Source organism: Oryx dammah, unplaced genomic scaffold, assembly GCF_014754425.2.
Source record: "Oryx dammah isolate SB20612 unplaced genomic scaffold, SCBI_Odam_1.1 HiC_scaffold_1, whole genome shotgun sequence".
Taxonomy (NCBI): domain Eukaryota; kingdom Metazoa; phylum Chordata; class Mammalia; order Artiodactyla; family Bovidae; genus Oryx; species Oryx dammah.
This window is the reverse complement of record NW_024070185.1, coordinates 6,420,674-6,564,852: the sequence shown is the minus strand read 5'-3', so window position 1 is coordinate 6,564,852 and position 144,179 is coordinate 6,420,674. Positions and strand designations below refer to the sequence as shown.

Below are 144,179 nucleotides of genomic sequence, written 5' to 3'. Positions count from 1 at the left end.
GGGAATATTTCATGCAAAGATGGGCTCGATAAAGGACAGAAATGGTTTGGACCTAACAGAAGCAGAAGATATTAAGAAGAGGTGGCAAGAATACATAGAAGAACTATACAAAAAAGATCTTCACGAAGCAGATAATCACGATGGTGTGATCAACCACCTAGAGCCAGACATCCTAGACTGTGAAGTTAAATAGGCCTTAGGAATCATCACTACAATTCCAGTTGAGCTACTTCAAATCCTAAAAGATGATGCTGTGAAGGTGCTGCCCTCAATATGTCAGCTCAAACTACTGCACAATTGCACTCATCTCACACGCTAGTAAAGTAATGCTCCTGTCTAAAATTCTCCAAGCCAGGCTTCAGCAATATGTGAACTGTGAAATTCCAGATGTTCAAGCTGGTTTTAGAAAAGGCAGAGGAACCAGAGATCAAATTGCCAACATCCACTGGATCATCGAAAAAGTAAGAGAGTCCCAGAAAAATATCTATTTGTTTTATTGACTATGCCAAAAACTTGGACTGTGTGGATCACAATAAACTATGGAAAATTTTGAAAAAGATGGGAATATCAGACCACCTGACTTGCCTCTTGAGAAACCTGTATGCAGGTCAGGAAGCAACAGTTAGAACTGGACATGGAACAACAGACTGGTTCCAAATAGGAAAAGGAGTATGTCAAGGCTGTATGTTGTCACCCTGCTCATTTAACTTATATGCAGAGTACATCATGAGAAACTCTGGGCTGGAAGAAGCACAAGCTGGAATCAAGATTGCTGGGAGAAATCTCAATAACCTCAGATATGCAGATGATACCACCCTTATGGCAGAAAGTGAAGAAGAACTAAAGAGCCTCTTGAAGAAAGTGAAAGAGGAGAGTGAAAAAGTTGTCTTAAGGCTCAACATTCAGAAAACGAAATCATGGCATCTGGTCCCATCACTTCATGGCAAATAGATGGGGAAACAGTGGAAACAGTGTCAGATTTTATTTTTGGGGGCTCCAAAATCACTGCAGATGGATGATTGCAGCCATGAAATTAAAAGATGCTTACTCCTTGGAAGGAAAGTTATGACCAACCTGGACAGTATTTTAAAAATCAGAAACATTACATCAACAAATGTCCATCTAGTCAAGGCTATGGTTTTTCCAGTGGTCATGTATGGATGTGAGACTTGGACTATAAAGAAAGCTGACCACCAAAGAATGGATGCTTTTGAACTGTGTTGTTGGAGAAGACTCTTGAGAGTCCCTTGGACTGCAAGGAGTTCCAACGAGTCCATCCTAAAGGAGATCAGTCCTGGGTGTTCATTGGAAGGACTGATGTTGAAGTTGAAACTCCAATACTTTGGCCACCTGATGCAAAGAGCTGGCTCATTTGAAAAGACCCTGATGCTGGGAAAGATTGAGGGCAGGAGCAGAAGGGGATGACAGAGGATGAGATGGTTGGATGGTATCACCAACTCAATGGACATGTGTTTGGGTAAACTCCAGGAGTTGGCGATGGACAGGGAGACCTGGCATGCTGTGGTTCATGGGGTCACAAAGAGTAGGACATGACTGAACTGAACTATACAGATGGAAAGACAAGAAGTAACCATGTGCTCTGACCCATGGTGACCCCTGGCCCCGGATTCTCTCTGACAATGGCATCCAATGGGGCACATTGTTGTTTTTTTCTGTAAAGAGCCAGATAGTAAGTATTCTAGAGTTTGTGGGCTACATAGTCTCTATATAAACTGCTTACCTCTGCCATGTATTACAAGAGCAGCCCTAGACAGTAAGTGAATGAAGGAGTGAAGCTGTGTGCTAACAAAACTTGACTTATAGACTTGAATTCAAATACTTTTCAAGTGTCATATAATATCCTTCTTTTGATTTGACAATTTAAAAATATAAAAACATAAATACACCTGGTTTACTTTAACCGTTTTTTTTATAGTCTGTTATGCACTCTGGTTTCAGATGTGTAGTAATTTGTACAATGGTTTATTTCCAAGTATGCCTTAAGCAGAACAAATGATTTTTTCTATATAATTCCTTGCCTTAATAACTTTTATTTTGTATATTTGTAAACTACAAAGTAAAAAAATGAACATTTTGTGAAGTTTTTATTTTACATACTCAAGGTGAGAAGTAAGTTTTAAATAAGCCTATAATATTTTATCTGAAAAAATATATATATATATATAAACAATTCTTAGCTCCAAGGCCATTCAAAAACAGGCAGCAGTTAGATTTGCCCCACAGGCCATGGCTTGCCAACCTCAGCATAAAAGGACATTCTGTAATTTGTATTGGGTAATTATTTTCTGTGCTGTAATCCAAATATCTCTATCTGGAACTTCAACAATTCCTGACCATCTGGAACCTGTCTGTGCTTTGAGCATTAATATCTTTATTTTCTAGGGTGATATATAATCAAAATCAAGAAACAACTCCCAAGGCCTGGACATCTGAGATTTGAGAGAAATCCCGCTCTCACTTTGGAGGTTAGTGATGTACTGTGACAATTACACTTTTGTATAATAGCTGGTTTGTTCAGAGAAGGTGTCCTGAAGAATCATCCTGGGGCAGGGTCGTGGTGTGTATCATCTGGCTCCCAGAGACCCTTCTCCATCTAAACACCCATTTAGAACCAATGCTTTAGTGAATTCTAATCATATACACTGTATGGAAGAATATTAATGTGGATATACCAATGCTAACGTTTAATATATCATGTACAGGGACTTCCTTGGTAGTCCAGTGGTTTGGACTCTGTGCTCTCACTGCCAAGGACACAGGTTCAACTCCTGATTGGGGAGCTAATATCCCACAAGAATATAAGTGGTTGGAGCATAGAAGATTTTTAGGGAAGTGATATTGGTGATTTCATTTGTCTAAACTCATAGACTGTACAACACCAAGAATGGACTTTAATGTAAACTATGGGCTTTGGGTGATTATTTTTTGTCAGTGTGGTTCATCAGCCGTAACCAATGGAGGAGGCTATACCTGTGTGTAGGTAGAGGGTATATGGGACATCTCTGCACTACTTGCTCAGTTATGCTGTGAATCTAACACTGTTCCTAAAAAAAAAGTCTTAAAAAAAAAAAGTATGTTAACTTAGAAATCAAAAGTACAAATTAAAACTATTGTATCATTTCACATTCATTACAATGAGTGAGTGAAAGTTGTCTAGTCGTGTCCTACTCTTTGTGATGGCATAGATGGTAGCCTGCCAGTCTCATTTGTCCATGAAATTCTCCAGACAAGAATACTAGAGCGGGTCACCATTCCCTTCTCCAGGGGATCTTCTTGATCCAGGGATCGAACCTGGGTTTCCTGCATTGCAGGCAGATTCTTTACTGTTAGAGAATGGCAAATGTTAAAAAGAATCCAATGATGCCACATACTACCAAAGAAAGCATCTATTGGCAGTAGGTGTGATGGCAAGGAATTGGAAACAAGGAGTTGGAACTATGTCCATTGATGGATGAATGGATGCGTATATTTTATTTTGGTGAATGTGATCCCATTCAACAGTAAAGCAAATGAGCTAGTCCTACAGGTATTAGTATGGTTGATTCTCACAAACATAATACCAAAACAAAAATACAGTACAATTGTATTGCTATAAATGTGCAAATTTGTTATGTATTTTCAATGGCATCCCACTCCAGTACCCTTGCCTGGAAAATCCCATGGATGGAGGAGCCTGGTGGGCTGCAGTCCGTGGGGTCGCTAAGAGTCAGATACGACTGAGCGACTTCACTTTCAATTTTCACTTTCATGCATTGTAAAAGGAAATGGCAACCTACTCCAGTGTTCTTGCCTGGAGAATCCCAAGGCCGGGGGAGCCTGGTGGGCTGCCATCTATGGGGTTGCACAGAGTCGGACACGATTGAAGTGACTTAGCAGCAGCAATACTTATATATTTCCCAATGCAGATGGAGAAGAAAGACAGCCACAACAGTGATAAGTATTGTTTCCTTAAGTTGGATGATCTGGGTGTGAATATTTACTATATTATTTTGTATATATGCTTGGAATATTTCAGTTCATATTATTAATTTTCTCTACATTAAATATAGAAACTGAAACATATATATTTGTATAGTTTTCATAATGTATCTTTTAAATAAATTAATGAAAATTGTAAATGTCAACATTTTGACTTGCCTTAAAAATCATTACTGTAGTTTTAAACCAGAGAAGATTTTTGGCAACAGAAGCTGGCTAAAACCTCTTTTGCATTTAAATTAGACTGCTCATTTTCTCTATTTTTCTGACTTGTAATCAGAGTCAAATCTGGACACGTGCATCTTAGTTCTCCACTGTCCACTTATAATTACTGGTGAACCACTTCTACCCTCTGACGGGTTTTAGGTGCTCATTACGTAGCGGGCTGACATTCTAAATTGTTTCCTCCAACTGATAAGAGTCAAGGACACATAGCCAGAAAATGAAATAACCAGAAATTCTCCACTTGAGCACTTGCAGAACTAAAGCAATCTTCCTATCTTTCTCTCACCCCTCACCTGCCCCCGCCCCATCTCCCTACTCTTTCTCTCCCTCTCAGTCCCTTTTCTTTACCTAGGGAAGGGGATGCAGGAATAGGAGCTCTTCAATCCTAGTCTCCATCACATCTTTCTCCAGGATTTCAGTCAATAGTGCATCTGCCTTGGATTTTACTGTTAGCCTCCAGGAACAAGCTGATAACTGATTGCTTCATGGTTATTCAACTGAGGATCACACCAAAAAATTAACCACAGTTCACTGCGACATACAGAATTTAGTTATTTTTTTACATAAATGGTCACCTTTTTTCCCAATAAATGTCCACAAGTTGAGCCTTCTTATTATTTTTCCAGCTGATTTAGACATATTATGACTCAATGAGACATATTATGATTCAATGATTCATTAGCTCTTAGAAGGCTCTCCTCCTAAATGGAACTGCATCATAAAGCTGGTTGTGCACACCTAATTAGTCCTGCTGAGGGTTTGAAGATGCATACTGGCTTACCAGGTGGCTCAGTGGTAAAGAATCCACCTGCCAATTCAAGAGACACAGGAGACAATATATTCAATCCCTGGGTTGGAAAGATGCCCTGGAGAAGGAAATGGCAACCCACTACAGTATTCTTGCCTGGGAAATCCCATGGACAGAAGAGCCTGGCAGATTACAATCCATGGGGTCTCAATGAAGTGACTTAGCATGCACACAGTCTTTTCCATGATCAGGAAAATGGCAACAGGAGCAAATCTGTGAAAATAATTGGATTTATTAAAGTATCCCAACTAATCTGTAAGAAATATTAATGACATTTACAAAAGTATAGCTATGTTTGCAACATTTGAATTATAAAAAGGAAAGAATTGGAAATTTTGATTATCTCTCTCATATATGACATGCATAATTTAAAAAAAAAAGAAAGAGAAGAAATCCATTGGATTTCAATCCACTTAAAATATGGAATGATGCATTCAAGCCAAAATCTAGTTTTGTTTCTTAAAGGTAGATAAGCACTTTAAAACAGTTGCAACCTCAATTTTCTTTCTGCAATAAACACATGACAGAATGCTTACTGGTAAATAAGAGCAAAAATTATAAGAAAAATCTTTATGTCAGCCTTTTTCCAAGGTAAGATTTACAAGATAGAGTCAGGTAAGGAAGTACTCGGAGGGATTAGTCATATCAAGCAGCTACTAATTAATTCAAGGACCAATCTCCTTATCACTGCAAATTACCCACCATCCAGAAAACGTGAATCCAAAGAACTTCATAAGCTGCCTCAGTCGTTAGCAGTGGGATTGGACATTTGAGCAAGCCTGAGACAAAGTGGGGCTTCTAGCCTAAGGAAAAATGTTTGTTTATACATGTCTTGGTATTTTGATGGATTTTCACTTCCTTAACTCCATGGTCTTAGACAATGATACGCTCTGATGCATGTGGTAAGCTATTTACTGTTATTGACACAATTTTTTTAATTTCTTGGAATAGGTAATTCTCTGAGAAGAGAAAATAAAATAGTGGCTTGACATCCAAAGTTCAAGTTTTTGTAGTAAAAAATATGTATTATTTTTATAATCAGGAAAAATAATAAAACTATTTTCATCTTGGAAATAAATAGTGGTTTGATGTCAAAATAACTGGGCATTTATGGGAAAAAAGGTTTACCTTTCTTCTAACATTATTTTATTGGTAGCCCAATCACCTTGGCACCTCATGTTAGTGGTAAAATCTCTAGATATAAACCCAGTTGTTTAGTCACTCAGTTGTGTCTGATTACTTTGTGACGCCATGGACTGTAACTGACAGGTTCCTCTGTCCATGGGATTTTCCAGGCAAGAATACTGGAGTGGATTGCCATTTCCTTCTCTGATAAATATTGTAGGGACTACAATAAAAATATTTTATTTTTTACAGTATATTTTTAACTTATTCAACTTTGTAGGTGTCAAACGTGAATAAAACAAAGAAATAACAAAACAAACATTACACACAACACAATGTAATGGCTTGATCCTATTTAATTATATTAATTTTAAGGAAAAAATTATACAAATATATTAGTCTTTCACAGAAATGAATACTATGTTATACAAAAACTGGGTTCACAGTTGAAAACTAGGTTTGTTACTTGGTGGGTGTTGAGCCAAGAGATACAACCAAGTCAAAGATCTGGAGAAGAAAGGATTTATTACTTGCAGTAACTAAGGTGAGCATTGGGGATATTTCCCAAAGTAGTGTCTCAAAAAATCTTTGATTTATTGGCATCTGATTTCCTTTTCAATCAAAAAATAAAGCAAGAAAGAAAAAGAAAATAAAATAAAACACTTTTGAAACGAATTTTTGAAACCCAAAACATCAATCAGGCCCCTTCCCTCAACCGTACTTTAAAAAAATTTCAGTTGGCTTCCTTTTGTTAAAATAGATTCTTAACCTTGATGTGAAGTTGCAAATTTATTCATGCTCCATTCAGATGTGCAAAAAAAAAAGAAGAAAAAAAAACCCTCTTTTTTGTTTTCTATTAACTGCTCTGATTTTAAAAACTCTCATCCTGAGAGATAACAAAGGAAAAAAAATAATCTGAAAAGTCAAATGATGGGGAAATTTTGGTGCATGCCCACACAAGCAGTTTCTAGGCAATTCAGATTGCTTAGATGAGACAGCTAAATGTCAAACCGAAGTTTTATCTCTGCTCTTAACCTGCCTCCTGGGTGATAATCAAGTTCAGGAGGGAAGCTGAGTGCTGAAGAATTGACGCTTTTGAATTGTGGTGCTGGGGAAGACTCTTGAGAGTCCCTTGAAGAGCAAGGAGATCAAGCTAGTCAATCCTAAAGGAAATCAAACCTGGATAATCATTGGAAGGACTGATGCTAAAGCTGAAGCTCCAGTACTTTGGCTACTGGAAGAACACTGGAAAAGACCCTGATGCTAGGAAAGATTGAGGGAAAGAGGAAAAGGGGGCAACAGAGGATGAGATGGCTGGATGGCATCACAAACTCAATAGACATGAGTTTGAGCAAAGTCCGGGAGATGGTGAAGGACAGGGAAGCCTGGCGTGTTGCAGTTCCTGGGGTTGCAAAGAGTCGGATATGACTTAGTGACTGAACAACAACAACAAGGAAGTGGAAAGTGGTGGGAATTGTAGGAAGGGAGAGAGAAATGAAGGGTATTAGAGATGTTAAATTTAGACTTCCCTGGTAGTCAGGTGGTTAAGAATCTGTCTTCCAATGCAGGTGACACAGGATAGATCACTGGTGGGGGGACTAAAATCCCACATCCCGAGGGGCAACTAAGCCCAGATGCCACAAAGAACAGCCAGTGCCGCCAAAAAAAAAAAAAAGATGTTAAAATCAACAATAATGATGATGATCACTAAAACTGATGTATTCACATACTCTATGAGAACTCAAGACATCAATATGTAAACAACAATGATAATATTTAAAGGCATTTCTACAACTTCTAGAAAATAGTTTAAATACAGACAAGAGATTATTTATTTTCCTGATTGTTTGATAAACATTTTGCTAAACAATTTTTTTAATGTATTGAGCTTCCCTAAAGCTATCTTTTCTAAAAACTATTTTCTTCATCAGACAGCATGGTTTAAAATTTCAAGCATGATCAAAAAAATTTTTTTATTTTTGCATGAGATACTCTGACTATATGCTTCCCCACAGTGATGCAAACCAAAGGACACTAAATCTGACCTTCTTTTCAAAACCTCTTGTAAAGTATTTAACAGGAGGATACTGAACTTGACAGTAGGGTTTCTGGAAGTTATCAGCCTCAGCTTCTGTACAAATTCTGCCTCTTCCAGGCACCCCTGGTTGTGTCAGAACTTTCCCACCACAGCAACATTGTGGTCGATGTGACACAGTCATAGGGACCCAGACTAACAAGGCATGTCTGGAAGAGGGAGCATTTGACTAAGCTGGGAATTCCAGGAAAATTACCAAAAAAAAAAAAAAAAAAACCACATTAAATGTTCATTAATTCAACCAATATCTCATGGACACCAACGTTCTGGAAGACGTTTTGTTGTGCTTAACAGTAAAAATGAGTAAGATATCCCTCCCACCATTGAATAACTGGTACTTTGTCTACAGACCAGAGAGAATGAACTAGGAGCCTTAGTTGTTGTTGTTTAGTTGCTAAGTTGTGTCCAGCTCGTTGCGATCCCATGGACTATAGCTCACCAGGCTCCTCTGTCCCTGGAATTTTTGAGGCAACGCACTGGAGTGGATTGCAATTTCCTTCTCTGTGAGGGGCAGATCTTCCCAACCCAGGGATTGAACTCGAGTCTCCTGCATTGACAGGCAGATTCTTTACCACTGAATCACCAGGGAAGCCAAGTATAGAGCACACATCAACCCTTGAAAGTACTTCAGAAAAAGGAAATGCTGATTTTTCTACTCAGGGGCCACTATTTTATATTTTGATTTCTCCTAATATAAGAATGTCCACTAGACATTATCTAGGAAAAAAAATAGGTTTATTTCTCTGAACATATATTATTCCACTTTAATTTTTAGTAAACCCCTAGCCTTCACTAGGTTACAAGTCTCATTGTAGTTACTTTTTGAAAATTAATCCATTACTTATTAAAGCAATCCTGAGAAGTATACATTATTATTTTCCCCAGTTTTATAGATGAGGAAATTAAGGCTCAAAGCCTGTAAGTACCCCACCCAGGTTTACACAGATAGCAAGTAAGTTAACTTTAAGTAAGATAATCAAAGATAAAAAAATTTTTTTAAGTGTATCAAAATAAAAAGGAAAAAATCACATTCCATATTCAGGGTTTAAATTAAATCAGAATGGGGTTCTTTAAGATTTTTCAGTGCCATACTAATTAGGACAAATGTTCTGTCCTTGATTTCTAAAGATACCTAATATTTCATGCAAGATATTCTCTTGCATAAGAAAATAAAATATGGAAAAATAAGATATTCCTCCCCATATCAGGTTATCTTACTATCCTCTTCAGACTGGGTAAAAAACAATTAATTAAATTATATTAACCTTCCTTGGATCTATTTAAATGTTTGGCTTATGCACCTTCTATCAGGGAAAACATATAATCACAGGTTCACATGGTAGTTACCACTAGACTATGGTTTGCTCATCTGAAAAGTGGGGATAAAGATAGTATGTACAATGTAGGATAGTGAAAGGATATCTTCTTTTATGGTGTGATGGCATAGCATCCAGTTAGATTACATAGGAACTGAAAAAGAATGTTATTCAGCATGGACCTTATGCTTTGCTATAAACAAAATATAGCTATAAAGAAAAAGGAAACTTAACATCCACACAATCAAAAGTAAATGCTGGGACTTCCCTAGTGGTCCAGTGGTTAAGAATTCACCTTCCAATGCAGGGGACATAGATTTGATCCCAAGTTAGGGAATTAAGATCCTTTATACAGTGGAAACAGTGTCAGACTTTATACTGGGGGGCTCCAAAATCACTGCATATGGTGACTGCAGCCATGAAATTAAAAGACGTTTACTCCTTGGAAGAAAAGTTATGACCAACCTAGATAGTATATTCAAAAGCAGAAACATTGCTTTGCCAACAAAGGTCCGTCTAGTTAAGGCTACGGTTTTTCCAGTGGTCATGTATGGATGAGAGAGTTGGACTGTGAAGAAAGCTGAGCACGGAAGAATTGATGCTTTTGAACTGTGGTGTTGGAGAAGACTCTTGAGAGTCCCTTGGACTGCAAGGAGATCCAACCAGTCCATTCTGAAGGAGATCAGCCCTGGGATTTCTTTGGAAGGAATGATGCTAAAGCTGAAACTCCAGTACTTTGGCCACCTCATGCGAAGAGTTGACTCATTGGAAAGGACTCTGATGCTGGGAGGGATTGGGGGCAGGAGAAGAAGGGAACGACAGAGGATGAGATGGCTGGATGGCATCACGGACTCAATGAACGTGAGTCTGAGTGAACTCTGGGAGTTGGTGATGGACAGGGAGCCTGGACGTGCTGCGATTCACGGGGTCGCAAAGAGTCGGACATGACGGAGCGACTGAACTGAACTGAACTGATGATATATGTAGTGGCCAAAATAATAATAATAAAATTAAAAGAATAAAAATTAAAAATACAAAAACTGCAAATTGGCTTCTCAGAAAAAAAGTAAATGCCAACACATAAATCAACCAATAAATTAACATGGTCTCAAAATCTTCCTTCCTCAGACTTCCTCAGCCCACCAAAAACTTTCCTTTATTCAAGTTAGCAAACGGGCTTCCTTATCTTTCTGGTATTAAAGGTTTAAAAAAAAAACAAATAAAAAACTTTATGCTTCAAAGCAATACGAAACAAAGTCCTACTTATGTTGGAAGACCTTCAGTTCAGTTCAGACTTTATACTGGGGGCTCCAAAAAAATAAAGTCTGACACTGTTTCTACTGTTTCTCCATCTATTTCCCATGAAGTGATGGGACCAGATGCCATGATCTTCGTTTTCTGAATGTTGAGCTTTAAGCCAAAATTTTCACTCTCCTCTTTCACTTTCATCAAGAGGCTTTTTAGTTCCTCTCCACTTTCTGCCATAAGGGTGGTGTCATCTGCATATCTGAGGTTATTGAGATTTCTCCCAGCAATCTTGATTCCAGCTTGTGTTTCTTCCAGTCCAGCGTTTCTCATGATGCACTCTGCATAGAAGTTAAATAAGCAGGGTGACAATATACAGCCTTGACGTACTCCTTTTCCTATTTGGAACCAGTCTGTTGTTCCGTGTCCATTTCTAACTGTTGCTTCCTGACCTGCATACAGATTTCTCAAGAGGCAGGCCAGGTGGTCTGGTATTCCCATCTCTTTCAGAGTTTTCCACAGTTTCTTGTGATTCACACAGTCAAAGGCTTTGGCATAGTCAATAAAGTAGAAATAGATATTTTTCTGAAACTCTCTTGCTTTTTCCATGATCCAGCGGATGTTGGCAATTTGATCTCTGGTTCCTCTGCCTTTTCTAAAACCAGCTTGAACATCAGGGAGTTCACGGTTCACGTATTGCTGAAGCCTGGCTTGGAGAATTTTGAGCATTACTTTACTACCATGTGAGATGAGTGCAATTGTGCGGTAGTTTGAGCATTCTTTGGCATTGCCTTTCTTTGGAATTCAAATGAAAACTGACCTTTTCCAGTCCTGTGGCCACTGCTGAGTTTTCCAAATTTGTTGGCATATTGAGTGCAGCACTTTCACAGCATCATCTTTCAGGATTTGAAACAGCTCAACTGGAATTCCCTCACCTCCACTAGCTTAGTTCGTAGTGATGCTTTCTAAGGCCCACTTGACCTCACTTTCCAAGATGTCTGGCTCTAGATTAGTGATCACATCATCATGATTATCTTGGTCATGAAGATCTTTTTTGTACAGTCCTTCCATGTATTCTTGCCACCTCTTCTTAATATCTTCTGCTTCTGTTAGGTCCAGACCATGTCTGTCCTTTATCAAGCCCATCTTTGCATGAAATGTTCCCTTGGTATCTCTAATTTTCTTGAAGAGATCTCTAGTCTTTCCCATTCTGTTGTTTTCCTCTATTTCTTTGATTCATCACTGAGGAAGGCTTTCTTATCTCTCCTTGCTATTCTTTGGAACTCTGCCTTCAGATGCTTATATTTTTCCTTTTCTCCTTTGCTTTTCACTTCTCTTCTTTTCACAGCTATTTGTAAGGCCTCCCCAGACAGCCATTTTGCTTTTTTGCATTTCTTTTCCATGGGGATGGTCTTGATCCCTGTCTCCTGTACAATGACAAGAACCTCATTCCATAGGTCATCAGGCACTCTATCTATCAGATCTAGGCCCTTAAATCTATTTCTCACTTCCGCTGTATAATCATAAGGGATTTGATTTACATCATACCTGAATGGTCGAGTGGTTTCCCCTGCTTTCTTCAATTTAAGTTGAATTTGGTAAGAAGGAGTTCATGATCTGAGCCACAGTCAGCTCCTGGTCTTGTTTTTGTTGACTGTATACAGCTTCTCCATCTTTGGCTGCATAGAATATAATCAATCTGATTTTGATGTTGACCATCTGGTGATGTCCATGTGTAGAGTCTTCTCTTGTGTTGTTGGAAGAGGGTGTTTGCTATGACCAGTGCATTTTCTTGGCAAAACTCTATTAGTCTTTGCCCTGCTTCATTCCGCATTCCAAGGCCAAATTTGCCTGTTACTCTACGTGTTTCTTGACTTCCTACTTTTACATTCCAGTCCCCTATAATGAAAAGGACATCTTTTTTGGGTGTTAGTTCTAAAAGGTCTTGTAGGTCTTCATAAAACCGTTCAACTTCAGTTTCTTCACCGTTACTGGTTGGGGCATAGACTTGGATAACTGTGATATTGAATGGTTTGCCTTGGAGACGAACAGAGATCATTCTGTCATTTTTGAGATTGCATCCAAGTACTGCATTTTGGACTCTTTTGTTGACCATGATGGCTACTCCATTTCTTCTGAGGGATTCCTGCCCACAGTAGTAGATATAATGGTCCTCTGAGTTAAATTCACCCATTCCAGTCCATTTTAGTTCACTGATTCCTAAAATGTTGACGTTCACCCTTGCCATCTCTTGTTTGACCACTTCCAATTTGCCTTGATTCATGGACCGGACATTCCAGGTTCCTATGCAATATTGCTCTTTACAGCATCAGATCTTGCTTCTATCGCCAGTCACATCCACAACTGGGTATTGTTTTTGCTTTGGCTCCATCCCTTCATTCTTTCTGGAGTTATTTCTCCACTGATCTCCAGTAGCATTTGGGCACCTAATGACCTGGGGTGTTCCTCTTTCAGTATCATATCATTTTGCCTTTTCATATTGTTCATGGGGTTCTCAAGGCAAGAATACTGAAGTGGCTTGCCATTCCCTTCTCCAGTGGACCACGCCCTGTCATAAACTATTACAACATTGTAAGGCAACTATACACCAATTTAAAAAAATATTGCACCACTTGTTAAAGAGGTTGTCTTTAATCCATTGTATATTCTTGCCTCCTTTGTTGAATATAAGGTGTCCATAGGTGTGTGGATTTATCTCTGGCTTTCTATTTTGTTCCATTGATCTGTATTTCTGTCTTTGTGCCAGAACCATACTGTCTTGATCACTGTGGCTTTATAGTAGAGCCTGAAGTTGGACAGGTTGATTTCTCCAGCTCCATTCCTCTTTCTCAAGATTGCTTTGGCTATTCGAAGTTTTTTGTATTTCCATACAAATTGTGCAATTATTGGTTCTAGCTCTGTGAAAAATACCGCTGGTAGCTTGATAGGGATTGCACTGAATCTGTAGATTGCTTTGCATCATATACTCATTTTCACTATATTGATTCTTCTGATCCATGAACATGGTATATTTCTCCATCTATTTGTGTCCTCTTTGATTTCTTTCATCAGTGTTTTATAGTTTTCTATATATAGGTCTTTAGTTTCTTTAGGTAGATATATTCCTAAGTATTTTATTCTTTTTGTTGCAATGGTGAATGGAATTGTTTCCTTAATTTCTTTTTCTACTTTCTCATTATTAGTGTATAGGAATGCAAGGGATTTCTGTGTGTTGATTTTATATCCTGCAACCTTACTATATTATTGATTAGCTCTAGTAATTTTCTGGTGGAGTCTTTAGGGTTTTCTATGTAGAGGATCATGTCATCTGCAAACAGTGAGAGTTTTACTTCTCCCTTTCCAATTTGGATTCCTTTTATTTCTTTTTCTGCTCTGATTGCTGTGGCCAAAACTTCCAGAACTATGTTGAATAGTAGCGGTGAAAGTAGGCACTGTTGTCTTGTTCCTGACTTTAGGGGAAATGCTTTCAATTTTTCACCATTGAGGACATAAATCACAGCAGGATCCTCTATGATCCACCTCCCAGAATACTGGAACTAAAAGCAAAAATAAACAAATGGGATCTAATTAAAATTAAAAGCTTCCACACAACAAAGGAAACTATAAGCAAGGTGAAAAGACAGCCTTCAGAATGGGAGAAAATAATAACAAATGAAGCAACTGACAAAAAACTAATCTCAAAAATACACAAGAAACTTATGCAGCTCAATTCCAGAAAAATAAACGACCCAGTCAAAAAATGGGCCAAAGAACTAAACAGACATTTCTCCAAAGAAGACATACAGATGGCTAATAAACACATGAAAAGATGCTCAACATCACTCATTATCAGAGAAATGCAAATCAAAACCACAATGAGGTACCATTTCATGCCAGTCAGAATGGCTGCAATCCAAAAGTCTACAAGCAATAGATTCTGGAGAGGGTGTGGAGAAAAGGGAACCCTCTTACACTGTTGGTGGGAATGCAAACTAGTACAGCCACTATGGAGAACAGTGTGGAGACTCCTTAAAAAATTTGCAAATAGAACTGTCTTATGACCAGCAATCCCACTGCTAGGCATACACACTGAGGAAACCAGAATTGAAAGAGACACGTGTACCCCAATGTTCATCACAGCACTGTTTATAATAGCCAGGACATGGAAACAACCTAGATGTCCATCAGCAGATGAGTGGATAAGAAAGCTGTGGTACGTATACACAATGGAGTATTACTCAGCCATTAAAAAGAATACATTTGAATCAGTTCTAATGAGGTGATGAAACTGGAGCCTATTATACAGAGTGAATTATGCCAGAAAGAAAAACACCAATACAGTATACTAACGCATATATATGGAATTTAAAAAGATGGTAGCAATAACCCTGTATGTGAGACAGCAAAAGAGACACAGATGTATAGAATGGACTTTTGGACTCTGTGGGAAAGGGAGAGGGTGGGATGATTTGGGAGAATGGCATTGAAACATGTATACTATCATGTAAGAAATGAATCGCCAGTCTATGTTCAATATAGGATACAGGATGCTTGGGGCTGGTGCACGGGGATGAACCAGAGAGATGATATGGGGTTGGAGGTGGGAGGGGGGTTCAGGATCGGGAACTCATGTACACCTGTGGTGGATTCATGTCAATGTATGGCAAAACCAATACAGTATTGTAAAGCAAAACAAAGTAAAAATAAAATTTAAAAATATATATTGCAAAAGGTTAGTGAAAAATTAAAGACTGCAGTGCCTAAATCAAGACTGAGTGACATAATTTTACTGCTCCCCTTTGTCCTCCTTCAGGTGTCTGTCTGCCTGCAGCACCCAGTCTAGAGAGAAAATTAAATTTTCCATTGTTCCCTCCTTTCCAAATCCAGACCCATTGTGAAACTGAGTCCCTCTAAACTGAACTCCTCTCCTGAGTTTATGATTAAATTCCCTACCCATTATCCCCCTTCTCATCCAACATTTATTCTTCTCATGACTGATGAGTATCGAAGAAAAGGGGAGACTGAAACCAAGCAGGATCCTGTGGGTATGAATCCTTTCCTTGTTCCTCATTTTTTTGTTTGGTCTGTTTTCCTGTCTCTGGCTAACACCCCAAAATTAGTGAACTTTGCTTCCAGGCTCTGTAAAAAAGAAAAGGAACACAAGACAAGGGTAACTAGTATAAAACTTCTTGTGTTGTCTACAGACACTTAAAATTAGACTGGCATCCATGGCTGTCACTTTTTTCATCCTGATTCAAATACGAATTCCCAGGAGCCATTTGTGATTCAGCACTCACTTCCTCTGGTAAGGTCCTACTTCACTGGCCAAGGCTACCTGCTTCACCCAGATTAACACCTCTAGGGAAGTTGAAAGTTTGTCACATAAGATCACTGAGTAAGCACTGGGCTTAACAAAGTGGCTCCATCAATGGATTCTTTCTTGATTTATTTGATTTTGACTGGTTTGGGTCTTGGAGACTACAGTTCTGACATGAACCCCAGACACTAGGAGTTACCCTGTGTATAGTAGTTACAGAGTCTCCCTGGCATGCTCTGTACTCTCAAAGGTTTTCAATGCCTGTCCACAGCCACTTACCACCAAGCACATCATCTTCCTGAGACTGAAACATCAAAAAAGGGACAAAGAGAAACACTGACTTAAATATTGTGAACCTAAAGTCGTGGCATGTGAATATCAGAGAAATTAAGGTCACAAAAACATTATGGCCAATGACTATCACACAAGGATCAACAAAAACTGCAAGAACTTCAGAATGGGAGCTGGAAATGGCCCTCATGCCTTGCAATTTGATTACATTTTTCAATGAAGCTGAGTGTCTAATCAAAAGGGGAGAATTGTTTAAAAAAAAAAAAAGGAAAGAGAAGCCCCAGAATGGGGTCACTTGCTTAACATAACAGCAAATCAAGATTTAATATCTAACCTAATTACAGTTTCCACCTCTCCCAGAAATGTGACCTTTAACCAGTTAATCTGGAATTACCTGATCGGTACTAATGAGGTCACCTGCGGGATAGAACCCCACCCATCTCCCAAAATATGACCTTGCTGGAAACAACCCACTCTTTGTTAGAATCTTCCCTTTTCCACCCCTTTCTGCCTAGAAAACCCTTCCATTTTGACAGTTCCTCAGAACCCCTTTCTGCCTGCTAAATGGGATGATCCCTGGTTCACGAATCATTAAATAAAGCTAATTAGATCTTCAAATTTGCTCAGTTGGGTTTTGCAGAAACATTACTTTGCCGACAAAGGTCTATAGATTCAAAGCCATGGTTTTTCCAGTAGTCATGTATGGATGTGAGAGCTAGACCATAAAAAAGGAAGAGCACTAAATAACTGATGCTTTCAAAGTGTGGTTCTTGTGAAGACTCTTTAGAGTCCCTTGGACAGCAAGGAGATCAAACCAGTCAATCCTACAACCCTGAATATTCATTGGAAAGACTGATGCTGAAGCTGAATCTCCAATACTTTGGCCACCCGATGCGAAGAGCCGACTCATTGGAAAAGAGCCTGATGCTAGTAAATACTGAAGGCAAAAGGAGGAGTGGCAGAGGATGAAATAGTTAGATGGCATCACCAACTCAATGGACATGAATCTGAACAAACTCTGGGAGATAGTGAAGGACAGGGAAGCCTGTGTGCTGCAGCCCATGGGGTCACAAAGACTCAAATATGACTTAGTGACTGAATAGCAACAGCAACAAATCCCTCAAAACAAGTGCACTACGGAAAAGGCAGTAATTTGCTTCATGATGAGTTCTACGCTAACTACTTCAGATATCTTTTCTCACATTACACTATATTTATTCATTCATCTGTTAACAGATATCGAAGTTGTTTTCATATACTGGCTGTTGTGAATAATGCTACAGTGAACTTGGAAGTGCAGATACTGCTTTGAGACACTTCTTTAATTTCCTCTGGGTATGTACTCCAAAGAAGGATTGCTGGATTACATGGTTAGTTCTATTTTTGGCTTTCTGAAGTATCTCCACACTGCTTCCCATAATGGCTATACCCATTTACACTGCCACGAACAGTGTACAAGTGTGCTAAAAAGGACTAGGTCTTGAGGTAGACAAATCAGGGCTTTAAACCATGATCTGTGAACTTATAGACATTTTTCGCCAAGGGGGAAGGTTGGGGGGAAGGGACAGTTAGGGAGTTTGGGATCGATGTGTACACACTGCTATATTTAAAATGGATAACCAATGAGACCCTACTGTATAACACAGGGAACTCTGCTTAATGTTATGTGGCAGCCTGGATGGGAGGGGAGTTTGGGGGAGAATGGATATATGTGTATGTATGACTGATTCCCTTTGCTGTCTTAAACAATCATACTTAAAATTATCATAACATTTTTAATCAGCTATACCCCAACACAAAATGTTTTTGGTGTTAAAAAAATTGAAATTAAAAAAGAAATCTTAAAAAAAAAAAAGTAAGAAGCATGTTCTACCTTTTTCAAGCTATGTGATCAAAAGTCATCTCACCTCTCTGAATTCTAGTTTCCTTGTATGTAAAAAGAAATTTTCATCCTAGGACTGTAAAGATTTGATGATAAAAAGCAGTTTTATAGTGCTTAGCACAACACTCATCACATACAAGGTGTTAAAACAATTTTGGATCTTTCTTTTTTTTCCTACCTGCCCTGATTTCCACTCACTTGTGAATTTGATAGCACAGATTAATTGCCTACTCACAGAAGTAAACTGCATTTTCATAGATACAGCCAAATGCTTCTCAAGTGTTGGAAACTATCTTCCCCAGCGTCTTCTCACTCTCTGCTTTAACTTTGGCACTAATGAAAATGGAGTAGCTGCCTCTTGCTACCTTGCTAAGAAGGCAGAGATGAGGTTGCATGTGATGCTGCTTAAGACGTGATCTGAGCATTTAAAAAGAGTTTCCATGTAAAGGACAAAGGATGCCAATCAGGTCAGCTGTGGGCAAGCTTGAAGGAAACTCTCTGACTTATTTATTACTATTTTAAAGCATGAAGTATCAAAAATTTCAGTGAGATTTATTCCAAAAGATCTCTTTTTTATGACTTAGTGGACAATTTATTTCCTACAAAGATTCAGACAGTTTTTCAGGAATGTGAATTATTGGGTGCAAATACTGAGCACAGGAATCAAATTAACTCTCACAGTAAAATATTCATCTGTTCCCCTGGTGCTTTTCCTGAAAGTACTAGAAATAAGCCTATTAAAAACTGTTTCTAGGAGGTTCTAGAGACCAACTTCAAGAAACAAAATAGGTAAGGTCAAAGCTTTATCAGAATATGACAGTATTTAACTTGACAGGACAATTTTGATATATATTCATCTTAAAACATAACACCTGGATTTTGAGGTCCAGAGCCATATTCTCTGAATGCCTGTCTGTAGCTATCTATATTACATATATTCTCCAAAAGATTCATTTGGATCGAGGATAGATTTTTCAAGGAGAAACATCATCAGTAAAGAAAAAACAGAAAAATGGAGGTGTTGAAAAGATTGAAGACAGTAGAGTGAAGAGACAAAAATACATGTTATGCAAGATTATCAGGTGCCTGTGCCTGTGCCAGGTTTTAGAGAAAAATGAAACTGAGGGGAGACAAGTTCAAAAGTATAAAGCCGAGAGGATTTGAGGGACTCACTTTTAATTATTGATCTCTCTGCATTAGCCTCAGAAGCCCCAGAGAATTTATGATAAAAACTCTCCAGAAAGCAGGAATAGAAGGAACATACCTCAACATAATAAAAGCTATATATGACAAACCCACAGCAAACATTATCCTCAATGGTGAAAAATTGAAAGCATTTCCCCTAAAGTCAGGAAGAAGACAAGGGTGCCCACTCTCAACACTACTATTCAACATAGTCTTGGAAGTTTTGGCCACAGCAATCAGACCAGGAAAAGAAATAAAAGGAATCCAAATTGGAAAAGAAGAAGTAAAACTCTCACTGTTTGCAGATGACATGATCTTCTACACAGAAAACCCTAAAGACTCCACCAGAAAATTACTAGAGCTAATCAATGAATATAGTAAAGTTGCAGGATATAAAATCAACACACAGAAATTAAGGAAACAATTCCATTCACCATTGCAACGAAAAGAATAAAATACTTAGGAATATATCTACCTAAAGAAACTGAAGACCTATATATAGAAAACCATAAAACACTGGTGAAAGAAATCAAAGAGGACACTAATAGATGGAGAAATATACCATGTTCATGGATCAGAAGAATCAATATAGTGAAAATGAGTATACTACCCAAAGCAATTTATAGATTCAATGCAATCCCTATCAAGCTACCAACGGTATTTTTCACAAAGCTAGAACAAATAATTTCACAATATGTATGAAAATACAAAAAACCTCCAACAGCCAAAGCAATTTCAAGAAAGAATAGAACTGGAGGAATCAACCTGCCTGACTTCAGGCTCTACTACAAAGCCACAGTCATCAAGACAGTATGGTTCTGGCACGAAGACAGAAATATAGATCAATGGAACAAAATAGAAAGCCCAGAGATAAATCCATGCACCTATGGACACCTTATCTTTGACAAAGGATGCAAGAATACACAATGGATTAAAGACAATCTCTTTAACAAGTGGTGCTGGGAAAACTGGTCAACCACTTGTAAAAGAATGAAACTAGAACACTTTCTAACACCATACACAAAAATAAACTCAAAATGGCTTAAAGATCTAAATGTAAGACCAGAAACTGTAAAACTCTTAGAGGAAAACATAGGCAAAACACTCTCTGACATAAATTACAGCAGGATCCTCTATGACCCACCTCCCAGAATACTGGAAATAAAAGCAAAAATAAACCAATGGGACCTAATTAAAATTAAAAGCTTCTGCACAACAAAGGAAACTATAAGCAAGGTGAAAAGACAGCCTTCAGAATGGGAGAAAACAATAGCAAATGAAGCAACTGACAAACAACTAATCTCAAAAATATACAAGCAACTCCTACAGCTCAATTCCAGAAAAATAAACGACCCAATCAAAAAATGGACCAAAGAACTAAATAGACATTTCTCCAAAGAAGACATACAGATGGCTAACAAACACATGAAAAGATGCTCAACATCACTCATTATCAGAGAAATGCAAATCAAAACCACAACGAGGTACCATTTCACGACAGTCAGAATGGCTGCAATCCAAAAGTCTACAAGCAGTAGATGCTGGAGAGGGTGTGGAGAAAAAGTAACCCTCTTAGACTGTTGGTGGGAATACAAACTAGTACAGCCACTATGGAGAACAGTGTGGAGATTCCTTTAAAAACTGGAAATAGAACTGCCTTATGACCAGCAATCCCACTGCTGGGCATACACACTGAGGAAACCAGAATTGAAAGAGACACATGTACCCCAATGTTCATCACAGCACTGTTTATAATAGCCAGGACATGGAAGCAACCTAGATGTCCATCAGCAGATGAATGGATAAGAAAGCTGTGGTACATATACACAATGGAGTATTACTCAGCCTTTAAAAAGAATGCATTTGAATCAGTTCTAATGAGGTGGATGAAACTGGAGCCTATTATACAGAGTGAAGTAAGCCAGAAAGAAAAACACCAATACAGTATACTAATGCATATATATGGAATTTAGAAAGATGGTAATGATAACCCTGTATGCGAGACAGCAAAAGAGACACAGATGTATAGAACAGTCTTTTGGACTCTGTGGGAGAGGGAGAGGGAGGGATGATTTGGGAGAATGGCATTGAAACCTGTATAATATCATATATGAAATGAATCACCAGTCCAGGTTCAATGCATGATACTGGATGCTTGGGGCTGGTGCACTGAGACAACCCAAAGGAATGGTACAGGGAGGGAGGAGGGAGGGGGGTTCAGGATGGGGAACACGTGTATACCTGTGGCAGATACATGTTGATGTATGGCAAAACCAATGCAATATTGTAAAGTAATTAACCTCCACTGAAAATAAATAAATTTATATTAAGAAAAAAGAAACTGTCTAATTTGAAAGTCTAAGATCCTGTTTGTTATCAAAGCTAAAGCTAAAGTAAAAACCTGATAAATATTTGTTGAGGTCCTTTACTGGACCGGAACCTGGTGGTCTGGAGTCGACCAATAAGAAAGTAAAGGAGAGAGAAAGAGGATGATATTCCTTGGTTTACACAGAAAGCCAATAAAGCACCTGGCACAGGGCTTGCTCTGTTCATGGAGGCCACAGGCACCCTCTCGATGGCGTGAAGGCGCAGAGCACCTTCTCGAGAGGGTCTTAGAAGCCAAGGCAGGAAAGTGAACTCAGAGAGCCTCTGTGCTCCAGGCGATCAGCCTGAAAGAGAGACAGAGAGAGAAAAAGCAAGTCACAGGGACCAAAGCTCTAATGGAGCAAAGGTGTTTTATCCAACATTGTGTAGGTATTTATACTGTCTTACAAGATAGCTATTTTCAGCAAAGATAAAATTGAAACTTACAAGGAAACATGAGGTCATCCATATGAAAGAGCAAGGGTTGTAAATAATCACTTTTACCATATGGTTCATAAAAAGGAAGAGGGTACTTATCACCGTATAGAAAAACTAAGGAAGGAAATGCCTGGATTCCTAAGCCCCTGGGAGAGGGGGAGAGGCTTGCCTCTCCTTTTAATTCCTGAATATTCAGGAATTAATAAGGAATAGAGAATTCCTGACAGATCCAAAACAGCACACAGGAAACCTCCTGTTAAATGCTTCCTGACAAATATTGAAGTTGTGAAAAATATTTTAATTGCTTCATCTCATTATCAGTTATAGCAAAATTATACTATAGAAGAATTAACTATCTTTATTACTCACTTACAGAAATACAGAGAAAATAAACAATCTTATTCTTCTACTAAAAAATAGACCTTACATGCTGGGGGAAAGAGTTAGGGAGTTTGGGATGGACATGTACACAGTGCTATACTTAAAGTAGATAACCAATAAGGATCTATTGTACAGCACATAGAACTCTGCTCAGTGTTATGTGGCAGCCTGGATGCGAGGGGAGTTTGGAGGGGAATGGATATATGCATATGTACGGTTGAGTCCCTTTGCTGTCCACCTGAAACTATCACATTATTAATTGTTCAATATGAAATAAAAATTTAAATTTGAGTAACAGTAAAAAAAAATAGACAAAGACACCCACATTCCTTGAAAAGCTTGTTTTCCTATTTATACCAAAGATGGATATACAGAAGTACTACTATGTCATGAAAATCAGATTTCTTAAGGTTTGCTGATGTGGATAAAGTAAATGAGAGAATATCAGATATTTCTCTCTGCTGCTGCTGCTACTAAGTCGCTTCAGTCATGTCCGACTCTGTGCGACCCCATAGACGGCAGCCCACCAGGCTCCCCCGTCCCTGGGATTCTCCAGGCAAGAACACTGGAGTGGGTTGCCAGTTCCTTCTCCAATGCATGAAAGTGCAAAGTGAAAGTGAAGTCGCTCAGTCATGTCCGACTCTTAGCGACCCCATGGTCTGCAGCCTACCAAGCTCCTCCATCCATGGGATTTTGTGGGCAAGAGTACTGGAGTGGGATGCCATTGCCTTCTCTGATATTTCTCTCTACTAAAGCATTAAGAATACTTGTTTATTTTTAAAGTCTGTTGTGCCAAGATAATACCATGAATTAGCATCTTCTGCTCTGGGGTGGGAAAAATGCCAGCCCCACCTTTTTTTTTTTTTTTTTAAATTAATATGGCTATGCTGAGTCTTCCTTGTGGTGCACAGGCTTCTCTAGTTGTCAGTATGTGGGCTTAGTTGCTCCAAGGCATGTGGGATCTTAGTTCCTGACAAGGGATCAAACCCTGGTCCCCTGCATTAATAGGCTGATTCTTAACTACTGGACCACCACAGAAGTCCCAGTGCCAGCTATTTCTTTCCTGGCACTTTAATCCTCAAACTCCAGGATGGTGCTGTTCTGTGTTACCATCCCAGCCTCACCACTGAAGTCTCACTATGGTAATTTCACTCCTTTTTCGACATCTAGCGTCCATAAGGTTTAGATGGCATTGTAGAAGGCAGACTGAAAGTTGGACCATTTTTTTGTAAAAATTGTTCTGATGCCTGACTCATGTGGAAATTTGCTTCAACAATTCTGTGAATTTTCCACTGAGATTTTCAATGTGTCTCTCCTACACAGAGAGGCCCAGACAGAATACTCATTGTTTCATTTCGTCTGACATTAGGATGACACAGAGGAATAGTAACATATGCAAATAAATGCCTCAGAAATATTCCTGATGACAGTATAGAGTGAGAAGCATGAATGGGTTAACCTTATTAATTAACCTCTAGGAAGAAAAGCATAGGATCTCTTTCTCTCTCTTTTTAACCTAGAAAGCCTTTCATTAAAGACTAGGATGGAACCCTCATGGGCCTGTCAACCTCCACTTCCTCACTTTCCCATTGCAACCCCCATCTCTTGAACCTTAATAGTAAGACAATGCTTCAATTTGTCCCTAGCAAATAAATTTCACAGAAAATCCAGCAAGTGATATAGAGATTTTTCAAGATGAAATGATACTGAGTATTTTGAAATGTGATAACACAAAAACAGCAGAATTTTTTTCCTCTGCTTCATATGGCTTTAATCTGTAATCTAAAAGAGGAAGACTTTTTCCCAGTTACGAAATGATGGAGTGGAGATGGAAGATAAATTAAGAGTCTGGGATTAATATATATACATTACTATATATAAAATAGATAATAAGCAAGGACCTACAGGGAACTTTACTCAGTATTCTATAATAAACTAAATGGGGGAAAAAATCTGAATAAGAATAGATATAGTGCCTCAGATGGTAAAGAATCTGCCTGCAATGCAAGAGACCTGGGTTCAGTCTTTGGGTCAGGAAGATTTCCTGGAGAACGGAATGACTACCCACTCTAGTATTCTAGCCTGGAAAATTTCCTGGACAGAGAGGAGCCTGGTGGGCTCCAGTCTATAGGATCACAGAGTTGGACACTATTGAGGGACTAACACTTTCACTTCATTTTTTTCTTTTTCATGATTGGATAAGTTTGCTGTATACCTGAAATTAATACAACATTGTAAATCAACTATACTCCAATACAAAAAAAATAAATTAAGTTAAATTAAAAAGAAATAACAAGCAGCAGCTGAACTTTGTATAATCATTAGTGAGAGGAGGCAGAGATAAAAAAATAGCTTAAAATTTCTGAAAGACATTAAGATTTTGAACCATAAAATCTCACTTGCCATCACAGAGCTCAATGCCAAATTTTTTTTCTCTGAAGTTGTTCATTTTCATCCAGACTGTTATCTCAAGATTTATTTTACAAAGTTTACTCTGCCTGTTGACCTTTCAGTTTGTTATTTTTTGCAAGTTTATTTAACTTACACCATACTGATTATTTTTTAATGATAGTATTTGCAGCTTAAACCTTGCTAATTACAAATAATGTTTATCATTACAAATATTTTTTTTTTTTTAATTTGGTTCTGAAAGCAGAACCAAATGTGTCCCTTATTTTCTCAGCCTTCCCCTGCCCCGCTCTTCTCCGCATGTCAGGTAAACAAAAGAGCAAAACTCTACTGCCATCCAGTGGTGCCTCTGAATTTTTTCAAATAGAATCTCTGATGCGGCAAACCATGACTAGAATTTTAAAAGGATTCTCTCTCTTAAATGGCTAGAATGTTTTAGATATTTTAATCTGAAACAACTAGATATAAAAAAATTTTCAAATAAACTGTGCATGTCTATTATATGTACATTATTATTGATAATACCATTTTTATCATTACAATAAGATCATGAATGAAGTGATGGCCCATTCCCATCTTACCATGTTGGATATGTGATTTCTTTAACTTCTTATTATAAAACAGAGATTCACATGAAACTTAAAAAATAGCATATAGACTCCCATGGAAAAAGTGTCAAACTCTTTTCAGAGTAGTTACCATTTTAGATTCACATTATAATTGTGTGAGAAATTTAGGTTCTCAGCATCTTTGATAGCATTTGGTCTTATTACTGTTTCTTATTGTACATACTGACACATATATAGTGATGTCTTGTTGCAGCTTTCAGGTTTATTTCCCTAATGGCTAAAGATGCTAAATTTCTTTTCATGTGCTTACATACTGTCTACCTCTTCTCTTTGGGAAATACTTGTTTGTACCTTTTGCCCATTTTCTATTTTTCTTTTTTTGCTTCTGACTTTTGACAGTTCTCTATATTCAAAATATAACTCTTTTGTCAGATAAGCAGTTTGAAAACACTGTCTACCAGGAGATAGCTTGTCTTTTTATTCTGTTATTAACAGGAACTTTCATGGAGCAAAAGATTTTATTTTTTATTGAAATACAGTTGATTTACAATGTTGTGTTATTTGAAGTGTATATTAAAGTGATTTTTATACATATATATACACATACATATATATATAACATCAAAAGGGTGATACATAAATATATATATAAAGTTTTTATTTTGATGAAGTCTAGTTTAGCAAAAAAATTTTATGTCACTTTTATCACACTTTGGATGTCATGTCCAAGAGTTCTGCCCATCCTAAAAATATTCCCCTCTGTTTTTGTTTCAAATGTTTTATAGTCTTACATTGTATATTTAAATCTCTGATCCATTTTGAGTTCACTTATGAATAAGACATGAGGTTTTGGGTGAGCTTCAAGTTTTAGTATGTTCAATTGCTCCAGCACCACTTGCTGAAAAGACTGCACTTCCTCCATAGAATTACTTCTGCACTTTTGTCAAAAATCAGTACATAACATAGGATTTTTATTTTGCTTTATAGTTAAATACATTGTACGAGGACTCCCAACCACAATCCTTTGGTGAAACTAATACAGAAAAATTTTAAAGAGATAATTTGATAAAAATGAAAATGAAAGCTCAATAACATGAAATATTATTGGCTAGAAATGCACAGAAAATTATTCAAGATGAGAAACAGATTCATATATATAATCTTAACCTCACTTGCTGAATTTAAACCTAACTTTAAATGAAAAACTATATAACCCATCAGATGAAAGTGGGTCCTTACAATGGCTTCCATGGCTTAAATCCTGGAGGAGCCCTCAGCAACAGGGCCTTGGAGCCCCAGCAACTAAAACTTTGATTTCTGCATTTGTCATCTTTGAAATATAAGTAATAATTCATGTCTCTCTTTGAATTGCTATGAGGCTGAGTTAATAAACATGAACCGCTTAACATATGAGAAATGCAGTCAAAGCCAGCTATCACTAGTCAAATTCAACATAAAAAGCCTGATAATTCCAATGACAGCTTTATGTCAAATCTGTTTGTTAGGGTGAGCTATATTCATCTTAAACCTTAAGCAGGTTCTGTACTCTAAGTTCATTTCCTGCTTGTAAAGTAGGAACAAGTGAGCAGGAGATTGTATCATCATGGTGGGTTCAGTTCACTTCAGTTCAGTCACTCAGTAGTGTCCGACTATTTGCGACTCCATGAATCATAGCACCCCAGGCCTCGCTGTCCATCACCAACTCCCAAAGTTCACCCAAATTCATGTCCATCAAGTTGGTGATGCCATACAGTCATCTCATCCTCTGTCGTCCCCTTCTCCTCCTTCCCCCAATCTCTCCCAGTATCAGGGTCTTTTCCAATGAGTCAACTTTTTGCATGAGGTGGCCAAAGTATTGGAGTTTCAGCTTCAGCATCAGTGCTTCCAATGAATGCCCAGGACTGATCTCCTTTAGGATGGACTGGTTGGATTTCCTTGCAGTCCAAGGGACTCTCAAGAGTCTTCTCCAACACCACAGTTCAAAAGCATCAATTCTTCGGCACTCAGCTTTCTTCACAGTCCAACTCTCACATCCATACATGACCACTGGAAAAACCATAGCCTTGACTAGACAGACCTTTGTTGGCAGAGTAATATCTCTGCTTTTCAATATGCTATCTAGGTTGGTCATAATTTTCCTTCCAAGGAGTGTCTTTTAATTTCATGGCTGCAGTCGCCATCTGCAGTGATTTTGGAGCCCAGAAAAATAAAGTCTGACACTGTTCCCACTGTTTCCCCATCTATTTACCATGAAGTGATGGGACTGGATGCCATGATCTTAGTTTTCTGAATGTTGAACCTTAAGACAACTTTTTCACTCTCCTCTTTCACTTTCATCCGGAGGCTTTTTAGTTCCTCTTCACTTTCTGCCATAAGGGTGGTGTCATCTGCATATCTGAGGTTATTGAGATTTCTCCCCCGGCAATCCTGATTCCAGTTTGTGCTTCTTCCAGCCCAGCGTTTCTCATGATATTCTCCATGGTCGGTTACTCTTTTAATAAAGACTACTCCTAAAATTTAAAATACTCTTTATCATCATTGACTATTATCAATAACATCAAATGTTTCTGGAGCCCTGATATGTACAGAAAGTCCTGTGGTGGATAATAGAGTTAAAAAGCTATAAAAGCAGTTGTTATGCAAGATTGCATGTTACAGTCCACAAGCAAAAGTAGGCCATTCAAAATATAAAGAGGAGGAAAGTGGCTCCCAGAGGCTTATGAGACTAACCAGATTCAGTATCCATCAAGCCCAAATGTAGTTAAAGGGCCAGACAATTTCAACTCCAACAACTCTATTGACCTAGCTTTTAAAGACAGAGCCAATTCCACAAAAACTCATATAAATCAAGTTTCTCAGCTATCCTAAGAGAAAGAAATAGAGATTAAATTTGGTCAACAATTAGCATACGTGAGAATAAACCATCAACAAACAAAATCCCATATGGTACATTCAAGCATCACAGTTATTTATTTCTCATGAAGATAATGATCTACTTCCTAATATTATTCTTTATATTTAAATATTTATATATTATTATATATAGTAATATTATATTTAAAGAATAATATTATGAAATATTTAATATTGGGGCTTCCATGGTGGCTCAGTGGTAAAGAATCCATCTGCAATGCAAGATACACCATTCAATCCCTGAGTTCAGAAGACCCTCTGGAGGAGGGCATGCAACCCACTCCAGTATTCTTGCCTGGAGAATCCCATGGACAGAGAAGCCTGGTGGGCTTCAGTCCATACAGGGTCACAAAGAGTCAGACATGACTGAAGCAACTGAATATGTATGTATTTAATGTTTAATAGCATTATTTAATAGCATTATTTTGAAAGAAAATTAGCACAGGCTGCTTGTTTGCAAGATCCTGGAACCTCTGTTAATATTCTAGAGTGCACCAGATCACTGCCCACATCACAACTGCCTCCTGACAAGGCACCAATTTTCAGCAAATACAGAGTGACATCTTGTTTATTCAGCTCACTTTAGTGACAGCAAATACCTCCCTTGCCCGGAGAAGCACGATGACTCAGAAAAGTCAACTGAGCCCACTATAAGCAAAGCCACAGCCTGTACAGGGGAGCAGTTGCTGGAACAAAACCACAAGTGGCTTAGCAAGTTTAGACTGAAAAAGAAAAGCTATTCATATTCATGTGATAAATAAGTAGATGCAACTTGGAAATCAAAGTCTTCTCTTGATTTTAGAATATCACTCTCTCCATCCTAGTCTATTTTTTTTTTTGAAAAAAAAAGTAACAGCATTATACTTTTCCTTATGGATTACTTTGTTGAATATTTAACATTTTGAAGACAGAAAATTTTAGCACTGTTATTTATTTATTCATTCATATATTTATTTTCAGGATCATGTCCATGTCTTTTCAAGAAAAATAAGAGTCCCAGTAATGTAGCCAAGATCTGAATGGCTCACTAAAGCTGAACCATTTTTGCCAATGGGAGCAGGAAAGAGAATTCACTTACTGATGCAGAGCAAACCCTGGACCATCCTGAAATGCTTTGGTCACCTGAAATGCCCAAGTGTCTGCTTCTTTTGATTTGCAACAGCCTGTCTCTCTGTTTTCTTGCCACCTAAATGTAGTTCATGAACCCAAGGAAGTGTGATCCTAACCAACTCAGAGCAAGAAAGGATGTAGGAATTGAGACCAAGATAGCTTGTTACCCTGTGAGGTGAAGGGGTACTGTTTGTTTTGGTCATTTTGAAGAGGGCTCAGAAAGCAAGAGAAAGAACCAGTTTCAACTGAGGGACTGTGGGTGTTTATTTCAATAGCATCCCAAGGTCCCCCTGGTGGTTCAGATGGTAAAGAATCTGCCTGCAATGATGGAGACCTGGGCTCAATCCCTGGGTTGGGAAGATCCCCTGGAAGAGGGCATGGCAACCCACTCCAGTATTCTTGCCTGCAGAATCCCATGGACAGAGGAGCCTGGCAGGCTATAGTCCATGGTGTCACAAACAGTCAGACACAACTGGGCAACTAAGCATACACAGAACCCAGGGCTGACCACAGGTAAATTTCCATGGTCAGTAAGACTTAATGTTCTTGCTCATGGCTCCATCTGGAATTACTCTGAATGTGAGTTTCTCCCAAACCTCCAATTCTAATTACAAAGACTATCAGAGAAGCAACAGGAAACTGGAGCAAAATTCAGTGTGGAGATCTCAGAGAAGAAGGAAGGAAATGGCCCAAATGAAAGACATAACATCACTGGATGGCAGAGGAAAAGTTTTCTCTGAAGAAAAAATTAAAAATTGACAACACCTGACTTTGTTGTTGAAGTTCCAAAGAAGAGACCTATGAAGTATAACTTTAAACATACCTGTGTGAGAAGAATGGTACATAAATAGTTTCATAATCTATCTCTATTTAAAGAATATGGATAAAGAAGATGGTGCTACATATACACAATGGAATATTATTCAGCTACTAAAAGAAATGAAATAGGGTCATTTGTAGAGATGTAAATGGACCTATCGGAGAAGGCGATGGCACCCCACTCCAGTCCTCTTGCCTGGAAAATCCCATGGATGGAGGAGCCTGGAAGGCTGGAGTCCATGGGGTCGCTAAGAGTCGGACACGACTGAGTGACTTCACTTTCACTTTGCACTTTCATGCATTGGAGAAGGAAATGGCAACCCACTCCAGTGTTCTTGCCTGGAGAATCCCAGGGATGGGGGAGCCTGGAGGGCTGCCGTCTATGGGGTTGCACAGAGTCAAACACGACTGAAGTGCCTTAGTAAATGGACCTACAGTCTGTCATACAGAGTGAAGTAAGTCAGAAAGAGAAAAACAAGTATTGTATAGTAACACATCTATGTGAAACCTAGAAAAATGGTTCAAACAAACCTATTTGCAGGGCAGGAATGGAGACATAGATGTAAAGAATGGATATGGGTACATGGGAGGAGGGAGCATGGGGGTGGGACAAACTGGAAGATTAGGATTGACATAGATACACTGGCTCCTCAGGTGGTGCTGTGGTAAAAAATCCTCCTGCCAGTGCAGGAGATGCAAGAGATGTGGGTTTGATCCCTGGGTCAGGAAGATCCTCTGGAGGAGGAAATGGCAACTTGCTCCAGTATTCTTGCCTGGAAAATTCCATGGACAGAGGAGCTTGGAAGGCTACAGTCCATGGGGTTGCAGAGTCAGACACAGCTGAACGACTGAACACACACACACACATACACACACACATACACACACACAGAGAGAGACACACACACATATATATACACTACCATGTGTAAAATAGATAGCTAGTGGGAAGGTGCTGTATAGCACAGAGAGTTCAATTCAGTGTTCTGTGATGAACTAGAAACATGGGATGGTGGGGGTAGGAAGAAGGTGCAAAAGGGAGGGGTTATATGTATGCTTATAGCTGATACACTTCATTGTACAGCAGAAACTAACACAACATTATTAAAAAAAACGCTTCAATAAAAATAAATAAAATGAAACAAAACTAAAAGCACATTTTGTCATTATGATCTTCGGTAGAGCAATTTTACTTTCCTCTTCTGATGACCATGTAAGCAAGAGTCGTAGATGCACAGGGATGTATTTGGCTTAGGAAAAGTCAAGGCTGAGGCAGCACAGGTGAACAAAGAGGGTATGGAATATGATTGATGTAAACAGAAGGATTTAACCTAAAGAATCTCATTCTATGTTAAAAATAAATGCCTAGTCAGGGAGCCAACTTTGAAATAACGTGAACTCTCTTCTGGTGTCTTTATAAATTGGTGTAAGTCATGTGTCATACGAGAGCTCATCTGATCCTTGGTGAGCACGGTAAACCTGGACTGAGCCCTGTACTTCACTTGCTGCTGAAATTCAAAGCCATTCTGGGACCCTTGGTGAATACCTAGACAGTTTACTATCACACAGCTTCCTCTACTTCCTGGGCTCCACACAGACTGACTGGGTGCCACCTCCCATCGATCTGGTTATAAACACAGTTCCTGTATCATCATCCTCAGATGATGAATTAGAACCAAAGCATTTGTAAATATGTGTGATTTTACTGATAATTGGAAAGGTGGGAACAGAAACAAAAAGCTTTTTTTTTAAGATTTTTTTTCACGTGGGCCATTTTTTTAAGTCTAAATGTGTTAGATTGGTGTTTGTAATTTATGTTTTGGTTTTTTGACCATGAGGAATGTGGGGTCTTAGCTCTCTGGCCAGGAATCAAACCTATAACCCCTGCAGTGGAAGGGGAAGTCTCAACCACTGGACCACCAGGGAAGTCCCCACATCACTTATTATATTGCCCTGTTCTCTGGTCCATTTTACCACTCAAGACCAGAAGTTTCTCTCCTGGCTTTTTCTCTGAAGTACCTGTTCTTCCGTTTTGCTGGCTTATGTCTGCTCTTCTCCTAAAACTTGTCTCTCTCTCCTCCCCTGGCTTCTTGGTAAAAAACAATACATTCCTCCTCTTACCTCACCCATAGCATCCCCTGTCCTCTGAAGTCACCAGCTGAAAGTTTCCAAGCATTTATGAACTTGTTTTCTAAGCAGAAACAGCTCATAGAGAAGAATTCTGGCCCAAATGTTAGGCTGATATTTTCTAACCATATTATGTTATGTCTGCAATTGAATGAAAGAAATCTGGTGTGATGATGCTGAATCATTAGACTGGAACAAATGACTTCTCAACAGTTAATCTCATTTAATCCTTACAAGTATAGGGATGGAGAAACTTTTCCTCTATCCTTTTGGGCTCAGTACGAAGAACTTGAGAATTAAACAAGCAAGAGACACATTAAGTAGAAAAAGAAAGCTAAAATTTATATTGATGTTAATATTTTTACATGCACAGAGGCATCACAGAAATGTGAAAAACCTCAAGAAGTGGTCAGATTAAGGGGTCTATGGAACATTTTAACAAGGGCCAATAAATTGTGGGGGTGCCACAGTTGGTAAGAATCCATTTGCCAGTGCAAGACGTGAGTTTGATCCTTGGCTCAAGACAATCGCCTGGAGAAGGGAATGGCAACCCACTCCAGTATTTTTGTCTGGATAATTCCATGGACAGAAGAGCCTGGTGGGTTATAGTTCCTGGGGTTGCAAAGGAGTCAGACACAACTGAGTGTGCACATGCACAATAAATTCTGAAGTAAGTAGACAAAAGAAGAGGGATTTGGTTCTTCTAAGGCTGATAAATTATGTGAGAAAAAATATATAGTGGAGAAACTGATGCTAAAAACTTGGCCTCTGTGCACCAGTGCCAAACCAAATCTCAGAGACAGAGTTTTGCGTGAGGTAGAAAAGAATAGTTTCATTGCTTTGCCAGGCAAAGGGGGACACAGTGGTTTGTGTCCTCAAAAATTGTCTGTCCCAACCTGGAGGGATTTGGTGAAGTGTTTCATAGGAATGTTTCAAGGGCAGGGTTTTGATAAAGATCAGCGTGTATATAGGGACTGGATTCCTTTAATCTGGCTTTAGGTGGTCTCCTGATGAGCTGTGGTTCCTGAGGTTTCGGATGCTTCCTCAAGTAGGTAACATTTTCCATTTGTTGATGGTTTTATTTCTGCAGTTGAGCTCAAAGATATTGTTATGTGTATCCCTTCAAGAAAAGCTATGACAAACCTAGACAGTGTATTAAAAAGCAGGAACATTACTTTGCCAACAAAGGTCTGTACAGTCAAAGCTATGGTTTTCTAGCATTCATGTATGGATGTGAGAGTTGGACCATAAAGAAAGCTGAGCACAGGAGAACTGATGGTTTTGAACTGTGGTGTTGGAGAAGACTTTTGAGAGTTCCTTGGACTGCAAAAAGATCAAACCAGCCAACCCTAAAGGAAATCAATCCTGAATATTCATTGAAGGACTGATGCTGAAGCTCAAGGTCCAATATTTTGACCACCTGATGTGAAGAGCTGATTCATTAGAAAAGACCCTGATGCTGCGAAAGATTGAAGGCAGGAGGAGAAGGGGACAACAGAGGACGAGATAGTTGGATGGCATCACAGACTCAGTGGACATGAGTTTGAGCAAGCTCCAGGAGATGGTGAAGGACAGGGAAGCCTGGCATGCTGTAATCCATGAGATTACAAAGAGTCGGACACGACTGAGTGACTGAACAAAAAAAATCCCTTGAAGGGGAACCAGGACCTTGCCCCAAGGTTGCACAATTGTTTCTCCACTGCTCCTCCCTTGTCTCTGCATACCCTCTCTGATTAGCAACTGTTTGAACCTGCCCTTTGGAACTCAAGAACTCAAGGAAGTTCAAGAAACAGGGGACACAGAAAGAATTTCAAGCCCAGGAGCCCCATAAGTTTCTACTCCATTTCAGAACTAATGGAAGTAAAGTGTTATTTTAGTAAGGTTTTTCTTTATGTGGACTCACCTTGGTGCCAGCTCTCCAACTCTGATAAGAATTGCTATCCTCATCTTGGTACAGGGTTTTTGGGAGGGAGTAGTTTGTGTGTGTGTGCTCAGTTATATCCAACTCTTTGCAGCCCCTACAGCCTGTAGCCCTCCAGGCTTCTCTATCCACGGGATTTCCCAGGCAGAAATCCTGGGAAATCACTCTGGTGAGTGGGTAGCCACTTCCTCCTACAAGGGATCTTCCTGACCCAGGGATCAAACCCACATCTCTTGGGTCTTCTACACTGTCAGGCAAGTTCTTTACCACTAGCACACCTGGGGGGAAGTTTATACTCTACTTTTAGGTAGAAGGGTGAGGACAAAGGACTTTTCTTGGATGTGCTGTTTCTCAGTTGCTTTCAGTTCAAAAAAATCAATATGTCAAAGTAGCAAATTTGGGGTGGCGTGTCCTGAGCCCCTTCACAAACCAGTGAAGTGTCTTTATGCTCACTTTATAGATGAAAGCTCTAAAGCAATAAAAAGCTAGGAAATTTCCTCAAGATGGCTCTGGAACTATCTGGAACCAGGATTTAAACAAGATCAACAAATATTTGAGTGGAAGTATTTGGAAGCATCATCACTCGGGATTAAACTTTAGCAAAATGCTGTGAAATGCAGTTTGACACATATAAATCAGCCAGTCTCATTTTCCCCTTATTGTTGTTTTGACCTTTCCTTGGAGTTCTTTTTTCCCAAGGTTATTTACTTTAACCCTTCTATCTGGAGCCACGCATCTCATTAAGCCCTTCTTTCTATCTACCGATATCAGTCAAGGGAATTCCTTGATGGTCCAGTGTTTAGGACTCTACACTTCCATTTCAGGGGCATAGGTTTTATCCCTGGTCAGGGAACTATGATTCTGCATGCTGTTAGATGAAGCAAAAAAAAAATGATATGAGTCAAATAAAACTATGCAGTTAAACAGGATTTAAAAAGAAAGGAAAGAAAATCAGGTTTAAGATATGAGTTAATATATTAGTTAATATAAATATCTAACCATTCATGGTGGTTTCTGATGTTATTTCATTTCTCTTTTTTCCTCTTTATCTTTCTTTTTTTATGAGAAAGGAGAAAGAAAGAAGAAGGAGTGCTGAGGGAATGTTAGAAATATTATATCACTAGTTAACTAGAACAATTTTTGATTTTCATTATGTCTATTAAGCCCTCATCCTATACGTAGCCTTCAAATTTTCTATTCCAGAATTTATACATTGTAGTGCACTGGTTGGTTCAGACGTCTTCCTCTACTAAACTGTAATCTTCTAGCACAATTGTTTTTCAAAAAATATTTTTGGAATAAGGCAGTAAGTATCAATGCAATTTTAGTGAAATTACTAAAGGAAGTTCCTCAATTTTCCTCTAGAGGCTTGATATTCAACCAAAGTAGTGGATTGAATGAATCAAAATGAGTCAATCTTGAATTGGGGTTATTTATTAACATCTAGCTCCAAATGGAGGAGGAATTCTATCTCACAATGTTTCATTCATGTTTCATTGTGTTATCCACTTACCCACAAGGGATATGAACTCTCATTATTTGGTAAGTTTTTCTCTAATATTGTTATATGCTCTCAGAGCCGCAAAAACTGTGTTGGTTGGGTTCAGTTCAGTTCAGTCGTTCAGTCGTGTCCGACTCTTTGTGACCCCATGAATTGCAGCACGCCAGGCTTCCCTGTCCATCACCAACTCCCAGAGTTCACCGAAACCCACGTCCATTGAGTCAATGATGCCATCCAGCCATCTCATCCTCTGTCGTCCCCTTCTCCTCCTGCCCCCAATCCCTCCCAGCATCAGAGTCTTTTCCAATGAGTCAACTCTTTGCATGAGGTGCCCAAAGTACTGGAGTTTCAGCTTTAGCATCATTCCTTCCAAAGAACACCCAGGACTGATCTCCTTTAGGATGGACTGGTTGGATCTTCTTCCAGTCCATGGGACTCTCAAGAGTCTTCTCCAACACCACAGTTCAAAAGCATCAATTCCTTGAAGCTCAGCTTTCTTCACAGTCCAACTCTCACATCCATACATGACCACTGGAAAAACCATAGCCTTGACAAGACCGACCTTAGTCGGCAAAGTAATGTCTCTGCTTTTGAATATGCTATCTAGGTTGGTCATAACTTTCCTTCCAAGGAGTAAGCGTCTTTTAATTTCATGGCTGCAGTCACCATCTGCAGTGATTTTAGAGCCCCCCAAAATAAAGTCCACCACTGTTTCCACTGTTTCCCCGTCTATTCCCATGAAGTGATGGGACCAGATGCCATGATCTTTTGTTTTCTGAATGTTGAGCTTTAGGCCAACTTTTTCACTCTTCACTTTCACTTTCATCAAGGGGCTTTTTAGTTCCTCTTCATTTTCTGCCATAAGGGTGGTGTCATCTGCATATCTGAGGTTATTGATATCTCTCCTGGCAATCTTGATTACAGCTTGTGCCTCTTCCAGCCCAGCATTTCTCATAATGTACTCTGCATAGAAGTTAAATAAGCAGGGTGACAATATACAGCTTTGACGTACTCCTTTTCCTATTTGGAAAGAGTCTGTTGTTCCATGTCCAGTTCTAACTGTTGCTTCCTGACCTGCATATAGGTTTCTCAAGAGGCAGGTCAGGTGGTCTGGTATTCCCATCTCTTTCAGAATTTTCCAGTTTATTGTGATCCATACAGTCAAAGGCTTCGGCATACTCAATAAAGCAGAAATAGATGTTTTTCTGGAACTCTCTTCTTTTTCCATGATCTAGCGGATGTTGGCAATTTGATCTCTGGTTCCTCTGCCTTTTCTAAAACCAGCTTGAACATCTGGAAGTTCACGGTGCATGTATTGCTGAAGCCTGGCTTGGAAATTTTTGAGCATTACTTTACTAGCGTGTGAGATGAGTGCAATTGTGTGGTAGTTTGAGCATTCTTTGGCATTGCCTTTCTTTGGGATTGGAATGAAAACTGACCTTTTCCAGTCCTGTAGCCACTGCTGAGTTTTCCAAATTCACTGGCATATTGGTTGGGTTAGAGTAATTTATTTTCACAATTTTCTTGATGGATGTGTAGCTCAGAGAAGTTAAGTGAGCTGCCCAGTTCATCACAGTTCATCACCATGATTATCAAAATCATGCTCAGGTTTTTTAGAAAGAGCATCCGTGCTGCAAGCCAGAGTACCTGAAGCATAGCTGATGAGTAACTGAAATGTATTGAATTAATAAATCAACGAGTTAAAGCACAAGGGGTTTAAGTCCTAAAAATACACATACTTTCCCCTTTATTTAAGCCATTGGCTTTATCCTCCTTGAAACAGTGGTAAGAATGTGTCAATCAGAATCAACCCCCATCTTTGACCAGATGTGCAGGAGAGGAATGGGTACTTCTCTGAGAGACTTTTTCTAAAACAAAGGTTAAAACATTAGCTACCTGAGGTCCCCCCAACCCTGCTTGTAAAAAAATTTATTTTTTTTTACCTGCATGATTGGGCCTGAAGGATCTTAGTTCCCCAACCAGGAATGGAACTTCAGCCCCTTCAGTGGAAGTGCTAGAGTCTTAACCACTGGACCACCAGGGAAGTCCCTTAGCTTATCATGTTTAGTTGTTGTCCGTTTCTTTGATTTTGACTCCAGGTTTCTCATCAGTAAACACTTGCCAGTAAGTCTCCCTCCTGGAGAGGTTGTTCATCAGAAGAGGACATGTAGTTTCTCTACCTTCTGCAGAGCACCGAACAACACCTGGGCCACCCCAATGATTACAGGATCACAAGGAGCTCTCTTACCCTCTGTTGACGTCCTTTAATGACTGGAACCTGGTGATCCGGAGTCGACCGATAAGAAAGTAAAGGAGAGAGAAAGAGGCTGATATTTCTTGGTTTATGCAGAAAGCCAATAAAGCCCCGTGCACAGGGCTTGCTCTGTTCACGAAGGCCTCAGGTGCCCTCTCAATGGGGTGAGGGCGCAGAGTGCCTTCTCGAAAGGGTCTTAGAAGCCCAAGTAGCAAAGTGAACACAGAGGACCTCTGTGCTCCAAAGAAATAGCCAGGGAGACAGAGAGAGAGAGAAAGCAAGACACAGGGACCAATGCTCTGATGGAGCAAAGGTGTTTTAATCAACATGGTGTGAGCATATATACTGTAGTTATTCTCAGCAAAGATAAAGATTAAAATTCCAGACTTACAAAACATAGGCGATCCATATTAAAGAGACAGAGAGTTGTAAATAATCACTTTTACCATATGGTTCATAAAAAGGAAGAGGGTACTTATCACCGTATAGAAAAACCAACGAAGGAAATGCCTGGATTCCTAAGCCCCCAGGAAGAGGCTTGCCTCTCCTCTTAATTCCTGAATATTCAGGAATTAATAAGGAACAGAGAATTCCTGACAGATCCAAAACAGCACACAGGAAGCCTCCTGTTAAATGCTTCCTGACAACCCTCAACTGATTTTCTGGGCTAAACTACAAGGGAGGCAGAGTGATTGAAGAGAATGACAAAGCTATTGATTAGAACATTCTCTCCCACTTCACAGCATGGGTGGCCAACTTCAGCTTCCTCTGAGCACGACTGCCTTCTCCCTAGGGTGTGCCCTTGTCTGCATAACACGCCCTCCCAAAGCATGACAGGGAGAAAACAAATCAGAGCAGGATTCTGAGCTGATGTTGTTCATCACTGAGTGTGATGAACCCTTTCCAAGGCTGGGAAAGACAACCAGGAGCCAAGGTTTCTCCAGAAGAGGAGAAGCTGTGCTCTCCTTCCTTCCCATGAAATCTTAGCCCAGCCATTACCTCTATTTTTTAAGGTTTAGAATGATGCTGATTCTTGTCCTGCATCAGAATAATCATATTAGATGTATCAGCATAATAGGCAAAATTTGAGGCAAACGTTTGGCTCTGCTCAGAGAAGCCACATTTATGAAACCTCAGTTAACAACAACTGGCCATTGGGGAAGGCAAAAACACAAGTGAAGAGGCCCCTGCGGGATGAGGGTCTGTCTGCCTTTGAGAGAAGGATGAGGATGCTTCAGAGTCTGCAGGGAAATAAGTGCTGTGCTATCCAGCCTCAGAGGCCACCCCGTCAGGTCTAGACACATGGGCAACATGTCAGCACTTCCACCCATCTCCAAAGGGACCCTCTTCACAGATGCTGAGACTCCAATAACTTCAGTTTGCACGTGTTTCTTTAAGAATAGATGCATTGTTATTATCTTGTAATGGAACACCAGAAACACATCACTTTTACATCTCTCCCTTATCTAGAGTTCAAAGTATTGCAACAGAGTTCTATTTTTTTTTTTTTGTAAGAAACCACGGCAGGTGAACCAGAGGTTTCCCCAATGTGAAGAGTCAGGGGTTTGAAGATTTAGCTCGTGAACTAAACGTCCACATTAACCATCATGTCAATTTGAAATGACCTGCTGTTGGAAAATAAACTGCTCAAATAGTTCAGAGCGAACACTGAGTTTGGTAAAAAATCTGTCACTTTCAATGAGAATGAGGATGACATTTAAGGAATCATTCTGCTTCTTGCTTTGCAGATGTAGTTTCCAACACTGCCTATAAAATGAATCTGTGGAAATAATCAAGACTGTCTAATACCCAATGATGAAATAAAAGAATCACTCAAGAATTATTAGTTTATTTTGTTTTGCTACATACTCATCAAAAAACAGGTTCCAACCTACTTTATTGATAATGGATGTCATCTATTTGGACTTAACTCTTTAATTTCATTTCTCAGAAACAAGGCACATGATTCTCTCTGTGAAAGTTCAATTACCAGCTGAAACCGCATTAGGTTTTTAAGCTACTGAATTAAATTAGATGCTTTGAAACAGTCATTGACTGAAGAGTTTAACATCAAGCTTTGAGAACACAGAGACATTTGCAGTGAATCAATAGTATTGGCAAAGCCATCTCCTGGCTTGCCTGCAAATAGTGAATCGCAGCTCCTATTTTTTGAAAATTAATGTGTTCTCAAACTGGGAGTAAAATTGCCTCTTTTTTCCCCTCAAATGTTCATCTTAAGAAATTAAATCTGAGAACAGGGAGAGGGCTATATTTTAGGGAAAGATGCCACCAAAGAGCCTCCAAACCCTGAAGTGGAGGCAGTGAGGCCATCTTTGTTCAGTTCCTTTTCTTCAGGCTCCACCCCGAAGCATGCAGAACTTTCTGCTCTCAGGACCCACAGCCCCATTCTCCTCTCCCTCAGCTTGGGGACCCTCTGTGTCCTCTGGAGGAGCATGTGTTCCTTGATGGTCTTCCTAGGCATTCTGTTTCTGTTTTCAAATTATACCCCACCCCCACCTCACTTCCTGCTTCCTCCTAAACTTAACTTCCCTGAAGGTTTGAGCCTTTGAAGATTCCAAAGAATGATTTGCAAGCCAGTTGCACTTTCTGCCCTGCCTCTAAATTGTTTAAAAGCAGAAAATACAAAGGGATAATATGCATTTACACACACACATCATATGCCAGCATATACACCACATATTTTACATATATTGGCTCATTTAAACCTCCTACAACCACATGAGAGAGTATTATCTCCATTTTATAAGTGAGAAAACTGAAGCTAAAGGATATTAAATTATTTGTCCAGGTTTAAAAAATAGTTCAAAGTAGAAGTAAGAATTCAAGTAAAAAAACCTCATCCCCAAGTCCATCTAATTAATCACTTGACTAACCTTTGCCTAATGATAAGTTTTCTGAAGATAAAATAATGTGGTTCTTTATTTTACATAGATCTACTGAAACAGCAAGGGACTTCAGAAAGACCTGCCGTTTATTTAGTTACGTAGAGTTTAAAGACATGATTAGTCCTGTTTCCCAGAGAAATTTAGGAAAAAGAACTTTAACGTGGATATAATAACATCCAATATTTTTTTTGAAAATTAGTCTTGACGAGAATTTTTGAGGACAGGGTTAACACTCCCCTCAAAAATGCTTAACACATCCCCTGTAAATAGTAAATAATAAATAGTAATCTATATTCCCACCTGTAAATAGATCTGGGCAATTGCTCAGTGAGGCTCATACAGGGCTCAGGGAGGAGGTACAATAACCATCTTGGGAAAGCAAATCTTTAAATATTCGCTGCCGGGAAACCTTGTGCTTATGTTGAGACACTACTGCTTTTTTATTTTAGGAGGCTTCTCAACTATTCTGTTGATTCATAGGTGGCGCTAGTGGTAAAGATCCAACAGGAGACATGAGACAGGTTCGATCCCGCATCAGGAAGATCCCCTGGAGGAAGGCATGGCAACCCACTCCAGTATTCTTGTCTGGAGAATTCTGTGGACAGACAAGCCTGGCAGGCTATAGCTCATAGGGTCACAAAGAGTCAGACAGGACTGAAGCAACTTAGCATGCATGCATGCATGCATGCATTGTGGTGTACGTACCCCATTACCTTCCTGGGGTAGGTAGTCTGGTATCTATCCCAGGAAAATTCAGGGGTAGAGTGGCAAAGCATAGAAAATTGTGACAACCCTTTAGAAAAGGGACTTAAATATATGTATCAGATTTGGGGGTGCTTCCCAGTTGGTGCAATGGTAAAGAATCTACCTGCCAATGCATGAGATATAAGAGACGTAAATTCAATCCCTGGGTCAGGATGATGCCCTGGAGAAGGAAATGGAAACCCACTGCAGTATTCTTGCCTGGGAAATCCCATGGGCAGAGGAGCCTGGTAGGCTACAGTCCATGGGGTCGTAAAGAGTAGGACACATATCAGAATTTATTTTTAAAATCCATTTCCTTTAACTCAGTAATTCTACTTCTAAAAACTTTAGCCCTGATGGTCTTTGTTGTTGTTGTTGTTGTTCTTGATGGTCTTTTAATGAGTCAACTTTGCTAAGCTGCTGCTGCTGCTGCTAAGTAGCCTCAGTCGTGTCCAACTCTGTGCGACCCCATAGACGGCAGCCCACCAGGCTCCCCCGGCCCTGGAATTCTCCAGGCAAGAACACTGGAGTGGGTTGCCAGTTCCTTCCCCAATGCATGAAAGTGCAAAGTGAAAGTGAAGTCGCTCAGTCGTGTCCGACCCTTAGCGACCCCACGGACTGCAGCCTACCAGGCTCCTCCATCCATGGGATTTTCCAGGCAAGAGTGGGTTGCCATTGCCTTCTCCTGCTAAGCTGCAGTCCTCAGTTATTCATAAACACTTATCCAAATGTTGCCATGAAGGTTTTTTTTTTTTTTTTTTTAAGATGTGATTAAAGTAAAAAAATCAATTGACTGTAAGTAAAAGAGATCATCTTAGTCCACGGAGTCACAAGGAGTAGAGCATGACTGAATAACAAACACTTCACATGTTTTATCTGGTGGGATTTTTAGGACTTCCCTGGTGGCTCAGATGGTAAAGCGTCTCCCTACAATGCGGGAGACCTGGGTTCAATCCCTGGGTCAGGAAGATCCTCTGGAGAAGGAAATTGCAACCCACTCCAGTACCCTTGTGGTAGACTATAGTCCATGGGGTTGCAGAGTCGGACACAACTGAGCAACTTTCACTTCACTTCACTCAGGACTTTGAGCCCAGAAGACAGCATCTCATCTGAGAGAATTTCTCCAAGGAGGTGAGGAGCCAGGTTATATATTCATAGAACTTTTGCAACAAAGGGCAGGTTATTGTTAACTAAAGAAAACCCAGGTTAAGGAATTTAATACTTTATCATGTATGGGAACATGCAAGAGTTTGGGCTTACTGAAATCATTCCTGTGGTATGAACCTCAACTCTCTGGTGCCAGTTTCTTTGTGTTTCCACACCCTGAGTTTTCTCAAGGCTCACCAGCTCACCATCCTTGGTGGCTAATAATTGCTGATGAATGTGACATCCTTTGTTTACTGGTATGGCAGGAAATTTTCCATTTCTCACCTGCAATTCCATATTGGGCTGGCTGGCCTCCACGGGTGAGCCAGATCCTTACAATAAATCCCTTGGCAAACATGTCCTCCTGCTTCTGCTTCATATGGTAAGCCCTGACTGATACTATAAAAGAAATAATCTGAAATTTGTGAAACTTTGACATACTAAAGTTACCATGAGAGCTTTTTTATAATAGCAAACTTAAATGTGCCCTAGTGGCTCAGATGGTAAAGAATTTGTCTGCAATGCAGGAGACCCTAGGTTTGATCCCTGGATCAGTAAGATCCCCTGGAGAAGGGAATGGCTATCCTCTCCAGTATTCTTGCCTGGAGAATTTCATGGACAGAGGAGTCTGGCGGGCAGCTACAGTCCTTGGGGTCCCAAAGAGTTGGACATGACCTAGAAACTAAAACTTTCACTTCATTATGAATTCAACTAAAGTAATCATGGCACAGTTACTTGTTGTATTTATATGTCTGAAACTGTGATAATATCATAAGAAAACATGTTTAATTTTAAGTTTAAAATGCAGGATAGAAACTATAGGGAGTATGGTCCCAGTTATGTAAAAGTGTATCCAAAAAAAAAAGAGCCTAGAAACAAACTTGTATTAAGAGAGGTTGTCTTTGGGAGGTAGAACTATTTATTTTATTTTAAACTGAGACAAAAACAGAGGAACTTTTAATCCTTTAAAAAAAAAATCTAGCAGTTTATGCTGTGCATTCTTTCAGAATTAAGGATATATTCAAATATACATAATTTTAAAACTAGTGCTTTAAATTCATGGGAATTTTTCCAAGAAATCTAGTGCTTTAAGATTTTATGCAATGTTAATATATTCTTACATAATACACAAACTTGGATAACTTTATTGTAAATCTGGTGGGGTACTTGATTCTAGAACCAACAACATAAATAAGATGAAACCAGGAATCATTGTAAACAAAGGGATGAGGGCTCTAAAGTTTCAAATATTAATAACTTGCTTTTATTTAAGTCATACATTGTGACACATTCTGTAGAGTGCTAGGAAAGGCCTACTATAACTAGCACAACCTGTCAGAAAATATATACACATAAAAAGCACAGAAAAGATTGTTACTACACTTCTGCTTGCTGAATAGTTGCCTGAAATTAGATTTTGAGCTAGACATCTTTCTGTCCAAATGAACCATAATTTTAGCAGATGTTATAATAAGAATATATTTTAACACTTGTGTATCTGTTTCTAGGCAAAAATGTATATATGACGAATGTTTCTCACAAGCCCATGCCCCCTCACCCCACCATCTGTGTGTGCACACGTCTAAATATGTCTTCCCTCTCTTAATCTGTCTCTGAAAATCAACAGTTTTTGTTAGAAAAAGAGTCAGGAAAGAAATAAAAAGAGATAGATGGAATCATGATTATACACCCATGAGATCTTTTCAGCAGTTAAATCTAATTGTGTACAGAAATGAGGTATAAAGAGAATTTTGTCTTCTAGGATTTTTCCAACAGGGATAAAAACTCAGCAACGTGCCTTAGTTCAAGCTTCCACATTCAGTTATTGATCATCTAACCTCTTAGCATGTCTTAAACATGCTTTATGCATACATTTAAATAGACATTGAGTCTAACCACTACAGCGGAAACTATTGTTTTATGTTATGTTGCATTTTATGTGTAAGAACCCATCTTTTCTTTTATATCGTGAATGTATGTACTGTGAAAATACACGTGTATATTCAGAAGGATAATGACATTTTGATAGGTTAACTTTGAAAATATATACTTGAAAGTCACAAGAATGTGGATGCCAAATACAGGGTCAATGGTTTTCCTTTTCTGCTTGCCTTGTGTCTCTAGATCTGGAGTGCCTCCAGATTGTCAAATTTGAAAGGAAGTCAAACTTCGGAGATTCTGAGGTCAGATGGCAGGGTTTACGTGAGGGACATCCTCCAATATGTGTGTGCACCTCCCTTCCCCACCCTCCACGGGGTTAGAGCTTCTTTGGAAAAGGAGAACATCCTGGGGAGGCATGCTCTTTAGCCAACAGTCCTGAGTGCTATGAGGTCACAATCATAACTTCATAAAGAAATGCTGGAAGAAGTCAGTAAGGTTTGGCAATTGTGCTGTGGGCATATGAGTTTGTTAGGGAAAACATGTAGTGACTGTGAAGAGTTGATGACAATTCTGGATCTTTTTCTTCGAAGCATCTGTTTTCATTTATATTCAGTTGTTCATCTGCTATTCATTCAGGAAGGATTTTTAGTAGCTTAGATATATATATAAAAACAGTTGAACAGTTGAATCTATCAGTTCAGTTCAGTTCAGTCACTCAGTCGTGTCCGACTATTTATAACCCCATGAATCGCAGCACACCAGGCCTCCCTGTCCATCATCAACTCCCAGAGTTTACCCAGACTCAGGTCCATCGAGTCAGTAATGCCATAAAGCCATCTCATCTTCTGTCACCCCTTCTCCTCCAGCCCCCAATCCCTCCCAGCATCAGAGTCTTTTCCAGTGAGTCAACTCTTCTCATGAGGTGGTCAAAGTATTGGAGTTTCAACTTCAGCATCAGTGCTTCCAATGAACACCCAGGACTGACCTCATTTAGGATGGACTGACCTCATTTAGGATGGACTGGTTGGATCTCCTTGCAGTCCAAGGGATTCTCAAGAGTCTTCTCCAACACCACAGTTCAAAAGCATCAATTCTTCAGCATTCAGCTTTCTTCACAGTCCAACTCTCATATCCAAGCAGAAATAGCCTTGACTAGACAGACCTTTGTTGGCAGAGTAATGTCTCTGCTTTTTAATATGCTATCTAGGTTGGTCATAACTTTCCTTCCAAGGAGCAAGCGTCTTTTAATTTCATGGCTGCAATCACTGTCTGCAGTGATTTTGGAGACAGAAAAATAAAGTCTGACACTGTTTCCACTGTTTCCCCATCTATTTGCCATGAAGTGATGGGACTAGATGCCATGATCTTTTGTTTACTGAATGTTGAGCTTTAAGCCAACTTTTTCACTCTCCTCTTTCACTTTCATCAAGAGGCTTTTTAGTTCCTCTTCACTTTCTGCCATAAGGGTGGTGTCATCTGCATATCTGAAGTTATTGATATTTCTCCCAGAAATCTTGATTCCAGCCTGTGCTTCTTCCAGCCCAGTGTTTCTCATCATGTACTCTGCATATAATTTAAATAAGCAGGGTGACAATAAACAGCCTTGACATACTCCTTTTCCTATTTGGAACCAGACTGTTGTTTCATGTCCAGTTCTAACTGTTGTTTCCTGACCTGCATATAGGTTTCTCAAGAGGCAGGTCAGGTGGTCTGGTATTCCCATCTCTTTCAGAATTTTCCACAGTTTCTTGTGATCCACACAATCAAAGGCTTTGGAATAGTCAATAAAGCAGAAATAGATGTTTTTCTGGAACTCTCTTGCTTTTTCCATGATCCAGCGGATGTTGGCAATTTGATCTCTGGTTCCTCTGCCTCTTCTAAAACCAGCTTGAACATCTGGAAGCTCACAGTTCACATATTGCTGAAGACTGGCTTGGAGAATTTTGAGCATTACTTTACTAGCATGTGAGATGAGTGCAATTGTGTGGTAGTTTGAACATTCTTTGGCATTGCCTTTCTTTGGGATTGGAATGAAAACTGACCTTTTCCAGTCCTGTGGCCACTGCTGAGTTTTCCAAATTTGTTGGCATATTGAGTGCAGCACTTTTACATCATCTTTCAGGATTTTAAATAGCCCAACTGGAATTCCATCACCTCCGCTAGCTTTGTTCATAGTGATGATTCCTAAGGCCCACTTACTTCACATTCCAGGATGTCTGGCTCTAGGAGAGTGATCACACCATCGTGATTATCTGCTTCAGGAAGATCTTTTTTGTATAGTTCTTCTGTGTATTTTTTTGCTACCTCTTCTTAATATCTTCTGCTTCTGTTAGGTCCATACCATTTCTGTCCTTTATTGAGCCCATCTTTCATGAAATGTTCCCTTGGTATCTAATTTTCTTGAAGAGATCTCTAGTCTTTCCCATTCTGTTGTTTTCCTCTATTTCTTTGCACTGATCCCTGAGCAAGCCTTTCTTATCTCTCCTTGCTATTCTTCGGAACTCTGCATTTGGATGCTTGTATCTTTCCTTTTCTCCTTTGCTTTTCACAGCTATTTGTAAGGCCTCCTCAGACAGCCATTTTACTTTTTTGCATTTCTTTTAAATGGGGATGGTCTTAATCCCTGTCTCCTGTACAATGTCATGAACCTCTGTCCATAGTTCATCATGCACTCTATCAGATGTAGTCCCTTAGGGATTTGATTTAGGTCATACCTGAATGGTCTAGTGGTTTTCCCTACTTTCTTCAATTTAAGTCTGAATTTGGCAATAAGGAGTTCATGATCTGAGCCACAGTTAGCTCCCGTTCTTGTTTTTGTGAACTGCATTGAGCTTCTCCATCTTTGGCTGCAAAAAATATAATCAATCTGATTTTGGTGTTGACCATCTGGTGATGTCCATGTGTAGAGTCTTCTCTTGTATTGTTGGAAGAGGGTGTTTGCTATGATCAGTGCGTTCTCTTGGCAAAACTCTATTAGCCTTTGCCCTGCTTCATCCCATACTCCAAGGCCAAATCTGCCTGTTACTCCAGGTGTTTCCTGACTTCCTACTTTTGCAAGTTAATAATATAGTCAATGAGAAAAGGGTAAGGCAGAGTTCACTGTATATGTATGTGTATCTGTGTGCATATATAAAAATATATTTGGCAATTTTCCCTTTTAATTGTAACATTACTTTTATTTATACTAAAACTAATTATGAATAATAATGTTGTTAGTTTCTGAGGCAAGTCGCCATTCAGGTCTTTGATTCTCAAGCTAAAGTTTTTATGTTCTGAAGGTGCGCAGTTCTGTGCCCAGAGAAAATGTGGCTTTTTTATCCTGAAGCATTAGATAAACTCTCTTTTATCTAAGGCACTGTTTTTAATGTGAAGACAAGTAAGATTACTGTATTAAGTAGAATTCAAAATTCATTTTTAAATAAAACTCTTGGACCACTTCAAATTACACCCTTAGACTCTAGGGTTACACTTGTCATTCACTCATTCATTCTTAAACAGAATACCAAAGGCACAAAACATGGAAAGAAAATCATTGGTAAATCGAACTTCATTAAAATGAAAAGCATTTGTTTGTTTAAAAAAAAAAAACACCACCAAGAAAATAAAGGAAAGCCAAAAACAGGAAAAATATATATATATATTCATGACACACGTGCCAGAGAAAAAACTTGTAACCAGGATATAGAAAGAACACTTACAATTTAATAATAATAAGATACACAACTCAAAAAGTGCCAAATTGTTTCCCAACTTGGTTGTACAAACCCCCACCCCCACCCCGCAGTGTATGAAAGTCAAGTTACTTATTAACTGTGTGATCTTTGGTCAGTCACCACACCTCACTGACTCAGTGATAAAAGTACAATGCAAAAGTAGTGACCATGAAGCTACCTCCAAGAAGTGAGGTCTTTCCCCCAAACTTTGGAACCTGGCAGGCATTGTGACTTGTATTGACCAACAGAAAGCTCTAGAAATAAGCCTAAGCTAGTTCCCAGCCTGGGCTCCAGGAGGTCTTGAAGCTTCCACTCTGCAGTTTTTGGAACTCGAGGGGTTCCATGAACAAACCTGAGTTACCAGGTTAAAGAAGAGCCCTGATATCTCAGCTAAGGCCTTTCTAGACCAGGAAGCTTCAGACTCACTTGTGATCACAAGTTCATGTCTCTGTCAGATCACCTAGACCAACTTAAGATCAAGAACTCGGCAGTGAAGCCCTGTCCAGTTCACCATCTACAGAATCACATTTGGAGTTGATAGTATAAGCCGATAATTTTGGAAGTGGTTTGTTACTCACATAATTGATTGAGATACCTCACAGTGAGATTGGATAACGTAAACATCTACCTAATAGGACTGTGAAGGTGAAGGTAAAGGTGAAGTCGCTCAGTCGTGTCCTACTCTTTGCAATCCCGTGGACTGTAACCTACCAGGCTCCTCCGTCCATGGGATTCTCTAGGCAAGAATACTGGAGTGGGTTGCCATTTCCTTCTCCAGGGGATCTTTCCGACCCAGGGATCGAACCCAGGTCTCCCGCATTGGAGGCAGACGCTTTAACCTCTGAGCAACCAGGGAAGCCCAATAGGAGATTTTTTAAATTAACTTTTTTATTGGAGTATAGTTGATTTTATAGTATTGTGTTAGTTTCTGCTGTACAGCAAAGTGAGTCAGTTATACATATACATATATCCCCTCTTTTTTAGACTCTATTCCCATATAAGGAATAGAGTTGCAGAGTATTGGCTAGAGTTCCCTGTGCTGCACAGTTCAGTTCAGTTCAGTCACTCAGTCATGTCTGACTCTTTGCGACCCCATGAACCGCAGCAGGCCAGACCTCCCTATCCATCACCAACTCCCAGAGTCCACCCAAACCCATGTTGATTGTGTCGGTGATGCTATCCAACCTTCTCATCCTCTGTCGTCCCCTTCTCCTCCTGCCATCAATCTTTCTCAGCATCAGGGTCTTTACAAATGAGTCAGCTCTCCACATCAGGTGGCCAAAGTATTGGGGTTTCAGCTTCAACATCAGTCCCTCCAATGAACACTCAGGAGTGATCTCCTTTAGGATGGACTGGTTGGATCTCCTTGCTGTCCAAGGGACTCTCAAGAGTCTTCTCCGACACCACAGTTCAAAAGCATCAATTCTTTGGTACTCAGCTTTCTTCACAATCCAACTCTCACATCCATACATGACTACTGGAAAAACCATAGCCTTGACTAGATGGACCTTTATTGGCAAAGTACTGTCTCTGCTTTTTAAATATGCTGTCTAGGTTGGTCATAACTTTCCTTCCAAGGAGTAAGCACCTTTTAATTTCATGGCTGCAATCACCATTTGCAGTGATTTTGGAGCCCAGAAAAATAAAGTCCACCACTGTTTCCACTGTTTCGCCATCTATTTCCCATGAAGTGATGGGACTGGATGCCATGATCTTAGTTTTCTGAATGTTGAGCTTTAAGCCAACTTTTTCACTCTCCTCTTTCACTTTCATCAAGAGGCTCTTTAGTTCTTCTTCACTTTCTGCCATAAGGGTGGTGTCATCTGCATATCTGAGGCTATTAATATTTCTCCCAGCAATCTTGATTCCAACTACTGCTTCCTCCAGCCCAGCGTCTGTTGTTCCAATTTCCAGTTCTAACTGTTGCTTCCTGACCTGTATACACTTTTTCAAGAGGCAGGTAAGGTGGTCTTGTATTCCCATCTCTTTCAGAATTTTCCACAGTTTACTGTGATCCACACAGTCATAAGCTTTGGCATAGTCAATAAAGCAGAAATACTGTGCTGTACAGTAGGTCCTTATGAGTCATTATTCTTGGGAGTTATTTTTTCTATTTTTAATTGGAGTATTCTTGGGAAATTAAAATGAGATCATACATGTAATCCTCTCTGCCCAGTCAGAGTCACTCAACTATGTTAGCCACGATAATTGTATTATCATAATCTTTATCTTGTGTGGGAGGGAGCTTTTTCAAAAGTCTTGGCACTTCATGTGACTAATGTTATAACCTAAGAAACTTGCCACTTTGAGAAAAAATGTCATTATGAGCTATGGTGTAGCCCTTGTATAACACTAGCTGAAAATTACTCCTTCCTGACAAGGAAAGTGGAGGCACTTCTCCATAAGATGGCTGTTTAATGCAAATATGTTGCTGGTTAAGAGAGGAAGAAACATTGTGGTTCTTCTCCCTGTTAACCTATCAGCTTATGTATGCATGCTAAGGAGCTTCAGTCGTGTCTGACTCTTTGTGACTCTGTGGACTGCAGCCCACCAGCCTCCTTCATCCATACAATTTCCCAGGGAAGGACATTGGAGTGGGTTGCCATTTCCTTCTCCAGGAGATTTTCCTAACTCAGGGATCAAGCCCTGGTCTCCTGCATTGCTGGCGGTCTCCTGCATTGCTGGAGTATTCTTTACTTACTGAGCCACCAGGGAAGCCACAATAGAGGCTGATCAAACACTAATTCTTTTAAAATCTTCCCTTTATTTTTTTTGCATAATTTCCAAAATTTTACAAAGTCTTTCTTAGAACTACATTAACTGTTATACTAATAAGTGTTAATGTAGTTCCTGTCTTTCCCCGAAAGGACTATAAAAACTGGCAAGGCTTTTAGGATTTAAGGCATGGATAGAAATACTCAACCCAGGTGTTTCTAAATCAACTTCCACCATCTCAAACGATGCTGTACTTGAACAGGTCTGGCAAAATGTCTCAGAACGTCATCTGTGTTTGTATCAAGTTATGTTACATCCAGAATAAATGCATAAAATAAAGCAAAGCCTGCTGACATATTTATTTTCAGGACACTTCTGTCATATGAACTTTATAATCATATTTGAAAATCCAGCTGTAGAAAGGTATGTGTACTAGATGAATGGCTGTTGGTCATTTGCCAGACCACAAAATTGAACTGCATATAGTAAAGAAAATTACAAACCAATGTTGGAACAGTTCATCCTTTCAAGTCAAATTCTTCAATTAATCACCTAATTGCTGTAAATATCAATATAATAACCCGTCTAACACCTATTAAAAATAAAAAAAGACTACAACATTTTTCTATATCTTGCTAAAAGTGATTTCTGGCTTTTAAAAGCCTTATCTAAAGTGTTTGTATAAATATAAATGTCCTCTGTGGCCAATGTAATCAATTTTCCATTTTCAGTAAATTCCAGAGAACTCTGCCCTCTGCAAGAAGTGTTGGCTGGATATCCTGGTGGACTGGTTTTACTAGCAAAAGTGTTCGTTACAGAGGAATGTCTCCATGTGGGATAGACTTCAATTCCAGGAAGGTGACAGGTTCAAGCATAAGTATTATTTCTCCCCAATTAAGAACAAAATTGTGTTTATTACCCCCAAAATACATTGCTTGAGCTGGGATTTATGGATCTGCATAACTGGAGTAATTTTCTTTTTAGGCTGAGACCCTTTCTGGTGGTAGCCCTATGCTTTGAGCAAACATATGAACCAGAACTCTAAGTGGGTATGGTTAATGCATACATCGCCGGAGATCTTTGGCAGTTCAAACACGAAGCACATAAAATCTCTGCCACTTTGAGACCCAAGACCACTTGGGGAGATATTCTCTGTTTTAAATATGGTCATAAAAATGAAAGTGAATTTTATTTGATGAGAATGACGTGAAAAAAAATTATACGTTAGGTATTTGAGGAGTCAATAAATGGGCTGAATGGAGCCAAGGCCTATTACATGTGGTCTAAGGAAATGTGTTTACAAGAGGTGAATGATGCAATTAATAGAATGGATCTAGCCCTGCCAATGCTGCAGGCTCTCAGGCTAAGCAAAGGGTATCCCCATTATATTCCCCTTCCTTCCTTTGCCACTGCTTTCTCCTACTCCACTAAAATGAATGCCATGGTGCAGCTTAGAATATACTACCACACCAGGAGAAGCAATCTTAACCAACCCTACGTGTGTGCTCAGTGGCTCAGTCTTGTCCAACTCTTGGTAACCCCATGGACTGTAGCCACCAGGCTCCTCTGTCCATGGGATTTCCCAGGCAAGAATACTGGAGTGGGTTGCCATTTCCTTCTCCAAGGGATCTTCTCAACCCAGGGGTTGACCCTCCATCTCCTGCAATGGCAGGCGGGTTCTTTACCACTGAACCACCTGGGAATCTTTACCAACCCTACAGAACTATCCTATTTGCCCTGCCCAGCTTTTTCCTAGTTTTCACTGTTGAACTACATTTTAATTCCTACCTCTTCAGCCTATGTTTGCCCCTATCACTATTCTGGTTACACAGTCCTTTACATTTGTGTGGACTTAGTTGAGGATGGGAGGAAAGTAAGGATGGGTGTTTTGTCATATCTGAACATTTTTCTAGCAATCTTGCCCAAATTTTGTATTTTTGTACTGTAAAGCCAATGAAAATATTTGAGTGAATGAAGCACGTTTTCTATTCGAAGAAAGCATGTATTTCCCTGCCCGTGGGGCCTTCCACCCCGTTCACCACAACAAAGGTATAGGTAAGTTATAAACACACATGAGGAATATGGGTGAGGGGCCATCAGCAGGGGTTTTCATGAGCTGGTGGAAAATGGAAATCAGATGGACAAGGACGATGCTGCAGGAAGGAAAAGCAGAGACTGAAGGTCCACCTACTGAGAGACTTACTGCTGAAGAAGGGGCTCCGAGTTTAGTGGAGGAGCTCCCCTAAAACATCCGAGTGCAGCAAGGGAAGGGAGACATGGGTTCCCAGAAATGAAGAGGCAACCCGAAAGAGGGACCCGGGAGAGTCCAGGACGAGCTGGATGGAGGAGGCCTAGAACGCAGCCGGCCGGGGTGGGAACAAGAGGATGGGACACTCCATGTGGGAAGGTTCTAGGAAACAGAAAACACAACACAAGAGATTAAAATAGTGTATAAACAGATTAGCAGGATGGGTACATAGCACTTAAGAGTGCTAATTCTTCCTATTCCATAATAGGTGGTCTAGCGATAAGGTCAAAAGTAGACCAAATGAGCAAAAACTAACCAGATTATTTACAAATACAGTTAAAACACCAGAGAAAGACTTAAAATGGTCAAGATATTTTCCTCTGGGGAGTGAGGCTCAGGTGAAGAGCTGTAGGGATAAGAAGCCTCAGCAATCATCTTAATCTAATAAAAAAAAATAGTAAATACAATGATGACATCATAATATAATAGTATAATAACATAGGTATTGATACTAATTAGTAGAGATCTACAAAGTGAATATATTCAATTATGGCAAGTGTATACTTAAAAACTCCTATAGAAGATATAACTTTTGTGGACATAAAGTCAGAAATAGATACCAATTACCTTAATCACTGCATATCTTAAAAACTTATCCCAAGGAAATAATATGTACCATCAAAGATTTACATATAGGAAGGCTTATCATGGGCACTTTTTCTATTTAGGAACTTTATAAAACAGTAAAACGCACAATAGAGAAATTATTTAAAAGATTATGGTATCATGCCCAGCACATTGAAGGTCAAATGACTGTTAAACTTCTAGGACAGAATAGTGTGAAAAATCCATATTTTATATTCAGAAACATAATGACATGGAAAATGATCACTAGTCCCATGAAAAAATTAAAATTATATCTGAAATATAATCTCCATTTAATAACTCACACAATTCACATGAATGTGCACATAGAAAAATAAAAAAGATAACACCAAAATATTAACAAAGTTCAAGGTGCTCTTTGTACTTTTTTTTTTTAAGGGCATAAATTTATTTTTTTTCTAATTTTATTTTTTTTTTTTTACAATACTGTAATAGTTTCAGAAAGAGGAGAAAATGAACAAGTGGTACTTTGAAAATGTTAAAAACAGAGAGTGCTATATAGTAAAATAAAACCATAAAAGACTGTATTTCTTACATAGTCATTTAAATAAGAAGCATGAAAGTTGAAACTATCATAAGTTTTCTTATCTAAAAAATTTGTGTTTGCATATTCTTTTTGACCTCAGGGTAGAGGATGTTATTTGTAACTCATCCAAACTCATCTTTTAAAATTTAACAAGACAGTTCAGTAGTCTATTTTTACTATAAATCTATCTTGAGCAAGAATGTTGATAACCTGAAGGTTAACATATATTCATTAGCATTTTTTTACTAAGTCAGAGAACAACATAATCCAAACAGTCTTATCCTTTCTCTAAACTTTAAAAAAAAAAAAAAAGGCAAAAAGTCATGGACTACCTTTTGAACTTTTCCCTTCAGTTTCTCATAACAGCCTTCATTTTCCCATGAGTACAGTACATTCTTAAAGCTATAAAGTGTGAGAACATTATCCTGAAAGCAAAATGTTATTGTTAAACTACCAGATATATTTTAACACTGACTACTTTATAACTTTGAAGATACACTGAAAACAATTTAAAAACACATGTCTCCTCTAACTTTAGCTTTTACAACTTAAAATCAACTAAAACTGGACTAAGAGGGGAAGAGGCAGCAACTTATCTGAACATTCTTAGGACCAGCTCTTTTTAAAATGTGATTTTTTGTGCGTTTGAGAAAAGTGCTTTCCTATGTATTCTCCTCCTCCTCCTGATTTACTTTCCTGATAAAATGGGAAAGTATAGTTGTCACAGGGTTTCCGCAGTGACTCAGTGGTAAAGAATCTGCCTGAAATCGAGGAGACGCAGGTTCAATCCCTGGATCGGGAAGATTCCCTAGAGAAGAAAATGGCAACCCACTCCAGTATTCCTTCCTGGGAAATCCCATGGACAGAGGAGCCAGGCAGGTTACAGTCCATGGGGCTGCAAAGAGACATGACTTAGTGCCTAAACAACAACGTAGTTGTAGTAATTCTTTACATCCTAATCTTAAATGTTAAAGGCTCACTGTTGTTATTGTTGTTAAATGATGGTTTGGACCTGAAAATTTAAGAACAATTGATACCTTCTATGTCGAAGCTAATTTGCTTGAGTTGTATACTTGTATCTTTTACATGTGTCAAAGTATTAGGGTTAAGAAATCATATATATCAAATAGTTCTTGTCATGAGAAAATAATTAAAGAAATAAGGTTGATTTTTCAAAAGTTACACATAATTTTCTGGGTACATCATTACACCCATAAGGTCTCTAATAATAGCAGTGTACTGTTTCATGGCAGTGAATATCCACAAGGAGACCTGGCTTTGCAAGAAGCTTCCTTCAGCATCTTAAATGCTGTGACCACATACCTTCCTCTGTGGGTTCCACATGGCAGCTTTTCACTCAGGCACAAGCAAGTATATGAACTCCAGAGCCACACCCTCACTGGGGGCCAGGGAAGGAAACTCGTCTTCCCCAGAAGACCAAGTTCTTTGCCTACAGTTGGGTGGCCTGCTCATCTCAATCAGTGTCTGGGAATCAGTAGAATGAGTTATACCTGAAGTCATTTTGCTTGAGGCTTAGGGTTTCCCTGGTGGTAAAGAATGGTAAAGAATCCCCTGCCAATGCAGGAGACACAAGAGATGCAGGTCAAGAATATCCCCTGGAGAAGGCAATGGCAACCCACTCCAGTATTCTTGCCTGGAAAATCCCATGGACAGAGAAGCCTGGCAAGTTATAGTCCATAGGGTCACAAGAGTCAAACATGACTTAGCGAGTAAACTACACAACACATGGCTCAGAAAGGGAAAGTATTGTTACCCACTAGGAAATTTGGGTAAATCCCCCAAAGAAAGTTAAGCGTGAGAGCAGACAGCAAATGTGTCTACAATCCCCATCACCATTAAGTAGATTATTCCACATTAATAATTATACTTCTTCACTTTTCAGAGAAAACAAACAAAATGAAAAGACAAACAAAAAAACAACAAAAACCCCAACCAATTCTATGGTCTTTAATTCCAAAACCAAAATGAACAATGTTATCTGGTTTTGACTTGAAGATAGGCCCCAGTTGATGAATCCATGCACAAAAGTTGCCTTTTGATATCACTGGGAGAAAGAGGAAACACGGCCAGTCCCAGGACATAGCAGAGACCATCTTTAAGCAGTCCCAAGAAAAAAGGCTGTAGTTGAGTCTTTTAGGAGAACTTTGTAAAACTACTGCCAGAAAACTGATTGCTACTATGAGGCAACTAAATCATTGAGGTAGACATTATACTAAATTGATATCAACCAGTATAAAGGAGCCCAGCCAACAAATCAAAATCTTTATCTGAAATGATCTGTTGGATGTTATTTATCCTGTTGGACCCACTGGAGATAGGGCACTTTAAAGTGACTCCATGGGACTGCTGTCAATGCTGCCAGCTGATTATCACCTATCCAAGGCAGAAACACCCTTTCTTCCTTATCCAGTCAGTATCTCTCTTTTCTCTCCCCTCTTCATCTCCAATGCTCTTTCTTTACCTTCAGCTTTGTTTCTCTCCTGGACCCTGTAAGCATTCTCTAACTAGTCCCCCAGCCTCCAGCTTTGTCCTCTCCTTGTTCCTCCTCAAACACCACCAGGGACATCTTCCTAAAACAATATTCTAGTCCTCGTGGCTTCCTATTGTTTCACAAGGTAAAGCTCCTTAGGATAATATACAAGATTCTACTTCTTCAGCCTCAGTTGTCACCAGTGGTTACTATTTTTGTTGGCAATTTGATGAAATGCTACTATAAATACTATGAATATCCTTATAAATTCTGTCAATACTTATGAGGGAATTTATCTAAGGTATATGCTGTGGTGCGGCATTGCTACTTCATAGGACATGCACATCTTACAAGTTTTTTGCCAAACTATCTGCAAATTCATTGTACTGACTACACTTCAGTCAGAGTTATTTAAGACTTTGTTGACCACAACCTTAATAAAACTTAGTAATGACTTAAAATTTTACACATTGACTGTATTTTTTTATTGTATATTGCTCATTCAGGATGTCTTTTCTCAGTAACTCATCTTTTGTATTCTATTGGAATATTTATTTAGGGATGTTCTTTTTACATGCTGAATACTAACTCGTTGGTTATGCCTACTAAAAAAAATTCTGCTTTGTCATCTCACATCTTCTTTTGATAGACTGAAATATTTTTAAGGGATTCTCAAATTTGTATTTCAGTGGTAAAAATCACATGGGAATAAGTCATATAAGAATAAAATTTACAAATGGAGAGGGAGGTATCAGCTGGGAGTCATGGGGGACGAGTGCTCAGAGTTCCTGGGGCTCCTCTCATGGTTTCTGTGCTTCCTACCAAAGTCTTCCAGGAACTTCTGGAACCTCCACGGGTTCCACAGTGCCCAGTTTGAGAACCAGTACCCTAGGGCAAACTTCCCTTCACAGGAGAAGAAACCAAGCTCAGAGGTTTAGCTATTTACCCCAAGAACCCTGGTGGTGGCTTCCTCCACCACAGCTATCAGGAAGGAAAGGCTAGGGAAATATGCCTGCATAGTGGCCTTGGTCTCAGAGGATGGCCCTCCTTCTCCAGCATAGTCACTCCCGTGGTTTGGCTTCCAGGTATGTGCAAACTGAGGGCTTCAGCCAGTGCTGCTCCAGAGTGACCTTGCACCCATGGCATCTGTGTGGCCAGCTCACCTCTGCAATCTCAATCGGCTCCACTGTGGACATTTTATGTGACATTAAAGAAGAAACATGAGTGCTGGAACCACTGTCTTCGCACACTCTGTTGGGGAAGATCAGAGCTCACAGAGTGGGTGAGGTGGAGAAGCAGAAAGTAGAAAATACAGATGTGCAATGATCTGGCCATTCTCCATGACCTGCAGTCAGGTCTCTTGCCATTGAGGTGGAAGGGGCGCCCCAGGTTGCAGGTGCATCTCCAGTTGGTAGGAAGCAGCTGAACAAGCCCTCTGGAGATGGAGACTGGGCTTGACAGTCAAGCCAGAGCCACCAGCACTAACTCATGCCTCTGTGAACTCATCCTGTGTTTCATCCATATGAACATCTACATCATCTTCAGAGGCACAAAGGGTGTTGGTTTTAGAACTGTTAAGGCCCTTTAACATTGACAGCATTTCCACAGACAGGTCCAGACAGTTGCCCCTCAACATACATACCTGGGCTTTGTGGGCAGACATCCTGTGGGATGGCAGGGAGTGGAGAGATGGGATAGCAGGGCAGTCATGAGCCCCAACCACCTCTCCTGCACACACACCATGGCTGCCCACACTGGCCCGAGCCCCAGTGGCCAATTCTCATTCCCTTCCAGATTGGAATGCCTGCAGAGCTGTTTCCTCCTTCTCAGTGAGATTTCTGGGCTCTGCCATGTCTATGGTTCCCTTTACCCATCACATCGTTTCCTGTTTTGGCTAGTTTAAGCCAAGCCATTTGTGCAGGGGGTGTAGGATGCTGGGGGTGCTCAGCAAGTACCTTCCAGCCAACACATCTGCAGGGAGGGCTACGTTCTGCATGAACAACAAACCCTCCAGGAAGCCACCATCTTTCAAGTTAGTAATTCAACTCTCATATGTCAAGTTTATATTTTCTTTTATGACCTGTGCAATTTGAGTTAAGAACTATTTCCACAAAGATCATCTTTTCCAGTGCTTCCCTAATGTTCATATGCATATTTTAAATGCAGATTTAGTTTGCACGTGATGCTGGTGCTGCTGCTCACAGACCTCACTTTCATTTCTATTTCCATGTTTATGTCTTTAATCTACCTTTAAATGACTGAATGGTATAAAATGAGCCTCTAATTTAATCTCCCCCACCCCATGACAGCCAGGCCTTCATAACACATGCTCAGTCGTGTATGACTCTGCAACCCCCTGGACTGTAGCCCTCCAGGCTCCTCTGTCCATGGGATTCCCCAGGCAAGAAGACTGGAATGGGTTGCCATTTCCTTCTCCACAGGATTTTCCCAACCAAGGGATCGAACCCATCTCCTGCATTGGCAGGCAGATTCTTTACCACTGAGCCACCAGGGAAGTCCGTATTCACTGAATAGTCCATCCTTTTCCCACTAGTCAGTAATGCAGTTTGTCATAATCTTTATTCTATGTTGAGTCTGGTAGGAAGCTCTGTACTCTGCTTATTGCAATAGACTATTTTTCTGCCCTGCAATACCATATAGTTACTGTTATAATTACAACAGTTTTATAATAATTTCAAATACCTTTTAGGAAACCTCTTTAAAAAATAAATACATGTTTAAAGCCAAAATAATGACAATGTTTTGTGGAATTAAAACATGTAGAAGTAAAATGCCTAACAAAAAGGGCTTGAGGGGTGAATGTACATGTAGTTATAATGTTCATATATTATACTTGAAGTGGTATAATATTACTTGAAGGTAGCCTATGGTAAGTTAAAGATGTATCCTGCAAACCTGTAGCAACTACACACATAAATATAAAGTATAATTAATAAGTCGAGATAAAATAGAAATATTAAAAAATACTCAACTAATGCAAAATAATGCATAAAAAGAGGTTAAGAAAAGAATTAAGAACAAATGGGAAATAAGAAAACAAATAAGGTGGTATATTTAAACCTAACCATGTCCATAATCAAGTTAAATGTAAACGATCTAAACACTTCAGAGATTTACAGATTGCATGAAAGAGCAAGGACAGCATATATATTCTCTTCAGGAAAACCACTTCAAATACAGATGCAGATACATTAAAAGTAAAAAGATGGGGAGTAACACCTTAATAATACTTTCTAAAAGTAAGTTGGAGTGGATATATTAAATCAAAGTAGATTTCCAGATGAGAGAATATTACTCAAGATAAAGAGGGCCATTTCATAGTGATAAAGGAATAAATTTATCATGAAGAAATAACAGCCCAAAGTGTTTATGAATCTATATAACAACAGATTCAAAATACAGAACTGAAAGAAATGAGAATTTTTTGCAGCCTTCAACTACAGTTATAATTGGAGATTTCAACACTCCTGTTCCAACAATTAATAAATTGATCAACTGAATGTCATTAAAATTTTAAACTTCTGCTCTTTAAAAGTACCTAATTAAGGGAAATGAATTTGAGAAGTCAGAGAGTAGGAGAAAAATCTTTGCAAAACAGGTATTCAACAAGGGACTCCTACAACTCAGTAGGAAGGCAAACCACTCAATATAAAAAAATAGGGAAAAGAATTAAAGAAACTTTCACCAAAGAATATACACAGACAGCAAATAAAGACATGATACTCAACATCATAGAGAAATGCACACTAAAACCATGAGAGGGACTTCCCTGGTGGCTCAGTGCTGGAGAATCTGTCTGCCAATTCAAGAGACACGTTCAGTCCCTGATCTGGGAAGATCCCACATGCCACAGAGCAACCAAGCCCGTGCGCCACGGCTATTGAGTCTGTGCTCTAGAGCCTGGGAGCCGCAGCTACTAAGCTCACTTGCCCTATAGCCCATGCTCTGCAACAAGACAAACCACCACAATGAGAAGCCTGCGCACTGCAACTAGAGAGTAGCTCTCACTCGCCACAACTAGACAAAGCCGGAACAGCAATGAAAGTCCAGTACAGCCAAAAACAAATAAATAAAATTGTTTTAAAAAAAACACCATGAGGTACCATGTTGTCACCTCCTGTTTACTAATCACTGGTGAGCAGTGTCCTACCTTAGGGTGATGGAGATGCCTGATCTCAGGACAGGTGAGATCTCTTAACAGTTTCTAAGTCAGGTGTGCTCACCACCTGTGGGAAGAGAATGCTACAGGCCAAGTGGGACCATGTGAGGGTTACGCTTGGAAACTGACCTGCCGGGGTCACACACCCACCAAAGGACTGACAAAATCAAGTGTTGGTGAGGATGTAGAGCAAGTGGAACTCTCAGACTGCTGGTGGGAAAAGTAACGGCACAGCCACTTTGGAAAACAGTGTAGCAGTTTCTCATAAAAGTTAAACATAACCTATCACATGACCCAGCCATTCCACTGCTAGGTATTTACCCAAGAGAAGCAAAAGTGTATTTTTAAATAGACTTGCATCCTAATGTCCACAGCAGCTTTCTTCATAACATTCCCAAACCAGAAATAACCCAAAGTCCATCAACTGATAAGTCATCAGAAACTGTGGTATTTCCACACAATGAAATATGGCTCAGTGATATAAGGGAAAGTACTAATACAACATGCTGCTCCTGCTGCTGCTAAGTCGCTTCAGTTGTGTCTGACTCTGTGCGACTCCATAGACGGCAGCCCACCAGGCTCCCCCGGCCCTGGGATTCTCCAGGCAAGAACACTGGAGTGGGTTGCCATTTCCTTCTCCAATGCAGGAAAGTGAAAAGTGAAAGTGAAATTGCTCAGTTGTGTCAGACTCACAACCCCATGGACTGCAGCCCACCAGGCCCCTCCGCCCATGGGATTTTCCAGGCAACAGTACAACATGAGTGAACCTCAAAAGGAAAATACTGTATGATTACATTTATGTGAAATTTTAGAAATGGCAACATTAAAATGACTGAATGCAAACCAGTGGTTGTTAAGACAAGGGTGGAGGTGGAGGACTAGGTACAGAGCAGCATGTTCTAGATCTTCATTAGGGAAGTAATTGCATGAACGTAAAAACTCACTGAATTCTGTTAACTGGTGAATTAATTTAAAACATTTCTATGTAATTAAAAATTTTTTTGTTTTTGGTTGTGCTGGGTTTTCTTTGCTGAGCACGGGCTTTCTCTAGTTTCAACGCATGGGCTTTTCATTGCGACGGCTTCTCATTGCAGCAGCGGCTTCTTTATCGCAGAGAACGGGCTCCAGGGCATAAGCTTCAGTAGTTGTGGTACTCCGACTTAGCTGCCCTCAACTTCCAGACCAGGAATGGAACCCTTGTCCCCTGCATTGGCAGGCGGATTCTCAACCACTGGACCACCAAGGGAGTTTTATTATATGTAAATTATTCCACAATCAGGCTGATGAGAAAACAAGAAGGAAAAACCCTCAAGGCCTTAGGTTCCTACTGTCAACAAACTACCCCAAGTCAGCTGCAAGCCCTCTGAATTTTTGCTTTCTCTTCTTTAGGTCCTTAAGAATTTCTTTCAATTTCTTGTGATAAATATTTAGCGCATTTCCTCCAGAATGTCTGATGGTTTCTTGCAGGAGTTTAAAAAAATTCTTTTAATATCTTGTCATATTGCTGCAAGCAGAAATCTCACTTTTTTTTTTTGATAAAAATTCTCTGGCTTTAAATTAGATCTACCTAGTTTTGTGTAAGCTTTTAAAATTATGGTAGTTTCTAAGAATTGCTCACCTTTTTTATTGGGAGAAACTTACTGCATTAAGGCTCAGAAATATTCATGCTTTCAGTATGGGAAATTATGTTAAAAATAATCAACTTATAAATTCATGCTACATATTATTTTCCACATTTAAATATATTACCAGATAGAGCAAGATGATATAACATCTAAATGACTGATGTTAAATTGAAATTAAGACATCAGATTCAGAAATCAGTAATTATGACACCCTCCTTTATCTTAATACCCATCCATAAAATATAATTCAAATTATTTATGCATTTGGGATACTTTATTGAATAAATGCTTTTTTTTTTTTTGGCTATACTGGGTCTATGTTGCTGCCATGGGCTCTTCTCTAGTTGAGGTAAGCAGAGGCTACTCTCTAGCTGTGGTGTGACAGCTTCTCATTGTAGTGGCTTATTGCAGAGGACAGGCTCTAGGCGCTCAGACTTCAGTAGATGAGGCATGTGATTTCAGCAGTTGTGGCTGCCAGGCTCGAGAGCATAGGCTCAGCAGCTGTGGTGTACAGGTTTTGGCTGCTCCGCAGCATGTGGGATCTTCCCATCAGGGATCAAAGCCATGTCTTCTGCAATGGCAGGTGGATTCTTTCCCACTGAGCCATCAGGGAAATCCAAGTGCTCTATTCTTAATCTTAAAATGTTGAGTTGAATATTTCATATTAAAATTCTTAAAAATCAAATAATTTTTGTGATTTGTGAACTTTAGAGACAAATAAGACATATAGACTATACAGTCCCCATTCCTACAAGTATTAGATATAAAAACCATAATCAAATGAGTATGGATTTTGAAAGATCCCCTCCCACCCCAATAAATAAATCTGCATGTTCTCTGTGTCACTACTGCTGTCTTTTATCACTCTTTGAGTGAGTAGGGTAAGAAACCTGACATTTTCACTAGATGAACTTGGGAATTGTTAAAAAGTAAAAATTAAACCTATAATGTTATTGGATCTCAGAAAGTGTTGTAGTTTGTAAAATTGACAAGGTTCATTTACTTTTTAATGCCTCCCCAAGTGCCTGTCAACGATGTAAAGCTGTAGGAATGAGTAGCATGAAATGCAGCCTCCAAAGTCTTGAAGTTTTATTTTCCAGGGAATGTATTACATGTTAAAACATGACATTACAAAGTGCTAGAGCGAAACAAACAAACAAATGTAGAGCCATTTTTTCCAACTTAATAGTCCTGAGTTATGCCTACAATTTTCATAGAGTTGACATTACTTATTTCACCTTATGAATTCTCAGTGTTTCTATCTGATCTCTATCCAGATGTATTCAGAGCACAGTATAGGTAGGGCCACACCAGCTGCTGATATCTTTGTGAGCAGTATAATAAATACCTTTCATCCCACTTAGGGGAGAATTAAGGGGATGGAGTTCGTGAAAATTCTAGTTAACTGCGGGTTTAATTATGCAGCTCCAAATAATCTCACCAGGAGTCCCCTTCCTTACTTTCTTAAGAACTTCAAGTGGCTGGTTTATGGTTTCAAGCTACTCACCAAATTACCTAAGAGGAAAAAGTTTTCTACCATTTCCAGGAGAGTTAAAAGAATAATAAATAACTTCAATGAAGTCAAATTTGCTTCCTTTTCCCCCCAAAATTACATTGTCAAAGTAGTAAGATTCTTTGTAAGTGTAAACGCATGGTGTTCTTGTGAGTTGTTTTCATTAATTCCTGTGTAAGTCTGTTAGATAAAAGTATGAAAAAATTTGGATTCCAAATTCTACTAGACAATATGACATCTTTTATTATATTTTCAATAGAAATTTATATTTGGCACACTTAATGCATATTAGGAAATTTAAAATGTTTAAAATCTTTTAATTGGTACTCAGGGCTTCCCTGGTGGCTCAGTGGTAAAGAATATACCTGCCAATGCAGGAGATGCGTGTTCTATCCCTGGGTCAGGAAGATCCCCTGGAGAAGGAAATGGCAACCCACTATAACATTCTTGCCTGGGAATTCCATGGACAGAGGAGCTTGGCGAGCTACAGTCCATGAGGTCGCGGAGTGGCCACAACTTAAGAGCCTAAACAATAACAATTGGTATATGTATATACTACATAAAGGAGAGAGAGGGGAAAAAGAGACCATGAGAAAAGAAGATAACTTCTCTTTTGTGCAAAAAAGATTCCAAAATATTTCTATTTAAGACTTGAATCTGATTTTTCAAAGGGAAAATAAGATCCTATGTTTCACAGGAAACCACATATCTTAATGAAAGATAAAATACCAGCATATAAACCACAAGGTGGTGCTACAATTCCATGCCTACGGATACTAAATTTTTAGACGTTTCATTGATAAAGTGGTTTTTCATAATCTCTTGGTTTATAACTTTTTGCAAATGAAAGAAATAAAGCTAAATGAATTCATTAATTCTAGAAATATTTACTGAAACTACTAAATTCAAAGTTGTATGCTAACTTCAAAAGTTCATAATTTTAAAGTATGATGACTACACATGTCCCTGTATTAGAATAATAAAAGTATTTTTTAGGTTACTTAGAATTTTAACTTACTATTAATGTTTCACATGTGGCAAATATCAAATTACATTATATAAATATGAGTAAATAAAATAATTCATCTAGTTATTTAAAATGAATTCCACTATTCTCTAAGTTCATCTAAGATTATTTTCTCTCTCAAAAAGAATATAACTTCCCATCATTTAAAAAAACAAACAAAAATACTCATTGTGTATCTTGTAATACAGAACGGCCACCATCTGTGTCTGAGCTGCTAGTCTTAAAATGTGTTACAGAATAGAGTACTAAAACACTCAACACATTTTCACAACTGTCCAACTTGCTGCCAAACACAAAAGGAAAATCATGCCATGACTTCCTCAACATTAACTGAAAATGTGTTGCTGCCTTTTGACTGCGCATGAAACAGTTGTATATTTATTTAAATTTCAATGAGTATTTTCAAATTTTCATTACAACATATTCCTTAGTACAGATGGCAAGATGGTATGTATGAGAGCCTCCTAGGGACAACATGCAAGTCCCAGGTGGAGCGTTTCCAACAGGATGTAAACCATGGTCCTCAAGCCTGTACTTTAAAAAACATTATTTAGCACACTGCCAACAAATGTCGACACAAAAATACAGTGCTGGAATGACTTCACGCTCTAAAAGAAGTGTACTGGCACCTTAGCTATCCTAATAGCAAAACAGTAAAGCAGTATAATCAAAGCACAAAAATATTTAAGTATTTATTCAATATGGAACCAAAAAGCAAATATACCAAATGGAATTCAAATTCTAATAGAAACATTCCAGTGTATTGAAATTGCATAGAGAACTCTTTAAAATATACAACATGTACAGTAGCCAAAGTCCTAGAGAAGTTCATGCAGACAATTCTATATTAGTGATTTGGACATTTCAGTAACTCTGCAGTTTCTTCAAACCTGAAATATAATAAATAAATAATATATTAAGTAAATAACTAATCCATAGTGAGGTGTAGGATTTCGGTTGCTGAAATTATGCTTTTGAGCCTTAAATAAACGTCAGTGCCTATTTATAGGTACAAGTACTGTTAATAAGTATACTGTGGCCAGAAGGGAAAGTAAAATAACTAGAGTCAATTTTAAGTCTTTAAATCGTGGAGCATAAGTTATTTCAGCACATTTCAAATTTCAAAAAAAAATGATAGTTTTTTAAAGTAGTAGGCTGCATGATAATCTTACACAATTTCATATTTTATCTCAACTTCTCTTTAAAAAATACACATAATTTATATTTGTATTAGATGAAAGTATTATATTCAGTATTATCATACCAACAACTTTCTGAAAAAGACTAGCAACACTTTAACAATACTTATATGTCCCCAAACCATTCATCTACATACATAATTTAACAGTTTGACAAACTAGTTATCAAAAATAGATAATTTCTTGATTATTAATATCAACCAAAAATATCATCACACTCTTTAATCTGCAATTAATTTCATTAACAATGTTTTACATCGCTTGTTGGAAACAAAAACAGTGACTCATCTCACAAACACATAACTGTAGATGGATTTATTATTCACTGGAGTCTTGAAGGAAATTCCACACCTGATTGAGAGACCTTCAAGGTTTGAAACACACATGTACATTCTTTATATACTGTAATCCAACACAATTCCCTATAGAGAAATGAATCTCTGTTGCCCTTTTTTGGTTACTTACATTTTTTTCATCCTTTCCATTTTCTGCATTGTTGTTTCCTTTAATTTAAAAAGCAACAAATTTAGGCGATTTCTCAAAGTAAACCATAATCCAAGATGGACCATGAACATATAAAACACAGTCTAAAACACTGCACTAAGTACTGTTTATTTATCACAAAGAATTTTTATGAGATTGAGATTTATAGTTTCACTATTTTTCTTGCCAATGGCATCTACAACTAAATCTAATGCTTACTTTTTCTGACATTACAAAGGAAATCATGTTAAATGGTTGCCAGATTCTTCTTACCTCTGAGATCTCTTTCAAACCACAGTAATTAACAGTTGAGGTTCTGGGAGTTGAATCTGATGACACCGTACTATAACCAGAGGACAAAGGAATATTTGCATGCCTTTCCTCTTTGCTTTTTCTATCTGTGGAGAAATTAATTTTTAGATTAACTTTTCCTTCATGGGAGAGTCAAATATCTAAAATTTTATGTATAGAAGGAAGGAAAATAAACACCTCAATATAAAATGGCTACTGGTATAGGTCTAGATGAGTCTTTAATATTCTTTTAGGATAATGACCTGCACATGAAGATCTAGATGTTAAAAATTGGCCAATAAAAATCAAGAAAAGTAATATTATCTTTATCATGATAGCAATCAACTGAATATAGAAGTTAATGTATTTTTAAATATAGACTATCGACCCATGAATTTTCTTTTCTTAAGATAGTGGCAATTATTACTAAAACTGACTGTATATACTTCCTAAAAATCAAGAAACATTCTACCCTTAGTTGATATGTATGGAAAAAACTGCTTAAAATTCAGGGTTCACAGATTTATTTCTCTATATAACTGAATAACTTTCCTTTTTCCAGTATCCTGATATTATTCATTCAGCAAAATGATGGCAAGTCTTTCCTACAACTGAATCAATTATAGAACATCACAGAAAAGACAAGTTTCTGTCCAATCAACCCCATAAGCCCTGCATTTTTAGTCATGGTACATTTGCAAAAACAAGGCCAAAAAAAAAAAATTAGGTACCCATTTAAACTATTTTACACAGTTTACCATAAGCCTACACAGACAATCTTTGTATTGTGGAACAGAGTATTACCACATGAGAACTTTAGGCTCTCATCAAGCCATAGTCTCTTGCCTGTTGGCTCCATTCCTCTACTCACTCATCAGCATGAACTTCACAGAAACCACCCCCAACCCAACATGATTCTAAGATCAGATTGGTGAACTGCTGCTCTCAGCATCAAAAGAAGTCAAACCCTCTTCTTCCAGGTAGCATGTATAGGTAAGATATAATGTATAAACTTCATAAATTTGACTCTTAATTGATCAGGGTCAGACTAAAAATTTTTTGAGACAAGTATTCACCTCACTCCTAATCTATAATCCATGTCAGACAGTAGTCTGTCTGCTCATCACTGAGTCCTAGCGCAGGTCTTAAACTTGGTTATGTGTTTAACTAAGGGATTAATAGTATGTGCTGCAATATGTTATTTAAAAAGTTTAAGCCCAAACAGGCAACATTGAACTTGGCAAAGACAATATTTGCAAATAGCAGGCATTCAGTATTCTTGCAATGCATGAAAATTTGATTTCTACCGCAAATATTTTCTGGGGACAAAAATACAGACATTATGCTGGACAGACCATAACATAAAGTTCTTGCTCTCAAGGGTCTTGGAACTGACCTTAGAAATTTGTTGAGTAATGAATAATAAAGAGAAAAAAAGTCAACTTTTACCAAATCTGAAACTTGTAGTCTATAATAAATTTAATGCCAGAAACAGCATCTCTAATAACTGTACCTAATAACCTAAATATTGAAATTGTTCTCTGTGGAATGAAACTGGCATGTACACTAAGTATGCAGTGCTGAGAAGAAAATATCAGAGCTAATTTGCCTCCATTCAAACATGTCCCATCATTCAGTAGCTATGTAGCTTTTGGCAGTTAAATATCTCTCTTCCTCATCTGTAAAATATGGATAATAAAGCACTTGTATTGTCTTGAGAATTAAATTTTTATTACTATAGCTTCATTATGAATTCTCAGTCGGAAAAATGTCTCTTCTGCAAATATGATTTAATTATAACGTGAGACAAAATTTAGACCTTTGTCTTTTCAAAAAGTGTAAGAATCAAAAAAAAAAAAAAAAAGCTATCACTGAAAAGCAGCTTAGAAACCTTATCCCTGCTGTTCAGTCACAATGGAAATGCCAGTAGCCAAAGAAGTTAAGGGACATGGAGATTTCCCCAATTTTAGGTCCTTCACATTCTATCATCATCGGTGAACTGTTGAAATATAAGAGGTTTTTAACACATTACAGGTTACTGACAAATGTGTTTTTTTTTCTTTTACATATATTATTCACATATGTGAAAGTTATGTGTTAGGCGCTCAGTCGTGTCCAGCTCTTTGTGATCCCATGGACTGTAGCTGCCAGGCTCCTCTGTCCATGGGATTTTCCAGCCAAGAATATTACAGTGGGTTGCCATGCCCTTCTCCAGGGGATCTTCTGACCCAGGGATTAAACCCAGGTCTCCTGTACTGCAGGCAGATTCTTTACCATGTGAGCTACCAGGGAAGCCATTCCCGGTGAAAATTATTGCTTAAATTTAAATGAGAAACTATGGAGGTCCATTTATTATTCTAAAGCACTTTGCAAATAAAAGAATAAAACGCCTCTACAAGTTTGCGATTTTGTACACTGGAATTTATTCCACTACTATATGCAAGTTGGCTTTTCTAGCAACTCTTGACTTGTCTATAAGTTCAATATTTTCTTTCTTCTTAGTTTTGCAATTTCTAAAAAAATAAGGTTTCAGGGATTAAAATAATCAAATACTATAAAAACATTTTTGTGAAATCTCCTAATCATATCACCAATTCCAATACACCAAGAGCTCACCTGGATTGAGACTGTCCATGTCACTACTGGAAGCATAGTCTTCACTCATCTCATTAAACTCTATATATTCATTATTCTGAAATAACACAATTTAGTATTTAGAATAAAATGAAAAGATATGTTCTCAATTTAAATTCTTACTGCTAAGCATAACATATATATGCTTAGATACTTTTACTTTATTTACAAGCAAAACATAAATATCTCTACATATAAAAATTGATCTTTCAAATGTGGAAGGAGATAGAAACCTTGAATCTACTTTTTAAGAAGGAAAGATAGACTAGGACCAGAAATTGATACAAGTTCATCAGATTATCTTACTGGATAAAGGGAAAAGCAATAGTCACAACAGGCACCACCAAACAGGCTGTGTCCAACTAGGACTTCATTCCAACTAAACATTTCCTAAGATCCAAAACAGTCTCTTATTTAGCATCCTGAAGAATACACACATAATAATGAATAAAAGTACTTTATTATATCTGAGATACTCTATAAAAGCAAAGGAAAGAAAATACCTTTTTAGATAAAAGCATTTCTGTTTCAAGGAGAGTGACACGACTCAGAAGATTAGCCCAGGTTTTTTCATTCACCATCACTTTCCCTTTCATTTTTTCTTCCAAAGATTCTAATCTACTCTCTATGCAAGTCAGTTTCTTAAGCTTTTCTTGGCATTCAGCAAGCATGGACTGTAATGCAGTAACCTCAGGATTGACTTTTATATCCTAAAATGATAGAATAGTATCAGTTAGGAAAATAAAACTGTAACTAATAGTTCTTATAATTAGGAAAACCAAGAGGAAATGACCAACAAATGAAAGTACACTGAGACTGTTCCCTTTGCTATAAACAGGAAATAAGCCTAATGGATATCTGGTGGCTTTTACATATCAGCTATATAATAAGATGTAAGTCACAAGGCATAAAAGACATAAAAACAAGTTTTAACAGAAGCAGTAATGACCAGACATTATAACAGGGGTCTGTGACTACAAAGTAATAGAAATAATACTCATGGAAAGAGAGCGAAAGAGGGCACAAAGGACAGCAAGGGCCCCAAAAGGAAAATGAAAGGGCTGTAGTGCATCATTTTTTCCATTCATCAATATAGGGAAGAGGTGGAAAGGAACCTTCACTACAAAGTAGTCTACGTCTCTCACTAGATTGTAAAGCTTGAAGAAGTCCTATGTCTTATCCATCTTTGCATCACCTCTCCTAGTACCCTAAACATGAGGAGCAAATAATATCTTTTTAATTATATTCAGTAAGACTTAGTGATTCTTAAGTAATGGTAACATGTCATGATCAATAGTTTAAAAGACTAGAAATGTTACAAAGGTTAGATGCTTAAATAATTATGTACATCAAAGCAAGAAATACTGGTTCAAGACAAGAAGCCCCAAATTCTTACTTGTTGCTCACAGTTAATGTCAGGAACCTGTAATTCAGGAATTGTTATTTCAGCAGCCTTTAAGTCACAAACATCAAATGCTTCGTTAACATCTGTTACTGTATCTTCAGGAATGTTAGCACCATCTTCATTGTACAGGTGTCGGATCACCACAGCTTTCTTCTGCATAGAGAAAAATACATCAGAGGTGCTTTCATGTTCTCTTCCACAATTATTTTAAACACACATAGTAATTTTTCAAACCAAACATCCTATTTTCCATTTAAGATCTATAAAAGTATAAATTACCATATATGCATACACCAAATATTACAAATTTATTAATATTTTATATGTGATGATAAAGTTGTGGTCATGATTTTTAAAAAGCATTTTTATATTTTATAAAATATTGAAATAATCTATTCAATGACGTCTGTGACTTGTTTCAAAAGGTTTCAATTTGGGGGAAAAGATGTTGAGAAAAGTGATTACAATTAAGATAAAAGAAGATTAGCAAAGAGTTGACAAATTGCTAAAACTCTGAATGGATACTTTGGTAAATGTTTGAGAAGGTCCATAAGAGGAAGTTGTTTTTAAAAGGTTAACACACTATTCATATATATAGATAATTGAGCTGGCTTTATGAGAAGGACTCATTACAATGTTTTTTTCTATTAAATAAACCACAAAACATCAGTCCGTCAATAACAATTACAAAAGGAAAGCATTGAGAGGAATCTTTAGGTGAAACTGCATTTATGCAGGACTCTTCTGCCCACTTCCTTTTTCTACAGTCTGCATATGTGCAATGAAAACTCAGCACATGTGACACAGAAGCCACAACTAGCACTCCAGAAAAGCATGGGGGAAGGAGACAATTCACTTTAGCACTGACTCAGCTTCTCACGTAAACCAGTGTACTTACTGACTCCAACTTCTCTAAACTGGATGAACTTCAATACCTATCCAAATTTCTGATAATTTTGATAGAATTGATAAAACTTTGATGGATAACAAAAGAAATTTTAAGAAAATTAAAAATAAGTCTAATGTCTTAAAATTTTGTATCTTTTTCTGTTAAGACAATTTAGATCATTTCTTAGCCCCACACTGAAATAGAAGATTGAAAAATGTATTCAGTTATATCAACTCAGATTCATTAAGTCCCTACAGTGTATCTAATACTGTGCTAAAAAAGCACAACGAAGATTTGAAAAATCCGGAATAAGAAATTCCTTGTTTAGATAAATTCTAGTTGAAAAAGGATTCAGGACAGTTACATTTGTTTTCACAGTGCCCTCATTACCTGAGACAGAACAGGCACAGTTTTCTTTTTAAGTTCCTGACATAGGAGCCTTTTTCTTCACAGATTCTGCTTATATAACTCATATTATGAACTGGGGAAAAATAATTCCCTGAATCTTACGTCAGCTAAAATATACTCAAATCCTGTATCTAATGACACATTGATTATCTGTCTGATAGTCTATCCTTCGGTCTCGATGGGTTTGCCCCATGCGCAAGACAGTTGAAAGCATATTTACCATTATAAAATAATATTATGGCTTCATTTTCCCTTGGAGATAGAAAAACTATCCCTACATGCATTGAACTCATTCAGCCACAGCTTCTTGAAGCAGACAAGGGCAGGGAAAGTATCGACCAACAAACAGAAAATATTCAGAACACCATCCCCAAACCAGATTATAGATTTAAGGACTATCAACCATTGGCTAACCTACATTCCTGGTACAGAAATATAAATGTATATAAATCAAGACCTAGAACTAAAGCGGAGGCCTTTAAGAAGATTAGATACATAATTAAGAGTAAATTTTCACCATCACAAGAGGCAGAATTTGGGATTTGAAATATAAAGAGAAAACATGTTCAACTGTACATTTCTACCCTCTTCTTCTAACTTTAGGAATGTTCCCAGAAAATACACGATACGTATTGTGAAAAATCCTTACACTCTAATGTTTGAGTAGAATGTTTTTCTAGATGTTAGGCAGAAAAGGGAACCCTGTGTGTTGGATCAGTTAGGCAGGTAATTCTTAACTCGACACACTCTCTTTGTACTGTCCCACCTTTCCTGAGGTCACAAATCTGCCAGTGACATCAATGCCCACAGGTTCAGCAGATGTCTTCTCGGCACCTGAACAAGGTTCTGACTTAGCAGAACTGGTCTTTTTCCTTTGTTGTGATGGAGTCTGAAAAAAAAGGTATTAAGACTTCATAAACTATGTGCTTCCCTGGTGGCTCAGATTTTAAAGTGTCTGCCTGGAATGCGGGAGAGCCAGGTTTGATCCCTGGGTCGGGAAGATCCCCTGGAGAAGGAAATGGCAACCCACTCCAGTATTCTTGCCTGGATAATCCCATGGAGGGAGGAGTCTGTTAGGCTACAGTCCATGGGGTCACAAAGAGTCGGACACGACTGAGCGACTTCACTTTCTTTCTTTCTAAACTATGTGGGAAGATAGCATGTATATATTAAATTCCTCTACCATTTAAATTATCAGGAAATGTGACTGCCAAATACTGCAAGTCTAATGAGACCACATGTTTTTTGAAAACTACAAAGTGATGAAAATGTGTTATGTTAGTTTGTTATATTAGTTTAGGACTAGTAGCTCCAAGTTACAAATGTGTCAAAACAAATGACTTGTATTTAAAGCAAACATCAGGCATTGTAAGGCCACTCAGATCTGTGAGTAGCACAGTAATTGCACTGTGCATTAATTTGCTGACTAGGTATTGACTTTATATATTAAAATATAGCCACTTAACATAAGTTAAAAATCTATTAATAAAATTACCTTCTCAAGACTACTCAACTCCTTGTGCTTTTTCATCACACAATTCAAAATATCACATATAATTTGGATTTTCCACTCTGCAAATCCACACTGGATAAACTGCTTTTTTGTCAAGATTGGTTTATAATTAAATTGATCACGAAGAAGCTGTAAAGAGGAAATAATAGACCAGCATAAAGGTTGGGAGCAATTTCTTTCAAAAATCTAAAATGGTAAATGACCAGGGATATACTACCATTTTTAAGAGATGGGGGAGGATTAAGCCACTATAGAAAGGGCACTAAAGAGATTTGTAGGGGTGCTGAGATCGGATTAAGTAGGAAATGGGTAGAAAACAGGTAGCTAAGAATGTACCAGATAGCTATCCGGAAAGATGGAAAAGATAACCATCAAAAGTTTCAAATACTCTCATAGGAACTAGAAAAACTCTTGCTTGCTAATACCAGGTATCAGAAAACCATAGTTCTCCTTGTTTATAGAAATTATGACAATTTTTAGACAAGTCAGTAGGCTACTCAGTTTCAATTTCTCCTGTGTAAAATGAAAGAAACGATTAAAACAGTAATTTCCAAAATCTCTTCTGTGTAACCTCAGATTTCCTAGAAGTCCTTTTAGGCAGCCATGGATGCTTTCTGAGGTAAGAAGCAAAGAAAGGGAAGATTAAACAGAGACTACATATAAAAGCTACCATCTCATCAAACTCTTTACTTAAAAAAGAAAGAAAAAAAGCAGATTTGATTTGATAAATTGGCTTTTACTATTTTTTTAAGGTTACATAAACCACAGTACATAAATAAAATTAATGATACAAAGTAGGGCTTTGAAAAATCAAACAGAGATTAAGTTCAGGATACATGTAGTACGAGTGTAGATGCCAAAGTAGATAATAAGACATGGTTTCAGATCTCAAGGAACACAAGTTGTTCTACCATAAGTTGCAGTTCCTTCTTACAAACAACTAAATTAATAAATTGACTCACAATTCTGTGAACCACAAATTTTACTTAATTACATTCACTCTAACTTCTGCCAGTATACCAAATTTTACTAAAAACAGATATAAAATAGACAAATGATAATCAATGATAAATGTTTACCAGTCATCATATTTATTAGAGTATGAAACATAAAAGCAAACAAACTGCATCTTGATTGTAACAGAGACTGCATTTACATAAGATAAATACATATGAAAACACTGTCAACTATATATGTAAGGAGTTATAAAAATATTGATCTAAAAAAACCATTCGATGACTTCTAAAAGAATTATTGTTTCATAAACTCAAAATACCTTATAGACAGTATCTATGAAGCGCAAGTCATTCTTTGCTAGGAGCTCAACATTGGAGTCAACCAGAAGTTCTGCTACATAGGGTGAGTATGAGGTAAGGGAATAGCTGATGATGGGCAGAGAGGCTGCTGTATCTCCCTTTACCAAACTGTATGGAAAAAAAGAAAAAAAATTTTAATATGCTTAATTCCATAACGAAAAGCTGTTATAAACTCATAATTTAACACAACAGTCATAATAATTAGGTGATGCACGAGACCCTTCAGATTTCACTCCCTACTCTAAACCAGTGCAGCCAAATTACTATGAAACAAAAACTCTCCAGTATCAATACCAACAGTCTGTTTATCACAGTATTTATTGATTTTCCAAAGACTGGCCTTACTTGATCTAGTCTATTTTCTCCTACCAATACAGCAAATGTACCTCCTTACAGTACGCAAGTAGGCTTCATGGTTTTGCAAACATTCTCATATTACCTCACTTACTCTTTATCATAAACCTCCAAGAGAAAAATACTATAAATTCTAAGTTACAGATGAGGATACCAGGGCTGGAAAAGGTATCACTGCTACCAAGGTTGACCAGTTTATGATCTTCCCCTGACATCAGGCTCATTTGGAATCTACCTTGTTAGATTATGCTAATTCTTCTAGCCTAGAAAAGTATGTCTTTCTCTTCAGTTATGTGTCATTCATTCCGTATGAATAATCCATCCAATCTCAAGCCTTCCATGAAGCCATCTTTCTGACCCACAAGGATCTTTCTAGAACAACTCCCCAGGTGTTCAGGATCTGATGCCTCATGCCCTTGTCTGGTACTGTTGTCTAACTGTCTCCACACATGGATCTTTCTCACCAAGAAGTGCCTTCACTGATTCTCTCTCAACAAAGCACAACAAGTATTTGTTCAACTGATGTAACAATGCACTTACTTCAAATGATTGTTTTCCACAAAATTCAAACATGTATATAAATCTCCCCATCCTGCCCCAAATTTTAAAATAAGGAAGAGAACAAATATGATAACATTACATTTTGTTTTTTCAGGACAAAACTAAATTGTTCATCTTTTATCTTTATGGGTACAATTATAATTTACTCAATGAGAAAACTGCTCTGGCAACTCTGTCTCTCTGTAAGACAGTTCAGAATAGAACATGAAAAAGCACTTTTTACAGAAAAATCTGTCTATTTTATGAACATTATAATAGAAAACAGTCTGTAATGAATACCTCTTTTGCTAAATAATCTCAAAAATCTTGGTTATCCAGTTTCCATGGACTTAGACTAGAAACAGTAAGAAAAACAGATACTATAAATTGGCAAGCCAACACAAAAAACAACAGATGTCAGGATAAAACTTTAAAAAGGGAAAAAGTAAAAAGAAACCCAAAATACATGGAGCGGGGGGCAGGGGAGGGTGTGTGTATGTGTGTGTATGTGTGTGTGTGTGTGTGGCCAAGGAGAGCAATCTGAAGCAGCAAGATAGTGTTACCTCCCCCAACCCCATGTCAATAAACCCTGCAGACATTACTACATTATAAAATAAACTTGTTCTTAATGATAAGCTTAGGTCAATAAGAAAAATCAAATGTTTGAATGCTATACTCAGAAGAGAGGAGAATAATCAGTACTTTTCAGAATTATTTCTATCCAAAATGCCTTTTAAAATGTTACTGCTTCAAAGTGGGAAGAAGAAAATGTGGTTACTCAAACTGATTAGTCCCTGCAAGTCTGGATAGTAGAGATGTCCTTGTTTTGAGAAACCAATATATGACCGGTACATAGTATGGGAGCAGATTAGGGAATAACCTTCTGCTTCTCACAAATGATGGTCATAATAACAGTCATCTGAGCTAAACTTTCCCTTGTCTCTTCACTACCCCTTCAATGGCAGCCTTCTCTTAGTTTTCCCTGATTCACAATGAGAATATCTTGGATGCTACTGAGTTGGTTTAACTCAGGTTCACTCACTACTTGAACACATACCTAATATGAACTTGTCCCTCAAAACATTCATAGAATAAACGTCTAATTAGCTTCTAAGATGTTCCATGCAGTTCTAGAAAGGGGGAAACTGCAGTGAATTGAATAAAAGCACCAGACGTCAAGCTGCATTCTACTGGGAGAAATATTTAATCAGTCAGCAACACCACATAGGAAGGAAAAGAGGTATCAAAGGCTAAAGAATGATAGGAGTGTATATGAGACTAGCAGAATTAGAGAAGAAACATGTTGCTATATTTTACAAAGGCAAGTCAGTCATATTTGGACAATGGAAACTAAAGCAAATGGTTCAAAGTGGGGCTATTAAGTGAGACAGCTTAATAACAATCTACAAGTATGATATAAGTTGTCATAAGAAATCTGTTAACTAGAATCTTCCAAATCAAAAAGGAATACCACCCAACTAAATGTGAGAGGCTGGTAAACTAAAGAATTAATGAAATCCATTATACTTCCATGAGATTAAAAGTTGTACAGAGACTGTACTTACAATATTGTGCTTCTACTTCTAAAAGCTGTTTCAAATCTCTTGAGTTGGAATTTTTCATTAATTCCTACTTAGAAACAAACTCCTAACTGCTTTCTAAAATATCTCAGTAACTTCAATGAAAAAAATTAAAGGACCTATATAAAATCTGTACTTTCATTTAGATACTCCTCCCATGTCAAATGTTACCTCACATCATTAGTGAAAATAGTACAAAGAAGTTCAATATGGCAGCTTACCCTACACAATCCACCTCTCTAGGATAATTTAGCGAGCGAAGCACTTGTTCTAAGTTCCGTAAGCTTCTTTTTAAATCACCTGTTGCCATTATTTAACGTTTGATTCAACTTCAGCTTTGAAAATTATCTAATTTTTCACCTGAAAAAAAAAAAGAAATCCATGAGACATTGTTTAACTCTCTGTATTTCTGAAGCTTATTTAATCTCTTTTGTTCATAGCTCATACACATTTACTGTACTTATTTGAGCTATTTTCCCCCAATTCATCTTCCCTATTGGTCTCGTGTCCTCTATATATTCCTGAATGTCAGGTGCACTTTTCCCTTCAACATTTTTTCATTTAAAAAAAAAAAGTAAGTTTGCCAGATGTTCATCTTCTTGCAATGAGTCTGATATTACATGTGTGTGTTCTCAGTCATGTCTCTTTGTGATCCCATGGACTGTAGCCCATGGGCTCCTCTGTCCATAGCATTTTCCAGGCAAGAATACTGGAGTAGGTTGCCCTTTCCTCCTCCAGGGCAGCTTCCCAGCTCAGGGATTGAACCCACATCTCTTGTGCCTCCTGCATTGGCATGCAGATTCTTTACCACTGATATTATATGACACTCTCACAAATACTTAAATTATGGTACAACAAAGTACCATTTGGGAAGACATATCCCCCTAAAATAATCTCTATCAATGACTATTTTGGCTACTTTCTAAAGGGTACATAATAAAATCAGTAGGAAATGGAGACAAAGAAATTAAGCACAGGTTTAGTCAGTATTCCCAGGGCTCTGAACTTACATAGCTGTAAATCAGATGGCTTGCTTAAAAAATAAAAATAGATGAGTTTAAAAAAATTCAGGATTCAGCTAATTACATATGGCAGATTAAAATGTATGTTACCTTTATTCCCTTTTCTAAACTCCAGTAAAATGAAAGTAAATAATTAGCAACCATATATACTCATTAGGAAAAAGAAAACCAGAGGGGACTCCACAGGACACAATTTTGGAAGATGGAAAACAGATGGATGAGTTAACAACCAACCTAGCAGAGCAAAGCTAGACCAACCCCATCCACCTATTTAGGAGGAAACCGACAACAGCAAGACAGGTTCAGAAATGAGGGTCCTTGATTTTCCTGAGGGGTACAGCCAGGGGCTTGAAATAAGAATGATTATTTGAAGGTTGACATAAGAAGTGACTAAACCCTAGAGATTTACTGTTCCTCTGCTTCCACTCCCTCCCTCCATATATAACCTGTTCCGATAGACAACTACCTATGATCCCCAAGTTTAACAAAGAGTTTTTAGAAAAATCAGCACAACCCACAAAATATTGAGTTGGAATTCATTAAAATTTAAAACTTCTACAAAATACACTGTTAGAGAATGAACAGATAGGTCACAGATAGAATATTTATAAAATACAAACTAGATAAAAGACTTATTTCCAAAGTACACAAAGAACTCTTAAATGTTAGAGTAAGAAAACAACCCTATTTAAAAATGGGCCTAGTATCTGAAAGTCTCATTAAAGATGTGGTGGTGGTGGTTTAAGTGCGTCCAACTCTTTGCGAACTCATGGGCTATAGCCTGCCAGGCTCCTCTGTCCATGGGATTTCCCAAGCGAGAATACTGGAGTAGGTTGCCATTTCCTCATGCAGAGGATCTTCCTGACCTAGGTATCAAACTCCTGTTTCCTACTTGGCAGGCAGATTCTTTACCACTGAGCCACCTGGAAAGCCCCAAAGAAGATATAGATGGCAAATAAGCATGTAAGATGCTCAACATCAAATGTCATTATGTAATTATAAATTAAAAAATGACACCACTGCATATCTTATTATAATGGTTAGAATCCAAAAAACTGACAGTACCAAAGGCCTATGAGAATAGCAGCAAGAACTCTCATTTTTGGCAGGTGGGAATGCGAACTGCATAGTCATGTTGGAAGATGGTCTGGCAGACTCTTAAAAGCTAAATGTCACACAATCAGCAGTTGTGCTAGTAAGTATTTACCCAACTGATTTGAAATTTTAAATGTACATACAAGATTCTGCAAGGAAATGTTTACAGTAGCTTTCCTCTTAATCATCCAAAACCAAAAGATATTAGGATGTCCTTCAATAGGCAAATGAATTAAAAAAAAAAAAACTAATACATCTATACAACAGTATATTATTCAACAACAAAGAAAGGCAACCAAGACAGAAATGAACCTTAATGCATCTTGCTAAGTAAAAGGCTTCCCTGGTGGCTCAGAGGTTAAAGCGTCTGCCTCCAATGCGGGAGACCTGGGTTTGATCCCTGGGTTGGGAAGATCCCCTGGAGAAGGAAATGGCAACCCACTCCAGTATTCTTGCCTGGAGAATCCCATGGACTGAGGAGCCTGGTGGGTTGCAGTCCATGGAGTCACAAAGAGTCGGACACGACTGAGTGACTTTACTTACTTACTTACTTACTTAAGTAAAAGAAACAAGTTTGAAAAGACTACATATTGTTTGCTTTCCATTTTACAACACTCTGGAAAAGGCAAAACTGTAAAGACAATAAAACTAGAGATTATGGCTGCAAGGATTCAGAAGTAAAAAGAAAGATCACTAACAGTTAATGTGCAAAGCAACCTCAAAGAAGGGGAGGGTAAAAAAGTCGAAAGCTAAGTTAACTATGGAAATAAGAGGCATCTAGAAGACTAAAGGGAAAATGAACTGCACATAAACACTGTACTCTAGGTATAAAGTCATTTCCCATGTACATCTGAGTTATGATGCTTCTACACATATACGCTGGAATTGAACAATTAGGTAAACAGATGGCTGAATAGTAGAAGGTATGATTCTCACTGCTGGAGTAAGTGTTTACAGAGAAGCAAAGGGAGGCGACTGGAATCAGCCCTGCCTTGCGGATTAGTTCAACATATCAGTGTGAACTCATGTTTAGCTTAATATAGATACAGAAATATGTGCAATGCTGGCTCCCTGGAGAAATGGCCAATTCTCAGACTGGGGCAGGAAATATACAAGATGAGCCTGAGGCTCGTTTTATCATTATATCATTCTAGAAAGTAAAAAAGTACACACAAAACAAAGAAACCAATCCCACACTGATAGGAGTATGTCATAGGGAATGAAACAGCTTCCAGAGATCAAAGCTGAAACTACCTGAACAACAACAACAACAAAAATCAGCATAATTCAATGTGAACAAATAAAGAAAAAAAGTCTTATAATGATTTCAATATATGTAAAATAAGCATTTGATAAAAGTCAACATTTACAATACTAGGAATAGAAGGGAACTGCTTGCCATCATCTACAGGATATTTACAAAAAAATTTACTGTAAACATCATATGTAAAGGTGAAATATTGAAAGCTTTCTTCCTGAGATGGGGAAAAGGCAAGTTTATTCACTCTTACCATTTCTATTCAATATTGTACTACGGGTCTTAGTACAAAAATACAAGAAAAAGAAATAAAAACTACAAAGGAAGAAAATAAAAATGTTACTACTCACAGATTATATTTGAAAAAATTCAAAAGAAATAAAACGAATTTAGCAAGGTTGCTGGACTGAAGGTCAATACACAAATATCGATTGTATTTCTCTGTTATTTCTCAAATAATTTAGAAAATATGTTTTAAAATATATGTATAAATAATTCACTAGCTTCAAATATCATAAATGTGTGAATAAATTTAAAATGGATCTGTAAGACCTCAAACAAAACAAAACAAAAAAACAGAAAACTTTACTGCTATAAAGCCCTAAATAAGAGGTCTACATTCAGATCAAGGATTTAAAGACTCAATAAGTTGATCTCATAATTCAGTGTATTCCCTCCATCCCATGCCCCACCAAAACACACTGTAGTTTTTTAAAGGTGGAAATTCACAAGCTGATTCTAAAATTTGCATAGATATGCAAAAGATAAATGGAAAATAACACCATGGTGAAGATGATCAAAATTGGAAAATTCAACCATTGGATATGGAGAGTCATTATAAAGTTAAATTTAGAATCTACCAACACAACAATGAAATAGAATAATGCACAGAAATAGACCATGCATATATCAACACTAGACTTATGACAAAGTTGATGGAGAATAGCCCTGGGGAATGGATGCTCTTTTTCAATAAAGTGTACTATGTCAACTGAATACCCAGATGGGATAAATAAATGTTGACCTCCTTGATGTAAAGGAAACTTTATATCCTTTACAATCAATTACAGGTTTGTCAAAGATCTAAATGTGAAATATAAGACAGATAGGCTTTTTGGAGATTATAGAATAGAATACATGATTCTTCAGGTACATAAAGATTTCTTAAGACTGATAAAATGAGCCACAATAAACTTTCTATCTTCTGTTCATCGAAAGATACCATTAGGAGAATGGAAAGATAAGTCATTGAGGGGAAGCTGATACTGTCAATATACATAACCAACAAAAAGATTAAAAAAAAAATCCTACAAAGTAATAAGAAAGACAACTCAATAGAAAAATAGGAAAGAGATCTGAACAGGAACTTTACAGAAAAGTAAACGTGAAAACAACAAAAATGTGAAAAGATATGCAACCTTATTAATCATTAGGAAATTACAAAGTAAACCCAAAGGCAAGATTGCAAAGCATCTGAAACAGAGCACAATGCTGTGAAAGTGTAAAGTCGTACAATGATTTTGGGAAACTTATTAGCGATATATACTAACATACTCAGGGTCCATGAAACAGGAGAATGAGGCCAATGGATACAAATAACAGAATATGTGCGTACTTTAATGTGCACAAAAAGATATGAACAATATTTGAGATTATAAATGGTTCTTTTTTTAAATCTCAAAGAAAATAATACCATGGAATTACATTTTTAAATGACTCATTTTATTGCATGGGGCAGGGCTTTCTTTAGTCTAAAGGAGGTTATTCCCAAGGGAGGTACCTAAACAGGTAAACAAATGGTTAAAAACTTTTGCAAGAAAAAGACAAAGGGCTTCTAAACTGTAACCAATGAGGCAAAGCTCAGTAACACACTTCAAAATATCTAGTATTTGTAACTGTCCAAATATATAACAATACCTTGAATACTGAATCCTCTGGGAATGCTGCTCCTCTCAAATGAAGTCACTGACATTAAAAACAAAACAGAACAATCCATAAATCAGGGGAACTAGAGTCAGCATGATCATGTCCCTCTGGTCAACATCTCAGCAGTTGCCTAGGGTACAAATCACCTTCTCACACACCTTCCTTGTATCTATATATAACCTGAGATGGGGTACAAATGTGAAAAATCCTAAATTTAGTAAACTTTCTATATTAAGCCACTGGCCCCAATTCTGTACCCTTTCCTCCTCTTAAACATAGTATCTTTTTCCTTATAGCTCAGCTGGTAAAGAATCGTCTGCAATGCAGAATACCCAGGTTAGATTCCTGGATTGGGAAGATCCCCTGGAGAAGGGATAGGTTACCCACTGAAGTATTCTTGGGCTTCCCTTGCGGATCAGTTGGTAAATAAGCTGACTGCAATGCAGGAAACCTAGGATTGATCCCTGGGTTGGGAAGATCCCCTGGAGAAGGGAAAGGCTGCCCACTCCAGTATTCTGGCCTGGAGAATTCCATTGATTGTATAAGTCCATGGGGTCGCAAAGAGTTCACTTTCACTTCCTGTTCCAAGTCTCCCTTCCTTTATCCACACAGAGTACTCTTGCCTGACAACTCCCATGGATGGAGGAGCCTGGTAGGCTGCAGTCCATGGGGTCGCTAGGAGCGACTTCACTTTCACTTTTCACTTTCATGCATTGGAGAAGGAAATGGCAACCCACTCCAGTGTTCTTGCCTGGAGAATACCAGGGACAGGGGAGCCTGGTGGGCTGCCGTCTCTGGGGTCGCACAGAGTCGGACACGACTGAAGCAACTTAGTAGCAGCAGCAAAGAATACATTATCAAATATACTTTTAAATGCTCATATGTGAGTTTTAGTCAATATTTTCCAGCCAATCAACCACCTCAACTAAGCATTTACATTTTTAAGCAGAGGAAATTTCAAGTGTGTCAAATGCAAAAAAACTAGAAAAAAAAGGAAGTCATTCTAAAAATCACTTTCAACAATATATTGGCCAAGAAAGATCAACCTTATTTAACATCTTTCAGGATAACTGTACATAGGGAAGCGGTTAAGGATGACTTCCTAAGACTAACCTTAATTTTCCTGGAAAAGATGAAGTAGGAATTACTCTGGCTGTTGACTGCAAAAATATATATATATTTTTGGGTGTTGTCACTGGCCAATATAGTAGGTCTTAGTTTGTTAAGTTCCAGACCCAGGTGCAAGTGCTAAGTTGCTTCAGTTGCCTCTGACTCTTTGCAACTCCATGGTGTGTAGTCTGCAAGGCTCCTCTATCCCTGGGATTCTCCAGGCAAGAATACTGGAGTGAGTTGCCATGCCTTCCTCCAGGGAATCCTCCCCACCCAGGAATAGAACCTAAGTCTCTTACCTTCTCCTGTATTGGCAGGTGGGTTCTTTACTGCTCGTGCCACCTGGGAAGCCTCCAGACCCATGTACCTTAATCAATTCTTCTAGGGGCACCTTTTCTCCTAAGATATTCTATTCATTTAGTATAAATTTTATCTCTTTCCACAGACTTCTTTTAACCCTTTTTGAGGTATATTCCATCTCTATGATACATGAAATTTTGTTTTATTTAACACTTTATAGTATCTTTCCTTTCTCTTAAGTCCTGTAACATAGATTAATGTCTCATTATTTCTACCTCTGCTAATGGAATTTCTGACAACAAAGTATGTCCCTGGAACACATCCTCTTCTGTACCAGTAGAATAAATATTCTGAAGAAGAGTATGATAAAAGTACAGCTGGGATCTGTAGGTGAGGAAGATAAGTGATAACATAGGAAAGAAAAAAATTAAAGGATTAAAAAAATTGAGTATTACAGAAAAAAATTACAGCCTCTGCTCTACATTTTCATGGAAGGCTCTACAGTTTATTATAAAACTGAAAATCACTAAAGATTAAGACATTAACAAAAGGCCAATGTAGGAATTGTGCTCATTTTAACACAGTAGTTTCAGACATGAAAAATAACTTTTTAAGAAGTCACTTAACATTTTCACTTTATAACACATAAAAAGAAATTAAATGACAAGGCATATACCACTCAGCTTGTAGCACAGATTCAATCACTAAAATGGTCTCAGCATTGCTTCCTAGCTTCCTCCAGAGTTCTCTGCTATGAGTTAGATCTGCCCCACTGTATTACAGGAGGCATCGTGAAAATGGTATAAAATAGCAGTTTAAGACGATTAATCTAATTCAGTCTCACTGCCACTAAAGGTCATTAAATGACACCTCCCAACAGAATGCCAATGAACTCAGTGATTTTTGTTCAGAATGAAGCAATTAAACCGATTGCTGTAAGGACTATGGTTGATGACTAAGAGTTTGTGACAGCTACTGATATTATCTATTAAAAATAATAGAAGAGAAAATTGGGGGAAAGGGGAAGTAAGGGTCAAGTATATAACTCTGCGGGATAGCTGTGTTCATATATAAAACCGTGTAAAGGTCTGTGGATAATTTTAGAAAAAGTCGACTACAGCCCTGATTCCAGAATCCAAATTTCAGTATTTTTTTCCCCCAGTAACGAAAAAATCCAGCCCTGTAAGAAAGTGAAGTACTTTTTCTTTCCCCCGGAAATACTCGGGAAAGGTAAAACAAGGAAAACATCAACTATCCTCAGCTCTTCCCTCTCACCAGTATTTCCGAGGAACCGGCTTGCTCAGCTCAGAGGCTCCAATAAGAGGAATCGGTCCATCCAGGACCCTAAGTCATAACCTATCTGAGAGGATGCCACTTGGACGTTATCAAAAGGATACTCCAGTCGGGTTCATGGGTAAGGCACATCTAGGGCTCTCCTCCTCCCACTTAATTTAAAAGGATAAGACAGAGCTGTTTCCCAGGGCTTTGGTTAGGGCAGCGAAGAAAGGCGACCCCCGCCAAATCCCGGGCGGAGCCCCGTCGGCTCCCCCGCGCTCACCCAGAACGGCCCAGCAAAGAAAGGGCTCCGAAGGCCTCTGGCCCCGTACAACGGGCAAAGGAGGTGGTAGCATATACAACCCGAGAACCCCGGGAGCCCAGCCTCCACCAACAAGTCCCTGCAGCCCGACGCCGCTCCCGGGGCGCGCTTCTCGCGCCGACCGTTTGTATTCGGAGCACCGCGGCAGGACCTTCCAAGCTGCTGGCTCCCCCACGTCCCTGGATTCTCCGCCGCAGATTCCACATAATGTCTATTCAGAGCCCTTGGAAGACTCGTCCCGCCGAGAGGTTTTTCTACATTCAGTCAGATCCCAAGGTGCAGATTGGAAGTCTGCCCAGTTTCGAGACTCAGAGGGGCTCGAATTGGGAAGTGAGAAGCCGAGACCTTGTGACGAATCGTAGACCATGGAGATGAAAATACTTTCTGAAGCCTCTGAAGCCTCTGAACCCTGACGTCACTTCCGGCAACAATAGGAAACGTCAAAACTCGGCCGCTGAGGGGGCTGCAGCTTGAGGCTCTCTGACTTCGGAGGGATCTGGTGCTGTTTCTGGGATTCTCTCCCACCTCTCCTCCACCGGCGTGAACAAGTGAAGTTTGAACCGGCTTCTCCATGGCCTGGGCGCCCGTTCCCGGCTGAGTCGTTTTCTTTTTGGCTTGAAAGCCCCCGCCCAGAGGCCGATTCGTCGCGGCGGCGGTTGGATCGCAGGTCGCTCAGGTAAGGGCGTCACCCTACATATTTCATAGCTCTTGAGTCTCTTCCCTGGACACCCCTACTTAGCTTCTCGGAAATAATGACAACCGATGCTTACCAGTTGGCAGAAACTTGCCAACCTGTAAGACTTTGGGGCCAATGACAGTGCAAAACATCTTGAGTGACAGCGGTGCTGGCTAATTAAAATAAGGAATCCGTGTCAGGAGGCGGGAGTAGGTGTGTTCTTGTGTTCCTAGGTCACTGGGGTGTAGGTCAACTTGGGACCCCAGGTAGGACCCGGCTTCAGTCTGAAATAAAGCCGTGAAAAAGCAGAGGTTACTCTTCTAACCCAGATGTAGCTTTTAAGTAGAGTGGGTTTGGGGGTAGTTCATAAGCACAGTTTTCGATTTTTTACATAGTTTCCAGTAACATGACTGCAAAACACTAACATACAGTTAATGTTATGATGGATTGCTGGTTGCTTTAGCTGTTAAACTTTGATTATAAACTTGGAAAATTCTTAATTTGTCGTCTCGTTTGTTTCTCTGTGACTGGGCTCTAGTTTCTTACATGGTGGCTGCTCAATTAAATATTATTAAAAGTGGATGAAATCACAAATGGATCCCAATCCTCAGTCAATTAAGAGTTTTACTTTAGGTTTTGTGTATATTTAGCAATTTAATCTTTGAATCTAGTTCTTTTAACAAGTGGAGTTTTTATTTTCAGGAATCCCAGATGTTTCTCTCCATATCAATAGATCACGAACTTTATTACTGCAAAGTGAAGCTAATTTAGTTTTCTATTTCAGCTTTCCTTGTTTTTTTTTTTTTTTTAGTTTGGAGTTGGTGACCATATTTCTGGGATAGGAGGGATTTTTACCACCTAAGAAAATGGTTTACAAAATTGAGAAGATATCAGAATGAGAAATAAGTTTTATTCTATTTTCAGGTTGGGTAGGAAGCTTGCAATTTTTATCCAGATAACTTGACAGTTTGTCTGAGGTATTGTACACAACGTGGCACCTGGTTTTCCCTCAAGTGAGCAATCTAAGAGAGCGAGCACCCAAAACTCTCTCTAGTCTTTTATAACCTAGTATCAGAAGTGGCCTCCTCTCATCACTACTGCCAACTGCCATATTCTTTTGTTAGAAGTGAGTCAGTAAATCCAACTCAGTCATTGTGGAAAGGATTAAACAAGGGCATAAATCCCAGGGTGCAAGGGTCTTTAGGAGCCATCTTAGAGGCAGCTTAACACAGTTACCCTGGCTGATAACTTTGAGGAGTTAATAGGAATAACTGAGCAAAATTATATCCAAGAGAAATGCCTGGTTCTAATGAAACAGGCCAACTTAGACAAGGATTTTCCTCCTTGAAAAGGGTTTTTTTTTCCAAGGGGGGAATTGTATAGGGGGTCTTTTTTCCTACTGATTACATAAAGAAAGGCTTATTGTTTTTCTTGGAAAACTGCTTGAGAAATAGCATGTGTGAGAGGAAGGTTTGTGTTTTAAGGATATACATGAGCAGAGTACCTCATAACTGGAGATTGTGTAATCCTTACCGATTGCCATTTTTCATGGTTGAAATGATTTCAAAATAAACATGGGGTGCCGGGGTCCAGCCCCGGTGGATCTAGGGTGATTCGAAGGTGGGGGGACGGCGTCGGCGTCTTTGGAAAAATACATATTTAATTACAGATATAGAGAGAGATTAGAAACGGATAGTGTAGTAGGAGATAGTGTAGTGGAGAAAAGGAGGCTGAATCCAGATGGGAATTCAGCCAGAGAAACGGGAGCAAGAAAGAAGCGACATGGGGGAATCAGTCTTTCCGGAAGCTGATCCGATTCCTTTATTTTGGGGTTTGCTTATATACCTTTTGTTACACATAGGGATGAATATAGAGTCACGCGGGGGGTCAGCAGTCCTGACCTTTATCAAAATCAGGTGCTTCACATAAATGTATAAAAAAAAGGTTTTAGGGATATTACATCATCTGGCCGTGAGTGAGACCTGCTGACATTTTATGATCCTTTCTTTCTGATAACCAAAAAACTTATTTTTTCCAAGGGTGTTTTTTCTTAAACCAGGCACCACCCTTCAAATAAAGTTACATTCCTATAGAGTGAGGGTGTAGTGAGTTACAATCAAGAAAGGAATTTATTTAACCCAAGGTTAACAGGATTAATCTTAAAGGTTAATACTTATTTCTCCTATATGCTTAAAGGTTAATACTTATTTCTCCTATATGTTAGTTATATTCATTATAAGGGCAGGAAATATGGAGATCTAGCAGCAAACATCAGCCCAACAAATGAAAATCCTTTCACCAGTGCTCCCCTTAAGATCTATTTAGTCTTAAGATAGTGATAAAGTTACATTTTTACATAGCAAGGACACAGTGATTTATAACAAAGTACAGTGATCTATTACAAAAGAGAAAATTCATTAACTCAAAAAGTCTAGTATTGCTAACATCAAAACTACTATTTTTCCTTTTCTATATTCCAAATACATTGATTAATATATTCCCAGGTACCTAAGGATATGGAGGCCTGGCGGTAATCACTGACTCAACAATGAGAAAAGCCCTATGCTAATTAAGACTCTCAAAATACTCCAAACTCTCTGTGCTGTTTATGGTTGAGAGGTAGTAAACAATCATGTGGCAGGAGTATGGATAATCCTGTCACACAAGCTAGTCTGTCAGCAGAGAGGTTTGACCTGAGATATCCTTGTCCCACCCAAGGGAGAGAATTAGCAGCAATTATTGGCACAACAAATGAAAAACCCTTCACCAATGTAATTCCTAACCAACCCACTATACTAATAATTTCTAACTCCCCAAAAGAATTTGCCTTTAGTAAGTCTAAAACATCTCATGCCTCTCAGGTTGGGAGGCTGTAAACAATCACATGTGGCCGGACGAACCTATACAGGTGGGCTAGATAACCTTCAGGGGAGTCCGTAAGCTGAAACACTCTTGTCATGCCCAGGAATTTTTATTGCCTTGGAGCTGCACGTTTACTCCTTCTCCGAGAGAAACGGTTATAGGGGAGAACCCCCCGTAAAGTCAGAGGTGTAAGTGAGAGCATAAAACAGACTCTGGTTTTGGGGTAGATGCTCGGGAACAGGGGGTTTCTTGAGGCTTGATCCTTCCTCATGACCTTTGCCATGGGCGGAGTTCCTCACGCTGGCCCCTGGCAATGGGGAAAGATAGTTTTTAAGGTGGAAAGAAGTTAGGAAAGGCTAGAGGTAAGCCTTTCTAGTGTAGAAAGAATGTGGCATCTCTATGTTGGTATGAGAGCAAATAGGGATAGGAGAGGTGTGTCTGAGAACAGAAACACATCTGTGTGTTTGTTTTTAAGCGTTATTAGATGTCAGGTTACATTCTTTCAGCACTACTGGACGCATATCACCAGCACAGTTTTTGTCAGTGAACCAAATAACGTTATTAGACACGAAAGGTATAGGCTTCAGGGTTTATTATTTTAGCTTTGACCCACTATAAAATTGCCTATGCTTCTTCCAATTTTGAAAGATGTTGTCAATCCTTAGTAAAGCATTGTTCAAGTTTATCTTTTAAACTTCAGGTGCTTAACACTAGCCAGTGTAAATTTTCAAATTGTAGATTTGGCTTTTAAAATGGTGCTCCCTATCAGGTTAACATACTTCATTTATAGTAGGATATAGCCAATTAACTAATGTACTTTTAGGCCCTTAGATGTCTGCCAAATTTTAAAGAGGTGCTTGCAAAAATAACACAGTTGAAATACTTCATTCATAAAAATATTTTATGGTAATAACTAGATAAGCTAAACCATGCATTGTAATTTATTATACCTATGATCAGTTTAATAGGGAATATTTTGTGTGTTTATTGTGCCTTTGACTAGGTTAAAAATAGTTATTTTCCTTACTTCACAGTATAAAAGCAATGAATTACCAAGAAATTATCTTTTCTTTGATCACAGAGCATTGAAGTTAGTCATTCAAATTTACGAATTTATCATTCATTACTTAGTTAACCAACAGCTATATACAAGTCTGTTTTTTCCCCCTACATTTTGATTGAGATTTGAAAATTGAGGGTAATCCATTGGCTGATATGATAACTTGTCAAAATCATTAATATGAAGTCTGTGAATTACTTGTCCAGCTCATGGTGCATTTTCAATGATTATTTTACTAATATTTTAAAACAACTTTAGTGAAATACAGCCACTTCTAGAAATTTATGTTTCCCATTTATTTTTTTCTCATGGTTTTGTTTTTCTGATATTTATTGACATAGATTCTATGGTAAAACTTGAATGAGTTTATATTCTATTTAGGGCAAATGTTTTTATGATGGAGAGATGAGAAAAGACATTTGGTTTCAAGTTTAGGCAGCAGGTTTGGTTTAGGTCTATGATCAGTAATTTGTGTATTCTGCAAGAACAGGTTGCAGAGGATTTCATAAGCTATTTGAAAGAAGGAACACGATTTCAGCAAGTGAGCCATGCTTGAAGAACCCCTATTTGCTTATGCTGAGAAGTAATTTGTAGAAGTCACGAACCCCGGGAAAAGAGACAGAAAGGACTAATGCTAAATACACACGTACATGCACACAAATGTCCATCTCTATCACCTCTTCATTTTGTTTTAATTTTTCAGATTTTCTCATCTTTAGAGGATCACAGAATTTTATAGCTAAAAGAGAACTTAGAGATCATCAAGTTTGAAACTCTCTATAGGTGAGGAAAGTGAAACTTCTAGTCAGTGCCTTGTAGTCACAACAAGTTGAAGGAGCCTGAATAAAGCACACATTTTGTGTTAGTCTGTTCTCACTGTTAGATGTTTTCTCGTCTCACTTCTGACTTTTCCATTGGCTGCTGTCAGTATTTATTTTATTTTAAGGACTTCCGTGGCCCTCCAATGGTTAAGACTTTATGGACCCAAATGCAGGGGTCACAGGTTGGATCCCTGGTTGGGGAACTAAGATCCCACATGCTGCAGGGCGTGGCCAAAAATAAAATTTAAAATATATTTATTTTATTTGATACTTTGTCTTTATTTGTATAAAAGTATGTCAATGACAATGACAGTTTTTGTTTTGTTTCTTTAATTCCATAACTCTGATAAGACTGGCCTTGTGGTCAGCGGGCATGGAGTGTGCTGTGCCCTGAGGGTTTGGAATGTGTTGCCATGACCACTGCTGATACAACTGGGTCAAGTAAAGAGTGCAGTTAAACAATCAGTGCAACTAAAAGATAATTCTGGTGAGAAATTCAATAAATTTATTTTACTCGAAAGTTAAAACAGACAGTGGAACATCTCTCTGCAAAAGAAGCTGAAGAAATAAGTGAAATTGAATAAGCCCCCAATTCTCTGCTTTTTGATTACACTTTAAGTGACATATCTTAATTTTTACACTTGTTTAGATACCATTTGGTAACATTCATTATAGAATCAAATTAAAGAACAGGAAAAAAGAAACCTTCAGAAAACAGTGATATTGTAAATCTTTTTTGAATTAAAAAAAACTACAAATGGTATGCCTTTTACTAACAAAAACTGCTCTTGCAGGACCAGATCTTTAAATTTAATGAGTGGGTTTTTTTTTTTTTTTTATGTGTTTAATGTACCCTGTGACCTCTTAGTACTTAGCTATTTCCCTTTTCTCCTTAGAAGGACCTCCTTGTGGACTTAGCCTCCTTCATTTCTCTACAGTTGTTGCCTTTCAAAGTTAGAAGTGTGCTTGGTTATCAAGTTTTTTTTTTTTTCTTTTCTTTTTTCCCCCTTCTCAGTCTGTTTTAAACTACCTTGGTGGTCTGTTCTTTTGGAAAAAGAGAAATAAATGCCAGGGCTGCCAATTTAGTTATAAATGTGGAAAATATTTTCTCACAGAATCTCCCATGTTCTTATGCAATCACATGATAACACTTAGAAAGTAACTAAAAATCTAGTTACTTCCTAGTTGGAAAAAAAATTGAAAATTTCTAAGGCAATATAAAGGAGTGAATTTCCTCATCTTTAAGTTTTAGATGTGTGTTAAAACAAGATAACTCTTTTGGTACACAGAGTTTTAGATCTTTATCTGAGATAGGAAATTTCTTATTTGTAAATCCAACTATTTAGACATTTAGGAAATATTGAAAACTAATGATTTATAATGAGTATTTAAAGTAGCTTATTCATGTCACTCACCACAGACTGGTGATTTAACACTGCTTATTTAGGAAGACACTTTATAGAATCTCCTTTGCTTCAAATGAAAGTGTTTAAAGCAGAATGCTTTTTTGAGACCTCCAGACTCCTTTGTTTTCTTCCCATCTTCCCCTGTGTGTCATCCATCCATCTAAATGGTGTATGAACCATTCTTTATCACGTATAGTTGTTTCCACAGCACGTGCTATTTGAATCCTAAGTGCCATAGAGTTACTGAAAGCAGTAGAGCAGTGTGTTCCTTTAGAATAATACTTAATTTGATGTTTAACTTGTTATATAGGGATGTTTTGATTAAAGATGATTAATATACTTTACAGATAATTTTATATTAGATATACCAGTAGGTATTAATAAAACAATCTTTAGCATTCTTTTGTGGAAAAGTTCTACTTTTTTGAAAAGAGAACAGGATATTACAATAACAGAAAAGTATTGTTCTCATAAATGTTAATAATTAACTTGATAGAGCTTTTGGTAATTAATATAATCTATGCAAAGAGTTGACTCATTGGAAAAGACTTTGATGCTGGGAGGGATTGGGGACAGGAGGAGAAGGGGACGACAGAGGATGAGATGGCTGGATGGCATCACTGACTCGATGGACGTGAGTCTGAGTGAACTCTGGGAGTTGGTGATGGACAGGGAGGCCTGGCGTGCTGCGATTCATGGGGTTGCAAAGAGTTGGACATGACTGAGCGACTGGACTGAACTGAACTGAACTGATGCTGCCTTCTAAGTGGAAATGCTTTCGTGCTGTTACAACAGTTACATTTAGACTGCCACTGTATCTCTTTTTTCAAAAAATGAAAATTATATCTAAAATATGTCAGAAAAGTTTCTCAGATTTTTGCATTAGAGAAAAGGGAATGAGTCAGGATATACATACTGCTTGACAATTAAAAGATGCCTTTATATATTCAACATATTATCTCAGTTAAGACTTATAGCAATCCTGTAATATAGATAGGAGTGATTTCCTCCATTTTATAGGAAACCAAAGATCAGAAACCTTGTTTGAAATATCTAAGGTCACACAGCATATTGTGTAATTGGAACTCCAACTTTAAATTCACTTTCCAGAATAGCTGTGTCAAGAAAACCTACACAGTTCTCTCATGCAGACCTCATATAGGCCACATTCTCTAGTCTCAGCATAATAAAACTAGACATTAATTTTAAAAACCAGAAGGCCTTTAGATTAAAAAAAGAAAGAGCTCTTCTAAATTATTTGGTCAACATGTAAAAAAAAGTACTATTGTTATTGTCACTGTTATTTTAATAGAAATAAGGATAGTAGTTAGGAGATTAAACAACTGATGGTTTTTTAAAATATTTTTTAAAATATTTTAAAGAAACTAGATCATTATTCTCACAAATTTGAAATATTATAAAATTTTTATATTGCAACTTTTAATATTATTAATTTGTATGCTTAAAGATTTGTATTCCTTGATTCTCTCTTCTTTGATCTGTATAGTGTGTTCCACAAAGTCAGAGGTGATTCAGAGGTCATAGATTTTTAATATGGATTTCCTTAAATCTCAAATAGTTCAGTTCAGTTCAGTTCAGTCACTCAGTCGTGTCCGACTCTTTGCTATTTGTCAAATGTCACTAGACTTGCTGTGTCCTTGGTCACCCTCTTTAGAGTGTTTATTAGAGTGTCTAGTTATTTAAAGAACTTTATTGTGACATCATTTATATATTATAAAATTCACTTGTTTTAAGTGTACAGTACTCTGCCTCCCACCTTTTTTAGTTAATTGTAGCTACACACGCAGCTGTGAGAAATATAGCAAGAGAGCTCTTGTACACTTTGCTTAGTTTCCCTGAGTAGTGTGCCATATTCCAAAATCATAATATACTGTCATAACCAGGATATTGAAATTAGCATTTCTCACCTATCTTACTCAGAATTCTGCAGTTTATTTTTGCTCACATGTGTATGTGCATGTACGAGATTCTGAGCAGATTCACATATTCTGTACCACAGTCAAGATACTGAACAGTTCAAACACCACTGGGATCCCTGGTGCTGCCATTTAAAAATACAGCCACTTCCCTTCTGGGTAGTGATGCTGAATATCTATCATGTGATTATGTACCATTTGTATATCCTCTTTGGCAAAGTATCTGTTCATGTCTTATGTCCTTTTTTAATTGAATTGTTTGATTTTTTTTTTTTTTGGCTGTTGTGTTTGAGATATTTTCTCTCCATCTGTAGCTTGTGTTTTTGTTTTCTTCATATGGACTTTTCAAAGAGTCCATAACTTTTAATACCAAAAAAGTCCAAAACTTTTTAATACCAATGAGATTGACTTTACCAACTTTTACTTTTATAGAGTGTACTTTTGATGAACTCTTTGCCTAGATGTAGACCCCTAAGATCTCCTTCTCTATGTTTTTCTAAAAGTTGTATTCTTTTATGTTTTGCATTTAAGTCTATGATCTATTCTGATGATTTTTTGAAAGATGTGAAATTTAGATAAGGTTGATCTAATTCAGTTTTGCTTGTTGTTTACCATTTAAAGATTCATTCAGTCAACAAATATTGCTGAGTGCTTTGTAGGTCTAAGGCACTGTGTTTGGTACTGGATTTTTCCTTGTAGCCTATTGTGTTGAATCATTCCGCCATCTTAGTACTTACAGGCAGTTCTTACTCTACATGGTACCATATAAACTGAAATGTGTGCTTTTTAGAACCATGGCCTTGCTGTACAAAGTCCCATAGAACTGTTATTAAGTAGTTAGCATGGTCCTGTACAAAGACTACCTGTGTATATATTTTAATTTGTATTTCTTACAGTAATAAAGCACAATATGATAGGTGAGTCCCAAAATTACTGTTGTCCTAAGGAACATATGTTTGAGTAATTCATATTTTATAATCAAGAAATATGCTTAAAAATACAGATCTCAACAGTTGTAAATTGATTTCAGAGATCTAACAAATTAGCATTCTATACATAAAGCTCTTTATAATTTAGGTTCCTAGAGATGTGAAAATGTCATAAAGATCTATAGTAGAAATTTCCTGTTAATTAATTTAGTTTGTGATACTGCAAAAAGGACTTTTGATATATTGAATCTTCCCATAAAGTCATAAAGTTTCCATTTCTAGAAATATATCTGTAGTGATTAAAGATGATGATAGTACTGATACTGAATTGCCAATATGGTCTCTCTGTTATCACTGACTGATGACTATATATACTTGACTTTATTTGCCAAACTGTGTCAATCTAAGCAAAGTTAGTTTCTTCTAACTTTATATATTTACTAGATGTTATTTTTCTTTCTCCTAGCAAAAGTAAATGGCATCTCCAAATTCACAGATCCTAAGTTCATGAAATTTAGAACCAGGATTGTAACTGTTCAGATCATTATGTCCAGAATAATCAGGTATACTCTGAAATGGAAGAACCAAAATAAGAGTTATCGTTTAAAGGTGGTTGAATGGTGACTGCAAAACTACCTGTGATGGTAAATTACCTATGTGTTAGGTTCTCTTAACCCCTCTAAGTTCTTTGGAGTAAGAGTTATTCACTGTTTTCCTGATGAGGAAAATAAGGACCACAGACTATAGTCCAATCAGTTTCTGTGTAGGAGTTTGGAGTAGATCTTTTTTCACATCAAAGCCTATGTGCTTTCGACAAGAACAGTAGCTTGAAAGAGAAACTGCAGCTGGAAGCAACGGTGGAGGTAATAAGCAGCTGCAGAGGTAAAAGAGATGAGAGTTAGTGATGAAGAAACAGATGGTAAATTGTCTTTGCCAGTTCTGTACATAGGGCTCAGTGGTTAGGAATATAAGCTTTGGACTCAGACCTGAGTTTGAATCTTTAGTTTTCCACTTATCAGCTCTGAGATTTTGGGCAAAGTTGCTTAACCTCTCTGAGTCACTATTTCCTCAGCTATAAGATAGGTAGAATAATATCTAATATCTACCTGTTAAGGTTGTTTTCAGGACAAAAATGGCATAATGTAATTAAAATTTCCACAATGCTTGGCACAGAGTAAGTATTAAATAAATTGTGGTTTATAGTACAAAAACAATATTATTGTTTAATATTTGCTATTAAATATATTTAAAATATTGTGTACGTAATATTACACACAAAAGGAGGGAACACAGCCAGTAATCCCAAGCCTTAAATCTGCACACACAAAATTAAAGTGTTTTCCCTTCTACTTTCTTTAAGAAACATTTCTTCTCCCTTTAAATAAAAATTTTTATCACAAATGGCAAAAGTAATTCTTACTGTTTTAATGTTTGCCTTGACAAGGGTCGCTTACTACTCTTAAACCGTGACGCTGAACTTTTATCTCCTTAGTGATGGTTTTCAGTCTGTATGACACTAAGCTCAAAGAACAGTACTTCTTAAACTTAGTGCACATCAAACTCAGTTATTTTCCAATTTCACATGCTTGGATTCCTCAATCAGAAGATTTCTGTTTACAGAAAGTTTGTGAGATTAATAAAAATAATTGGTGCATACCTTTTATCCTGGTAGCTCAGACAGTAAAGAACCTGCCTGCAATGCAGGAGACCTGAGTTCGATCCCTAGGTCAGAAAGGTCACCTGGAGAAGGAATGGCAACCCACTCCAGTATTCTTGCCTGGAGAATTCCATGAACAGAGGAGCATGGCAGGCTACAGACCATGTGGTCACAAAGAGTCAGACAGGACTGCCAGACTAACACTTTTCACCTTTTACCCAGATTCACAAATTTTAAACATTTTACAACATGCTTTAACATTCTCTCTGTGTGGAGATTGACATTACTGTTTTTCTGAACCATTTGAGACTAGGTTGTATACGTTATGCCTTAACAATTCAGTATTTTTCCTAAGAACAAGAATATATTAAAAAGTTCATTTGGGTTTTTCTTTAACATCTAACATTACAAACTTTTTGGTCAACCCAATATTCTGCAAAGCCATTACACAGTGATCAAATTCATTAAAGCTAATATTGATATAAGTATTTTTACCCAATCTTAGGCTTTATATCTAGTTTTTTAGTTATTCCAATAATGTCCTTTATAGCTCTTCTTTTTTCAGTATATGATCCAGTCCACACATTGAATTTAGATGTCATGTTTTTCAGTCTCCTTTAATCTAAAATTATTCCTTTCTTTAGCTTCATGGCATTGGCAATTTTGAAGAAAAAAAAAACATTTTAGACTTGAGTTTCTCCGATATGCCTCATGATTAGATAAAGCTTATACATTTTTGGCCAAAATACTGTATAATTGTTATGTCCTTCTCAGGGTCCAGAGGCACATATGTTCAGAGGCATGTATGTCTGTTTGTCTCTTATTGATAAAAGTTAAGTTTGAACACTTGGTTAAATACTATCTGATTTCTTAATTTCTTTTTGTAATTAATGAGTAATGTATAGGGGCAGATACTTTGAGACTCTGTAAACTTTCCATTCTTTATCAAACTCTACATTCAGCACTCATTGATAATTCTTGCCTGAATTATTTTTTCTATGATGATAGTAAAATGATAATTTTTCTAACTCCATATTATTCAGAATTTTACTATAATGAAGAGCTTTCCTTTCTTTATGTGTTTATTGATCATCAGTGCAGACTCACTCATGGATTCTTCTTTATGTGATAATTGGAGTATCATTCTATAAGTTTTATTACTCAAGTGAAAGTGAAAGTCATTCAGTATTGTCAAACTCTTTGCCATCCCATGGACTATGTAGTCCATGGAATTCTCCAGGCCAAAATACTGGAGTGGGTAGCCACTTCTCCAGGGGATCTTCCCAACCCAGGGATCGAACCCAAGTCTCAGGTCTCCCACATGGTAGGCGGATTCTTTACCAACTGAGCTACAAGGGAAGTCCAAGAATACTGGAGTGGGTAGCCTGTCCCTTCTCCAGCAGATCTTCCTGACCCAGGAATTGAACCAGGGTCTCCTGCATTGCAGGCAGATTCTTTACCAACTGAGCTATCAGGGAGCTATTTATTATTGTTTATTATATAAAGAGCTATTTATTAACAAAGGGCTCATCATTTTCGCTCTGTAAAAATATGGTTTTGTCAAAACAAATGAGCTAACATTTTATAATTATCTGTGAAGTGAACTCTATATGTAATATTTAATATACCAGCCTTTTGAACTGTGTGTATTACTATTATAGTATATATAAATTATCACCTTAAATATGACAAAACCAGAGCTTAGCCTGTATGTGTGTGTTAGTCGCTCAGTCATGTCTGACTCTTTGCGACTCCATGGAATTTCCTTCTGGAGTGGGTTGAAGTGGAGTGGGTTGCCATTTCCTTCTCCAGGGGATCTTCCCAACCCAGGGATCAAACCCAAGTCTCCTGTATTGTGGGCAGGCTCTTTACCATCTGAGCCACAGGGGAAGTAAATTCCCCAGAGTCCTGTAAGTGCTGACCAGTGGAGTCAGGACTTGAACTCAAGTGTCTGTTCAGCGTCAGAGTCCTTAATACCATGCTCCCTCTGTGACTTGCTTTACAACTTCTGCAATGGATCTCATGTCTTTTTGAGTTTAATCACTTTTCTGACAGTTTCATCCACACGCCACACACCTGTTACCCTAAGGAAGACTGGGAGTAGGATGGAACGCTGTGGACACCCTTTCCTTTCTCCAAAGGAGAAATTTATGATATTGATCCTTCTCAAGTGATTTATTATGCTGCGTTCTTCCCCCGAATCCAGAACTGCTTTAAAGGGAAAAAGACATCCCACAACGGTAATTTGCAATATTATTTAGCAGTAGAAGGATAGAAAATGCAGTTTTCTTTGTCTGAATCATGTGTATAATATGCCTCAAACCTCCACCCTCCCCATTAACTTTTTTTTTAATCCTAAGAACCATCTGCTGGCTTTACCTCTTTTCTACCTGCTGGATGCTTTCTGAGTCCCTTTATCCAGTGCTCTATTTAAATGATCCCATTTAAGTCCAGAGCCTAGGGAAATCACACTGATTCTGCGTTCCCTAGCAACATCCCTGAGAAGAATAACAGCTGCCTAACCATATGCCACCATAAAGAGGTAGGGAAGTACATACAAATTGACATTAGATGCCTTAAATCTCAAGACTTCAGACATCATAATCATCATATTTGATTATTTACCTTTGGTAGTGCAAGTGCAAAAGAGAAGAATAAATATAATTATCTAAAGTGACAACAGATATACTGTGGATGAGCTTAGCAATCAATTCAATTTCTAGATATGTTCTTGCTAAGATCAGCAGAGAAATGGCTATGATAAAATTTTTTAAATGTTTATGAGTCTTGTGTCAAAATTAAGCTGTACTTATGTTGTAATATGACAGCATATTTAAACCTTAAGGAAACTTAAAGTTCTTTCCAAGTTTTTTGTTGATATTCTGTACTTTTTTCATTGTTAATTTATTGTCCATGGTTTTGCTTCTTCCAGAATGTCTTATAATTGAAATCACACACACGATGTAGGTTTTTCAGATCAGCTGCTCTTACTTAGTAATATATATTTAAGTTTCTTCTGTATCTTTTCATACCTCATTTCTTTCTAGCACTAAACATTCCTTTGTCTGGATATATCACAGTAAATTTATCCATTCACCTACTCAAGGACAATTTGGTTGCTTACAAGTTTTGGTAATTATGACTAAAGCTACAGGTCCATGTGCAGGTCTTTGTATGCACATGAGTTCTCCACTTATTTGGGTAGATACCAAGGAGCATGAATGCTGAAGCATATGGTAAAAGCATGTTTATTTTTGTAAGAAACTGTCAAACTGTCTTCAAAGTGACTGTATTGTTTTGAGTTTCCACATCTTTCCAGTATTTCGTGTTATCAGTTTGGGATCTCAATCATTCTAATAGAAAATAAGAATTTAATTATTATAGCTTAAGTACTACTTTAGGAACTGCTACCATAATGGTAATATGTGTTATAAGCAGGAAAAGTTACTACCTTTTTTAGTTTCTTTGCAAAACTAAATTTTCCTACATTTAAAAATTATTAATATGTTCCTTCTCTCTATACCTCCCCCTTCCCTTCCCCTACCCCACCCAATCTCTTTATAGCTTAAGCTTTTGGATTTCCAAGGACGAAGAGTGAAAAATTATCCTGGACTGTTTTTCCTGTTTTAATCAACAAGTAGTCATTATCCAAATAATAACCAACAATTCAGTAAATATACATGCTTTTTTAAATATTGAAAAAATAGCCTTTGATCGTCTTTCAAATTCCACTCAGTTTTCAAATTTATTTGAAATAATTCAATTTTCAAAAATTATTCCTGATAATTTTCAGAATTTCTGGTCACCAATAGTCTGGGGGAGGGGTTGCTTTTTTATATTTTGATTACTACTCTTTATTTTAAACAGCCAATTAAAACAAAACCATATTTTAAGGTTAGGTCATTCAATGAAATTTAATGATTTTGAACAAAAACCAGTTTCTTCCTCCAAACTTTTTGGGGTTTTAAAACATGAATATTTTATTTGTAAAAGAAATCTTGGAAATAATTTTTTATGTTAGTTAAAAATACTTCCTGGTTTCATTTTTCTCAATGAATTTATTTGCCCTGGAAAAGTTACTTATTTGCAAAACCAAATGAAATGGAAAGGCTAGACCAGTAGCCTTCTAAATATTTGCATATGAGGAAGTCTGGTATTTGTAACAGATAAATGTAGAGCTGCTCTGGTGGGAGGTGGAGTGGAGGCAAGAGACTAGAGCACCCCCTCCCCTTCTGCCTTTTCCCAGGGACCTCTGAGGAGTCCATAGGACCATGTGGAGAAGAACTGGAAAATTGATTTTAAGATTTGTATTTAAAGCTGCAACAGAACCAAATAGTCATCACTGAGGTCTTTATCGTGGAGATCTAGGTGTCTAATTTATAAGGTTTCTGAATTAGACTTCAGGGCCTATGTTACATTTTATTACAGCCTACAACTTAAGAGCAGACTGGCAAGAATTAAACGAAAAGCCTGTTTCACAGCTGTTATGCATCTGGGAATTTGGTTAAAAGGGGCTAGCTTAGCTTAGCCTGGGTTGTGATAAAAAGCAGTGTGTAGGGACCTTTTAAATGAAGTCCTGTGCTCTGATCAGAGTTGTATTTAATACTGGCCCATAAGTCCACATAATTATAATTTTGTAAGAGTCTTTAGGACGTCAGTAACTTTTAAATCTTACCTTGTGAAAAATGATTATGTCACCTGTGGATTTTAAAAGCAGCAAACCAAGATAAAGGTGATAATCAAACCAAATAGTTCTCCATATCCAAGTTTCATACTTACAATGTTCTGACTGTTCTTTGTAATTTGCTATTCCATTTAATATGTTTTAATGAGGCATGTTAATTCTGATAAACGAATGCTTCGTGTAGACCTGTCGTACTGCAGGGAAAGGTGGATTACTTTCTTAATGGAGCCTTACTCCATTCTGGCTTTTCTCCCAGGCTTGCAGATGGGTCAGGGGCTGTGGAGAGTGGCCAGAAACCAGCAGCTACAGCAGGAAGGCTACGGTGAGCAAGGCTACCTCAGCAGAGAGCAGAGCAGGAGGGTGGCTGCCAGCACCATGTCTCACACCAGTCATCGCAAACACGTCCAGGGGGGCATTGACATATATCATCTTCTGAAGACAAGAAAGTCTAAAGAACAGGAAGGATTCATTAATTTGGAAATGCTGCCTCCCGAACTAAGCTTTACCATCTTGTCCTACCTGAATGCCACCGACCTCTGCTTAGCTTCCTGTGTTTGGCAGGACCTGGCCAATGATGAACTTCTCTGGCAAGGGTAAGTTCAACTTTACCATATTTGACCCAGATATCTCTTTAAGTATAACCTTGCCTAAATGCTTTTTTTTTTTTTTTTTGTAGGGTGGAGTGCTGCTTTTTTCCATTTTAATATTCTCATCAAACTTAATTTATGGTCCTATATTTGAACTTTGTAAAAAAAAAAAAGGTTATTTCTATGCTTATCAGAACTCAATCAGAATATAGTTTTCATTTGGGATTTAAATCTAGATTGTTCATTTCTAAGAGAAATGCTTCCTTTATGCCTATATCTCTGACTCTTGGATTTTTTTTTTCCTTGAGAAATTTAAAGGCTGGCTTAGTTTTTGTTTTTTAATTTAGGAGAGGTTCTGTTGCCTTGACATAGCTTAGTAATAAAAGTCAAAAGCTATGGGACTAAAGAGGCTGTTAAAATATTGATAATTTTCTAAACAAGTTACTAAACTCCCTGTTACAGAATCATCTCATTTGGCTGGGGAAAAAAAATGCAATGATATAAATTAACTATGAAGAAGATATTCCCATGTAAAAGTGACTATTCTACCCACTTTCCTCAGAAATTTTGATGTTACAGGCTGAGATAGTAACTTTCTTATTTTCCTGTAAGCTCTCTCTCTCTCTTTCTCTCTGTGCATGTGTGTGTAAAAGAGAGAAAAGAAGGAAATTTGGCAGTCTGAGTCAAAAATCAATAATATCAGAAAGTGAAACTATGGTATCCATCCAGAATTTCTAGGAATTGTAACAAGATGAAAGGTTAGCTTTCAAATAATAACCAGTAGCTAATGCCCCTGAACAAAATTGGAAACAAGTGTCCCAATGTGTATTAATAGAAACAATGTGTTTTGAGGTATTTTAAGTATTACAGATTTTGTAAAAAGTCATGTTTAGCTCTGATAGTAAAGAACCAGTGTTTTAAAGCAATATCCTAACATATACTAATCTTAATGTTGCAACTTTTCATTTAAGTATTAAAGTTACAGCATTACAGTTTCTCCCTCTGCCCAGCAGTTCCCCCATCCCCCACTGAGTTATATTTCACAATGGAGCACATAGTTGTTTAATTCTGTTTAGACTCTTGGTTAGTACTGCAAGCTTGAGAGTAAGTTCCTTTGATTCAGATCCTGCCTCTACACAAATTAGCTGTGTGACCATGGGCAGCTTTTTTATGATGTCTGTGTTTATCTGTAGTGCCAAATCATAGGATGGTTGTAAAGATTAAGCAAATTAATACTATTACAATGCTTTAAATAGTGCCTGACATCTGTTAAGCACTTGGTAAATGTTAGCTGTTATCATTGTCATCATTAATGTTTAACTTCAGTGGGACTCGAATATTACTAATCTTTTTAATTCACATTTATTAAGTGTCAGAATTTGAAGATGTTTGTCTGTTTTACTCTAGTAAATAAATAAAACAAGCATAAAATTAAGCAGTTTATACTTCAGAGCTGTAAAATCCAATTTTATATCATTTCATATCACTGTTTTATCATGTATATACGTCTTTAACTTAGAAGATTCAATCTGGTCATGTTTTCTCGTTTGATTTTTATCATACTTACAGGCTGTGTAAATCCACTTGGGGTCACTGTTCCATTTACAACAAGAACCCACCTCTAGGATTTTCTTTCAGAAAATTGTATATGCAGCTGGATGAAGGCAGTCTCACCTTTAATGCCAACCCAGATGAGGTAAGTGAAGAATTTGAACATTTGTAACTGTTGAACTTAACTGCTCCAACATAATAAATTTGCAAGTAAAATTATAAGTCTCTGAACATGACTTCTGAATCACTGTGAAGCCCAGTATTTGGGTAATTGCTGTGTGACTCAGTCGTTTCTTTCTTCCTTACTGTGTCAAGTACTAATCTTGCTATCTGCTCACTTTGTATGGCAGCTTCCATGATGCACATGCAGCCATCGCCTACATTTGGTTGAGATACCACTACATTATCAGTTGAGAGCACAAAATATATTCATCAGACTTTATCTGCAGCATTTTCTTCATTTCCTAATTTCCACTTAGTTATGATTATCAGAGGATACAAAGGGTATTTTTCTAGTTCGTGACACATCAAAATATCTTTAAATAATGCCTTTAAAAATCTTAATCCCATGATAACATAGAAACAACTTATAGATTGTTATAAAAATTGCATAATTTTGCATTAATTATCTGATTCTTTTTTTTTTCTTAAGACAATAAGCAAACACAAAGAAGAGGGAGAGTGGGAGAATCAAAAAGAACTGCTTGAAATGAATTAATTATTTAATCATTTCTTAAGATATGAGTGATCAAAATATGAAGACAGTTCTGTTGCTGGCTCCCCTTCTCCCCTATTCTTATTTCAATATATTCTGGAAAAGTTCAGATTTTTAGAAATGTTTCTTATTCTTATAAATTTAATAGAAATTACGACTTTTGGGTGGATCATTTAAGCCTTAGCCCCACAAATACAACAAAGTATATATTTATAAAGCAAATATGTTATAAAGAACAGATATGTTATATTTGTTCTCTTCTTTCACCACTTTTATTTTCAATGAAAAGAAGACATACTTTTAATGAAAGTAGAATGATTTATTAGAAGTTAAAGTTCAAAGTATACATTTAAAACCAGTATAATATTGATGTTGTCAGTTTAAACAGGTGACTAGTGTTACAATAAGAAATATTTTGCATTAGTATCTTGAGTTAATTGAATGATGATTACTAGAAAATTGAGGCAGAGGGGTATGGTGTTTTACTCTAGATACGTGGGAATCAGGAAAGGCAGCTATAACAGGGCTGTCTTAGTAGGACTAATTTATCAAGTCATACTGGCTCCAGTCATGAATTATGCCAATGTTGAGCAAAACTGTCATCCCCAATTCATATCAGTTGCAAATATTACATTCTAAGGAAAGTGTAACTTGGTAAGTACTGAGTTGTAGCTTTTCAAAGTCAGAAAAGTTGGATGTAATTGCTCATATTGATTATGGTAAGTAGTCATTCCTTGCTAAAAGAGTACCATTTTTAAAATAAATTATAAAGCATCCTTTTTATGCAAAAATGAAACTACAGATAGGCCCTTATATACTAGAATATTATATGGGTAGTTTTAAATATCTAAATTGGAAAAGTTAGATGTCAAAATATGTTTCCATCTTTGCAGCTACATATATCAGACTATAGAGTTCTTTTGTACCTCCTCTAGAGTGTTTGGAGGGGGGCAGAGAAAAGAGGTAAGATTAAAGTCCTCTTTATCTGACAATAAACTATAAAAGTCAAATGTTTGCTTAAAGAGGGGATTCAAGTTACTAATTAAAAATAAGATTTTTAGATCTTCAGATTTTTACTTATCCATCCTACCTCCCATTGTTATTGAGAGTTGGCTGTATTTTGTTTCTTTTACTCCCTGACCTGATTCAAAGATATCCTGGAGCATTCCAGAAGTATTGAATTCACTGTTCTGAAAGGGGCACATACTGTTGTCAGGGAGCATGGAACTAAACCATTCAAAGTGACTTTGGTTCCAGAATTCTGCTTCTGTACTTTTATGAACATCACCCAGGCTCTCAGCAAGCAGCTGTTGCCTAATAACAAAATCTAATTCTCTCTTTACCAGAGTACCCTTAGGACATAAGTAGGCATGGAAGGACATTGAACTACACTTGTAGGTGCAAAGAAATGAGGAGAAGTATTTTAATTAATATTCTACACTTGCTTTCATTGACTGAACCAACCAAAATATAATCAAAAGATCATCCTAGTAGATGTTTTTATATAGAACTCACCTACATGAATCATATTTCAGCCAGGTCTTAGAATGACTCTTGCCATGATTTTTTAGTGCTAGCAATCAGAAAGTACCTATGGAGGTTGATTATTTTTCCCCCTCACTGGAGCACTGTCATCAGATGTATTATTTGGGTTTATTTAAGCCTGAGAAGTAATTACTAATTAATTACGTTTGATGTTATGTTTAAATGTAAGCGGTGTTTATTTTAAGTACCTGAGATAAGATGTATATAATTGTTCAGTATTGTAATAAATCTACTTTTCCATAATTTCTAGTTCTGTACTTAACATTTTGATAGCAAGCATCATTAAAATATTATAAAAATAAGAATACTTACAGCCACAGGGAGCAAGATTCTCCAAAGGACATCGTTCATGTCACGGATATGGGTAACCAAACTCCACAGCAGCTGCTGGCAGTGGCTCATGGGGTGGGGGAGAACTTCTGCACAGTTTGTGGTACGATTGTCTAGCACGCTGCTATTATATGCATGACGTTGTGATCTCAGCTGTATGTAAAGTCTTGATCTTGTGCATGAGCTTGTGTACCTTGTGGCAGGTGACCACATTCTAGTAAAGGAATGTGCTAAAAACCATCTGTTTATATTAGGCCATATTTCCCCTGCATGTACAAGTTACGTGTGTGATTTTATTCCCCAGCATTATTATAATAAATAATTTTACTTATAAACCAGTAACTTATTCCACTGAGTAATAAATGTTTTCTTGACATAGTTATTTGTAAATTTAGAGGCTGAAATTGGTAGTGAACATGGTTTATGTTATAAGCTTATTTTTGTTTCTATATATGTTTATAAATTTTTAAAATAATATCCTCATTAAAGTGAAGTCACTCAGTCATGTCCAACTCTTTGCAACCCCATGGAGTGTAGCCCACCAGGCTTATCTGTCCATGGAATTTTCCAGGCAAGAGTACTGGAGTGGATTGCCATTTCCTTCTCCAGGGGATCTTCCTGACCCAGGAATCAAACCTGGGTCTCCCGCATTGCAGGCAGACGCTTTACCGTCTGAGCCATCAGGGAAGCACCAATATCCTCATTGGGGTCAGGTAAAGAAGTCTTTTTAAACACTATATAAGCACATTTTTCCTGTGTTCATGTAGAAAGAGCCACGTGCATACAATTATATGTATTTTATTAGACAGATCTGGGATAAAATCTATTATGAGAAACATTTTAAATTTTACCTAAACATATATTTTAGATGTAAATGTGTAAGCAAATTATTTTCAAGGGATCATCTTTTTGTTGTTGGACCAGCTAAAATACAAACAGGAAATTTGGAGTTCTCCATTATAGAAAAGAACTTGGGTGTTTGTACTCAATTTTTACATTGTCTCATATATAAAATCTTACTTTTTTGTTCCAGTATACAGCACCAAAATGTTCATTGCCATGACTTCATACCATAGAAGCAGTGATGAACAGTAACTATTTTCCTGGAGGTAGAAAACTCTGATATCATCAGGAAGTACCCATTTCCCAAATGTAGTTTTTGGAATAATTATTCCACAAGATAATGGACATAGTCCAGAGATTTCCCAGGTCTAATAAATTTGATCATAATAAGTTACAATTAGTTGGCTTATTTAAAGAATAACTTTTCAAAGCCTTTATAATATATTCATGCCCATTGTGAATATCTAAGAGGAAAGTGTTGTGAGTGAGTTTTTTTTGTCATAGTCTCTTTTGGGCGAGGTGGGATGGAGAGCTATAAAGTAACATTCTGGGGAACACATTCTGAGATATGCTAGGGTAGATTATCTGTAGTCTTACTCTGTGTGAATGTGTTTCTAAATGAATTAAATAAACCTGGATTAAATGATGGAAATACCCTATTATTCACTGACAGCTATATGATGTTTATTTTACCTATAATCTCCTTTCCTATTTAAAGTCTATGGATCTATAATTTTTTGTTCTCTTTCCTTTGGTCTGATAGTATTAATTACAAGAATAATAATAATAAAACAGACTTGAGTCTAGACAACCAAGAGTTTTATTCATGTTCTATATTTTCATGTTAAGTGTGGAAAATAAGGGTAGGACATCAAACCTGATAGCAATATTGTATTCAAATAACTACCTGTAGACACTGATTAAGTACTTGTGTCAATAACTTGGAACAGATCATTCATCAACATATCCTTGGTGTCTCATTCTCTACACTAACTCTGTTAAAATCTCCTGCAACAGGGGTACTCCCAGGGAAGATTGACAGGCCACAAAAGATGCTTTTTAGTTTGGCAAATGTACCGCTTTTTGGGGTTTTATCCCAGCTCTGCAGGCCTTGAAGTTTGACTTTATCTTCTCACTGAAGTTAGATCAGTCTCTCAGGAATAAACTTAAGCCATATAGTAGAACCTGAGCCAGTTTGACAGTTAGATGGGTGTACTTTAAACAGTGCCTCATAGCACAGAGAGAGAATGCCTAAGCACTTAGCTAATGTCACAAACTAAAATATGTCTAGGAATGATTGGGTCCTCACTCCCCTTCACTGTGCTGCTCTACTCAGTACCACATTTTATGTGGTACCTACTTTCCCTGTATGGTTCATCTAGGTGTTTTTGGCTTGAAAGAACAAAGAACCTAATAGTGGTTTAAGCTGTATAAATTTATTTGCTTCAGAAGACACCCAGAATGGTTATCCCAAAGTTGTTTCAGTGATACAGTGGGAGCTCAATGTGTTGACTGGCTACCACTACTCAAGGCATCACATTCTCATATGAAAGTACCCTCAGCAAAAAGATCAGCAGCACACTCCTCAAATTCCTTATGCTGATTAAGGAGAAAAAATTCTTTTCTGGAGCCTTCAGTATGCTTCTGCTCATGTCTTATGACCTGAACTGAATCACATGAACACCTCTAGACCAGTGGAGAACAGAAGAGAAAGGGTTATGCAGTTGGCTTAGACTTAACATGATTTAGAAACTGTGGCTGAGATGCTAGAAGCAGTGAAAGAGCGAAACAGCCTTTGAGCAGGCTTCCAAGAGTCTGCAGCAGTGTTTTCACTAGTGAGCCACTCGAAAAATGTGTGATTCTGCTTCCCTTGTTCCTGGGGCTTTGCTGGTTTAGAGACATTAATAGTCAAGGCAAGAGTATTGACATCAGAGACACAACAGTTCAAATTGCTTGCAGAGACTACCCTCTCGCTGTATTAGGTCCTTGTGCCACTGAACAAATAGACCTAAAGGGAGGAAGAAAAGGTACAAGCATAGATAATTATTCTGTGGTTGAAGTGACTATACTTAATTACCAGAAGGCAATAGTTACTGCTACACAGTGCAGAAAAACAAAAGAATATAAGCAGAACTCAGGAGATGTCTAGAGTTCCTTCCAGTCCACTATATTCTATTGTGAAAGTTATTTTTTTAAAAATCCCTATAGTCCTATATGGGTAGGATTTAAATCCCATCACTAGATAAAGACCCTCAACAGCCCCTCTATTCCTCAGGAGTTGAGTATAGATTATCCCAAGCTAATCATGTTGCTCTCATTCCCTTTGGCTTCCATGACATCCATGTAATCCAGTGAGATTGGAAGAAAGAATACTGTGTGCTGTCTGTGCACACGTGTACTTCTGGACATGGGTGTATAGGGATGGAGTGATAGAAACACCTCTGACCACCTTGCAGCCATGTAGGTTGTTAACACACCCAGAAAGACACACTGGAAAGAAAGAATTGGGTCTGTGTTCCGTGTGTGAGCCTAAAAATCCTAGAGCCTTAGTAATTTGGGACTTCTTATACGAGGCAATAAATCACTGGACATTTTTTGAATTGAGGTTCCTGCTCTTTGTAGTTAAAACCTACTAATGCTACATAATCATCATCACCCAAACTCAAAGGAGTTTGACATGTAATTCTGAGCCAAGTTTTTTCAGAAAAAATAGACATTGCTGGTTCTCATTAGCAAATTAATTTTATCTTCAGTTTGCTGATGAAAATTTATTTAGAGCAAAAAGAGCTTGTTGACAATGAGAGGAATCCCTTACCAAATATACCTTCTCTATAAAAAAAAAAAAAATATATATATATATATATACTCAAAAGACATAAAATACTCTCATTCATTAGCAAAATCCCTTTACCTTGATCATCGTTAGAGTCAAAGTACAAAAAAACTCTTCCTCTCAGAATATTAATTAACTGAATATTAATTAACCTCTGTCTAGATAACTTAATAACCTTCTACCTGGTATAGCTACTCAAGTCATACTAAACTAAAATTAGTCATACATAACAGCATTTAGTCATACTAAACATTAAAACTCTCTTAAGGGCAACATGATGTATATGTTGGTATGTGCGTATGTATGTATGTTTCTGTCTGTTTCAGTCTGATCTATCATGTGTTGGTTTTGTCTGGTGTCTACTAGATCAACTTTATTTTATACTTTGTCCTGACCATACTGTGTCTTTGACCATCCTCCCATACCCTCCCCTGTCTCCAAGTCATTCCCTCACGTGCTTTAGAAATCAGTCCGCAGAAGAACATTTATAGACTTGGCATAAACCTTTCAGAAGCTTTAGAGAAAATTAGTTTTCCAGGCCCCCTTCTAGTCTGTATCTAATTGAAAAAGATTCAGGACTAGAGTATTCCATAGTTTATTCATCACCCAAACCACCTGATTGGCTTTGCTTTTGTTTTCCTCTGTATGTTATGTCGCTCAGTTGTGTCCAACTCTTTGCGACCCCATGGACCATACAGTCCATGGAATTCTCCAGGCCAGAATACTAGAGTGGGTAGCCTTTCCCTTCTCCAGGGGATCTTCCCGACCCAGGAATCAAATCGGGGTCTCCTGCGTTGCAGGCACATTCTTTACCAACTGAGCTATGAGGGAAGCCCTCTGTATGTTATAGGAAATACTAATTTGCTACTGGAGTAAAAGCATACTGAAATTAATGCACAGTGTACTGAGGACTAAGAACTATAGGAAAGAATAAAATTAGTATACTTTAATTATAATATTTTTGACACCACAGTGCTCATACTTCATATTTTAAAATAGGAAATGCTAAAAATCAGGGAGATTTTTTTCTTTATATGAATTTAGTTACCAATTTAGATAAATGTTCCTAGAAACCTTGCAGTATTGTATTTATAGTTTAAATACATTTCCAAGAAAATTCTGTTTGTCTTTTATTTCCTTATTATACCCTATCTGACCACCTTGACACCTCTCCAGTGTTCTTCTTCATCTGATGTAACCACAGTTTCAGTGAAACTTGACATCGCTTTCAAGATTTAAGTTCTCAGCTTTACCATCGGAAGTAGTTGTCTCCCCTGAACGTCTTTCCTGAATTTGAAATTGTTGCTACCAGTTTCACAGTAGATGTCACTCAAATATGACGGCTTTATCAGAAATTGAAAAGACAGTATTTCCTCAGTTATTGGATGTCATCAGTTGCACACCATCTATCAATTTAATTGCAGCTTTGAAATATGGAAGTATTAAAGAAACACTATGAATTTTCAACCAGCTAGTTGTAGTGTACATTTATCCATAAGATTATGTAACGTTTTTCCCTTTCATAAGATTTTTAGAGATACCTTCTACATAATGAAAGTCTTAAGATCTTTCTGAACCACTTATTAGCAGTTAAATGTATCATTAGAATGACAGGTCGCTTTTTATTTTTGGAATAGTGATTTGAACCTTTATGAGTTTATAATTTGAGGTGTTTATGGTGCACCTATCTAACTCATAGGTTTTAGATACATTTTTTTTCTTTGTTATGTTACAATTGTCTTTTCTCCCCCCTGTTTGAATTATATAATCCTTACAAGTTTACAGCTTCTCTTGAAAGTCATCTGGAAGCTTTATACAGAAAGAGTTGAGCATTCATTCAACAGATATTTATTAAGTATCTCTCCACTTCCTAGGGATATAACTTTGGCCTCGGGCAAATTATTTACACCTTCTGTGCTTCAATTTCCCCAACTCGAAAATGGGAATAATAGTAGTATGTATATCATGGAGGTGTCATGAAGATTTAATGAAATAGTGTGTGTTAAATGCTTAGTGCTCACCAAACTGTAGCTTTATTTTATACTAGAAGCACAACTGCACACACCATAGTATTAGCAGCAGGTACTGCTCTAGGCTGAGGGGTTCTTTGTCTCCTAGAACTTTTGGATTGTAGTAGATTCTGAAGGAAATCAGCCCTGGGATTTCTTTGGAAGGACTGATGCTAAAGCTGAAACTCCAGTACTTTGGTCACCTCACACGAAGAGTTGACTCATTGGAAAAGACTCTGATGCTGGGAGGGATTAGGGGCAGGAGGAGAAGGGGATGACAGAGGATGAGATGGCTGGATGGCATCACCGACTCGATGGACGTGAGTCTGAGTGAACTCCGGGAGTTGGTGATGGACAGGGAGGCCTGGCGTGCTGCGATTCATGGGGTCGCAAGGAGTCGGACACGACTGAGCGACTGAACTGAACTGAACTGAGTTAAATATTTGACACCTGAGTAATGGTCCTTCATCAAGTATGTATCAGAAACACCAGCATCTTCTAGCTTTAGATAGTGATAAACTTTGCCTTTAATTTTGTTTTCTGACATGTGATGAGCAGTTTTTGCATATTTTAATAATAGTGTTATTAACCAGTAACTTTTTGGTTCAGTGGTAATGCTTAATCTTTTAAAAGACATTTTAAACAGTAAATCGAGGTACATACAACATTATGCTCAAATTTAAACATGTTTGGGCTGAAATAGTGGTAGGATGAACAGAGACTTCAATTACATGAAAGAGTATGCACATGTGATGACAACAAGACTACCATTTAAACCCCAGCTTCTCTAGTAATAAGATTTGGGTTTCTGAAAAACCTTTTTTTTTTTTTTAATTTTAATGTCCTTTTAAAAGTATTCATTTATTCTCAGTCAGGAAAACATTTAAAAAGTCTTGTTTATTTGAAAATTGCTTCAGAGCTGTTAAAATATATTTATAAATGTATATTCCAGATAATATAAAATTGTAAGTTTTATTTATCAAAGTCTGTCATTTAAATAGCTATATATGTATGTGTGTATGTGTATTTCTATAAATGCACATATGGCAAGTGAAATGTTTGTGTGTGATTTTTATAAAGCAGGAATTCTAGACAACATTAGTGCTGAAATGTGTCACTTTGTCATTAGTTTGAAGTGTTAGTAACCATACCTTGACCTAATAGAGATTTATCTCCATATTTTGATTAATGCTATCTTTTTCTAATTTACAGACAGATTAGAGATAGTACTTTTTCTAGAAACTTACATAGCCTACCAGCAATTTTGTCAATATAATTACAGTAATGATTGATATATTTAACTTTTAGTAGTAATTTATCTCCTCTTACGGCAGAAAGCAAAGAAGAACTAAAGAGCCTCTTGATGAAAATGAAAGAGGAGAGTGAAAAAGTTGGCTTAAAGCTCAACATTCAGAAAACTAAGATCATGACATCTGGTCCCATCACTTCATGGGAAATAGATGGGGAAACAGTGGGAAACAGTGACAGACTTTATTTTGGGGGGCTCCAAAATCACTGCAGATGGTGACTGCAGCCGTGAAATTAAAAGATACCTAGTCCTTGGAAGAAATGTTATGACCAACCTAGACAGCATATTAAAAAGCAGAGACATTCCTTTGCCAACAAAAGCCCAGCTAGTCAAGGCTATGGTTTTTCCAGTAGTCATGTATGGATGTGAGAGTTGGACTATAAAGAAAGCTGAGTGCCAAAGAATTGATGCTTTTGAACTGTGGTGTTGGAGAAGACTCTTGAGAGTCCCTTCGACAGCAACGAGATCCAGCCAGTCCACCCTAAAGGAAATCAGTCCTGAATATTCATTGGAAGGACTGATGTTGAAGCTGAAACTCCAATACTTTGGCCACCTAAAATGAAGAACTGACTCATCTGAAAAGACCTTGATGCTGGGAAAGATTAAAGGCAGGAGAAGACGGGGACGACAGAGGACGAGATGGTTGGATGGCATCACCGACTCAACAGACATCAGTTTGAGTAAACTCCGGGAGTTGGTGATGGACAGGGAGGCCTGGCATGTAGTCCATGGGGTCACAAAGAGTCGGACATGACTGAGGGACTGAACTGAAGTGAACTGAGTAATTTATCCCTTTAGAAGTAACGTCATCTTCATGCAGTGGTCTGTCCCAGTGATGGGTGTGACTCCTGATGACTCTTAGAACTCACAGATACAGCTTGCTTTCTGTTTGAAGCTGTTAGAACCAATGAATAGGAACTTTGTAGTGTTATTTGAAACCTTAGACAACGAAGTTCATGTTATTTTCATCTGATGGCATTGCTTTCTCTCCTATGAAAAAGAAACAGAAAGATCTGTCCTCCACCTCGCCTCCATTTTTCCTGGACTCCATTAGAGATGATTTTCCATTTTTATTTTTATTTTCTTTGAAATATCCCTGCTTTTTTTGAGTTTCCTGTTGACATTTTCTAATAGCTACAAATAATTTAGGGTGTAGGTGTGACTGTTCTTAGCAGTTCCTCAGCATTGTGTACTTTCATGTACCAAAAGCCCTCCATAAATTGGTTTTGGAGACTGAAATCCTTGCCAGCTCAAACAGGTCCATGAGTAAGCTGACTTCAGTCCATATTCCATACTCATGACTTTTCATCATCTTCCAGACAGAATTTGGGATTCTGACCAATTCCAGGTAGAGAACTTTAAAAATTTGGTCAGAGCTTTTCCTTTAGTCTTTTCAATCTATTGATTAGATTAACGATAATTAAATTACCATGAGTAAAAGTATTGTGTGACATTTCTGAAGTTACATGCTGCAGGACAGTGTTGTACACCAGAGAGTGGCATAGCTAAACTTAGTGGGTAGAATGAAATGAAATGACAGCATAAAAACATGGATACCTAGTTTTAGAACTTGCCCTTTAAGTAATATAATCTTTATTTTGCTTCAGCTAAAATACAAAGTGTTGATATTTTAATTTGCAGAGTATATATCCCTAGAAGAATTTCTAGATGTGTTTTTTCCGTTAACTATAGTGCCCATGTTCTCTAAATAAATAGGAAGAACGAGAAATTCTGTGCTGGCTAATATTAATAGATTTTACATTTTTATTAGCAATTATGATAGCACTAGAAAAAGGAGAAATAGTATCAGAGCTATCATCTTAGCCACTGCTGCTGCTATTTTCAAATAAGACAATGGGAATACTCTGACTGGGGGAAGGGCTTCCCCTGATGTGCTAATTTTTTTTAGAAATAATTAAAATTTTAAAATTAAAGCTTTTATAATATAATATCTTATTTTTATGTTTTTTTAGTATGAAAATGTTACATTTCAATTGCTCATTTCCCTGTGGTTAAAATGTACACTTGACTATTAATAGATCAGTTCCATATTGAAACAAAAACTAGAAATCTAGATTGAAGTATTTCATTTTATAAATATTTATTGTTAAAATTTAAGGATTGTTATTCTAAAAGTTTTTCAAATGTCCTTTTAAAAAGGAAATCAAATGCAGTGTCCGGTTTGCTTTCTGTTGTGTAATGCTCAAAGGACAGATTTATTGCCTGAAAAGTAGTCGCTGCAATACTTGTTTTTTACATTTTATACAACAGCAAGTTTGAACAAAACTAGTTAAAGCAAATTTTTTCACTAAATTTCTTTCCTAAGTTGTTCTTTAGGAAAACACATTAAAGATACTCCCTAGTATGTCAGTTTTGTTTTATTAGTAATTTTTTCTATTGATACCAACTGTTACACAATGTTTCTGCCAAGTGTCTGGGCCAATTGCCAGTACTTTCAGTACTAGTATTCAGCACTTAAAAAAATAAAATATTAAGACTTTATCATTGAAAGCAGTTTTAGGTTCACAGCAGAAGTCAGTACTTTCCATGCCTAGTTTCCTAGAATTCACTTTGTCCCCAGATATATATTTTTTGGTTCTGAACATATATATAGTAGATTTTTGCCTTTGAAGTACACTATGGGTAATAATGATTTGATTTTTAAAAATAGAGAAAAACATGAGTTTAATACAATAGAAGAAAAACAAAGGATGTATATCTTAAAACAGAAATTGCTGTGTGAAAGAGCCATTCTTAGTAATAAGAAAATGGGGAGATGCATTGTGTAGGGGACTGAGCTTCATTCAACATATCGTTCTTCAGTCTGAATTCCTTCTTAATATTGGTTTTAGCTATTTGCATGTGTTTTCTTAACTTACTTGTTTTTGCTGCCTAAATAAACTTTATGTCTAAACAACTTACCACTCTAATTATACTGTTTAAGTCTTGGTGCTGTCATTTGCATAATAAAGTTTAGTGATGTACTCCATGGAGGATGCTTTACAGAATTTCTTGATATATATATATATATATTTTATCTTTGAATCACTGAAAGCATGTATTCTATTTAAAGCTTTAACATGAGATGAGATGAATTCACCTTAACTTCTCTTGGGTTTTCATTGCTGCTTACCATTCCTTTTGTTTATTCCTAATGGATTTCCTGTTTTACCCTCCACCACTGTTGATAGAAATCTTTACCATTTTGCTCAAGGAGCCAAGAGTTTGATGTTGTCCAACTCTTTCTGGATGGTTTATCTTCCCTAAAAAGAAAACCAACGTGCACTCTGTTTTTGTCTTTTAATGCTTTCTCCAAACACCTGTCTCTGAACCAGTACAGCCATCCTGTCCTCCAGGCTGAGAAAGTGTCTTAGACCCCACCTGTATTTTCAATCCTTTCCCCTGTTCTCCTCTACTTGCAGCTCCAATTATGTCCTCTTACTTTTTTGCCATTAATTTTGCCATTTTTTTCTCCTATGGCAACCCATTCCAGTATTCTTATCTGGAGAATACCATGAACAGAGGAGCCTGATGGGCTACAATCCATGGGGTCACAAAGGTTTGGATATGACTGAGCGACTAACACACACGTACTAATACATTAAGTCAGTAGATTTGTATTCAATTTTCTCACCTTGCTCATGCCTTAGTTTTCCACTTTTCCCATTACTATGTGAAAAGGGACCCCTTGAAAGTCACTATTTTTATATATTCTTAGAGTGAAACTCTGATACTTGTTACTTTCTATCACTGAAAACCTAACAGTATGTATTTTGGGGGGCAAGAAGTTCTAAGTTTCATCAGTTTAAAGTCTTCACTCAAACCACACACAGTGTTTATTTTCTTTGTGACAACAGATGTCACAAGTCTTCTTAACCTCTTCAGATGTCTCAATGTCTTCATCTTTTCTTCTTTCCTAAATAGATTCATCTTTAGACCTAATATCTCTATCTTCCTTGGTTCTTCCTTATTTAACATAAAGTCTAACCTTCCAACAACCCACTCAGACCCTGGTTTCCTTTATTCAGATGGTTCTAGTTTGTCAATATGTCCCATAAAATGCAACATCCAGAATTGGACACTTATTTTACTATATCATGTACACCCTTCCTTTTTCTGAAAACTGTGTTAATTTAGACTAGTATTGGGTCATGATTTCCTTGCTGCCTATAAGACACAGACTCACAGAAGCACATATCTATACTGCTGAGAGTTCTAGTCCTGATTAATAACTATCATTAATGCTATAGGGTCTAGCATATTCCTCTGTCCATGGAATTCTCCACATTACCTACCATCTTAGAAACCTGTATTCAGGAAGCAACAGATTGGTTGCTGACATGGAACAACAGACTGGTTCAAAATTGGGAAAACAGTTCGTCAAGGCTGTATATTGTCACCGTGCTTATTTAACTTATGTGCAGGGTGAAGGTGAAGTCGCTCAGTCGTGTCTGACTCTTTGCGACCCCATAGACTGTAGCCTACCAGGCTCCTCCTTCCATGGGATTCCTCAGGCAAGAGTACTGGAGTGGGTTGCCATTTCCTTCTCCAGGGGATCTTCCCGACCCAGGGATTGAACCCTGGTCTCCTGCATTCCAGGCAGACACTTTAACCTCTGAGGCACCAGGGTACATCATGTTAAATGCCGGGCTGGATGAAGTACAAGCTGGAATCAAGAGTACCAGGAGAAATATCAATAACCTCAGATACACAGATGAGACCACTCTTATGGCAGAAAGCTAAGAGGAACTAAAGAGCCTCTTGATGAAGGTGAAAGAGAAGAATGAAAAAGCTGGCTTAGAACTCAGCATTCAAAAAATGAAGATCATGGCATCTGGTCCCATAACTTCATGGCAAATAGATGGGGAAAATGTGGAAACAGTGTCAGATTTCATTTCCTTGGGCTCCAAAATCACTGTGGATGGTGACTGCAGCCACAAAATTAAAAGACTCTTGCTCCTTAGAAGAACAGCTATGACAAACCTAGACAGGGTGTTAAAAAGCAGAGACATCACTTCGCTGACAAAGGTCCGTCTAGTCAAAGCTATGGTTTTTGCAGTATATACGGTTGTGAGAGGTGGACTATAAAGACAGCTGAGTGCCAAAGGATTGATGCTTTTGAACTGTGGTGCTGGAGAAGACTCTTGGTGGTAGAATCCTTTGGACAGCAAGGAGATGAAACCAGTCAATCCCTAAAGGAAATCAACCCCTTTGATTGATTTCGGCACCATTCTGAAGCTGAAGCTCCAATTCTTTGGCCACCTGATGTGAAGAGCTGACTCACTGGAAAAGATTCTGATGCTGGAAAAGATTGAGGGCAAGAGGAAAAGGGGGTGACAGAGAATGAGATGGTTGGATAGCAATCACCAACTCAATAGACGTGAGTTTGAGCAAACTCTGGGAGATAGTGAAGGACAGGAAAGCCTGGCGTGCTGCAGTTCATGGGGTCGCAACTTAGTGATTAAACAACACCTCCAATATGGTCTAGGGATTCCTCTGTAACATTCTTCTGAAACTTTATTTAAAAATCAACAATACTTATACACGTATTAAACAAACACATAGTTATTCAACAGAGTTCATGCTGTAGTTTCTTTTGTATTTACTGCTTACAAAACAAGATAGTTTTGGATGGTTGCCAGCTTGCTTATTGAAGACAATTGTAATCTGGTCCTATGCCTTTTTATGTTGTGTCATCTCTTAACCCTTCACTCCAATAGCCCTTCTGAAGTAATCTTCCTTTCCAGAGGAATCCCAGGCTTGAAATTGAGGCCGTCTTCCCTCAAAACCAACAGTGCTACTGATTTCAAGTTTGTGTTGCTGGTTTTCAGGATTGTGTTTAAAACCATCTGCTTCCTCCTCTGTGTTTAATTGATTTTGGAGAACTCAAGTGAGATTATATGTTAAATTTTCAAACATGTAGTCCGTAGAAAAAGGAAATGACCAACAATTTTATGATGCTTGCATAAGGCAAATGCCAGTGTTTGTTTATAAGTGAGGAGCATCAAGGAATATTAAAAATGGCATATATCATATAATTAGAGAATTATATACTATTTAATGGATCACATTAGTTTTTTTTATATTTTGTAAATTTTTAGAAAGTAAATTAGAATTAGTTTTGTATCTCTTAAATACTGATTTACAAGTAAGCTTGAATAAAGAACCTGTTCATTACTACTTAACTGACATTCCTTTGTCTTTGAATCACTTGGATTAAAATTAACACTGGAAATAACTTCTAATATTTTGTTACACTTTTTAAATGGATGAATTTTGGAAAAGAAATCAAACCTGACTTAATCTTGCTAAGTAGATTAATTAAATATACAGTCAACTCTCGATTGTTCAAACTAATGGAGGGAAGGATGGAAAACTCATTCCTATTTCCCTGGTTCCTACCCCCTCAGGCTATTGCTGAGAGCCTTACTGCAAACAAGTTCCTTGGCTTTGCTTTCCATCTTGACCATATTACATGCTCTAGCCTCCTATCCGGGTACAGTGCAGTCTGAAAGATGGCTTCCCACTGAGTTGACAGAGTCACATGTTCTCACACTTTGTTCTTGTTAAAGTCAGTGCTTTTTAAAATCAATGCTTTTAGGATTGCTTTTACACTTTTAAAATTCTCATGAAAATTTGATAACATTGCTAATATCCTATTATCTTGATGGCTCATAAAATTAATTTTGTATAAAAATCTTATCATTTTGAATTATATTCTATAGATAATTAGAACCTTTCAAAAGCATAACCTCATGGTACCAAATTGCTCTAAAAATGTAATATAAAATTTTTATGGGAGTTTTTATAAAAATTCTTCCAACTCTTTGAGTTCCTAATGTATGCAGTGTTTCTGAGTACTGTGTCATTGTTTGTAAAGGGAAGAAATGCTGAAGGAATTTATGTGTGAAAACAGTGTGTTACGTGTACATAATATGTCATTTTCTCTACCAATTAACTGCACATATTGTGCTATTATCCAGACATGAACATTCATGGGAATGCATGTATCTGGATAACTGTGAGTTGAAATAAACACACCTGCCTTTTATTTCAATAACTGCACATTCAAATCCACATGAGACATTTATTTGAATGTGACCTTCATCTACATGAGAAAACATTGGTTTCAGTGTTTGATTTTTTTGTTGTTGCTGTTTTGTTGTTGTTGATTTAAATCTAAAGTAGGGCACAACTTTATGGATAATGCTTCTCTGGAAGATTTGGCATGCAGAGAAAAGGAAATTCAAAGATAAACCCTATGAAAAACATTGAAATTGTTTTGTCTTACTGTGTTTTGCCTCAGTGTGTATTGGAGCCAGATTCTTATAGAACGTAACAATACTTAAAGCCAAACTATATACAACCCATAAACCAGTCTAGAATTCTGCCCATTTTACTTTAAGTTAAATAACTTAATTATTATTCTTCCCCACCCCACCCTCCAAAAATGCTAGTCTGTGATTTGGAGAATCCTTTTTTCCCAAGAATCTGTTTCCTTGAAAAGTGTTAGAATGTGTATCTGAACTTTCATGTTTTCCATTAGGCAATTGAAGTTTTCATTATAAGGCTTATTTTTAAAATCTGTGTAATAGTTATTCGTTACCCCTACCCATAACCCAAGTTTAGGTGATATTTCTGGATACTTTTTTTTAATTGACATGAGTCAGAAAATTGAATCAGACTTTTTTTTTAGAAGTCTTAACTTTGAATTTCCTACTTTTCATTGCATGTAAACTATCAACCATAAATAATAGTGTCGGTTCAAGTTCTAGCTTGTATTTTGCATGCGAAAGCTATGAAAAGTCTGTTGATGCTGGAAAGACTCTGTAGCTATTGTTTTGCTATTGCCTAATTGTTAAATTTATAAATGAAGACTGATTTTATTTATGTAGACTTGTCTTTCTGTCTTAGGGAGTGAACTACTTTATGTCCAAGGGCATCCTTGATGATTCACCAAAGGAAATAGCAAAGTTTATCTTCTGTACAAGGACACTAAATTGGAAAAAACTGAGAATTTATCTTGATGAAAGGTAAAAAAAAATTAATTTTTCATGAGAAAAGAGTTGAGGAATGCTTTTAATTAAGTTTTACTTTAAAATCAGAGTCATCTAGTTGTAAAATTGAGTGAAGACAGGGAAAAGATTCCTGTACCTTGCAAATCATTACTCTTGTGAACTTGAACTTGCATGTGAGTTTACTGTTTACTGTTGTAAACATTAAAAAAAAAATGCCCAGGAAGTCCAACATCTTTGTGATAGCAAAGATCACAAAACCAAATATTTTTGAGAAAGTCAAAGCCTTTTTTCCTTAATAACTAGCCCTAAGATCTAAGTGTTTGGTAGCTAAAAGTTCTGAATTCTGAAATTGCCTATGCAAAAATCAAATAGACAAATTTTACTCATAAATGCAAATCCTAGAGGTATAAGAGGTATATATTTGTGATACAGTACATGAAAAGTGCCATGTAAAAGTTTGAAAATTCAAAAAGTATGATTTAATAGTGTGCTCTCCAGAGACAGTGTCTGATGTGCTGTCCTGACTTGATAGTTACTCATTTGTACTCTTGAATTCTGGGTATCAAGGACATAAAAATATTGTGGAAATATTTTGATATGATATCACCATAAACTATGATTTTAAAAATTGTAGATCTCATAGTAATCTAAAGAATGTTTCAAAAATAGGTTTACCTTTTCATTATGATTCTCATTTTTGTTTAATTTCTCAGGATTTTCCAACAATTTGTATTTATTATATGCCAGGAACTTTGCTAGAATTTACAGTATGCAGTTGATTAAAACATAATCCCTAGCCTTGAGGGGTGCACAGTTCAGCATATTGGTCACTGAAAAAAATTTCTTACATAAAGATGGTATCATTAACTCTTTTTGTCCTGAAATGCTAGGTTCCTATGGATTGGCAGGGTTTTTTTTTTTTTAAAAACCTGATTTTTCTGTAAATATTTTAGACTTTGAAGGACATATGATCTCTGTTGCAACTACTTATAACTATGCCATTGTGTCATCAAAGCAGACATGGACAATAAGTAAACATATGAGAAAAGCTGTGTTCTAATAAAGCTTTATTTATTTAAAGAACAGCCCATGGGCCTCTGTAGTATTTGGCCCACTAGCTGTAGTTTGCCTGTCCCTGACATAAGCAACTGGTAGAAATTAAGATTATGATCATATAATCATTGTTGAGTTTAGTGAGGATTGAAGCCTAATGTAAGAAAGCATGATTGTGCTGTGCTTAGTCAGTCATGTCTGATCTTTGTGACTCCATGAACTGTAGCCCACCAGGCTCCTCTCTCCATGGGGATTCTCCAGGCAAGAATCTTCCCAATCCAGGGACTGAACCCAGGTCTCCTGCATTGCAGGAAGATTCTTTATCATCTGAGCCACCAGGGAACCCCAAAGCATGATTATTGGAATGCTACTGATAATAAGTATATATGCACATATGTACACAAATTGTAAACAACCTAAATGTATTTCATTAGAATTATGTCCTTAGGATGGGATACTGTGGAGCCATTAGAATGAATGAGTTAGATCCATGTATAAAAACACAGAAAGCTGTTCCTATTATACTATATGAAATAAGCAAAAGCAGATTCTAGAACAATATAAGGTATAGATAGACACTTTAAAAAGCTTCACATCAGCAGTTGTTACCTCTGGCAATGTGGATTGGTACAGAAAGTGTAGATTCTCCTTATTTTCAGAATTAAAAAGGTAAAGAATTCTGTTGATCATATGAATTTAGCCAAGAAGATTCTTGAAAAGAAGTTACATTTTTAATTCTGAAAAATTCATTTTTCGTTTCAGAAGTAAAATTTCTAGTTTCACCTTGTTTTTTGTTCTATCCATGAAAGATTTTTTTTAATTGTTTAACTTGATAATCATCCTTTGATTTTTTTTAACTTTTAAGACATATATGCTTTATAAGACTGGTAATAAATAGTAAAGTATTTTTATCCAAAAAGGAAATAATCTATGATGTTTCCCATCTTTTTTTAATAGAGAAAAGCTAACTAAAGCCGTACCTTTTCCTTTTCCTACTAGGAGAGATGTCTTGGATGACCTTGTAACACTGCATAACTTTAGAAATCAGTTCTTACCCAACGCACTGAGAGAATTTTTTCGTCACATCCATGCCCCTGAAGAGCGTGGGGAGTATCTTGAAACACTTATAACAAAGTTCTCACATAGATTCTGTGCTTGTAACCCTGATTTAATGAGAGAACTTGGCCTTAGTCCTGGTAAGAATATATATAGTGAATTCCTTCCTTCTCCCATTCCCATCTCCGGGTAAAAATAGTAGTAAATGAGACATTGTCCTCACTCTGGGGAAAAATGCTTCCCATAATTACAAATAGTTGTTTCATTGCTTCTAGCAGTGACTAGTTTTGTCAAAGCTATTATTTACATGTAGTAAATATACTGTTTTAGGAGGAAAGTCACACTTAAGTATGTACATTCTTACTTAAGCATTGGAAATTTTTTACTGGTCTAATCAAAATCTTGAGAATTTATTTTTAAAGTTTTAATAATACACATATTACGTAGGTACCACCTAGAATTTTTCTACTGAAGTGTATTTTTGATATAACTAGCTTTCACTCTGTGTGTGTATGTGTATGTGTGCATGGTGTAGGCTGAGTCACCTATATATTTTTTCATGTGATGCAGCTTTATTTCTTTCTTCCTATCAAGAATGTTGTTCAATTCCATAGAATTTTTTTAGACCTTTTATACATATCTTAAATAATAATAATAATAATTTTGAGATGTTTACATTTTATTTTCTAATACCAAGTTAATACATTTTCTTGTTGTGTAAAATGCTTCCAAATTAAATTAGGCTTCTGTAAAAGCATATGTAAATAAATATCTTACTTTGTTTTAATAGGATATACTGAGAGTACAAATATATTTTATGGGTAGTCGAATGGGAATATCACATTTGAAAGCAAGAGGGAAATAAAACCAATTCTGAAATTTTTAAATTTAGAATGACTTTTCACTAAAAATTCCTAAATAATTTGAAGAAAATGCTCAATGAATTGGTGTTTGGATAATTGACATCCCTGTTTGCCCAGAAGACGAGGTTTCTAGGACACAAGACTTTCATCACCAAATTGGGAAAGGCCCAGGCAGTTCTCTTTAATTTTAATCTAAATCTTTTGGAATTATGAACACTTTTCCTTTGGGACCACTGTTTAATAACTAGCTAATAATTGGAGGTGTTTCTTTTTCCTTCCAGATGCTGTCTATGTACTGTGCTACTCTTTGATTCTACTTTCCATTGACCTCACTAGCCCTCATGTGAAGAATAAAATGTCAAAAAGAGAATTTATTCGAAATACCCGGCGTGCTGCTCAAAACATTAGTGAAGATTTCGTGGGGCACCTTTATGACAACATCTACCTTATTGGCCATGTGGCTGCATAAAAGCACAGTTGCTGGGACTTCAGCTTTTAACTGCAAACTAAAGCTACCCAAGGACCTGTTTAGCAGATATGGGAGTGACATTAGTGCTGGTCATTCTAGCCTCTGTATACAATCAAGCTTGAGTGTACAACTTTTTTTCTTTTACTCTTTTCTTTTTTAGTGACTTCTTTGGGGAACTAAAGAATTTTGCAGAATTTTTCTTAATTTTGCTTATCATGTTTTGCACAAAGCAGAGCCGTTGTCTGACACAGCTGTTAAGAATGTTAAACTGACGTTATATTCTAAAAAAGATGGTATATTTGTGCATTAGATTTTGCCTGAAAACTTTATTCATTTCCATTCTTTTTTAAAATACCATGTAATATGTACATATTTAACTAAAAATTTATAATCATAATTATTTTATTGTAAAGATTTTGACTAAAGCCTTTCCTTTTTCTCTCAAACTGAGTTCTGAGATTTATTTGATAAGAAATTATGACTGTCTTCATAAAAGTTGCATCTAACCTGGATAGAAACCATACCAGCTTCTCTTTCCAAACTTTGAAGAGTGTATTTGTCTCTATGCAAAATGGGCACTTATTTTTAAAACTTAAATTCATCACCTGACTTCATTTTTAAAATTTCTGCCTTATTTAAGTCTGAAGTCCTTGAAACCATAGCAAAACACATTAAAATCTAAGGTTTCTACACATTAGAACAAAATGCTATTAGAACTTATATCCAATATAATTAGTCAGACCTTACTATTCTTCTAATTGTGATGATTTCAGCTCAGAATCAGCTGGGAAAGGAATGTCGTGAATGACAGTAAACTGTCTTTATTCATTCATTCAGTAAATATTTATCAAGGGCCTTCCATGTGCTAATATTGTGCCAAGTACTCTTGGTACCTGGACAGGGGCTCTGCCTTCACAGATGTTATGAGATTGGGTAATGAGAGGAAAGCTACTGCTTGGTGCTAAGTCACTTCAGTCATGTTCGACTCTCTATGACCCCATTGACTGTAGCCCGCCATGCTCCTCTGTCCATGGGATTCTCCAGACAAAAATACCTGAGTGGGTTGCCATTTCCTCCTGTAAAACTACTGCTTAGTGGAGAGCAAATGTATAAAGTGGATCTTAATTAAGTTATTTAATCATTAAAACACTTAGCATTGGAGTGATAAAGAACAATGCATTTATATGGTAAGTCACAAATGCCCTGGAAATGTCTCTAGATGAAAAGCATCAGCTTTGGCATGATACAGCTGCTATGTTTAGGGGGAGTAAAATGGGGGAGGGGGAGCCTCTTGCAAGAAGTGTAGGATCCTGACTTACAGATCTTGCCCTACTATTACAACTGAACAATGGACTACAGAATTCTTAAGAACAAGATAATCAAAACAGCTTTTGAGAGTCAAAGGGACTTTTAGGCTGGTAGTAAACAATTTCTAGGTCTTCCCAGGTAGCACAATGGTAGGATTGGCAGGTAGCACCTGCCAATGCAGGAGAGTTGGGTTTGATCCCTGGGGAAGGAAATGGCAATCCACTCCAGTATTCTTGCCTGGAAAATCACATGGGCAGAGGAGCCTGGTAGGTTACAGTCCATGGAATCACAAGAGTCTAGCACGACTGAGCACACAGCACACACACACACACACAATTTCTAAGATTCCAAAGCAAATATCTAATTATGTTTCACATGTACATAAGTTTGAATTCCACGACAAAATAATTCTAATAAATGTCTTTATAAATCCCTCACCTATGTAAACCAAACCCATATCTGTCTTTTTACAAGCTACTCTTTCTGATATCCTTAACTCTTTTTTGTATCTAAGCTCCCCCTACTATCATCTAAGATCCACTTCAAATATAATTTCTTGGTCACAGCTATCAAAGACTGTCTCTATCATATAATATATACCACTGGTGTTAATTAATTTTCTACATGTCCAACTTCTTTATCAAACTGTAGTCTTACTAAGGTCAAGGATTACTGCTAGTCTATTCTATTGGATTCTCTTCTAAGGCTTGAACTAGGCAAGTGGTGGAGGACTTAGTGAGGAAGAAAAAGTTTTAAAAACACACAACTGAAAATTGATAGGATTTAGTGATTTGGAAGAAAAGTTTCTAATATGAGGATCTGCTTATTCTATTATCAAAGGTAACTAGTAGGAAAAGCAACCAGTGGAATGAAGTGGAAAAGATAATGATTCTAATTTGGGGATGTCTTGAATTTGAAAGTATCAATAGAACATTGAAGCTAAAGAATAAGACTAGATACGTAAGTTTGAGGGTGATTAGAATTTGGAGTATGCTGTACGAGCTGAAGCATGAAGTCTGAAAACAAAGGTTTGTAAAAACTGTAGAAGGACCAGGGGACAGTGGAATCCCAAGAGCTAGGGACTGCTGAGCTTTGCATGTGTTGCAGCCCAAGACGGTGTTTTTCCGTTTATACTCAGGCCTTTTTTGAGTATACCTTCTCCACTTGTGTCTGAGTTCTTTGAAGCTAGAAATAATGGTAGTGCTAATGCCTTTTATATTGTCTCTGGCCAAATACTTCCTTGTTCAGTGTATAATCTGAACTCTGCTGAAACCCATAAGAATGCTTACGGTCCTCTGCAGCTCAGACCTGTCTACACTTTCCTTCCCAGAAAGGGCTCTGCTGTTTCACGCCCAGAATACACCATGCCAACTATGTGCTGCTAGTGCCTCCTTCCTATACACCATCACCACTTATACTTTGATATACAGTACAAGTTATATTAAGAAAAGCAAAGGGAGAATATGCTTGAAAACTTTTAGAGCCTCCAAATTTATCATCAACAGGGCTTTTTTCTAACAGTATTCTGTCCAAACTAATACTCTCTAATCTCATCTGTTCTACTTTCTCTCTGGAAAGCTTGTAATCCCTGTTTGCCTGTTGAGATGTTATTTGCCCTTCAAAGTCCCCTCAGACTCTTTTGCCTCCAGGGCAGCTTTCTAAATTCTTACAGGTGAGAATTGTATTCTTAGATCTCCCTCAATACCTAACATAGACCTTGACCCAGAAGCAGTTTCTCAATAAACCCCAAATAGTATTATTCTAGCCTTGGTTTAGTTTCTATCTAAGTATACAGAAAGATGGCTTTACTATTTGCATTTCAGAAAAATACATCCAGACCTTTCAGGTGTACCCATTTTACAAATTAGGATGTATTAGAGTTAACTCAAAATAATGCAGATTCAACCTATATATTATTCTAGTGAACATTTTCTTAAATATTACTATTAATAATGTAACTAACTGACTGTGGTTTCTTTCCAAGCATTGTAAGCGAATATGTCTACTTTAGGAAACCATCCTAAGGAAATAATCCAAAATAGAGGAAGGGCAGTAGGTACAGTCTTCGTCACATCATTGTTTTAATAAAAAAGAAAAAGAAACAATTGGAATGCCCCAAACTTGGGGCTGTTCTAACAAATAATAAATATTTGAGTTTATACTTGACACCAGAAACTAAGGACTGGTCAAGTAGACCAGAACACAGCCTCATGACTATGATGTCATGATGTTAATAATGTGTTAGCAGTTGTAAATTATGGTAAATATTTTAAAGGATATTGAATTACATATATACACACACATTATAATTACTATGTAATACAAAGGAAAAGCCTATGACTGGAAAGAACAGATTGGCACACAACATACCAAAATAGTATGGATAATGAAATTTTTAAAATTTCTTGTTTCAAATGTTCTTAAGGCTCATGTATTTTAGACAGAACAAAATAAATTCTTTGAAGTATTCAGATAATGATAGAGTGTTCCTAATTTAGCTAGTAGAGTTTCCCTTCATAATGTTTCCATGCATTTTTATTCAAAGCTTGTTTTATTTTTAAAAGACACTTGGTTGATCTGTTAAATCATATCTGGATAAATGTTTTGTTTTCAACCTTAGAAAAGTGGATTGTTTTGTTTTATTTTTGTCTCATCAAATTAAAGACCAACAAGAGAAAGATACCAAATCTTTACGGAGGAAATTTTCATTTGTTTAAAAAAAAAAATGACTTTCTTCTTGGCCTGGTCGGACAGGAGGGTTGGATTTAATTTAAAATGATTAATGAGATTTTGTCAGGCTTCTTGACTTTACCCCACTGCAGTTTGTCAATGCAACAACCTGGGAAGCCAGGACGCCACTCTGTCGCCCAAAACCACTCTCTGGGGAAAAAATTAACTGGCAGAACTAGTGCCAGGCACACATCAATGGCATCGTCTCTCGGGCATTGACAGTTTAAAAGTCTCAATTGGAAAATGTATGTTTTAGGAACACACATACCTGGGATATTTTCAGTCTCTTGCAAGTGGTTAATCGCTTTTTAAATATTTAAGTGTTGATGTTTTCCAAAGAAAACAAAAGACAAAATCTTTACTAATATATCTCTTTCCCCTAAATTATTTAAAAAATTCAAGAAACAAGGAATCCTACGATCTTGGATCACTTTTTGTTTTTCTTTTTTTTAACTGAAAGAATTAAGGTGGAGCTTTAAAAAAAAAAGTGAAATGATTTTTCACTTTTGAAAATGGTGTTTTTAACCATTAGCATGACCAAATTTTAGCATCGTTTTTATAATAAGCTATAAATTTATGATCTGACATAGTACACTCCTCTTTTACTTGAGTACTTTTATTTTTAAATAGTCAATGATATGACTAGCCAAAACAAAGTTGCTGAATGTGGCTAGTTATTAGGGGGTAAATGCAATATGTATTTTTGCTTTGTTGTTTAATCACATAAGGAAACAATACTAATGTTGGACTCTCTTCTTTAGAAATAACATAATGTCTACTTGCCAATTTTTAATCAAAGCAAAAAATTAGCAAAGAGTGCTTTCCTATTCACAATATCAAGATGGTGATCTCTTCTGAACTGTGTGCTTGTAGACAATCTGAGGGAAAATTTTCTCAGCCAGAGCCAGGCTTCCAGTGACTGTCGGCTTCATTCCCACAGTAGGAAAGCTAAGGAAAGTACAGAGAAGTGGAAATGCCTTGAGCAGTTGGTCAAGGCTGATGCTCTTACTAAAAGAACAGTAAAAAGCAGTATGTGTGATCTTAGTTCTCTGACCAGGGATCAAACCCAGGCCCCTTATTTGGGAGCATGGGATCTTAGCCACTGGACCACCAGGGACATCCCATAAATATTAATACATAAATAAGTTTTGTTAACTGAAGTCACTTTCTACCAGATATAACCAGTATTAGCTGCTTGTTTCTCTTTCCGTTATGCTAAGTGGAAAAATAATTTTCCCTTCTCAGTAGTTTCTCTTTTCATTGACTCAGAATGTTTCTAATACTTTCATGATTATTACATCAAGTTATTTAAAACTTTACTATAGCTAATCACTTGGGCATGGTTTGCTCTTCTAAAGTTATTCTGATGCATTTTTTTGTTTTTCTATTCAAGGAGAATCTCATTTCTCACATATTCAGGATCACTATAGCTCCCCAGTATGTATAATATGACATGAGTTTACGGCAGTACATTTTACATGACAGTGAAATTTTCATTTAAATATTTAAGTAAGCATTTAAATATGGCTCATTTTGTGCAAGGAAGGATTTAACCAGGTGCTGCAAAAGAAAGCAAAAACAAAACCAAAAACAAACTATGCCCTGCCATTGAGAGCTTTGCTGGGAGGAAGACAACCATAATCACATACAATTCTACAATACATTATATCTACCACTGCAACTTTGCAGGGGTCTGGAGATGTTATGTGAGTTTTGGAGGTTCATGTGACCATTTATAGGGATCAGGAGAGACAGACTCTGAATACATATGGTATATTACTAACCATAAAAAACTTTAGAAGATCTGTTAAAAAAAAAAAAAAGCTTTCTTAAAAAAAAAAAAAGCCCCCCTTAAAAAAATAAACCATATGACCCAGCAATCCCACTCCTGAGCATATACCCTGAGAAAATCATAATTCAGAAAAACACCTGCACCCCAGCGTTCATAGCAGCCCCGTTTACCATAGCCAGGACAATGGAAGCAACATAAATGCCCATCAATAGACAAATGGATAAAGAAGATGTGGTACATATATACAATGGAGTATCACTCGGCCATAAAAAGGAACAAATTGGATCATTTGTAGTGATGTGGATGAACCTAGAGTCTGTCACACAGTGTGAAGTAAGTTGGGAAGAGAAAAAACAAATGTTATTGCATATATGTGGGTGCTAGCAAAAGGGTTCAGATGACCCTATCTGCAGGGTAGGAACAGAGACCCAGAGAACAGATGCAGACACAGGGAGGGAAGGGTAGGGTGAGACGAACTGGGAGATTAGGATTGAATATACACACTACTATGTGTAAAATAGCTAGTGGGGACACACTGCACAGGAAGCTCAGTTTGGTGCTCTGTGATGACCTAGAGGGGTGAGATGGTGGGGGTATGAGGGAGGCTCAAGAAGGAGGGGATATGTGTATACTTATACCTGATTCAAATTGTTTTACAGGGTAGGTAACAACATACAGTAATAATTCTCCAACAATAAAATAAAAATTTTTTTAATATGGGGAAAAAAGTAACAGAAGTTCATTATGGAGTTAGTTAATAAAAACACTATAGAAAAGGCCCTATGATTTTATAAAGAGAAAAGTGAGCAATTAGTACTGGCTTACCTCATAGCTCAGTCAGTAAAGAATTTGCCTGCAATGCAGGAGACCCGGGTTCGTTTCCTGGGTCAGGAAGATCCCCTGGAGAAGGAAATGGCAACCCACTCTAGTATTCTTGCCTGGAGAATCCCAGGGACAGAGGAGCCTGGCAGGATATAGTCTACGGGGTGGCAAGAGTCAGACATGACTGAGCGACTAAATGCACAGTCGAGTATTAAGGAAGGAATGTGATATCAGCAGGTATATTGCTGGATGGGGCAATAGCCTGACCAAAAGCTTGGAAACATACAAGTGTCTTAGGTCATGGAACAGTGAACAGTTTGCTGGAATTGGAGGGCAAGTTCTCAGCAATGATTTAGTGGAAGAAAAGGCTGGAAAATACAGATTGGACAAAGAGAATGCTACAAGGGAGAGTTGAGACTTTTTGTAGGCAATTGGAGATATTATGAACACAGATGTCATTTCTGATCTATGATTTAAGAAGCTCTTTTTAAAGCCAATCTAAAATGTTAAACAAAAACACACTAGAATGTTTTATAAGGAAACTAGTGAAAATGCTTCTGGAATTCTGGCAGTGAAATTTGGTGCAAATCTGAATTTTAGCGTGGCTATTGGAATGGAAATGATAGAGGAAAGATTTGAGAGATATTTCAGAAATAAATCCTCCTGGCACAAGACTAAACATTGGCCACTCAGATGAAGGAGTTAAAAATGATTCTGCATGATCTGAAGAAAGTGTTGCTGCCAAGTAACCAACAAGTTTATTTGGGTTGGAAGTAGGCAGTGAGGAAAGAGAGAGGATGAGTCCTCTTTGTGTGTGTATATGTTAGCCACTCAGTTGTGTCTGACCCTTTGCAACCCCAGGGACTGTAGCCCACCAGACTTCTCTTTCCATGGGATCTCCCAGGCAAGAATACTGGAGTGGGTTGCCATTTCCTTAAGTACAGAGAGGACAATTATGCGAAAGAATTCAGCAGTTAGTTTGAAAGGTAATCTAATGCAAGGATTGGAGATAAAAGCTAAGATTACATTTTGAGAGAGTCCTCTGCACAAATATGATAGAAGAAAAAGAATAGATACATATGGTAAGGTTGTCAAGATCATTTTGTACAGTACGTGGGGGTTAAATGAGCAAGTTGATATTGATGAGTGTTCTCAAATATCCAAAAATCTCAAAATATTTTAATAATATGCCTTGGATAGAGAGGGAAAAAAGCACCCTGTTATATTTGAAAGAACCTTTCACAATCCAATTTAAAAACTAAATAACTGGGGTAGATTTGTTCAGAAAAGTGTTTCCTCTTGACCATCCAGGTCTTTGCCAGGATATGAATGTACTGTAGCTCATGGACTGTAGCCCACCAGGCTCCTCTGTCCATGGGATTTCCCAGGCAAGAATGCTGGAGTGGGTTGCCATGCCCTCCTCCAGGGGATCTTTCCAACCTAGGGATCAAGGCCAGGTCTCCCTCATTGCAGGCAGATTCTTTACCATCTGAACCACCAGCGAAGCCCAAGGGCTCTATTTATCAAATAGCCTTTTTTTTTTTTTAATAAATGGAGAAACTCCAATTGACCCTATAGTTGGAATACTCAAAGCTAAAAATGATAATAAACCAAATCTTGCACTGATGATTAAGAACCATGCAAATCCACTACTCCCATCCCCACACCCAAAACACCCAACCTGACTATTTATGAGTCCTTGGAAACTCGAGTTGCCTTCATGGCATGCTGAGGTTCAAAGTATCTTTGGGTTATGTCTTATTGCCCCACTTCCTTCACCAGGATGCTGTTCCTGATCCACGTGTAACTAAGCTCTAAAAGAGCCAAAATGATGTTCTTCTCTGCAGTCTCCTCGTCTTAGGATACGGTGTGTTCTTAGCAGAAATGGGAAGGCAAACTCCTCACAGGGCTCATAGCACAATCTCTGAGGCCCTCTTGACTCTCCTCCACTGACTGCCTTTAGCTTCCAGAGTTTCATTTTCCCCTCAAAGCCCTGCTCTATGTGCAAATCGGCCAGACACCCCTGGGTCACCAGCCTTGGCAGTTTCTCCAACAGACCCACCCACGGCTGAGGACCACCCCAGTGCTCCTCAGCCTCTCCAGCCAGGCACCTGCCTCATAATCTGGGGGTCTATAGACTTTATTGTCCACACCAGGATACTTCTGAGAGTGCTAAAATGCTAAACCAGATGGTACTTCAAGACAACATGCGTCAACTAGGAGGTGTGGTCGCCCTGCCCGAGACTATAATACCATGTGATAAATGTGATAATAAAAGCTTAAACACTTTGCAGGGGGAACATTGTGAATGTAACACACGGATGGGTCAAATTTGTTTCCAATCAGAAACATCTCTAAATTATTTTTCAATCAGCATCCATGATAAAAAACCATGCCATTAAGCCAGGGTTATTTGCGCCAGGCAGCACAGCAGAGCTCAAGCTCCAGAAGGAAATAATGTTTCAGCTTGTTGGAAACACATTTGGTAATTTAGAATCCCTGGAGAGGAGCTTGTTTTGCAGTTTGGTCAAAATCCTAAGGAACTGAGTCTCAGAAACCTCTGGAAAGATTATGGAGATATTTAATTGGCAATGATGATAATAAAATAAAAATTACAGATAATGTTTCTCTTATTTAATATTCACAAGGGTACACAGAGAACATAAATGTGACTTAACTTACAGGTCATAGGCTTCTGAGTCCTGTATACACTGACATGTTTGTCTATCCGTATCTGTCTAAATATTCCATCCACCCTTGAGAAGATCTGGAGAAGAGTCTGCCAAAGCACCATGCATGCATGCTAAGTTGCTTCAGTCATGTCCAACTCTTTGTGACCCTATGGACTGTAGCCTGCCAGGCTCCTCTGTCCATGGGATTCTCCAGGCAAGAATACTGAAGTGAGTTGCCATGTCCTTCTCCAGGGGATCTCCTCAACCCAGGGATCAAACCCATGTCTCTTATGTCTCCGGCATTGGCAGATGGGTTCTTTAGCAGCACTTGGGAAGCCCATGCCAGAGCAGAGAAAACAGCAAATACAAAGACTGTGAGGCAAAAACAGTCTTTGGTACATGGGCTGGTCCATGGACCATAGAATGAAAGCTTCAGGAAGGAAACACTTTTGTTTTGTTTTTTAATTTAGCTGTGCAGGATGTGGGTCTTGGTTCCCTGACCAGGGTTAGAACCTGTGCCACCTGCATTGGAACAGCAGAGTCTTAACCTCTGAACCACCAGGGAAGTCCCAGGAAGACACTGCTTTATTCGCTCTTCTATTCCAAGCACCTAAAAATGTCACTGAAACATAAGAAAAAGTCAGTAAATATTTAAGGAATGTGTGAATGAATGGATGGATGGATGGAAGAACCCCTGATGAGGGTTTTCTAACATAAAGTCTGAAGTTTCCCTATATTTCACTTTTTCTTGTTTTGGTGTTGGTGGGAATGGGTTACAATGCACTGCTGCTTCAGAGAGAAGCTCTTCATATACTTGAGCACCTTCTAATTATCCCTTCTTTTCTTCTGGGCTTCCCTGGTGGCTCCGCTGGTAAAGAATCTGCCTGCAATGCGGGAGACCTGGGTTTGATCCCTGGGTTGGGAAGATCCCCTGGAGAAGGAAAAGGCTACCCACTCCAGGATTCTGGCCTGGAGAATTCCATGGACTGGATAGTTCACGGGGTTGCAAAGAGTCAGACACAACTGAGCAATTTTCACTTTCACTCACTTTTCTTCAGAGGTAAATCCTGTTACTCTTATAAGCATGTTAAGAATAGATCACTCACACCACACCCTTAGCTTTGCTACACTGAGAGTTACAAATGGACTTTCTTTTTTTTTTTTTGGCCATACCTCACATGAGGAACTTCCTCCACCACAGGACCATGAGAGAAGCCCCTACAAATGGATTTTATACAAATGATTTCTGCATGAAATTATCCTCATTATCAATAATGAAGTTGCTACAATTCAGTTTACTGTGGGGCCCCCCAGAAAAACAGGGCAGGTATAAATCAGTGCCTTCTTCATATTCATATTTTCACTTTCTATCAAACAAATGACCCTAAAACTCCACAAACTCAAGAAGAGCCACATCTGCAAGAAAACTTACCCACATTTCCAGTTTCTGTATAAAATCATCCTTCCTTTCTTATTCACAGCTATTATCTAATCCTATGACCAAACTGATAAACTCTACTGTGATCCACGCTTTTCAAATATATGAACTACCAAAGCCAGCGTAAAAATGCAAGAAGAAAAATTTTCAACAACACTTACTAAAACGTGAGTGTTCTACTAACTCTGTCCTTAGGAAAAGAACACACGAATTGGTTGACAAGAGCATCTTTCCATATAGAAATGTTTCTCTGTAACATTTCATTTTTAGGTTGAAAGAACACTCCTCCAGAAACAAAGATTCACACAGTACACAAGGAGAGAAAAATCTCAAATTCTTCATTTAAACCCCTCTACAAGTATTCTTACATCATGTATAAACCTTTTTTTTTTTTTTTTCTGGGAAGGGAAGATTCTTTTAAAATGTCTTTAGTAGATCTAAAAACAAATGCAGATCCCAATTTTATTGGGGACTAATATTTTCATTCTGTCCCAGAGAGATCTGATTAAATGAAGTAATTTTGTTTCTTTGGTGTTTCCCTGGTGGCTCAGATAGTAAAGAATCTGCCTGCAATGTGGGAGACCAGGGTTTGATTTCTGGGTTGGGAAGATCCCCTGGAGAAGGGAATGGCTACCCACTCCAGTATTCTTGCCTGGAGAATTCCATGGACAGAGGAACATGGTGGACTACAATCAATGGGGTGACAAAGAGTCAGACAGAACTGAGCAACTAACACTTTCACTTTGTTCGATGTAAGTATAAGATCTTACTTAAGGGACCTCTGAATACAAAATATATGCATGACTGTACGAATGTATATATTAGCAAATGTGTTTGGCTACTCCACAGCATGAATGTTACTCTAAGATGTTAGTGTTTTTGAACAATTTCTCCTCAAATTAGCAAATTGAAGTCTAATGACTGAATTTCTCTATGTAAATTTGAATAAAATCGACCCAAGCCTTCGTGAGGCCCTATGCAAAGCCAGATATTCATATCCTTAGACAGATATCTATACCCTACACACCTGAGGGTACAGAGAAATAAGGTAAGGAAAGTACAACAACGTCTTAAAATAATTTTGGTATTCTTGCAGACAGGACTCCAGGAAAAGCAGCTGGCAATGCTTTATAAACTAAACACTAGATGTAATCCGACCATTAGCTGTTAACTGTAGTGCTCAAAAAGAGACGGTTTAAGCAAAATATGAACGAGATTTTCAAAGAAATACGCTATTCTTTGCACCAAATTTTGCTCCCCAGTAGGCGGTCAGTTTTTCACATTTTGCCACCTAGTGGACAACCAGAGAACTACAGTCTTCCCTCGCCCCTAATGATTAATTTCCATACACGTGGGAAAGAATTGCATAGGAGGAGGATTTATTTGTTTTGTTCATTGATGATACACCTGCCACAGTGCCTGGCACTTAGTAAGCCATCACTATAGAGCTGTTTAATGGAGGATGACTTACCATTGGAGGTACTCTCCATTTAAAGATTATTATTATGGAGAATGTCATTGAAAATACAGTTACAATATGATGTTGGCAAAATATGTTCCCTAACCGAAATAAAAGTTCTAAATTATTTCAAAAGTAAATGGTGCTCTATAGTCTCAGGTTAGAGAAATGTCTACATAGCTCATTAGAATAACAGATGTCTCATTGCTCTATGTAGACAGATTACCCAGTTGACTTAATTTAGAGAGTGAACACCTACCTCTTCTTCACCTCAACTGCTCCAAATAAAGCTAAATTTACCTTGGAAAATGCCCTTTCTCCTTTACTGGCTGGCTTTCTTCTCGTTTGGTCTGTGATACTTGCTATTCCTTTTTTATACTGCCAAAAGTTAGGAAACCTCTTTAGGCCTCTTTTTAAAAAGAGTACATATGTGCATGTATGAATATATATATATATATATTTATTTATTTATTTTAAAAATAACATTCTGTGCTTCTCTTTCAATGAGCCTACAATGTTAATGACTCCTAAACATATTTCTCCTGGCATAAAGATTGGTAATTTTAAAGAGTAGAATGATAGCTTTTAAGTTGAATATTCCTCTAACATTTTTTTATTTTTAAGACTTTCTTTTGAAAATATTTTAAAAAGCAAAACATATGACTGTGTTTTAGTACCTTAACATTAGGCTAAAGATAATTCATTAGGTAATCACCTCAAATTTCTTTCTCAGGAGAATCAGTTTCCATTTTAAAATCAGCAAAATAGGTATACATATAACATAGGCTAGTATTTCATTAAAAGAACTTATTCTTTTATTTTTTTAATTAGGTTGATCTTAGGCTGACAATATCCTAACACATTTTAATAATATATTGTCAAGATACAAAGCCTGCTTTTTTTTCAGCTGAAACATATATATTCATTATATAAAACTCATTTATGTCGCGTAGAATGAAAACTCTCCAGAGTTCATAGTCTTAAACAGATTTGCACACACATCCAAATAAATATTAAATGCAAAGCATTTTGACAGAGTTAATGGGAAAGGCAACCCTACATGCCTAGCCCACCAAACCACAGAAAATTTTTAAGTGCCAGCTTTGAAGAAGCCTAACATTTTTTAAGATGATAAGGATATAAGTTATAAATTAAAATATTCAAATTTCGAAGGCTTTAAGCAACTGCTTTCTGAGGTGATTTTTGCCCCTTTGAAAACAAAAGGTTTAAGTAGTATTTGTATCAGTAAAATAATTTCTTTCATATTTGTGTGAATGAGGATAATGTTCATATGTACATACAAAAATATTCAAGAAAAACAAGTTTAGAATAACATGGTAATTATTTTTTAGTGTATGTGAAATATTGGTTTTCCTCAACTCTGTCCCAGCGTCAAGGTCTATAGCTTTTATTGGAACCAGCTATCTCATTTTCATAGGGTCCCAGGAGGCAAGAGTCATACATTGTTACTTCAGCCTTCAAAGAGGCAAAACAGTACAGAGCCTTGTACTGTAATAGACAACACAGAACAGTCCCAATTTCAGTTCCTGTTATATTGACAAGCCTCCTTTCAGGTAAGAGATGGAAACATTCTTTTATCATTATAAGGTTAGTGACCATTTTAATGGAATAAAAAGATTATTCTTACTGCATCAGGGATAGAAGTTTGGGGTGTGGATATGTGGGGAAGATGTCTTTTCCCTTTCATGTTTATGTTGCTCAGAAATTCTCTTTAAATAGTATAAAGCTAGCTCTATAATCTCAACATTAACACTGGAGATCAAAACTATTGAGGACACGTTATTAATATATACAGAGCCTAACCAAAGAATTCAGTGTACTTTTTTTTTTAATCAAGAGAAGATAGGTCGTTGATTTTCACAAGCTGAGAGGTTTTCTCTTTTAACATTAATGACATAGCATTCCTTACATTTGCTCTATCATTGTGAAAAAATATTGTAAATTTAGTTTGCTCGCCTCATACATACAATGTGTAACATTTTTAAAATAAATATGAGTCTCAAAATTAACTTTTCCTTTCTGATATACATGACTTACGTGGGGAAAGATAGGGAAAGTTACACAAACACATATTCACATATGGAAATTACAGAAAGTAGAGAGAAAGAGAAAAAATACCAACACATATAATCTCCAAAGTTGTCAAAAGACTTTAAAATAGCCAATTCCTTTAGATTTTATATTTTGACATAATATGCTGCTTAAGGAAAAAGATCTTTCATTGAGGAGAGGCATTTTTTAAAGATAAAGGAAAATAGTAATACAATATGTGCTTAAACTAAACAATAAGGCTCCCATTTGTTACCAAATACATTTAACATAAATGAATTATGTTTCATAAGAGTATAAAATTTATAAATGACAGTTTCATACAGTCAGAGGTGAAATTTATATAAATTTTATTTTCTAGTATGTTTATGTTTTATTATATTTTATAATCTAGGAAGATTATACAATTTTTAATCTTGCTTTTTAATGATTCTTAAAAACAGTCATTTATTACTTTTCAATCAACATTTAGGAACTAAGAAGAAAAAGTTGTTGAAACCAAAACGTTAGCTATTTATTCTTGGTTTAAATAGGTCAAATTCCGATCTCATAGAGGAGGAGGTATTATGATAATTCCTACAATATGTTTTTAGTGTTTTGTGTTTGTGCCAGATAAAGACATTTTGTTTTAAAAATAACTATGTATGTTTAAAAAGCCAAAAGTACTAATTTTTCTGCAAAGTCAAGTTTTATAATCGAATGTCATCAGTTTTGAAAGTCTGTTGAAACCACCAAAAGAACTAAATTTTATTAAATTAGAAAATGTCTTTTCTTCATTGTAACTGGCCTCATAAAAGTTATGCGAGCATTTTGCATGTGATCATCTTAAAATGTGACGTGTGTCTTTTTAAACATTCTTGGTTCCCTTTTCCCTTCCACTTTAACAGAGTTCTGGCGCTTGACTAGCACAAACAGTACCAGATCCCTTTCAGCGGAGACTGCAATCGGAATAAAAAATCACTTGAGGTCTCTAATACATTTGCAGTGATATTTATGAATGAGAGAGGGTTGTCTCCTTTGGAGCTTCGTTGCGTCGGACCATTCCTGTGTCTTCTCATCTTAGCATCTTCTTAGCATCTGTCTTGGCATCTTCTGTGACCTCCACCAGAACTGGTTAAATCGCGTGGCCTTAGAAGAGTCTGATCTCCTGGTGGGTGGGAGCGTCTCTCCAGCCTCCTCTCCATCCGTTTCCCCTCCCTCCAGGTGTGTGTGTCATGGGGAGGAGGTGGGAGATATAAAGGAGAGGAAGAGCAGGGAAGCGAGGCCCAGCTCCTCAGAGATCTCCACACCTCACCCCTGCCGAGCATTAAGGCCTGACCCTTGGCCTTCGGGTCTCACCTTCTTCCCACTGGTGCGTAGAGATGCTTGCTTCTCCGCGTCCCTGCATCCAGGGCGGGCTGGGCTGGGGATGGCAGTGGGTTCGAGATTACACACCTGAGCCAGGGAGAGGAGCCCCACTTTCCGCCCCGCCTGGTTTCACACCGTGTCCACGTCGCTTCTTGTAACCAAGCAGAACAGAGTTGGAAGAAACGGGGTGAATGAATCGCAAAGGGGCACAGCCCCCTTGTCCCAAGCTCAAGGGGAAAAAAATCTCCCCGAAACGTGGGTGCCTGACTTCAGTTTAACTCTTGGCAGTCTTTCTGAGTCGCGCGTTGTTGTTCAAAGACGATTATAAAATGAATGTTTGAACCCCCGGGTCGACAAGGGAACCGCGGAGGATCGAGCCAGCATCCCCCAACACCTCAGAAGCCCCGCGGCCCCGCCCGAGGCCTGCCGGGCGGAGGCGTTCGCTTTGTGGTCCCGGGAGGCGGCCTCCAGCCTCGGCGAAGGCAGCTGCCGTGGACTTTGAACCGCGAGGGAAGTGCGGCCGTGGCCGGTGGCTGTAAAACAAACAAACAAACAAAAAACTATTTGCAACCGGATTGATCCAGTCTCGCTGCTTCACGGAGAGCGCGCTTGCCTGGTGCGGGGGCTATAGTCGCAGGGAGGCTGGGCTCTGGATCTGGAGGAGTTAATGTCTTAAAATAAATGACCAGGGACAGTTCTTTCCCGAGGCAAAGCACCCACCCCGCCCCCCGCCCCCCGCCCCCATGAAGGCAGTTGGCTTTGAACTCTAGGACAACTCTCTCACCATCGGCGCGAGACCTGCACCTCGAGTTCGGTCCAGGGCCCAGGGCTCGAGGGCGACACATCCAGGAGTGGAAATGCCTTCGGTTAACCGAGAAGGTTGACAATCCATCTGAGCAGGAAAATCTGCCGCATCCGTGCGCTGGAACTGCGAGCACCCGAGAGAGGCCGTGCAGGCTGCAAGACCTTCCTCAGCGCCGCGCTGAGCGGTCCTGCTTTAACTCCGTGCAGCCCCCGAGAACCGTCCAGCCATCCAGGTTCACGGCCGCTTGTGTCACCGGCGCATAAATCACTGTCAGCCCGGACAGAGCAGGCCGAGAGAAAGCTCGCTCGTCCTGGCCACGCGGGCTCTAGGCAGATTAACTGTCCCGGCTCAGAGCGAATTGCCCGCTAATTTTCCCACCCCAATCTCCTGGGCTCCAAAGGCGAGCTTTTCTCAGACGCTCAGAGGGAGCCAAGGCGATGGTTCTAGCCACCTACAGCCTCTTCTCGCCAGGGCCTGATTACTGACCTGCAGTCAGAGAGGTCGAGAGCGCATCATCATCAGAGCTCCTTTTGTGCACGGGGATCCCTGAGCCCATTAAGGTTAAAGTGACATTCCCAAGGTCATTTAAAGCTCTAGGAAACCTTCTGCTTGACCCGAAGTCCCTTGGTTCCCCCTATCACTGCCTGGCCCCTCCATCGTCCTGCCTCTCAAGTTCATTGTTTTAGAGATGTCAGGATGCTAATGAAGGGGAAATCACTATATGCTGAATTTGCAATGGACCAGTATCATTTTCAGCGTGATATTTCTAGTCATCGTACCAGAAACGTACTTCAGATCTTTCCTCATTCTACCTCATAAATTCAGATACGCAGAATCTCGGGCGATCTTAGATATCAGGGTGCTAGACACCCAATCCACCTCCCGACACTTTGCACCCCCCCACACACACACACCCCCACCCGGCAGTGGGTTCCGGGCGCTCATCCAAGTCAGGAGGAGGAATTCCGAGCAGTCAGAGGACGGGAGGGGTGGGGGACCTGGGGAAGGCGCGGGCTCAGGGAAATGCCGATCCAGGCGAGTGGTTAGGCAATCAGCTTTCACCTTCCCATAAACTATTAGAGAAGGGACTGGTTTTCGTCCAGCAAACTCTGCCCTTAGGCGCTCTGGGCTCGACGCTATCTTACTATTGCTCACTATTCACATTAATTATTCTAGGAAAGCTCACGCACACCTCTGCACTCTTTGAGTAAAGAAAGGCAAGCCATTTCGGATTCTTTCTCCCGGTGGCATTCTTTTTTTTCCCCCCAATCATTCATGCATGCATTCAGTCATTCAGTTAAATCTGGGTTGGAAGTTGGTGGTCCCTCAAAGCATTTATTTCTGTAAGAGGCCACAGTGATGATCGCTTCCCTTTTATTCTCAAATGACTCTCTCCCTGTCCCCCCTCCCCTCCCCGTTTTAGTCCTACTGTAGAAAAGAGAGAAACCCCAACCTTCAACTGTCAACTGTTTTCCAAACACGAGATTAATGTTCCCCAGGACTCAGGGGTAATGTGACCTTTCTGTTTTCAGATGTGTTTTTCAACATGTAATCGTTTGTTTGTTATGTCTCCCGGTGTGGACTCGGGAAAGCTGGGAAGGGGTGTGGGTTGCCAAGGGGGGAAATGAATTTGGAGACATTTTATTCCCTTTTCAACACAGGAAAACTCAGAGCATTTTATTTTTATTTACCAGAAGATAATCCCCTGAAAAAAAAAAAAAACCCACAATACTGATACTGAAAAGAAATCTGAGCATGTGGTGAGCAACTATTTTAAAAAGCATATCTCCAAACCAAAAGCAAACCTATTTTTCTTTTAAATAAGGGGGACTTCTTGGATGTTGGTAATGTTTTTTTTTTTCTTGATCTAGGTAGTTACATGGGATGTACTGTTTTTAACAATTTATTGAGCTTTTAATGTATTATTT

General features: G+C 37.7%; 2 protein-coding genes across 9 annotated transcripts; one reads left to right on the top strand and one right to left on the bottom strand.

Annotated features, from left to right (window-relative positions):
• Positions 1-53,380: 53,380 nt before the first annotated feature.
• Positions 53,381-86,998, bottom strand: CEP44 (centrosomal protein 44). Of its 8 annotated transcripts, XM_040231572.1 has the most exons (13): positions 86,557-86,776; positions 85,274-85,382; positions 83,580-83,627; positions 78,509-78,647; positions 75,774-75,921; positions 74,480-74,626; positions 73,751-73,873; positions 71,679-71,840; positions 70,786-70,992; positions 70,265-70,340; positions 67,631-67,755; positions 67,340-67,377; positions 64,210-66,565 (listed from the first exon to the last, which is right to left on the bottom strand). In XM_040231572.1, the coding sequence occupies exons 4-13, from the start codon at positions 78,595-78,597 to the stop codon at positions 66,523-66,525; spliced, it is 1,158 nt and encodes a 385-aa protein (XP_040087506.1). In that variant the 5' UTR covers positions 78,598-78,647; positions 83,580-83,627; positions 85,274-85,382; positions 86,557-86,776; the 3' UTR covers positions 64,210-66,522. The 8 variants fall into 8 exon arrangements, with proteins under 8 accessions (XP_040087337.1, XP_040087264.1, XP_040087425.1 ...); XM_040231403.1 differs by lacking the exons at positions 64,210-66,565; positions 67,340-67,377 and adding an exon at positions 53,381-53,809 and having other exon boundaries at positions 84,998-85,382; positions 86,557-86,998; XM_040231330.1 differs by lacking the exons at positions 64,210-66,565; positions 67,340-67,377 and adding an exon at positions 53,381-53,809 and having other exon boundaries at positions 86,557-86,998.
• Positions 86,999-87,012: 14 nt separating this feature from the next.
• FBXO8 (F-box protein 8) lies at positions 87,013-129,830 on the top strand. Its single transcript, XM_040231971.1, has 6 exons — positions 87,013-87,271; positions 102,884-103,220; positions 104,784-104,910; positions 122,264-122,382; positions 124,420-124,616; positions 125,621-129,830. Exons 2-6 carry the CDS (start codon positions 102,892-102,894, stop codon positions 125,806-125,808), a joined length of 960 nt encoding a protein of 319 aa, XP_040087905.1. The 5' UTR covers positions 87,013-87,271; positions 102,884-102,891; the 3' UTR covers positions 125,809-129,830.
• The last annotated feature ends 14,349 nt before the right edge of the window (positions 129,831-144,179 follow it).

Bases quoted from the DNA above. Each gene is read 5' to 3' on its own strand.
- CEP44 (XM_040231403.1), bottom strand. From the start codon at position 78,597: ATGGCAACAGGTGATTTAAAAAGAAGCTTACGGAACTTAGAACAAGTG. The intron at 71,841-73,750 runs GTGGGACAGTAC...TTCTCTATGCAG, and splicing joins GATTTGTGACCTCAGGAAAG to AAGAAAGCTGTGGTGATCCG. The intron at 70,341-70,785 runs GTATTTTCTTTC...GTGTTATTTCAG, and splicing joins AAATGCTTTTATCTAAAAAG to AATAATGAATATATAGAGTT.
- FBXO8 (XM_040231971.1), top strand. From the start codon at position 102,892: ATGGGTCAGGGGCTGTGGAGAGTGGCCAGAAACCAGCAGCTACAGCAG. The intron at 122,383-124,419 runs GTAAAAAAAAAT...TTTTCCTACTAG, and splicing joins AGAATTTATCTTGATGAAAG to GAGAGATGTCTTGGATGACC. The intron at 124,617-125,620 runs GTAAGAATATAT...TTTTCCTTCCAG, and splicing joins AGAACTTGGCCTTAGTCCTG to ATGCTGTCTATGTACTGTGC.